Source organism: Lotus japonicus, chromosome 4 (assembly GCF_012489685.1).
Source record: "Lotus japonicus ecotype B-129 chromosome 4, LjGifu_v1.2".
Lineage (NCBI taxonomy): Eukaryota > Viridiplantae > Streptophyta > Magnoliopsida > Fabales > Fabaceae > Lotus > Lotus japonicus.
The window spans coordinates 11,873,987-12,017,221 of record NC_080044.1 but is presented as its reverse complement, the minus strand read 5'-3'; the positions used below and the strand labels follow the sequence as shown (position 1 = coordinate 12,017,221).

The following is a 143,235-nucleotide window of genomic DNA, read 5'->3' as shown; positions in this document are numbered from 1 at the left end:
CAGGAGGAGTCAAAGATCCAAAGGCTTCAAGGTGAAGCATGCTCTACAAATATGTGTTCTGCTTGGAGTTTGTATCTGGCTGGTTTACCAGATCAAACACACGAATGAGAAGAAAGCGTCTTATGGAGAAAGCGCAAAAACTGGCAATGATGTTGTCAGGTTAGGGAGGAAGGACCTGAATCCTCTTGTGGAGGAAACTACTGTCGTGGATGCGAGACACAAGGAGCAGGACGAGGAGAGTGAACATGAAAGCAAGACTGAAGAGCAAATTAATCTGGATGAGGTTAATAGTGTGGATGAGAATGAACCAGAACACAAGCCTGAAGAAGAGCATATCAAACTGGATGATGCTAATGGTGTGGATGAGAATGAAGTAGAAAACAAGCCTGAAGAGCATATCAAACTGGATGATGCTAATGGTGTGGATGAGAACTCTGAGCATAGTCAGGATTTAGTGGAACATGAGGGTGAAGGAAGTTCTGAAAATGCTAGGACAGACATTGAAAGTGAACAGCATGTAGAGAAAGTTGGTGAAGAGAGTGACAATACGGAGAGCAAGGAGAATGATAGTTTAGTGAAGGAGAATGAAGAGAACAAACATGAAGCGGAGAACAAAGAAGCTGCAGAAGTTCATGAGGAAAAGAGTCAACAAGAGAATGAAGAGACTAAAGATAAGGAGAATGAAGAGATAAAAAATGAAGTGGAGGATACGGAAGCTGGAGAAGTTAAAGTGGAAAAGAGTCAGCAAGAGAATGAAGAGACCAAAGATAAGGAGAATGAAGAGATCAAAAATGAAGTGGAAGACAAGGAAGCTGGAGAAGTTAAAGAGGAAAAGAGTCAGCAAGAGAATGAAGAGACTAAAGATAAGGAGAATGAAGAGATCAAAAATGAAGTGGAGGACAAGGAAGCTGGAGAAGTTAAAGAGGAAAAGAGTCGGCAAGAGAATGAAGAGACTAAAGATAAGGAGAATGAAGAGATCAACCAGAATGGAACTGATGTGAAGGATCACGTGGAGGAAAATCATGAGCAAGATAGTAAGGAAGAGAAGGAGGAGAGCAATGGAACTGAGGCAGAGAAAGAAGAGCAAGGTAAGATTCAGGAAGAGGCTTCATCTGAAAAACAAGTCCAAGATGGTGAAGGGAACAATGAGCAGCATAGAGAGGAAAATTATGCAGGAGATAACGCTTCTAGTGCTGTAGACCATAAATCGCAAGATATCTTCAATGAAAGTTATAACAAGACAGAACAAGTTGACAAAAATGAAAAGAATGAGTCTGAGATGGAATCTCAGAAAAGTGGTACTGAAACTAATGAAGTGACTGATTCTAATGCCACAACAAACATCCAAGAAAATGGTGGGGAGAATCAGGCACAGACAGATAATGGTTCAGAGAAGAGTTCCACATCAGAGTCAGGTGGACAACAGCATCAAGAGCAGAATAACCCCACTAGTGATGGTGTAGAAACTGTGGATTCATCCTCGCAGAATGGGAATGAGACAACATCTCATACAACTGATAAACAGAATGAAACTTCAGAAGATGCAAACTCCAAAGTAGAGGACTCCAGCACTGACACTACAACGCCAAAAACGGAAGATTCTAATGCAGATGCAGCTGGGGATGATGTTGATTCCACTTACAAATCTTCCTCAGGAAACAGTGACAGCAATGCAAATAATGGTGCATATAAGGAGACTACTAATTTGGTTCAAAATGAAAATCCGAATGGCAATTCTGTCCAAGAAGGAAAACAAGATGCTAGCCATGAGGCTCAGCTCACTGCCTCTGATACTTCCTCAGAACAAAAGAAAGATGAATCCTCAAATGCAGAAACTAATACTGATTCTGTGCAGAATGACAATGTCAACTCTGATGGAAGCAATACAAACAGTGAGGGAAGTGCTAATGACAACAAAGAAGCTAGCCAGGTTAATTCCTCCGATGTTTCATCTGAAGAAAGCAAAGAGGGATCCTCGAACTCAGAAAACAGCAGTGATGCTAACCAGAATGGCTCAAACAGCAATGAAAATGACAATGGGAATGCTAGCCATGATGCCAATGAGAATGAGAACTCTGTTCAGAGAAAAACAAGTGAAAATGATGGTGAAGCTGCTCAAAATGAATCAGTGGAGTCAGAAAAGGCAAAGGATGAATCTGCACACTCTGATGAAGGTAGCAATTCCAACACCAATGATCAAGGAAGTTCTTCTGATCCTTCAATCACTGAGGAAGTTAAGGAATCTCATATAGATTTGGGAACTTTGCCAGAATCCAATGCAGAAAGCAATCACAGGGATGTTTCTTCTGCAGAGTGATAATTTTAAATTAATTCATTGTATCCTATAATTGCTTCCTCTGATCCTACTTTCTTTTCTTATTTTTATCATTTTTGTTGAGCCATGTATTGTTGTTTACATAGCTAATATGGTATCAAGGTTTTTGTTTCCACAAGAATTTAGAAAGGTCTAGTATATTGTTAGTATAAGAAACATTTGTTGTTCTTCATATGTAACCAGTGCCCTTTTATGGGAGAAATAATTATCACTCCAAAATATCATCAAAGTGAAGTTCTCTTTAGTGTTTACGAGTGTTGCTAGCATTTCTCTATTATACAATTTGCGCTGTTTCCTTTAAGCATTCATTGAATGAACCAACTGTGCTTTTGGCATCCTTCAAAATATTGAAAATTACATCATTTCAATTGTGGTGATGTTAGCATTATTTCCACTCTGACATCCTTTTTGAACTATTCTTTTATTGACTCCATCACTTGGTTGAGTCACAATGAGATTTGTGGAGATTATGAGTCAAAAATCCGGAAGAGTCAAATTGCAAAGAACATTGGACAAGCGTGGCAGTTCATCTTTCACTAACAAGATGGTGCCTCCAGAGCTAACTTAGTTGAAGAATGATGGAACTATCATAACTACTGCTCGCTAAAATGTCACTTGCATTTGTAAAGTAGCAGCACAAGGAAAAGATAAAAGAAAATGTAGTTTAAGTGTTTAACTGGTAATGATTTGATATAAAAATAAATTGACAATTGAGTTGACACACTAACAGAATAGTTTTTTTTTTGAACGTGACAGAATAGTTATTAATTGGTGGTGCAACCATATAATGTTGTAGTTTCCTATTGAAAATATAGATAGTCGTTGTATTCATATAGATGTTAGTTTTAGTACATAATTAATCATTTAAGATATTATATTATTATTACCTCAACTATCTTACTGCTGATTCTAATCCTTTAATTTATAAAATTTTAATTGCATTTAACAAATTCTAAGTTTATTTTTCTCTATTCTGATTAAAGTGTAATTTTAACCCTCTGCTATCGAATCATAACCTATCCAAGGGCTAGTGCAAAAACTTTCAAAAAAAAAAGGGCTAGTGCAAAAGTTAGCTTTAATGAAGCATTAGCAGTTTAGCACAACTACCACAACACTATATTATTCCTAGCAAAACAAAAGAAGTGATCAGAATGGAGTCAACATGGTGGAAAACAGATGGTGATGTCTCCATTGTTTCTCTTTGAGTTTAATTTCTATGCACCGACGGTGTAAAGTTTTTTTACACCGTCAACCAATCAGATTTCAAGGATGTGAGAAAATATCTCTTTTTATTTAATTTCATTAATTGACGTGGCACATTCTTAAAATCTGATTGGTTGACGGTGTAAAAAAACTTTACACCGTCGGTGCATCATCTTTTTTCCCTTTCTCTTTATGCTTTTAAATGTTTAAAATGGCATTTGGATGAACACTTCCACTGTCAACATGCATTAAGTGATTTTACATGCATTAAGTGATTTCAAAGTCACTGAGCTGGTTATTATATGAAATTATTATTTTTCAAAAAAATTATTGACATTTTAAAAAAAATGTTTAGGTATGCTTTTTAAATAAAAAACAGAATTTGAAAAACAGTTGAGATTTAAAAGTTTAAGAAAGCTATTTCAAGTAGGTTTTAGGAAACAATTCAAGTATAAGATAGGATATCATAAATCTTATTTCTTAGGTGATTTAGTTTAACAACGTTGTTATCCATATTTTCCTATTCAATGATATTTATGAGATATTCAAAAATAATGATATTTATGAGAATTTTTTATATCTTTCAATTTAATTTTTAAAAACCATGTTCACATTCAAACAATTTAAATCACCTTTTAAAGTAAAAGCACTTCACAAACAATCAAATATTAACTTATGCTTCTTTCAAAATGTCCTAAAACAAAACCACTTCTTCACAAGCCATGAATGATTTCATGTACTAGTGCGATAACCCGTGCGTTGCACGGAATTTTGTGTTGAATTTTTTAATAAATAAATTAGTTTATATATATGTATTTATAAAATTATAAATAAGTCAATCGTATATAAGCCAATAGTGTTATAATATATGAAGAGAAAAGTAGAATAAATAAATGAAATTGTGTTGTTTATATTAAACATTTCCAAAAACTTCCTTAAACATCAGTTTGTTGTTTGCCCGACTCATCCAGTATGCAAAGTTTAAGACCCTTTCTTGAGCGTATTCTAGAGAGAACTGCATATAACTGACTATGATTGAAGGCGGGCCTCGGAAAGAAGATCCCAACCTGAGATAGTGTTTGTCCTTGGCTTTTGTTTATGGTCATCGCAAACCATACTGTAATTGAAAACTATCTACTTCTGAATTTAATTGAAAATTTGGAATCAGAAGGAACCAAGTCTATTCTTAAAATGTGCACTTTGTCATTAGCATTTGTTCCCGTGATAACAGTTGCACCAATAACACGTTCACCAAGGTCATCCACAATTAACCTGGTTCCATTGCATAAACCTGTTGTTTGGTCTATATTTCTCAAAAGCATGATTGGAGTACCAACTTTCAATAATAGTTTGTGGTTTGAGATTCCTGAACTTTCAATGTCGTTCAAAATTTTGTGGTAAACCACTCACATCAGATTTCAGAATCTTCAACAGATTGCAAGGCAGAGTTAGAGCTCAGATATTCATGCTCTGGTGCAGCTATCATGCCAAGCATGTAAGTGTTTATCATTTCAACAGCTTCCAGTGTAGTGGTCAATATTGCTCTATCTTGAAAGAATTTCAGATCTTTCATTTTGTGTGGAAGGTTAGGATATGCATATTTAATCAATTTCATTAATGGGTAAGGACTAATTGGGATGAGCAGATCGTGCTGGATTTGAAAATCATACTCTCTTGGTTCGGAATCAGGATTATCGTCATTTTCAATTTTAAGAATCCAATATGCAAACTCTTTGATTTCTTTTGTTTCATCAGCCGTCTCAACTGCGATTAGCTACATGTTTTTAGACAATATGACCGACTTTGAAATGCTTCCACAATGGTAAAGAGTTTACAGTAGCTTCCACAACTTCCTGTCTGCTTTCTCTAGTTATTACATGTATTATTTGTCTAAAATCACCTTCAAGTATTACTATTTTTCCTCCAAAAGGTTTATGTACGTTGTGAGATGTTCTGCCTCCAGGCAAGAGTAATGATGCTATGCCACTGGAAGCAACATTAAGCACAATTAGTCCTCTTGATCTAAGTGACGTGGATAAAGTGTTCAAACAAAAGTATTTCCGGTTCCACCATAGCGATATAAAAAGTAGAAGCCTCCAGAGTTTGACAACACATATGTGACAACCCTCTCATATACATACTTTTGCTCAGGTGTAAGCATATTAAGCAACTTTTCATATTGTATCTTTAATACATCTTTGTTATAGTTTAGTTCATCGACAATAAGTCTATTATCAAATTGTAGGACTTCATCATATTCTGGAGATGACAAAGATAGGTAATTATTTAATGACCTACCATTTCTTTGGAGAAACTTCTCAATTTCAACGATACATAAATTTTTCAAATCAGCAACTGAGATTCGCAGTCATGCAGGCGAGAAGGAAGATTGACTAATGATTTTTAACTGTATCGAATATAACTTGTTGGAACATTTTGTCATGCATTTTGTCAAAAACAACTGATTGTCGAAGCAGATGCCGTGGCATCTGATTTCGTGAAGCTAGGACATCAGTCCTTTGCTGAAGTTTAATTTTGTGGGCCCTCTGAAGATTTGCTGAAGATATGTTTTTGAGTTACTTGAGGAGCAAGTAGCTATTTCAGAAGGGTTTTAATTGTTGGGTTGTTATTTGTTGAAACAATCTTTGATAAAAGATTTGTTTCTATCTTTACTTGGGAAAAACGCAACAAGATCTTTGGAGATTCTGTTTTGATTTGATTATTGTTGCAATCTGTTACTTCAGCCCAAGCAAACCCTAGTGCCTACCTGCTGCTGCTGAAGTCTATAAAAAGGATGAAGACCTAAAGCTTGAAGACCACTGAAGCTAATAGAGAGAGATCAAGTGTTTTAGGGTTGTTCATTGTTCTTTATCCTTGTTTCTTGTGAACAAACTTTGCTCCATGATTCTATAAAGCAAAGTTGTGTTCTGTGTTCTTTAATTCTTCAAACTCTGATTGTTGATTGTTTGTTACCAATCACTGTGGCAGTGATTGAGAGAAAGGGAGAGGGACTCTCATACTTAGGTTGAGATACTAAGTAGAAATACACTTGGGTAGATTAGGAAGTGAACTATGAACTGTGGTGTTCATGAGTGTCTGTAATTCCTGAATCTTGAGATAGTGGATTTCCTTTCTTTGGGTGCAAACCCTCCAGACGTAGGTGAAGTTTCACCGAACTGGGTTACCAATCTTCTGTGTTCTACTTTATTATTTTTCTGGTTTTGTTACTGTTAGTCAGTTGTCGAACCGGTTGTCCCAGCATCGCGTTCGACATCTGTCCTGTGCGAGAACTGTATTTACAATTGGCATCAGAGCAGGCACCCTACTCTGTTGGGTGAGCTCCATGGAATATATTCTGTTCTCAAGGACAACATTATGGATGCAAGAAGATCAATTTATATGCCACCAATTTTGGATGGTACCAATTATGACTACTGGAAGGCTCGAATGATGGTGTTTCTCAAATCTATGGACAGTATAACATGGAAGGCAATAGTCAAGGGATGGAAACATCCTGTGATAGCATCCACAACTGAATTGAAGCCTGAAGATAAGTGGACAAAGAAAGAAGATGACGAAGCTCTTGGAAACTCCAAAGCCTTGAATGTTATTTTTAATGGAGTTGACAAAAATATGTTCAGGTTAATTAACACATGTACTGTGGCTAAAGAAGCATGGGAGATTCTCAAGACTGCTCATGAAGGAACATCAAAAGTACGTATGTCAAAGCTTCAACTTCTTACAACTCAGTTTGAAACTATGAAGATGAATGAGGATGAATCCATATATGAGTTTCACATGCGAATAAGGGATCTAGCCAACTCTACTTTTGCCCTAGGGGAACCAATGTCTGAAGAAAAGTTAGCAAGAAAGATTCTCAGGTCTCTCTCCAAGAGGTTTGATATGAAGGTAACTGCCATTGAAGAAGCCCAAGACATCAGTAACATCAAGGTTGATGAACTCATTGGTTCCTTGCAAACCTTTGAGATGTCTCTTAATGGTAGATCTGAGAAGAAGGCGAAGAGTATAACCTTTGTGTCCAACACTGAAGAAGATGAAGATCAGAGGGAGAAGGATACTGATGCAAACATTGCAGAAGCTGTATCATTACTTAACAAAGCGTTGAAGAGTTTGGGCAGAATGTCAAATACAAATGTCCTGGACAATGTGTCGGACAATGTGAAGAATACTGAATTTCAACTCAAAGACAAACATGAGAATGATACAACCAAGGCTATTCATGTAAAGGCTCTCATTGGGAAGTGCTATTCTGATGCTGAGTCAAGTGATGGTGATGAGGAAGAACTAGTTGAAACCTACAAATTGTTGCTGGCTAAGTGGGAGGAATCATGTATGTATGGTGAGAAAATGAGAAAAGAAGTCAAGGATTTGATTGCTGAGAAGAAGCAACTTCAGAGTAATAACTCCAGTTTGCAAGAAGAAGTAAAGACCATCAGCAAGTTGCGTGAGGAGAATGAGAAACTTCAGATCACTAATGCAAAACTGCAGGAGGAGGTAACATTACTGAACTCAAAGCTTGAAGGTATGAAAAAGTCTATTCGTATGATGAATAAAAGCACTAATGTGTTAGAGGAGATTCTGGAAGTTGGGAAAACAGTTGGAGATATGGAGGGGATAGGCTTCAGCTACAAGAGTGCAAATAAGTCTGCTTCATCTGAAAAGCAAACTAAGCAACCAATGTCAGACCCAATGTTGCATCATTCTGTACGACATGTGTACCCTCAGTTCAGAAAATCCAAGAAATCTACTTGGAGATGTCATCACTGTGGAAAACTTGGTCATATAAGGCCCTACTGTTACAAGCTATATGGATATCCTCAGTCTCATGATCAACCAAGGACTAATCCACAAGTAGCTCCAACAAGGAAAGAATGGAAACCAAGTGGGCTTAAAGAGAAGGAGAAGAAAGAGATTGTGAAGGCTCCTAGGCATTTTCTCATGACCAACAAGGATGTTGCTCTTCTTAAATCTCAGAGTTCTGGTGTAGATGTTATGAAGGAATGGAGGAAGAAATTTGTTGCTGCAAGTTCTCTTGAAGGTTCAAATGCACCATCAACTGTTCATGCAAGCATAGGTGAATCTGTAAGTGCAGATCCTAATGCTATTGTGCCTAGTGTGATTCATGAGATATCAGTTGAATCTGTTTCTGTTCCAAATGTTGAACCCCATGTTGACACATTAGTTGAGACTACTTCAGATGTGAGTATGGGACCCTCTGTTGGAAATCCAAACCCCATTGTTGACACATCTGAACTTGATCTCCAAATCCATCAATCTACCTTGGGTTCTGAACCATCTACCGTTTGCAAGAAGTCAGTTGTTGAAAGTGTTCATGAATTGTTGTCATTCTGGTTTTAGAAGTGATGGGTTGTTTATGCTGTGCTACCTTTGCCAAATTTGTGCTAAAAAGGGGGAGTAGTTTTCAGACGTTTGTGATTTAGAAGTTTGTGATTCAGATGTTTGAGTTTTCAGAAGTTTATGTTTCAGATGGTTTCAGCTGTTTTGAAGTTTCAGAAGTGTGTGAACAGTGTTTTCAGATGTTTATGTTCAGAAGCTTGTGGTTCAGAAGTTGTTTATGATCAGAAGTTAGTAGTTCAGAAGTTGGTTCTGTTCAGATGTTCGCAGATCAGAAGTTGTTTTTGTTCAGATGTTCGCAGATCAGAAGTTTGTTCAGATGTTCATGTTCTCAGAAGTTAGGTGAAGTTGCTTCTGTTTCTACTGTGCTATGTGTGTTCTGATAGTGTTAGCTCTGGTCTGAAGACAAGTTCAAGACGATGGCTATGTTTGTTTTCTGAAATGTTGCTTCTGATGAGCAGTATTTCTGACGGTGCTTCTGATGAGCAGTATTTCTGTTAGCTGTACTTCTGGGTATGTGCTGCCAGCTTCTGATGGTAGTATTTTTGATATGATGATGTCCAAGCTGATCCATTTTGAAGACATCATGTGCTAAGGTTGATTGTACCTCTGGTTGTGTGTTTGTGCTGCTAAGTGGTTTGTTCCGACTATGTCTTCTGAAGTATGGTAGTTGGTTGTGTAGATGCATCAGTTTGAGGGGGAGCTCTGACTAAGGGGGAGAGTTGTTTCTCTAGTTTTTATCCTCTTTGATCTGTGAGTTGTTTTAGACAAAATTTGACAAAGGGGGAGATTGTTGGAACATTTTGTCATGCATTTTGTCAAAAACAACTGATTGTCGAAGCAGATGCCGTGGCATCTGATTTCGTGAAGCTAGGACATCAGTCCTTTGCTGAAGTTTAATTTTGTGGGCCCTCTGAAGATTTGCTGAAGATATGTTTTTGAGTTACTTGAGGAGCAAGTAGCTATTTCAGAAGGGTTTTAATTGTTGGGTTGTTATTTGTTGAAACAATCTTTGATAAAAGATTTGTTTCTATCTTTACTTGGGAAAAACGCAACAAGATCTTTGGAGATTCTGTTTTGATTTGATTATTGTTGCAATCTGTTACTTCAGCCCAAGCAAACCCTAGTGCCTACCTGCTGCTGCTGAAGTCTATAAAAAGGATGAAGACCTAAAGCTTGAAGACCACTGAAGCTAATAGAGAGAGATCAAGTGTTTTAGGGTTGTTCATTGTTCTTTATCCTTGTTTCTTGTGAACAAACTTTGCTCCATGATTCTATAAAGCAAAGTTGTGTTCTGTGTTCTTTAATTCTTCAAACTCTGATTGTTGATTGTTTGTTACCAATCACTGTGGCAGTGATTGAGAGAAAGGGAGAGGGACTCTCATACTTAAGTTGAGATACTAAGTAGAAATACACTTGGGTAGATTAGGAAGTGAACTATGAACTGTGGTGTTCATGAGTGTCTGTAATTCCTGAATCTTGAGATAGTGGATTTCCTTTCTTTGGGTGCAAACCCTCCAGACGTAGGTGAAGTTTCACCGAACTGGGTTACCAATCTTCTGTGTTCTACTTTATTATTTTTCTGGTTTTGTTACTGTTAGTCAGTTGTCGAACCGGTTGTCCCAGCATCGCGTTCGACATCTGTCCTGTGCGAGAACTGTATTTACATAACTAATGTTGTTCACACACTTTGCATAACTATCATGTGCAACGTGATTTTCTAAACATTTGAATTTCATTTAAATTAAATCCATGAAATAATTATGTTATTTTAGAAACATTTCATGATCTTAATAATATAACTTGAAAACATACATACCTGGATTTTGAATTGGTTTTCTTCTAGGGTGTAGAATGCCTTATGATAAGAGAAGCCATCATGCATCCCAAACATCATTAGGTTTTGAGATTGAATTCATCATTAACATTCTTGCAAAGAGTTTTTGCATTTGATCTCCAGAAGCTAAATAAGAGACTTCTTTAATTGCATCTATATATTCTTTGTCATTTGTTAGCAACCCCAATTGATCGCATGCTTCCTTAAAAGTACCATATGTTATTCCCTTCACCGTTCTTATACTTCTGTATGATATACAACTCTATTACATAGTTAGTAGGATTCTCATGTAATGTAACTCTCTGATTCCTGGGAGGATATACTGTAGTCTGCCAATTTTAAAACATATTTTTCTTGGTTTTCAGATTCTATATTTTTTATGATAAACAAATCTACTGGGAAATTCAACATATGTTAGATTCCGCTCATCCCTGTATTTCTCATTAGCTGCAAGCCATAAACATTATGGATATTGTACCACTCTTTTCAAGAACATCTCCAACGTCTTCATCATCATTATAGTATACCAAATATTCATTTGAAACACGAAAATTTAATTTTTGCAACAACGACCATTGTTTGTGTATGGTAAAGCCAAATGTTCTCCAAGCTGCCTCACACGGAGAAAGATAACGACAATCATAATATTGCTTTACCTCGTCCACTGACTCTTTCACTTGAGCATCGTTGTCCTTATTTGAAATTTCAAGCATTGCTAGGTCTGTGCCTTTGTTGATATATTTGAACAAATATTTTATAGCATTGGACTTGTTACAATACTATACATTAATGTCAGCTTGATACTTCATAAGGAGAGTGAGATTGTAAGGCACAACATACCTGTAATGTAAAACATGCCACATGCATATTATAACTGTGATAAATAACATATCTCAGTTATCTTTCATTTTTTCACGAAGTTATGTTTTTTCAAAATGGTATCAATTTACTGTATTCGCAATGCATATTACAACTGTAATAAATAACATACATGTTATTGATTTCAATGTCTTTTCTCATAATTACAATCTTTGTTTGCCTTCTTCTATACTGCGGGTAGCTTTCTTCGTCAATAGTGGTGGTGTTTTAAAATTTATTCAGAAATAATTTAGTGCGCACCTACCATTCTGCATGCATGATGATTTTTTGTTTGCACTACCACACGGTCCATGTATCATGAAGTTAGAAACTATAGCGTGCAACTTGAGTATAACAGTGGATCAGAAAGTTTTGTAGATATGACTTTGCCAATGTCGTTCCCAGTAAATAGCCCGTGCAATGCGTGAGTGTTTTTAAAATTTAAATATATTTAATTCTTGGTAAATTCTGTGGTACCCTCAATTTTTTTTGGGTATGGTACCCCATTAGGTAATTATGTAGATTATTATCATGTTATTCAAGGTAAATACTATATCTTTAGATTTTACTTTACTTGTCAATTAACTTTATCTCATGAAATTCATTTTTTGATGAAAAATGTACAAATGGTGGAAACGAATAATGGTAATGGAGATGCGCGTAAAATGACCATGGTTGATAGATACACAGAGCTCAGAAAACACAACTTTCAAATCTCATGTGCCTAAGAATGGAACGCTGCATTACTACGATAGAACACAATCAAAATTTTAACCGGCATATGAGTCTTTATTGTTGAACCGACTAATTTTGGGTACCACACCTTAGTCTGGCTTAAGGTACCACAGCAAGCACCTTAATTCTTTTTAGTATTTTTATTATTTTTTAGTACATAGGCTTAAATTCTTGATTTTAAATTACTACTTGAAAATATCTCACCATAGCACATGCACTAAGTATTCAAGTCCATATAATTCTTGATTTCTTTGTCCATATGATTGAGTCAATGAGTTTCAAAAATATATAATAGAATAATTTGATATTTTTTAATAAATCATAATTTAATTTATAATTTTAAAAATTAAAGATAATATTAATTATTTTTTTGAAAGTAAAGATAATATTAAAGCTATTCTAAAATATTTTTCAACGTATAGAAACTTAGTTAGAATAAAGTTTAACTATAGTATACGTATACTAACTTTTCTTTGTTTTAATTTTTACCTCCTTTAAAAAAAAAAATCACCTACTCTCTCTCTCTCTCTCTCTCTCTCTCTCTCTCTCTCTCTCTCTCTCTCTCATGTTATATCTTTGTTTCTCACTATTCTATTATTATCTCTCACTTGCGCTTAGCTGTATTAGATGGTGTAAAGAAAAAGTTTTGATTACTATTTATTAAATCACATAACCAGCGAATATTAGATTGATATATACATAATAAAATTAAGCGTTAACCAATACTAATAATGTCTCTAGACTTCATGAGGATAGTGAAGGTGCGAAAAACACTAGAAAGGGGGGGTTTGAATAGAGTTTTTGAATCTCGGATATACTTTTTGGCTTTTTCAAAACTCAAAGATAAAAACTAAGTGCTGAAAGATAGGAAGGAAAGCACACGAGTATTTTATCCTGGTTCACTTGAGATAAAAGCTCAAGCTAATCCAGTCCACCTGTGAAGGTGATTTCTTCCTTCTTCTGATGAAGGTAATCCACTAAAATCAATGAGTGTTACAACTGCACTTTGCAACCTGCTAAGTGACTAACAATACACTGATTTTCTCACTAGTATCCTCTTAAGAAGCTGATCTACCGATCCTCTTAAGACTAGCTAAATACTGAATCAGCCTTGATTCAGTCCTCTCAAGATCCGACCAACCTTGGTCTCTTGATGAACTTTACAATATGATGTAAAAGATTTTTGGGTTTACAATGGGTGCTTCTTACAAGCAAATAGTAAACTCAGAAGTTTAAGAACAGTGAAGAAATAATGCTAAGAGAATGGTTCGTATGTGTTGATTATTTTCAGCAAGGTTTCTTAGCCTCTTTCTTCTTTCTTCAGCCTTTATATACTCCAAGACTTGTGATGTAGCCGTTGCTAGGGTTTTATCTGTTGGAGTGGCAATTCTGTAATATCAGACTGCTAGGCTGTACAAGGTAGGTGGCGGACAGACTGAGACTTGTACGACGTTGTACTGTGATAGCGACCTGTCCTTTCACCAGTTGACTTGTGATGAAGGAGCTTCAGATGAACGTTGATGAAGCTTCTGATCATCGTCAGATTGAAGCTTGGAGTCTTCTGACCATGCAACTTCTGCTTCTGAACAAGTTCCTTAGAACTTCTGATCGTCAGAGCTAGAATAGTCTGGGTCTTCAGAACCAACTTCTTGCAAGTCTTCAGAACTTGAGTCTTCTGCTTCTGGACCGTTCCACTGGAACATCTGGTCTTCAGAACTTCTGACTTGAGTTCTTCAGATCTTCTTGAGAGCTTCCATCTTCAGAGCTTCTGAAGTATTTGCCACTGTTCATAACGAACATGGTAGGTTAATGAGCTCTCTTTTTAGTAACCCTTGGTTCTTCTTCTTCTGAACGAATAGGCTTGGGTCAGATTCAGAACCTGTTTGTCACAACTTAAAAAAAAAAACGTTAGGGTACCACAATTGTTCATCATCACAAACCTTAATTGTAATCATCAAAACATAGAGATGCAACCACTGATCAAACCTTGATCTTACAATCTCCCCCTTTTTGATGATGACAAAATAAGTATTTTGATGAACAATTTTTATACAATAAACTGAATATACAAGAGAGAAGGATCAGAGATTAAACTTATCCTTGTGTAACAGTTTGCTATGCTCTTTCTGAATCTAGGACAACACCTGTTTCTGAGCTAGGGTCTCCCCCTGACTCCCCCTGAATCTATGACTTGATGAATTGGTGAATAGTCTAGATTCGGAGTCTGGTTATGTGATCAGATTTTACGCTTGAATAGATGTATACTCATCAGAAGTGATGGTTCAGAACTTAGCGTATACCACATAATAACATAGAGTGTTGTCTAGATGTAATTGGAATAAGGCGTCAGAAGCAAGATTAGTTCACGATAAGAACAAAATGTATTCCTTATCTGAGACGCTTGACAATATCTATGTGCTATAAGTATTGACACTTGTTCTCCTCTACTGGTTTTATATAATATAAAAATTTATCAAAACCAATATATGTACTCCCCCTTTTTGTCATAATCAAAAAGAGTGAAAAACAAAAATTAACAATAACAATAACAAGGAAATGATGCAATGAAGATATGTTATTATTTCTGAATGGAGAAGAAGTACAAAGGATCGAGAGGAAAGAAGAAGACTAAGTCTAGACAAACAGGAAAGCTCGAGAATTCTTCATGGAGAGAAGTTGAAGGTGGAGAGGACGAATGTCCTTATCAATTGAGGCTAACTGAGTAGCCAAATCTTCCTTCAAGGCAACATTCTCCTGGACAGCCTCTTGATCTGCTTCATGATTATCTGCCTCATATTCCAGAAGCATGCAAATACCCTGGAGCTGAGCTTCGATGTCCTCCCGACGATTGGTCAGACGGAGGAGGTCATTCAGAACTTCTTGAAGGTTCTAAAGACAGTGAGTCTGATGAGAGGTGAGCCAACATGTCAGAAGATGCTCAATCTTCTCAATAGCTTGAGAGATCTCAGAAGAAGAAAGATTAACACTCCATGGAAAGACTTGGTCAAATACCAAAGTCTTGAGTTCAGAAATTAAGTTGACAGAAGTCATTCTTGAATAAGGGAGAATGAACAGAATGAGAAGGAAGTGAATTGCGTTGTGATGGAGAAGAAGGATTGCGGAGATTATAAGGAGAAAAGGTAAGAGAAAATCATGCATAAAACTGATCAAATCATAAAGGCATGTGAGTTACTAAATGGACGGTGCATTGAATCAGATAAGAAAGAATTAAGCATAGTCATCATAAAATAAATGTAGTCATAACAATGAAATGTATGCATGATAGAGATGAGGAATTCAAGGCTTGGAAGAGGAGGGAAGGTTGTCCATGAGGTACTTCATGATGGCTTCCATTTTGCTTGAGGACTCTGCAATCTGCTTGCTCTGCTCCGTCTGAACTTGTCCTTGTTGCTCAACCATCTGAAACAATCGCTGCTGGTCATCTTGAATCCTGTCAATCCGGGCAGCTAAAACGGCAACTTCTGGAGCTGGATCAGAAGTGGGAACTTCTGATTCTTGTGGATGAGTAGCAGCTTCAGCTTCTGAAGTCATGACAGTATCAACTTGAATTGGCCCTTGTTTCTGAACTTCATCAGCATCTGCATCTTCCAGAATGACTATACCATCTGTGCTTTCTTCTTCTTCCTCTACTGAAGGCATCTCAACATCCTCTGAGGTACATTCAGAGACAACACATGGTCTTTCAGCCATAGCTCTTCTCAAGGGTTCACAGACCTTGTGTAGCAATCTCTGCCTCTGCTCATAGGCCCTTTCAGATGCATCATGAACTCTTAGTCGTTTCTCCCTGCTAAGTTGCTTCTGAAGAGCAAGACCTTTGCCTGCTGACCATCTCTCAAAGGCAGACCATAGACCATCAACCAGAGAGGCATCAAACTGATTATCAGTTACCTGATACAGCCATTTCAGTCTTCTGGTGGCCTCTTCAGAAAACTCCTGAATGAGTTGAGGAAGATTCTGAGGAAGGAAAGAGGTGGCCAGGGTCAGAACAGGCTGAGGAGTTCTGGCAGCATTGGAGCTTGAAGCATTTGATTCATCCATGTTCTCTGAGATAGTGGAACCAATCTCATGGACCTTCTCTACGCCTGAGTGATCTGATTCATCCATATAGTCAGCTTCACAAATAGTATCTGGCCTTTGCCTTGAGGTGACAGTCTTCTCAGGTGAAGTGAAACTTAGATCCTGTGAGTTGACTGCTGAGTAGTTAGACAAAGACACATAGGAGGTCTCAGCAGCATCTGGAATCCGATCTTCAAAATTGGAAGCAATTTGTTGAAGAGGCTTCACATTGAAAGGCGGCTCAAGGATCTGGACATCATCATCTTCCTTTTCTTTCTCAGCAGGGATCTCACCAGTCTGGGTTATGAGAAAGGTGTGTGGAGTGGATACTGGCTTGGGAGTGAATTGCTGAACTAAGGTTTTTAGAGTTGCCTCACTTTGAATAATGCCTTGAATGAAGGAATTGAAGGGAGGTACTGGTTCAGTTGGGATGGATGTGGAAGAGGTGTAAATTGGAATGGAAGGGATGGCTGTGGTAGCTGTTTGGCTGGTTGAAGTAGGAGCTTGAGGTTCAGCTTGTGTGTGAGTTTGTGTTTCAGGTTGAGTGGGTGCTGTTTGGGTTAAGGTAGGCATGGAAGTAGATATAGGCAGGGGTTGTTCAGGTATAACTACTAAAGCAGAATCAGAATTAATGCTTTCAGTAATTACCTTACTGGGGCTTCTGATGGGTGAGGTTCTGGTGAGACTAGCAGCCCTTGCTGGATCAGAAGTGCGTTTAGATCTTCTTTCTCTCTGTACTTCTGAAGTTGGTTCAGATGCTTGTTCTGCAACTGTCTCTTTCTGCTGAAGGGGACCTTTCAGAGGCAGCTTTCTTCTTCTTACCAAGTGTACCTCATCAGAATCTGTGGATTCTTCAGCCTCTGAGGAGTCTCTTATACCCTGAATCACATTCTGGATGATCTCATGGTCATCCTGCTCATCTTCCTCTTCCTCAAGAATGATTTTGCGTCTCTTAGCCCGAGGCCTGTCTTCACCTTCAGTCTCCTCACTTGAGGGGTCTACCCATGTGTCTTCTGAGCTTTCAGAATCAGACATTTGTTGTTGTTGAGCTGAGGTTCTCTTCAAAGGCTTTTCAGGGGATGGTTCCCTGATGATCACAGTCTTGGAAGCAGCCTTCTTCTTTGCAGGTTCCTCTATCAGAATCTCTTTGCCCTTAGGATCTGAGGGCTTGCTGCTTGTTGCTCTCCTGGATTTCCTGGTAGTCAGCTTATGAGGACTTTCAGGAAGAGTGTTAACAAATTCTGTAAGGGTGATAGGATCTCCTTGTCTTCTGAGCATCCTTACATATTCCAGAATGCATGCTGGATTGTCCTTCTTAGACCAAATGGGAAAGTCATCAATGGGGTAATTTCTCCGACGAACTTCATCAGAGGTATCTTCTTTGGGAGCAACTTTAATCTTCTCAATGATCTGCATTTTCTTCAGCTTTGTGCCATTGAGAGCATCACCAACTGTCATGGCCAGATCTTCGTGAAGTCCAAGATCTGATAGAGTCTTGACAAGCTTATTTTGGACGAAGATGTCTGACAGCAGCCTTCCATACGGAATATAAGAGATGAATCTTTTGTTCTCAGAACCAGTTGTGGTCCTTGATTTCTCAACACACTCCTTCAGATAATTGAAAAGTAGGAATGGCAGACAAATAAGCTCACCAGTTGAAATGTAGTACATGATTACCTTCTGAGTTGCATTCAGGTAATCAGTTCCTCCAGTTCTGGGGTGAATACAGTGCATGAAGATCTTTTGCCAAATCTTCATCTCAGACTTTAAGTCCTTAATGTTGTACTTGGTTTTCTCGTAAGACCAGTTATCATAGAGCGCCTTGTTGACCACGGTCCTTATTCCAGCAACATTTGCTTCAACATTCTTGATCCTTTTTCCCTGCTGGAATTCCATACCCAGCAGTTTTGCTATAGATTCTTCAGAGATCACAATTTTCTTGTCCAGTACATGGGAGACGACGTAGTAGTCGTTGCAAACAGCATTCTTCCAGAACTCGACAACCAATTTGTGATAGATTGGACCAACGAGCCTGTTGAAGTACCCAGACCATCCTTGCAACTCGACTTGGTTCCTAATATCAAACCCATGTTGAGCAAGATTATCAAAATCAACTCTTGCTTCGCAGCACACACTCAGTTCTTCCACTTTCTTTGCACATGTGACAACATTTGGTGCATTCAGAATCTTCTGTGCTTCCTCGAATCTTTGCTTCTCTTGATCTTTGGCAGTTTGTGTGGTAGAAGCAGAAACATTCGCCTTAGGTTTCCTTGATTTGCCCATGATTCTTAGAGATGGAGGTTTAGGGTTCAGAGAGAAAGGGGAAATGTTGGAGGAAGAAATATGAATGAATGCAATGCACACGGATAGTTTCAAAACCGTAAGTGTAAGTGAGTGGGAGATCGTGTGTGACAGTGCATATAGTGGGTTTAATGGTAACCGTTGACAGTTTTTCTAAGAAATTAAAGGCAAAATCAACGGTTATAAAGTATATAGTCTGAAAATAGCATAGTAGAGGAGAGTAGACATCATCATTATAGCAGATATACCACGCGACTCAAGGAACTATGTCACAAATGAAGTGACACGTGTATTGTTGTCTACCACAGAAGTTTAACCAGTGGGTTAAGAGCTTCTGATCGAGTAACTTCTGAAGGGGGTAACATCTGATGACTTCAGAGGTACCACGGTCAGAAGTTCTGAAGAAAACCTTATTCTGGACAAAAATCCATGTTCAGGTTTTCAAGAATAAATAGAAACATATCTTCTGCCAAGGGCTTGGTAAAGATATCTGCCCACTGATGGTCAGTATCAACATACTCTAATGATAGAGTGCCCTTCTGAACATGATCACGAATATAATGATACTTTACCTCTATATGCTTTGCTCTTGAGTGTAGAATGAGATTCTTGCTGAGTGAAATAGCAGCTGTGTTGTCACAGTAGATGGGAACTTTCTTCATAGACAAGCCATAATCTTCTAGATGATTCTTCATCCATATGGTTTGTGTACAGCAAGTGGCAGCTGAAACATATTCTGCTTCTGCAGTTGATAGGGCAATTGTGTTCTGTCTCTTGCTTGACCAAGATACAAGATTTGATCCAAGGAAATGACAGCTTCCAGAGGTGCTTTTCCTTTCCACTCTATCTCCAGCAAAGTCAGCATCACAAAAACCTGAAAGTGTATACTCTGATGTTTTTCTATACATCAAGCCAAGGTTAGTAGTTCCTTTCAGATATTTGAGGATCCTCTTAACAGCAGTTAAGTGAGTCTCTCTAGGATCTGATTGGAATCTAGCACAGAGATGCACACTAAACAATATATCAGGTCTAGATGCAGTTAAGTAAAGAAGAGAGCCTATCATTCCACGATAGAGCTTCTCACAAACCTTAGAGGAAACTTCCTCTTTCTCAAGAATGCATGTTGGATGCATTGGAGTCTTTGAGATGTTGCAGTCACTCATGTTGAACTTCTTCAGGAGTTCCAGGGTGTACTTCTTCTGATGGATGTAGGTGACTCCTGATCGTTGATCTATTTGAATTCCCAGGAAGTATTTAAGTTCTCCCATCATGCTCATTTCAAATTCAGCCTGCATTAACTTAGAAAATTCCTTGCACAAGGAGGGATTAGCAGAACCAAAAATGATATCATCAACATAAATCTGAACTATAAGAATGTCATTCTTATAGGTTCTGCAGAAGAGAGTATTGTCACCTTTACCCCTTACAAACTCATTTTGTAGAAGAAAGGAGCTGAGCCTTTCATACCACGCTCTGGGAGCTTGCTTCAATCCATAGAGTGACTTCTTGAGCTTGTAGACATGCTCTGGGTGTTTGTCATCTTCAAAGCCTGGAGGTTGCTTGACATACACTTCTTCTGAAATGTAGCCATTGAGGAAGGCACTTTTGACATCCATCTGATGGAGAATGATGTTGTGATTTACTGAGAAGGAAATCAGTAGCCTTATAGCTTCAAGCCTTGCTACAGGAGCAAAGGTCTCAGTGTAATCAATTCCCTCTTGTTGACTGTAGCCTTGAGCTACCAGTCTTGCCTTGTTTCTTGTTACTTCTCCTTTTTCATTCAGCTTATTTCTGAATACCCACTTGGTTCCTATGACATGGAAACCTTTAGGTTTAGGCATTAAGGTCCATACATCATTCTTGCTGAACTGATCTAGCTCTTCTTGCATTGCTTGAATCCAGCCTTTGTCTTCAAGAGCTTCATCAACTGATTTCGGCTCAATGAGAGACACAAATCCCTTCAGACTCAGAAGAGTCTCTTCTGAAGGTTTGAGCATAGACCTGGTTCTGACGGGAGCATCTTTGTTGCCAATGATCAGTTCTTCTGGATGAGAAGCAACTATTCTTTTCTTCTTCTGAAGTTGATCAGAAGTTGTTGGAACATCTTCAGATGCTTCTGCCTCTGAAGCAACATCCTCTGGGCTTTTCATTGGTTGATTTGCTTCTGAACAATCAATGCTTAAATCTGCAAATCTTTCAAACAGCTTTGACTTTTCTGAGCCAAGCTTATCATCAAATCTAATCTGGATAGATTCCTCAACAGTTTGATGAATAATATTATAAATTCTAAAACCTTTAGATCTTTCAGAATAACCAAGAAAATAACATTTTAAAGCTTTAGAATCGAATTTACCCAATTGCTCCTTGGTGTTGAGCATGTAGCAACAGGTTCCAAAAGGATGGAAGTAAGAAATATCAGGTTGCCTTCCTTTGCATAGCTCATAAGGAGTTTTCTCCAGAATTGGTCTAATGGAGATTCTGTTCTGAATGTAGCATGCAGTGTTGATTGCCTCTGCCCAGAAGTGCTTGGCCATACTTGATTCTTGCATCATGGTGCGAGCCATCTCCTGAAGAGTTCTATTCTTTCTTTCAACTACTCCATTTTGTTGAGGAGTGCGAGGACAAGAGAAGTTATGGGAGATTCCTTGAGAGTTGAATAAATCTTCAAAAGCTTTGTTCTCAAATTCTCCACCATGGTCACTTCTGACGGTAATCACGGAAGATTGAAACTCCTTCTGAACTTGGGTAATGAAGTTGGTAAACACAGTATGTGTTTCATCTTTGTGCCTTAGGAACTTTACCCATGTCCACCTGCTATAATCATCTACAATGACTAACCCATACTTCTTTCCTCCAATGGATTCAGTTTTCACTGGTCCAAAGAGATCAATGTGAAGTAGCTCAAGGGGCCTTGTTGTAGATACTACATTCTTTGCTTTAAAAGGCTTCTTGGTGAATTTACCCTTCTGACAAGCTTCACATAGAGCCACTGATGAATACTTCAGATGAAGCAATCCTCTGACGAGATTTAGCTTGCTAAGTTGAGAAATTTTTCTGAGACTTGCATGTCCTAGACGTCTGTGCCAGATTCATTGCTCATCATTAACAGACATGAGACACTTGACCTTCTGAGATAGCAGTTCAGAGGATCTGATCTTGTAAATATCATTTTTTCTCTTCCCAGAAAATAAAACGGATCCATCTGTTTGACTAACAGCTTTGCATCCGGTTTGATTGAAGATCACATCGTAACCTTTGTCAGCAATTTGGCTTATGGAGAGCAAGTTGTGAAATAATCCTTCCACCAGAAGTACATCATTGATAACTGGAATTTTTCCATCTCCTATGGAACCTTTTCCAATAATTTTTCCCTTCTGGTTTCCTCCAAAGCCAACGTCCCCTCCTGACTTAAGCGGTGTCAGTTCTTGGAATATAGACCTTGTGCCCGTCATGTGTCGCGAGCATCCACTGTCCAGGTACCATGACAGGTGTCTTAACTGAGTTGCATAAGATGTCTGCAACAGGAATAATTTTTGTTTTAGGTACCCATATCTTGGGTCCTTTCTTGTTAGTTTTCCCAGAAGTTCTTGGAACTTTGGGTGCAACAGGAGGATAATGCAGAGGAACTTGAGTGTAATATTTAGACATATCAAGTTTAAACTTCCCCTTTGGTTTCACCACCTTTGGTGTAACCTTTTCTGGAATGACAGTGCCAGCGGGAACGAAATGTTTATGCAAGGGTTCGCGTTTGGGCTCAGATGACTTATCTTGCATGGATTGAAAGTAGCCAAGGCCACTGTTCCCATTTCTGCTCATGCCATAGATCATTGAAGCCATAAGACTTCTGTCTATGCCCTTTGCAAGGAACTTTTGAAGCGCTTTCTCATATTTTGTCTCATACTTAACATCAGATGATGCAAGTTGATCTTCTAGCACATCATTTTTAGCACGAAGAACAGCATTGTCATTAACAAGAATATATTTTTCATCCATGAGTTCAGAGACTGACTTCTCATGAACTTCTATAGAACTGGTTTTAGCAGCATATTTCTTTTTGAGCTCTTTATGCTTATTTAGCAGAATATCATGTTTCTTCATTATTTCAGATAAAGCAGTTCTTAGCTCAGATAGAGAAAAGTTAGAGAATACCTCATCATCATTCTCAGAGTCTGAATCATCTTCTGAAGCTCCAGCACCTCTGCTAGTGGTAGCCATTAGAGCCTCCACAGCTTCATCTTCTTCTGATTCAGCTTCATCAGAATCAGTTGCATCAAAGGTAATGAGAGCTTTCTTCTTGAAGACTTTTCTTGGTCTCTTATCCTTCTTAAGCTTGGGACAGTCACTTTTGTAGTGCCCAGATTCCTTGCACTCGAAGCAAGTGACTTCCTTTCCAGATGACTTCTTCTGACCAGATGAAGATTCATATCTTCCTGAACTTTTCTTTGGTCCTTTGCCTTTGCTATGTCTGTTCTTCCAGAGTTTGCTTAACCTCTTTGTGAAAAGAGACAGCTCTTCATCATCAGACGCATCTGACAGCTCTTCAGATGAATTTTCTTCTTCTGCCTGATAGGCTTTTGCTTTGTCAGACTTTGACTTAAGAGCAATAGACTTGTCTTTCTTCTGAGGCTTGTCTCCTTTGAGTTCAATCTCATGGCTTCTGAGATGACTCACGAGCTCTTCTAACTTCAAGGAGTTCAAATTTCTGGAGAGTTTCAGTGCAGTGACAAAAGCTCTCCACTCCTTAGGCAAACTTCTGATAATCTTCTTGACATGATCACCAGTAGAGTAGCCCTTGTTTAGCACTCTGATTCCAGCAATCAGAGTTTGAAACCTTGAGTACATCTCCTCAATGGTTTCACCAGATTCCATCTTAAACTGCTCATATTGTTGTATGAGAGCAAGAGCCTTGGTTTCCTTGACCTCTTCATTTCCTTCATGCGTCATGACCAATGAGTCAAAGATGGATTTAACAGTTTCTTTGTCAGAGATCTTCTCATACTCAATATATGATATTGAGCTGAATAGCATGGACTTCGCCTTGTGATGATCCTTAAAACGCTTCTTCTGAGCGTCAGTCATTTCAGAACGAGGGATCTTCACACCTGAAGCATCTACTGGATCAGTATAGCCTTCAATGACCATATCCCAGAGATCTGGGTCAGTGCCAAGGAAATAACATTCTATTCTATCTTTCCAGTACTCAAACTTTTCACCATCAAAGATTGGTGCTCTGAGTTGATTGTTGTTGTTGTTGTTGTCAACGGAAGTATTGGCTTGGGCCATTGCTTGTTTTTCACATAAGGTTCTGGATCACTGAACACTGTTAGGTGTTAAAATCAGAACCGGAGCTCTGATGCCAATTGAAGGTGCGAAAAACACTAGAAAGGGGGGGGTTTGAATAGAGTTTTTGAATCTCGGATATACTTTTTGGCTTTTTCAAAACTCAAAGATAAAAACTAAGTGCTGAAAGATAGGAAGGAAAGCACACGAGTATTTTATCCTGGTTCACTTGAGATAAAAGCTCAAGCTAATCCAGTCCACCTGTGAAGGTGATTTCTTCCTTCTTCTGATGAAGGTAATCCACTAAAATCAATGAGTGTTACAACTGCACTTTGCAACCTGCTAAGTGACTAACAATACACTGATTTTCTCACTAGTATCCTCTTAAGAAGCTGATCTACCGATCCTCTTAAGACTAGCTAAATACTGAATCAGCCTTGATTCAGTCCTCTCAAGATCCGACCAACCTTGGTCTCTTGATGAACTTTACAATATGATGTAAAAGATTTTTGGGTTTACAATGGGTGCTTCTTACAAGCAAATAGTAAACTCAGAAGTTTAAGAACAGTGAAGAAATAATGCTAAGAGAATGGTTCGTATGTGTTGATTATTTTCAGCAAGGTTTCTTAGCCTCTTTCTTCTTTCTTCAGCCTTTATATACTCCAAGACTTGTGATGTAGCCGTTGCTAGGGTTTTATCCGTTGGAGTGGCAATTCTGTAATATCAGACTGCTAGGCTGTACAAGGTAGGTGGCGGACAGACTGAGACTTGTACGACGTTGTACTGTGATAGCGACCTGTCCTTTCACCAGTTGACTTGTGATGAAGGAGCTTCAGATGAACGTTGATGAAGCTTCTGATCATCGTCAGATTGAAGCTTGGAGTCTTCTGACCATGCAACTTCTGCTTCTAAACAAGTTCCTCAGAACTTCTGATCGTCAGAGCTAGAATAGCCTGGGTCTTCAGAACCAACTTCTTGCAAGTCTTCAGAACTTGAGTCTTCTGCTTCTGGACCGTTCCACTGGAACATCTGGTCTTCAGAACTTCTGACTTGAGTTCTTCAGATCTTCTTGAGAGCTTCCATCTTCAGAGCTTCTGAAGTATTTGCCACTGTTCAGAACGAACATGGTAGGTTAATGAGCTCTCTTTTTAGTAACCCTTGGTTCTTCTTCTTCTGAACGAATAGGCTTGGGTCAGATTCAGAACCTGTTTGTCACAACTTAAAAAAACAAACGTTAGGGTACCACAATTGTTCATCATCACAAACCTTAATTGTAATCATCAAAACATAGAGATGCAACCACTGATCAAACCTTGATCTTACAGATAGCCTAGTTATTAGAGTTAAAATGAGGAAGATACCAAGAATAAATAATTAAGCAAAAAGCTTCCTCAAAATTCTTATCAATGCCATATGAAGCCGTCAAACATTTATATGTTTTTTTCTTCTTGGATAATCTGCATCAAATTAATAAAAATACTTCATATGAGGATGAAATTCAGAAACCACGATTTAAGAATTGGATTGTTGAGAGGCTGAAATCAAGAAACTCAATGTTTGAGATAAGCCTGATGCATAATCTTATTTGTATAAATTAAAGAAGGTTTAGGAATCTTGGTGCTTCTCCTGGATTGTTCTCATAAGCAAATTCATGAATCAAAGAGTGAAACCATACCAAATGGGTACCCATACCAAATATAGGAGCATCCGGTCCTTCAGATTCAAACCAATTAGTTTCTATAACCAAATCTCTATTTGATCGTAGTTTGAAAAAATAAGTAAAAACTGCATAACAATATGAGAATAATGTTTGACTCATTATCTTTTAAATGAAAAAAAAAAATGTACTTTCCTTTAAACGACACACCAAATTCCTTGTCTCTCTACCCTAAAAAGATCCTTATCTCTCTTTCAATTATCTTTAAATTCGTACTCTCTCATAGTGGTCTTACAGTGGTATTTATTTAGTAAAAATATTATTCTAAGATCTCATGGGTGGAAATGAAGGCCATAATTCAAGACTCTTGTTACTGATTAATGAAAGGCACCAAATTATCTCATATTCTAATAATTGGAAAAGTTGAACAAAAGTCAAATGAACAGAGTCAGAACCCTCTCCTCACAATGCAATTTTAAATCGTGAGTGAGAGGAAAAAAAGAGGATTGCTATATCCTCTGAAATAATGAGTCGTATAATCTTTCGAAAAAGCATTAATGAGCCTTGTAGAATTTTTGGTTCAAGATACAACCTAATATCAATTAATTTCTTTTTGACTTTTTTTCTTTTACCAAACTTACCCCTTGAATGTTTCAGTTAAAAAAAATCAAATGTCACTTTCTTTCCTTCTCTCAGTGCTGTTTCTTTTCAGTAATTTAAATAATTATAATGTAAAAATATTGAAAATATTTGAATACTAATTTTTTATATAATGAATAATACATTAAATAATTTAATTTTTATAGTGTAATTTTTTTAGATTGACGCTCAATTTTTTCTCAAGGTATCTCTAAAGTTATGAGATTATGTTAAATGGGTCGATCTCTTTCAATAAATCATTTTTTCATACAGACTGTTTAGGGATCAAATTCCGAACTGAATGCTTAAGTAGTTCAGTCATCTATCAGTTGTGCTAGATTTTGTCCGAACACTAAAAATCAATTATACTAACAATGATTACCTTCCATTTTAATAAAAATAATAATATAGTTACTCATGTGGAAAAATAAATTAAATAATCTCAAGGTGGATTTTTTTTAAAAAAGAAAACGCTGATTTCATTCTTTCCAAAAATAGCTCAATTTTAAGATTTTTAATTTTTGGAAAAAAGAATCTTAATAACATACGCTTCTTTATGAAATTTAAAATGTTTTTTAAAACTAATTGTAAAATATATTTTAATAATTAGACATTATATATAGTATTTGACCATATTTTAGTCATCCTATTTAGAAGCACAAGTATTAGGCGGTATTTTTAAAAAAAATTAATTTTTTCAAAAAAGTAAAAACTGATTTTTTTTTTTTTTTTTTTCTAAAAAAGCTCAATTTTAAATTTTGGAAATGGCCAACAAAGATTGTCAAAATTACCAATTATAAAATTTGAATTTTTTCAAAAAAATTAAACACTGATTTCGTTTTTTTTTTTTCTAAAAAAGCTCAATTTAAAATTTTGACATTTCAAAAAATTAAAATAAAATTTTGGAAAAGGGCAAAAAGATTTTTTCAAAATTACCAATTATAAAATTTTAAAAAATTAAACACTGATTTCGTTTTTTTTCTAATAAGCTCAATTTTAAAATTTAAAATTTTGAAAAAGCATAATGAATGTTCTAATTACCAAGATTATTTTCCGTCTATTACCAAAAAAATTACCGCAAGATTATGATTTTTTTTTGGTTTACTGAAAAAAAATTAAAATCATATATCTATAAATTAGGAAACATTGACCTTGTCAAAAAAATTAATTGTAAACAAATCAAAAATGGAAAAAATATTATTACGGCAAGATTATGATCAAACCACATGTGGCATCTTTTATTGATTTAATGATTTAATTTTTTTATTTACTGAGTCATCAATATGGACCAATGAAAAGTCATCAATATTGACCAATCAAAAACTTACATTTGGAAAATCATTGTAACAACCAATAGGAGAAAAACATGTGGTATTTAGGTTGCAATATGACCCACTTTGGTGGATGAGCCTTATATATTATTAAGATTTATTTAAACCCGGGCCTATAGCCCCCCTAATTGTAACAAAAAAATATTTAATTAAATATAAAATTGTTTAAAAAATATTTTTAGAAATCAATTTAGTTTAAAATTTTTGATAAATTAATTTTTTTATATAAATTTTTTTATAATGTAAAATTTTAAAAATTTCTTTATTCGATAAATTGATGCAAGAGAATTGTTAATTAAATCGTCAATCAACTATTATTAATGTAATATATAAGCAATAAAAACTAAAAAATTTAATTTAAAATCAATATAAATATAATTCAGAATTTAATTTATATGTGTGATCCATGTCTCATACCAACATCATAATCATTCATTTTAAAAATTATATGTTTTTGAATTTTTTGTGTTTGTTAAATAATACTTATATACTACGTGTCAATAAAAATTATATGAAAAAATTTAAATATAATATCAATAACTTTATAAATAATAAAAAAAATATGAGCTTACTTAATTCAATTCTACAACTATTACTACAATTTAGATTCAAGTGTTAATATTGAACAAAAAAACTATCGTGAATTTTACTGGTATTGGTCTAATTGTAAGGGATGATTAAAGTCAGATCTTTGCTTCGACGGGCTTCCCATATGGCCTTACACTAGATCCTATGCTAGCCGAGAGCCTGTTCATGAGATGAAATATCCATATCTGTCATCCATTGTTGTTTACATCTCTGACTTCTGAAACCGATAGTCTTTCGTTGCGGGATGGGTGGAAATCACCAGGGGCATCACGCTCCTACCAACAAAGACAAGAAAAATCAAAGACACAAAAATATACCAAACCGACAACATCTTAGGGAGAAATACCCAAAAAGAGGTATAAACATACACAACCATAATCAGCAAGCAAATCAAACCCCTGCTCAGCAAGCGACAAAATTGACTCTTCTTCCAAATAAATGCAGGTCACACAAATTTTATAAATTGATAATTATAAAAACAATAACTAGGTAAGTTTATCATTCTAACCCCACGATGTTATTTCTTTTATTATTAGGATTTTAAATTGAAATTGAAATATTTTATGTAAAATTGTCATCCAATTTTTTTTTCTCAATTAACATTTTTTATTTGAAAAAGTTCTCAATTAACATTAATACCTTTTTATTTTTTAGAAAATAATAATATATAACATCCGTAAACAAACAATTTTTTTTTGCACTATAAAAAATACTTTAAATATATATTTATAAACAAGATTTATATATTTGTGCAATTATAAATTTAATATTTGTGCAATTAAAATTATTATTTAAAAAAAAAAAAACAGTACACAAATTTAATGACAAAGACCCCGTGCGTTGCACGGGTCATTCAACTAGTTTCTTAGGTGATTTAGTTTAACAGCATTGTTATCCATATTTTCCTATTCAATGATATTTATGAGATATTCAAAAATAATGATATTTATGAGAATTTTTTATATCTTTCAATTTAATTTTTAAAAACCATGTTCACATTCAAACAATTTAAATCACCTTTTAAAGTAAAAGCACTTCACAAACAATCAAATATTAACTTATGCTTCTTTCAAAATGTCCTAAAACAAAACCACTTCTTCACAAGCCCAATAGAGGGCAAGAGTGATGTAAAACTCCTATTCCCATTAAAATTTATGTAGTATTGAAAATGAAGAGCATGAACGAGATAAAATTACAATTCATCTAAAGATCATTTTCCTTCAAAATCGAAACAATTGAACAACAATTGGATGGAAAACAAGTATCATATTGTTTAACAATTTTATTTCACTTCAACCATGAGAAAGAACACAACATAAAAATGATAGGAGTAAAATCACAGGTACCAATCCTGTCAAAGAACATGACAAAGCCACCTTTGCCAAGTGCAAGTTCTACACCACATTTCAATAAACAATATGAAACAGTGATGATAACTATTTCTTAAACTTCGAGAAAAGGAATGAACATTGGTGTGTCAAACTACCATCATAAAACCACTAATACTCCTAGTGGTGCTCGTGCTTGGTTTCAAATAGCCCATCAGGACCTGTTTTGAACAAAAGAATTTCAAAGCAAAGGCAGACACAATATCATTAGATTACTGGCAGCAGCAGTGGCAATACAAAATACGCAGAAGAAATGCAATTTTAGGGTGCGTTTAGGTAAACAACATAATTGAACGCTCATGGCAATAAATGCTTACTTATAAGCTAATGTGAAAAACTTATTGAAATAACCTGAAAATATGTTATACGTAAGAATAAGCTCTTACTCATAAGCTAATCTGAACCAGCTTATAGGTAAGCCATAAGTTATTTACATAGCTCTATCAAACAGTTGCATAAACCTTTATGCTATAAGATAAGCTTACATAGGCTCTACCAAACAGGGCCTTAGTCTACAAGCTAACAATAACATACATAAGCATAAACAACCACCACAAAACACTAATGATCATAGAAGGAGAAATAATACATATCCAAACAAAACCCCTAAATAATAAACGTGTTAGAAATTATAGCCGAGAATAAAGCAATAAATGAGTCACTTCACTAGTACTCATTTAAAAGTGATATAACCACCCTTAAGTTTGAGTCTTTTTCAAATAGAAACCTTTTACTTTCATTTTGTCCCAATTAATCCTTAAACTTTCAATATTGGTATAATAGAGTAATAGACCATTCTTCTAACATATGACTAAATTTAAATGGTGGACAAATCTGGACATTTTTACTAGGAAAAAGACCCTGAAGAACCCAAAACCTTATGTTTAATGTCAAGCAACATCTTTAGCTTTCATATTTCATCTCAATCCTTAAACTCATGCTAACAGTGAACAGAATGATCAATTGTAACAGTAATAAGAGTTTAAGGATGAAATGTGACAAAAAGGGACATAGTGTACGGTGGTTCTATGCTTCTTACCCCCCCTCCCCAAAAAAAAAAAAAACAATCAATCCGATAACTAACTGGAATGATTTCTGGGAAAGACTCCGCCAGGGAAGGCAATGAAAATACCAAAGCATGAAATTAAAGATACATACCCCATGGGAATTCCTTGTTGCGGATATGCAAATATGGGTATGCCTGCATAAGAAAGCAAAAAAATTAGAATTTCATTTCATGAAAAAAAGTTAACAAAAAATAGATATATTGCAGAGGAACCATATCAGCGTCAAGGAAATGTTGGGTAGGCACCCAATGGGCGTAGAGAGACCTAGAGTTAAAAAGAAAGAGAAGAGAAAGAAGTGATGTTTGGATCGGGATTGCTAGCATAATGAGAAAAATAAGCAGTAGGATATTCAAAATTGATTTCAAAATGGTAATTCAGTGCACTTATCATGAAATGTCACACAAACTTTGACTCGAAATAGTGACTGATTGCATTATCATAGAAAAAGTGTCTATATCATATGTGAACATGAGAAAAAGAAAAATATGAGCCAGGCCTCTTTTATTTTTCCTTTTCGAAGATCAAAAGCTCCTACTAAAAAGTAAAGTCATTCATCTGGACAGGGGGGTACTCGATGAGATTAGTATTAATGATATCTTACAGTTCTGTATAAATGACGAAGCTGAGTCTTGATAGATCAATTATCTGCTACTCAAATTCAAAGATACTTTCACGATGGGAATAGGTATTTCAGTGTGATATGCAAATCTTGGGTGTGTCCCCAACAAAAAAAAACAGTGTCTCTCAATTATACGACATATATGCTGTCCTGTCATTTGTTGTCTTGGGCTGGACAACAAGATATTAATATCTGACTGGAAAACTCTAACCTTAGATGTTAGGATAGCTATGAAATAATTTTTGTTCTTCATTGTCCCTAATAGTGTTGGGTGTTGGCATTATGAGCAGAGTATCAGAAGTCTTGTGTTTGATTAAAAGAGGATCTCTTATGCTCCTTATCTTTGTTGCTTTTCATTACTTCTAGTTCTAATATATACTCCCTTTTAATTTCTAAATAAAAAAAAGAAGGAACCCTCTCACGTAGCCCATGCCGGATGAATCAGATAGGAAACTAAAGAAGCAATATAGAGATGGACCATGGAATCATGCCTTTTTGTCCCCAAACAAACTCGGTACACTCAAAACATGCAATAAAAGTGCAGCAAAGAGACACCAAATACAGATCAATTAACAATCACAAATAACAGCACATGGATAGAATGGGGAAACACGGCGACAAATTTTAAAATCATGCCAAATTTTTCTATTTCTCTATTCCTAGATATAAAATGAATCCCTACCAAAATTTCAGAATATTTACAAAAAGCGGTATAAACACGAAATATTCAAATGCAAGATGATATGAAATTTGAACATTAGATTGCTCAATGCTCACCGGAGGCTCCTCATAGTGTGGATGACCCTTTGATAGACAATAAGCAGCTAAAGCAGTGCACGAAGCAATGCCTAGATATGTGATCTTCTCCCATTTCGCCGTCTCATCTAATACAAATCAGAGGAAATAATTCAAAACAGAAATCAAACACGCTACGAAACAAAATCCATGAGCAAATTGATTTCAACAGAATGCAAAAAATTAATCAAAAATTTCAGAGCGAATTGAGATCAATTTCATAAATCCACATACAATTTCCGAGATTCCTATATGCAAAAACGAAACACAGAATAAACCTAGCAAACTATACACGCTACCGAGAAAACCCTAAAACAATCGAATAAGGTGAGAGAGGGTACTGACATGCATCATCGTGACCACCAGAGGAAGAGAAGTTTCGCTTGGGAGTGAGAGAGCCACCGCGAGCGCCGCCGCGGAGGGTGGTTCGGAGAAGAGCAGATCGCACGAGTGCCGACGCCATTCACACCTCAATCTGCGTGCTGCGTTTTGTGGTTTGACGGAGAATGGAAATGATTAACAACGAACCAAGTTGCCAAAGACCTCAAATATATATAGGGGCACGCTGGCACGTGCGAGGGAATTTCATTTATTTTTTGGTACAAAGAGAATTAATATTTACACACCATCTCCTTACCATATCTTTAGACGAATAAGGAAGAAAAGAGTGAACTACAACATAAAGAAGCTCATAATTTGTGGATAAATTTACGGAACTTAGCATCGGTGCAAGCCAATGCTAATTTCATGCTCACGAAATTGGTAGTACATATTCATAAACTAGCCGGTGAATATAGGTTGGCCTTGCGTCGCCTCTATGGGTCGGTGGGTAGATGCTACATAAGTTGTCGGTGTTTTTAGCATCTGCCATAGTCGACGTGAAATTATGAATTGTCGACGCTAAGGTGCAGTGGTCAGACCGGCACCAACTCTAAGTGAATTTTTTCCCCTCGTTGTGTCAGTTGATTTAGCTGATGCAAACAAGTTGGATTTAGCATCGGCGTCGTGACCAACGCCATATTTAGACGCTAAATTACACTTTCTTGTAGTGTGATCGACCAACTATATTACCTAGTTCATTGTCGGACTAAATTGGGTCGTCCTTACCCGATTCAGTAGCTTATCATTTCAGCCTTAAAGGCCAGGTGTTAATGGTAGAAGGATTAATGTTGGGCCTAATGATAGTCTGATTGAAATGCCCAACCCGAGTCTACATTAGGGGCTTATTTTAATTTAGTATTGTAATTAAAATACTAATCAAGTACCCTTAGGGACCCGGGAGTATACTACAAAAGTTGTCTATTTTAGAAGCTAAGATTTGTATACACAAGTAAGGTATGATTTACATAAAACTAGTTGTTCTCTTTTATGTCATACAGACACTTGTCAAACATCTAAAATTTAGGGTACTTGATTAGTATTTTAATTGAAGAAGATACTAGAAGTTTTTTAAAAAAAACACAGCAGAATGCAATGAATCAATAACAGTGGTAGGTTCTGTTCTGTGTTGCCGTGATTATTCAGCCGCTTGGAAGAGGTTAGGAGCTGTCTCCAACCTTGATGTTGAGCTTGTAAATAACCAAATTAAACTAGAACCTGAAACATAGGACTATTACATTCATTGAAGTATATCTACTCAAGAAATTTCATCATGATATTGTTTCAAGGTTTAATTGCAACTTTGGTCCCTGACGTTTACCAATACCACGATTTTGGTCCCCCACCTAATTTAATTACATGGATGGTCCCCAACGTTGTAGGTCGTGTGCAACATTAGTCCTACCGTTTATTTCTTAATGGAGGAGACTTACGTGGACGTCCAATTGGAGAGAGAAAGGAGGTATGAGGAGAGAGGGAAGCACGTGAGTATCACGTGACCCTTATCTGAACTCATTATACCCAAACCCCTGACCTCCCTAGAACGAAGGTAACACGATTTAGATCCCTAGGGTTTCAGATTTGGGTATAATGGGTTCATATAAGGTTCACGTGAGTTCACGTGATACTCACGTGCTTCCCTCTCTCCTCATACCTCATTTTTCTCTCCAACTAGACGTCCACGTAAGTCTCCTCCATTAAGAAATAAACGGTAGGACTAACGTTGCACACGACCTACAACGTTAGGGACCATCCATGTAATTAAATTAGGTGGGGGACCAAAATCGTGGCATTGGTAAACGTCGAGGACCAAAGTTGCAATTAAGCCTTGTTTCAACAGAAGAGGAGATTTAACTCTGCAAATATGACAGAAACCAAATTGTAAGAATTTACACTCTCTGCTTTCAATTGCAATTACAAACCATTTCAATTACCATGATAAAGATTAAAGAATATCAAAAATTAAAACCTCATCATAATCATATACATGCATGCATGATACAATGACTGATGAAACATGGCAGATTGAATTTCCTCTCCTCCTGAATTGGCTTCTCATATATAAGAGCAACAACAATAAGTAAGTAGAGAAACTGAAAAATTAAAGCTACTGCTACCATTTTGCCTGGCTCCATTCTGTTTGCCTTGGTTTCTTTCTTTTGGTCATCCTATCTATACATTAAATCTTCTTGTAGAAAAACATAGGGGATCAAAAACAGAAGGTAAAAGGAGACACTTAAAATCTTCTCTGGAGTTCTTTCATATGACCCAACTTCACACACAGTCCCCCCTGCAGGAAGTGTTTGGTTTTAACTTTTAAGACTTTGCCGGAAGTGTTGCAGAAAATGAAATATAAATTTATTCATTCATTCAAACGAACAATCAATCAGCAATGCAGAGTTCAAGAATTTTCCTCATTGCTTGTTTTTTCACTACCTTTCCATACACATCTTTGGCCAACTTGAAGACTTTTTCCATCTCCACATGGCCACCACCATTTTTCTTCATCTCCTCCACCAGTATCCTGAGCAACCTGTGATCACCCCCAACTACATCAGTGACACTATCAACCACCGCATCGAGCGCCGGAATCCTCCTCCCCCATCTCTTCATGGACCTCTCAGACCTATAAGCCTCTGAATATGCAGACCAAAAAGATGCCCTCAAAAACCCTTTCTCTTTTCCCCTCACCTTCCACCTCTTCATCTGATCCTCTAGTTTATACACAACACCACCCACATCCAACAACCCTCTTTCAACACCAATCTCAATCTCTTTCATCTCTTGTTTGGAGAAGATTTCCCCTTCAAATTTGCATCTCCTACACTTGCAATGTATTCCCCAGGTCACTGACATCTCTTTCCTCTTGTTCAAGGGAGACAAAGGATCAAGATAAGCAAAAGTGATCTCTTCACCAGCTTTCAAATCTTTGGAAGCATGAACAATCAGATAATCCCCCACATGCAACCTCCTTGCATTAGGACAACATGAATGATTGATGAAAGCAGGCAGCAACCACAACCCAACACCATAACAATCATTCTGCTTTCTCAAAATATTAGCCGAAACAGCATCCTCAGTGAGAGAATTCACATCCAATATAGCAAGTAGCTTAACCATATCAATCTCCTCAATTGATTCCACATCCTCCACATTCTGAGGCCTAAAGAGATCCACATCAGGCACTTCAAGCCCATCCTCATTCTCCCCAATTGACAACCTACCAATCAAACTCCTAGTCTTGTGACATTTCCTGATAAACTCCGAAACCTTATCAACAAAATTCTTCCAAATTACCAATTGTGCATCCTCACTCAAATCTTTACCTTCATTCAACAAACTTCTCTCAATTGCTATAGCCTTGGTGACCAAGATCAACGACCCGGCATCAATATTCTTCGTCGCGAACAGACCGCGCCCGCTGATCTCCGATTTCTTGATCTCCACAGCACCAATGTGTTCCGCGAGCTCCGGCGCCTTTCCCGGGAACCCATTTGCAACCCAATCTGAGAGATCAATAGACCCTGTTCTTGACAAAAATTCAAACTTTTTACATTTCTGAAAATACCCATTTAGGGTCTCAGAGTTCCCAGCAGCCTGAGGGTCAAGCAGAGCGATTCTGAAGCATTCCAGAGCCATTGAGTACCTGTTGAGACCGAGCAAGATCTTACCTTTGCAGACCAAGGTCTTGAAGTGAGTGGGATCGAGATTGAGAGCATGGTCACAATCTTGCAATGCGCAGTGGAAATCGCGCAACCTGGAGCTCGCTTCGGCGCGGTTGCAGAGGGCAATGCAGAGGGATTTGCGAAGCTTTTCAGGGTGAGAATGGGAGATTTGGATTTGGTGGGTGCAGAGGTTGATGAAGTGGGTATATGCATCGATTGAATCCTTCCATTCTTCTCTGATGAAAAGCTCTGTTGCTTTGGATCTGAGGTGTTGCAGTTGCAGATACTCCTCTTCTTCTGTCATTTCTTTCTCTACCTTTGTTGTTGTTTCCACTGCCAATGTTGTATTTCAAATGCAGCTTCTTCCAATTTTAAAATCTGTAACGGTTGCATTTATTTTAACTTTTATTATGCATAACTTCCCTAATTTGAGTTGAGAAGCACAACCAATGGGATAATAAAGATTTTTCCACATTTTCTTTTTATCCCTTTTTTTTTTGGCGGAGGCGAGAACGATCTGGGATGACCTTGACCTTGCTTGGAATTGGGGTCACCGGTAAGACATTTGTGAATCGGATTGCAAAGATCTTGTTGATGTTCTTGAGCATGCGGAGGCTAGCTCTAGTGTTGCGGCTAATTTTGGAGTTGTTGTCCTAGAGTTTGAGGGTGAGCGTAGTCTGGATTCCTCGAGAGGGTAACGGAGTAGCGGATTGGCTTGCTAGGAAAGGAGCTCGAAGTACACCGACAGCCGGTGGTGGATAGACTAGATGTGGAGCTGGAAACGATCATTTTGAAGGAGTAAAAAAAAATATCGATTATTTGTTTAATCACATTTGTAGTCTTGTTATATTACCCTGTGTTTCTCTATTATATAAACATTATTGTTGATTTTGGCTTAGGGTTGCCGTGTGAGCTGGTTAGAAAAATCAAAGTAAAAATTCTCTAATCAAAAGATTACTCGAGAATAAAATGTAGATTCATAAGGCACTCCAAAATACTATTAGTTTTTTTTTTTAGATAAGCCAAATGATATTAATGGGAGTACAAATGGGTACTCCAACCAATATACAAGAGAAACAATAAAAGAAACAAAACAGAGCTATATTATAAGACTATTAGTGATTGTTATTGAGAGCTTGAAAATGAGGTAAATCGTCAAAACTAAAGTAAGGGCTAAAATGGACAAATAAAGACTTAAGCTATATTTGACATGCTAGTTGATAAGTTATCTAAAAGCTAAAAAGCTGAGAGCACCTTAAGTGGTAAAGTTTTACTTGATAAATAAGTTGAAAACTAATAATGACAAATATCTCATACAATGTACAGAAGTTCTCCTGAATACAAAAAAGTGAATATAAAGAAAAATTTATAAATTAATGTAATTAAAAAATAAATAGTAAAAGAACTTAATTAATAAAAAAAATGATAAAAATTATTATTTGAGAAATTAAAACATCAATTAAAAATTTAGTATTTTGTTCATATCAGTAGTCATGAATGAGATTTTAATTTTTCTTCAAGTATAGAAACTATAAATACATAAAAATACATTACAGTTTCATATAGAAATTTTAAATACAGCATTCAGGATTTTTGGTTTTGTCCCAGTCCACCGGCCATAGAGGTATTCAGATAGAGCAAAGATGTCTTTCGTCCGCTTGAGTTTGTCACCTCTAAATTGGAACAAGAAGCATTTTGGGTCTCTCTATCTCATCCATTTGAAGAAAATTTCACATTGGTATTCCTATTGCACAGCCAAAATAAAATGACACCAATGACTAGCCAACTCTGGAAACAAACCCTTTCCAAGAGTAAGCCGTTTCCATGGAGCTCAAGCTGTTGTTTAACAATGCAATGAAAATCACTAGTGAGAACATGGATAATCATGATCAATGCAACGAAATAAATATGTGAAAAGGACTAAGAAAATATGTGAAACAATTTCAAGAAATTCAGGTTTCTGGGAAATATTTTGAAATTGCACCTTTTGGTTCAAAACTTATGCCCAAAAGGATTGTTTTGAAATCCTTAACCCCACTACTTCTTTAGAGTGTACATTCCATCCCGAAGTTCCAACTTCTCCTCAGAGACTAGACCAGACAAAAAGCTTTGTAGTTGTTGCAGTGACTTGTCATATGGGGGGTCGGCAATGCAAAACATCTGTTGTAATGCAATCACATAATGAATAAAACTGATAATGATAACAGTGACTGTCCAACCATTTACGAGCTGTAAAACTATTCTTTTTTTATTTTATTTTGGGCACCAGTGTAAAACCATTCTTACCTTGAGAGTATTGTGAATGCGATCTAATGCCATGCTACCAAAGTTTGTCAGCATCCCCATGATAAATTTCTAACATAAAACAACGCATGTTAGATATCATAACTTAAATGCATTGCACATTCACTTATGTTTAAATACTTCAGCAAGCATAAACAAGAAAACTGTGCAGCCAACTATCATCATAGGTTAGAAGATGTATTACACATTAGCAAAACTAGGAGTAACATGCTTATGATGAAGAAAAGGACAGCTTTATTTACTCCGTGGAATTTCTGTTCTCATATGGTATTCCTCCATTTATTGGTTTTACCCAAACCCCTTTTTGTTGTCAGGAGACCATTAAGAATTTCTACAACATGAGCATATACTACCCACATAGATTAAATAATGTACAATACACAGATTCCCATTTGTTGGTAGTTGATAGGTACCAGTGAAAACAGAATGAAAATGGAACATGTTAGAAGTATAATATAAAACCATTCATATGTCATTGACCCAAAAGCTCAAGCTTTTGGGATAATTGGTTCATGTACTGGTCTCAAAACTTTTACGAATCTTTATTGCCCCCATTATTCTAATAAAAGAAGTTGAATTTCAGCAAATGGCAAGTGAGTCTCTGTGCATTGTCCACGGTTCAAGCCCAATTATAATATAAAACCATTCATGTGTCTTTTACTTAAGCTTTTGGGATAATTAGTTCTTGACATAACGTATATTAATGAATAAAAGTGCATTCAGGTTTGGAATAGATGGATGACAGTACAAAGTGCAGAAGAAAGTAAAGGGAAGCACAGAACAAAGTCTAAGGCACTTAGAACAGCCTAAACTCTCTGAATTCCAGACTAATTCAAGCCTGCCCACTCTCCACTTCCCATTTTCTTTTAGTCCTCATTCTGTTACAACATACCCGCTCAACCCAAGATTCTCCACGCACACTGCCCATACTATGCACCCTCACTATGCAGTTAGTTATTTTCTCTCTCTGAGCTGTGATCAAATGCGGCGCACCTCTTGTTCCTTCTCTTTACCACTTTTTAGTAACAGGTTTCCTACCAGTAGTTTATATTTTTTTATCAATGATTAAAAATATGAAAGCAAGTTACTCCTAAAACATAATACACAACTTTATCTCATGTACCTCATATATAGTCATCTCCTTACGAAGTTGATTTTCAATAGTGGCCACAGCCCTATCTTCCTCCTCATCACCTCCTCCAAGAAGTTCCTGAGTACTGCCACTACTGTCTCCTTTCTTTGTCTCAACCATGCTTTCCATAATGGTGAATACATGGTCAGAGGAGTCTCCCCCTGACGACTCTGCAATGACCCCCTGTGTATTTAAAAGGATCTGTTAGTATCATCTTCACTGCTAAACATATTACATAAGACCTACACAGTTTTAAACATGATAATCAACAGTTCATAAAATTTTACCCAATTGAACAGCAAGTCAAGCCATAAAAAGATAAGGATGAATGATTCATATGAACATCAATACCAAACTAAAATAATATTTGTCGACAGAACTAAAAGAATACCAAGAAAAATTGTATAAGAGGCCTATCAGATATACCTTGCTTATCCAGAAACTCATTCTCCGATTCAATGCATCAACAGGTATGCCAACAGCAGCCGCAAGGTTTTTGGAGGTCCAGCTGAAGGCAGAAATGTAATAACATTACTTTACAATTAAAAAAAAGACTAAATGTATGCATCGATTGCTGAGGATACCTGGTTTGATCTTGAAATTTCACAATGATGGATGCATGAACAGGGGCTACTGTGAATTGCAATACCCTATCTTTCAACTGCAGCTCCAGCTATACCATTGGATATGATAACATTAGGAGAAAATACAGGTAAAACTGTACAAGGTGGGCAAGGGGAAACTTCACTCATCAAGTTATAAAAACTGCTAAATATTTGCAGACAAGTAGAGATCACAAATATATAGAACAACTAACCTTGACGGTCCCAAGACTTTTTTTCCACTGTAGCTTACGAGGTGTTTTGATTTCATTAAATCTCTTTGCATAATCGGAAAGGAGTTTGTCCACAGGTTCAGGCAGGTTAAGGGGCTCATCCTGTAATTCTCTACCAAGTTAATCATAGAACACAGTTTTGCCAAAATATATTTTGGTCCAACATATTCATTTATAGCAAAAGGCTAGACATTTTTATCATACTGTGCTTGGCTTTATGCTTCAAATTGAGAATGACTCAATAAGACAATAGATCATAAAAGCAGAGTAACCCAATTTCAAGGGAAGATAACAGATAATAAAAGTACCAAGGCATATATATCTTACTAGTGTGAAGAAATTCTCAACATGTTTGCATGAAATTAACACTGAAAGTGAAAAGGAATATCAAGGAACTCTGAAATTGGTTAAGCTTCTTAAGAAGACTCAGATCAAATTTTAGAACAAGATTTTACTAGGTGGTTGTGACGATGAGTAATATAGATCTAGCAATGCCATAATATCCAATGATAAACTACTATGCTTGTAAGAGTCGATGGAATGAGGGATTAGGGTCTGGAACTCTGGTGGAGAAAGAGTTAGGAGATGAAATCAAATGTATTTCCTGGATCGGTTCACAAAAAAATTATAACTGAACCACAATAAGAAACAATTTGACCAGACTGTTAGCTGTACAATAAAACGGGATGGATGATGGATCAGCTTTTTGGTAAAACGGTTAGATTTTAAAAAACAGTTTGGTTTAATTTTGGTTTGGTTCATTGAACCGGTTATTTTGCACATACCTATAATTTAATCAAGATTACACCCTATAATTTAATCAAGAATCTCGTATGCAAACCTGTATTGGAGGCCAGAAATTTGAAGATATGATAGTGGCAGAAATTTTGTCCATGGATATTGCATTCTCTTCCACCTCAACATCTAAGAGTGCATCAACAAACTTTCGTCACAAAGACTTCAAAATAAATAATAGTTAAAATTGTCTTTGGCAATGAGAAACATGGAATATCTGAACTTGGAAATTACTTGTCTGAGATGGCTGAGATATGGTAGCTTTAATGTTACTGTTGATTCTCTTTGAGCCAATTAAATCATTGAGCATAATCTCACATTTTTGTAGACTGCTCTCTCCAAAGTGAATCTGCAAAACAAAGCAAGATTAAAGACACGCAATAATAATTAAATATTAACTGCATACCCAGTCAAACAAAGGCAACGAGAGTTTTTATTTGACTAAGTACCTTAAGGAGTTCTAGAGTACGTATCTCAGAGTCAATATCATAATCAGATTTATTTAGTAGTTTTTCAGCAAGCATAGTTCGATATTCATGAACTAATTGATCTTTTGAACCAATTATGCCAACAATCATCCCAAGTATGTCAACCTTCCTTTGGTTTCTGCTTCCCTTTAATGGATCTGCTTCCACAGGATCAGGTTGCCATCTGCTTGGGAAAACCCAAAGGGAAAAAAATTAGTTTATAATAAGGAAGGCAAAATACACAAGAAAGAAGAGTGAAAACAGCATATCATCAATCAGAATACAAATATACCGTGAGGCATTGATCCATGCTTCCCTATCATCAGTGTTAAAATCATCGTCAACACCAACATTCTCTTGAATCTCTTCATCTCTGTTCAACTCTTCCAGAAGGCTATCTCCCGGATTTCCAGATGCACTCGAATTTCCACCAGTCCCATCTGTCAGCATGGTCACTATGCATTTTATAGTATCTCTTCTTCCTCTTAAATAATCCCTTATAGGTTCACCAACTGCCTCAAGGAAAACACCTGCAGGGTCTATTGTCCTTAGGGCTTTAATAGTTGAAACATATTGGTGCAATATATCATTGGTTGATGCGCCTGCAGTAAGCAAGCGATAACGCAGTGCAGAAATAAATGACTCCACCAGCTTCGAATGTTGTCCAGTGTATTCAAGACACAATTTTAAGTCTTCAATTGCAGGAGAGCTTCAAATATCAACAGAGAAAGGAAATTCAACAGCCAGAAGACATTGCACAAACAAATGAGTTATGATCTACAAAGAATTAATTTGTCGTGACAGGTCCAATGGTGCTTGTGGTTATTGTTGGTGTTTAAAATTTATTGAAAACAAAGGTTAATAATTCAAACACAATAAGTTTCATTATTCTGTCATACATCCACAACTATCAAGGTTGCCAAACGCAAGAGTCTACATAAACTCAAAACCTAATATATCATCCAAACATAATTGAATTGCATTAACATGATAAATATTCAACATTCCAACTCTAACAATAAAGCACATCACAATAATAGAAGTATGATGATACAAGTTATAATCATACATAAATATGACCAAATCATCAAGTGAAATTTTAAAGTAATAGTTGAGAATAACAGCAGAAAAAGAGTTGATGGACAGGCTCAATATACTGGACGTATACATAGACTATTAGACTGATAGACATAGGTTCACATGAAAGCAAAGACAATGAAATTTGAGCAAAAGGAGAGATGGTTTCATGCAGTCAGCTGTGCAGTGATGGTACTAGACAATTAAGGAAGCACCCATCAGTGATATGTTTGTGTAGGGAAGGGTCCTTGCACAGTGGGCGCATCAGAGCATCAAAGGTTGGGTTTCTAAACGAACAGTAGCATGCTAACCAAAATGTTCTTGGTCGGTAAATGGCTGTGAGCTTAGCAAGCTGAGACAGCAAGGAGAGGGTCTTTGCTTGGCTGGGATGCCTCACAAATCTGGTCATGAGTTATCCTAGAACAAGACCAATACTATAGGAAACAAGCCTAATTGAAAACGTTGTTGTTTGCCAATTTTAAGGGTTAATTTTCTGAATTTAGCAAATCTATCCAAGTTCATATGAGTTACCACGAATGTACCGAGTTTACAAGAGATTTGACTCGATTTTCCTACCTAGAATTGTAGACTCGTACAAGTTTTGAGTCAACTCACGAGTTTGACACCCATGACAACTACATTTATGAGGAGAAATGTCAATGCCTAGAGCAATCGTCATTCTCTTCTTCTAGAATAGGAAGCTCAACCCCCAAAAAATGTTTCAGTCAATGATGTTTTCAGTTTAGTAAGACATAAAAGAGGACAATAACTTTTCTAATTGTAAAACCAGAAAGAAAGCAGAAAAGTATAATTAAGAAACTACCTCTCAGGATAATCAACAATTATCTCAAATAATTTGGCTATTCTTAAATCTTGTAGTGTTTCATAAGCAAAATATTCCAGCCGCAACTTCCATCTAACAAGCCCTTCAGAGGGAGTATCAATTCCAGGACAGAACAAAGATGGCTGTGGTGCTAAAGGTGATTTGAGACCGGATGAAGTACTCTCATAACTAACAGAGTCACCAAGATAGACAAGAAGGGCATGCAGAAACTGGAGAGGAACAGCCTGAACGATTCCAGTTATAAGTATCATATGTAAGAACTGTGAAAACATTTGCTTCCTTAAGCAGGCTAGTATGGAAGACAATATATTTTAGATAGAACACAGTGACTATCCAATTTTAATTTCTTTATATTAACAACTTTGGAACATGTCTGCAGATGCCCTTACCCAGTTGAGTTATTGAATGATCATTGATATTTTCATACAAAATGTGATTCTAGACCAGGAAATATAAAAAATAATGATGTAAAAGAAATTAAAATATATCATATGAAATCATAGTTTTGTAAGAATTAAGATAAGATGCAACATGATTGAGGAAATATAAAATGCTATTAAAAAAATTTAGTAGAGGGAAACTTGTTTTAGGTGTCATAAATTTTGTCAAAATTAGGTATTTGGAAATGCTTTGTGTGTGTGTGTGTGTGGGGGGGGGGGGGGGGTAGGCGCTATTTGATTAATCAATCTCTATCAAATCATAACTACTAAAGATGATAAATTGCTGACTGAATGGTGAGAATCAAAACAACATTTTCTTATCAGCATCTAAGACAAATTCACACTTGTAAATATAATTCAAAATTATGATTCAATGTAGTTTAAAAAATAATAATGGAAGCTTGGCAGACAATTAGGACTAGTAAAAGAACAAAATGTTCTTCAGGAGTAACAATTGATAATTCGTAATGTAGAATCAACAGTAAAGGATAAACGTGGCTTGTGCAAGACACAATGGAATATGTATCCCATATTACATTTATCTTTCTTTGCACTCAGGAGCACAGGATGGATTATAGATACACAAGTTATATGCACTACAGACCTGTATCCAGCTTTGAATAGATTGTAAAACAGAGCTCCTAAACTCATCACCAGCTACATCGTATACTTTTGCCTGTCATTCAGATTTCAGACAAGATAAAAACAATGTCATACAAAGATTAAACTCACATGGAGATACATACAAAGTGCAACAAAAAGGTCAAAGCAAAATTAGTAAAAGAAATTGAGGAAATACCGAAATATGGAAAAGCCAGATTTTGAATTAGACAAATATGCTTACCTTCAGTAGTAAAAATATGGCAGAAGCATAAGCATCTTCGGCCATAGAAGTAAATCCAAGACTTCTAAGACCAAGAACAACTTTTCCAATGTTCTTCACCAGTCTACTGCTTTCTGATAACCTATGGTTGTTATAGCACTCATCATCAACATCCATGTCACCAACCTTGTTGCATGTTTTTCCTTTTTCATCTAAATCCATGCCATCCTTATTTTGAGATGTGTTATCATCGAACTCAACATCCATGATCGTACTTAACTCCTCCAGTCTTCTTTTAAAATACCAATGCAGTATAACTAATGGTAGCAAACGAGGGGAAGAGAAACCGGAAAAAAAAGGAACAAAATGGTAAGCTCATACGAAAACCAAAGAAGAATATTAACATGAAAATAACTATATTTCCAATAAGCGTAACTTTCAAGCAACCACAATTTTCTACCAAGATCAAAGAAAGTATCATACTGAGAACCAACCTGTATGACACGTAATAGAGCTAATGTAATGGCAGCAAACTTTGATGAGGCATATAGTGAAGACCAAGTTATTTTTCAACAAGATTCTTTAATGAAATGAAATGAGGTATATGGTGAAGACCATATGTATTGTGCGTAAATGAAACGAGGCATATGGTAAAGACCAAAGTATTTTTTAACAAGATTTGATAATGAACGCGACCAAATTAATTTATTACATGAAATGGCAACCCCTCTTTTAACATGAATAAAAAATCAACAACGGCTAACAAACCAGGGAAAACTCGAGGAAGTGTGGCCATAAGCACAGAAGAGACAATCCACTGATACTTAGATGTAAGGTAGTTTCTTTCTGCCTCGAAATCATGGCTTTCCTCTGACATTTGATCCTTGTAAGATTGTAAAGCATGGACTAATATCAACAAGCACTTCTCCTGATACTGTTTCTCCATAGAGATCTCTTCCAAAGCATTGTACAACACACTCTGAATATCATCCTCATCAATCTAATTTCTCATCAAAACATCAACTCTTAGAACTAGCACAAGCCACCAAACACAATAGAATAACATGGTTTCATGAAATACTCACATCATCGAGATCATCATTCTTGGTAAACCCAGCAGCATAAGGTTCAAAATGCCGCCAGAAACTCGATGCCCCATTTCGTTCAAACGTTTCCTGCGACCAAAAGGGTGTGTGAAAATTCGAAGATTGTGATTGCATTAAGGGAAATAAACAATGGGGTGTGGGTGGGGTACCTCAAGGACTCGGAGAAAGTGGTCGCGAACGAGTGAGTGGAGGCCGTGTTTGCAGAGGCAGTGGACGTGGGAAACGAAGTCAGCGCCGCCGACGGAGAGATCGCCGGCACCGGCGAGGAGGGATTGTGTGGCGTTGCAGAAGGCGTTGTAGCTGTCGAGGATTTCGTGCACGGAGTCTTGGCTCAAAGAGTTCAGAATATCACTTGATGACTCCGAATTGAGCATTGTTTCACGGCGGAGGCGGCGCGAGGATCGGCGGTGAAGGACCGGGAGAAGGCGGCAACTCCTCAGTCACTGGCGTGAACTCTGATGTGCCATGCGGCTTTCCACTGGTGAAGTCTGCAACGGCGGAAACCTAGCTCTGAGTCGGGCGGCGCCGCCACGATGAGGTCCCTGAGCTCCGCCGTGAACGATTTTGTTGCCGGTGTGAAGCTCCAAGATTATCTAATTAGGGATTTGGTTGTAAGGTTTCAAAAGTTAGAACAAACCGCGCATGGGTTTTTTTCCTTGCAATTTTAATGTATTTGAATTTGAATTATTTATATACGAAAGGTGTCACCGATAGGCGATAGCTCGCGTGGTAAGAGTATGAGGCATATAGGTTGGGGAGGGAAGGTTCCACTTTAGAGGGTGAAATTTATCATTTCGATTTGCTAAAATAAAGTTATCACAAAAAGTAGTTCGAGTGGTAAGAGCCGGTAAACATGTGAGTTTGAGAATGAGAGATCCAAAAATGGACAGCTTCTTAAACTCATTATGACTAATATCACAAAATAACTAGTGACTAACTCAGTAGATACTAAAAAATATTAAATTTTAGGGTTAAGGTTTTGGTCCTTGTATAAGATGCTATGTTTGGAAATGGTACCTTTTTTTGAGTAAAGTTTGAACTCAATCCCTACTATTTGAGAAACTACTGATTTTAGTCTCTGGTGTCGGTCCGGTGACTGTTGCCACTAACTCGCTAATAAACATAACCCTGACAAAATTGGTGAAATTATGTGGCAATTACATGTAGGATCGGTGATGACATATGGCAAAGATTACTGTGGCACCGCCCTGTTGAGAGATTTTTTCTCTATACTAATACTACTTTTAAAATCCTCAAGACTCAATTCCAGTATAGAATAGGGTTTTGTCGTATCCGCAGGGAATTGGTAATACTACGTCGTTCAATAGTTTTAGTATCTTAAGTAATGGGGTTTCAGAAGATTTTGAGAGGATTTTTGTAACAAACAAAAAATAAAAACAAAGCAAAACAGAATAGAAAACAACAGGGCAGAGAAACTGCTGGGATTAGATTCCATTGATTAACCTTTCTATATCCTACTGATTCAAATACATATCATGTCTATGCATATGATTCCTCCCACCATTTCTTATCTAACTACCCAGTCCCCCGGCGTAGAAGATTATCAACTCAATTATATTAATCTTCAATCCCTTGATCGATTAACAATAGTGAGTAGCATTAAGCATGGATGTTTGAATAGACTAATGATCTAACCCTATCCCTAGATCTTAGAGTCATTAGATGATTTCTCCTAGTTCAGATTTAAATAGTCAGTTCCCACCATCCTATTAAATCTAAATTCATGTTCTAGGTGATCAATCCAAAACAAGCATGAAGCACAAGAGAAAATCACTAAATCATAAACAAAGGAACATGATAGTATATAAACTGAATCAAATAGAACACATAGAGATTTATCAACTACATCTAATCCCAACAAGAGAGATTAGTTATCCATTTCCATGGATAACTTTACAAACATGGAAAAGAAGCGAGAAGAACCGAAGACTCCGCGATGTTTCGCCGTCAAATCCGGCACCCAAGCCTCCTCCCCAAGTGCTCCTAGCTTTCTCCCCTGTTTCTAAGGTTTGGAAGTGAAGAGAAATGAAGAAAATATGGAAAAATTCGAACTCCCTCTGTTCTGCCCTGTTTCAAGCCATTTATAGACTTTAAACCGTCTTAATTTCGCTCGAGCGAGATTCTTGTTCGCTCGAGCGGGTGGCTTTCTTCATGTCTGGGTTTCCTGCACCGCCATAGCTCGCTTGAGCGAAATACCATCTCGCTTGAGCGAGATCTTCCCTGAAACTTTGGCTTGAGCGAATTTTCTTTGGCTTGAGCGAGTTCTTTTCCCTAAAATGGATTTCTTCACCCTCTTGTTGCTTTTCTTCAATGAAATCTTAATGGAAATTCTTTAACATCCATTCCTACATCAAAAATAGGGATTAGAATCTAAATTCAACATAAAAGCTATACTAATTTTAATTATTTACTAAACTACACAGTTGAGGGTTAATTGATATGAAATTCTACACTTTTATCAAAGATAAGTGCCCAAAGTAATATGGAAAACTACGTAAAATTGACACTTATCAACTCCCCCCAACTTGGAACTTTGTTTGTCCTCAAACAAAGGTACTGATTATCCAAAATCATATGTACAAGGTTCTTGCAACAAGCATGATAAACATGAACACTCAATTCCAATTTCTTTCACCAAAACACATTTTCCAGCTTGCATTCTCAATCCAAACATGTGATGCCCACAAAGAGAACACATAGTAATGAACAATACACACTCAATATGAGTTGATGAGGCAATCACAATCAAATGTTTCTCAACCAAGGAATTTATCAATCAATTGGCAAATAAACTTGTAAAGCCAAAATAGGGTAAGTGTTTCACACAATGTCAACCATTGAATCATAACAATTCAAATTTGATATCTGTCTCACAATTATCATAACTGCATGGTAAATCAAGGATCACTAAGGTCTTATAGGGTTGTAATGAGGCCTGGTTTCCAAAGAAACATTGGTTTTTCTGGATATTCAAACACTTTATAATCAAGAGATCATACACAATGTAATGCCAATCATGAATCCTTCACTCTCCTTACCAATATTTTCTTTGTCACCATTTTCTCACAAATTAAATCACAAACCCTTTTCTTTCCCTTCAATTCCCCAATCCTACACTTTTCTTTCTTTTCTTCTTTTTCTTATGTACACCCTTTTTTTTTCTTTTTTTTTTTCCTTTTTTTTTTCTTTTTTTTTCAAATACACAAGATTGAGAAATTGATAATTTCAAAACAAGATGCTAAAAGTCTCCACTCCCCCCAACTTGTACACTTATATAAAATCTAATCATGCATGCTCTCTTGACTTAGAAAGTAAGGAAGAGACATTGTTTTTCTTTTAAGCTTGGGATCATATACAAGAAAATTTTCAAATTTTTGGCTCAAATGGGGTAACAAAAGATATTCCTATACAAGGGTAGGCTATATGGTCAAGTAGCTATATATATTAATGAACAAAATTGCCTTGATCATTTCCCATCATTCTCATGCAATCAATACTAATAAGAGACTCAAGCAAATTCAACTGTGCAAAACAAATGGTGACTCTCTCATGCTTTCAACTGTTTAGGAACACTCCTTCACTCGGTTTCAGGCTACATTCCTTGATTTCAAAACATTTTCAAATTCATGCCATTGTCTCATGTGAGAAATGCAAGTATTCATGCCATGGAAACTATGAGTGCAAACACATAATCCTTCAAGGTCATGCAATTAAATTCATGTAGTCACTTTGAGAGTCCATTCATCATGCTTTAGCAAAAACCAAACCAAACCAGCAATTGCAATTCAATCCAAGACAAACAACTCCAATCCAAAATACTAAACCAATTATCTAAAGCAAACAAAGTACTGAAATCCAAAAAAAAAATGCTAAAACTATAAAATAAATAACATAAATGTAAATCGAACTCTGATATGAGGTCGTGGCAGCTCTCTCAATTAGTCCTCATCAATGGGATCTCCCTCCATCTGGTTTCTCTCTCCACCTGTATCTGCAGCTACAACACCATCATTTGCATGTTTCTCCTGCTGCATGGCTGCTACTCTCCCCCTGCTGAAATGTTGGCCTGTCCCCAGGCCACTGAGAGTAAAGCTCAATATCCTGAAGGGAGGGCCACTGGTATGGGGCAGGTCCTGGATGCACTGCAGCTTTAGAATAGTGTGCGTAAGTGACTATGGTGGCTCTATAATTGGCAGCCTACTGCATAAACAGATGTTCTTGATTTGCCTCAATCCTATCCAATTGCCTCTTGATCCCCCTTGGAGAAGGGTCAGGTTCAGGTCTGTCAGTAACAGGTGCTGGTGAAAGTGCACGAGGCTGTGGAAGCTTTGCAGGCTCGTCCTCGCCTACTGTCTCCTCAATCTTGCTGAGGCAACGATCTTTGATAAATGCAGCAGTAATAGGTTGCCTGATATCATCCTGAGGGTGATCTGGAACATATACTCCATGATACCTGCACAACTCAGAGATAAGAGATGGAAAAATCAAAGATATCCTCTTCTTTAAACGCACTGCCCTGTAAATGTCATCAGAGATAAGGGATGCAACATCCATGGAGTATTTCTTGAGGATGCTATAAATGATATAGGCCTTAGGAAGACTGATGTCTGATGTGTGCCTAGTGGGATTGATATTGGCCCACAAGAAGGTTGTCCATATCTGAGTGATAGTGGTCAAGTGAGCTCTCTTAATTTGTTTATCTTTGTCCAGTTCTATCCCTCTTCTAACACACAACTTATCTATCACTCTTCTGTTCTTAAATCCCAAGCTGGAATTCACACATGCACCCTTCATTCTTTGGAATTTGCACAGGCCATCAGCTCCTAGATGGATGGGGTCCTCCAAAAATTGTCTGATGGTATCTTTGTCATAAAGAACCTTGGTGCCTCTAACAGAAGACTCCCTAAGTGTCTTGGAACGATCTGAACTGAAGGCATTAGCATAAAATTCTCTGACAATTATTGGATTGAACGTATCAGAAAGATTAGCCAATTTCTTCCAATTTCTTCTTTCTAGCTCATTTTTTAAGTCTTCATACTCTCCATCACCCAATACCACTTTCCTTTCCGGCACAAAGTCATGCTTTAGCATCTTCAAGTACCTATCATAATTTTCATCAGTTAGGAATTCAGGTGCATTATTCTCATAGTCACAATTGTGTGAAGGGTTCTTTGTGCGTGCCATTCTGCAAAACAAACCAAGTTTTGAACAAATAGTTAGAGAAGGTATATTAAGTTCAAGTAAATACTTCTCTTTTCAAGTGTGATTGGTCAAAACCTCTTCTTTACATGCCTCATTAAATACACTTGTGCACTTCATCAAGCACATGGAGTTAAATAATAAAACATCTCATGGTCATGTAAGCACCATTTCAGTTCATGGATCACAAATAAACATCCCTTTACATGCCTTTATCGTAATCATGATGTATCTCATGTATAGATCACAAGTCAAACCACTTTTATTACAAGTTCCTTCAACAAGACCATTCTACTCATGACTACAACATAGCTTAGAATGTTAATTTAAAATCAGCACACTCAAATTGTTGTTCAGAAACACTTCCACAAACAAAATTGTCTCTTGCACATTTTATCGAACACTTGGAAGACAAACTGAACATTGAACATATGAAGCATGTGTACCACACTTAAATCAACAGTTCTAACATGACATTAAGTATATGATCAGTTCAATCAACTCAGGATCGCACAAACTTACTTTTCACATCCCCCAAATTCTAATTGAACTCTAGGTTTACAAATAATAATAATAATAATAATAATAATAATAATAAAATAAACAAAGAAATAAGTGAAGGGAGAAGAGCATACCTGGCCCGTGAGTGATTGAGAGGTGTGTGCGCAAGTGAGTGAGTGCGTTTTATTTGTGTGCAATAGAGTGGGTAAGTGCTTGTACAGTGATGTGTTTTGTGAGTATTTCAAAAAAAAAGTGATGTGTTTTGTGAGAGGGGACGAAAGAGTGTGAGTGACAATGTGAGAGTGTGTGTGAAATCAGTGTTTAAAAGAGTGAGTGTGTGAAGTGAGTGGGTGAGAGTGATTAAGCTGCTACAATTTTTTTTTCTGTTATGAACCTCTCGCTTAAGCGAGAAAAGCAAGAACTTGTTTTCATGTTACTCATTTGTTTCACTGCAGACCTGGCTCAAGCGAGTGAATATCAGAATCGAATCAACTTTTTTTTCCAGAGAAACTCGCTTAAGCGAGTTACATTTTCGCTCAAGCGAAATATCCATTTTTAAATTCGCTTGGTTTTGGCTTAAGCGAAGGTTTTACAGAATCAACATCTATTTCCCTTCTTGCATCTCGCTTAAGCGAGATAACTTTTCGCTTGAGCGAGATTCTCAGTTCTGCATAATTTTTATCAGTTCAGAATACAAAAGTTCTTTCAATTTCACAACCTCCAGGTTCAAAACTCACAAAACTTACCTCCATTACTTAACAATGACTCTCAAGCATTCCATACACCATTTTGGACCTGTGGAAATTCTCAAATTGAACATGTTAAGTGTTAAAAACACAAAATCCACATGAAATTCATACTATTGTAACTTCACACAACTCAATGCCCAAATTTTGTTTCACTCGCTATTCTTGCCTTTTAAACACTTACACATTCTACTTATACCATTTAAAACTTGTGGAAGTCCATAAAATTCACAATTGTGCCATTCTTCCACAAAACACACTTTTTGTTAAAGAAAAGCATGTTTTGACCACTTGAGCAATTTCACCTCAGCATCATAGAGTTCACTAAAAAACTAGCCTAATACTAGAAAAACAACATCCAAAAGCACAGAATGAGTTTGTTCTCAAGAGATAGGAAGCAATTTATCACAAATAAAGAAACACAGCCTCATACTCCAAAATGTGCTTAACTCAACATTCATTCTTTCCATCATTACATATGCATGAAAAACAACATTTTGGAGATATAGCTATTCTAAAACTCAGATGATTAGCAGTCAAGGCTCATAAACAAAAAAAAATTCATTCAATTTCACATGCATTTTTTTTTTCACAAGTCACAACCCTAAATTTCATTTTAAGCACAGTTCTTGCTCCCTAATTAATCAAACCCAATATGTTCATCATGAGAATCTTGTGGAGAGTCTAAGATCAAACAATCAAGCACAGACTCCACAAAATCGAAAGATTACAATTAAACTACACAAATTACAAAAAACTCAAATCTAACAACACAAATACAATTGAAATTCATAAATCAAAACTATCTATATTAAAAACATAAAAGCACACAAAAGAGATTGGGTTGCCTCCCAATAAGCGCTCTTTTAACGTCACTAGCTTGACGCACAAAAGTTCATCATGGTGACCACAAACAAGAATTGAAAAACAATCCCTTCTTCTTTCTTGGCCTCTTTATTTTCTTAACCCTCTTTTTCTTCTTTCTTTTATTACTCCATCCTAATTCTCTTTCAATTCCATCATTCAGTTCCAATCCAAATGTTTTAGGTTGGAAATAAAAATCCATTTTAGCATTGGAAATATGATTATACATGTGAATTTGTTTGAAAGAGATAGGTAGAGCATCATTGTGTTTATCCAGCATATCACCAAACACAGAATCAACATGTTCAACATCAAAAGCCATATATGTGCTCTGGTGATTGTGTGAAACTTCAACAGTTTTGGAGTTAACCTCATCCTCAATTACCTTCTCACTTACCTTTTCAGCATCAATTTCAGTTTGCTCACCATTAACCTCGTCATTGTTGGTTGTTGATTTATCCTTTTGCTGCTCTGCTATCTGTTCAGCCAACCGTCCCACCTGAATCTCCAATTTTTTTATAGAGGCCTCTGTATTCATTTGATTGATCATCGAAATCTGCATAAACTGAATTAGAGTATCCTCCAATTTTGATATCCTATCTTGTTCTGGTGGTTGACATAACTGGTATGGTGGTGAGGGAATATGAGAAAGTCCATGTTCTTGCCTCCATTGTTGATGCACTTGAGGTTCCTTCTGTGAAGATGATTGCTGCATTTTCATGAGTTGCATGGGAAGATTAACCAATTGCTTGGAGATCTCCTCTAATTGTTCAGCAAGCTCCATCATCTTTCCCTTACTCAAAGCTCAAAGAGATGTGAGAAATAACAAGATATATACAAAATAAAAAGAAAGACTATACACAATATTAACAATTACTCAAGAAACACAAACTATTGTGATGACTTAGTATATGACGCAATTCCCCGGCAACGGCGCCATTTTGTTGAGAGATTTTTTCTCTATACTAATACTACTTTTAAAATCCTCAAGACTCAATTGCAGTATAGAATAGGGTTTTGTCGTATCCGCAGGGAATTGGTAATACTACGTCGTTCAATAGTTTTAGTAACTTAAGTAATGGGGTTTCATAAGATTTTGAGAGGATTTTTGTAACAAACAAAAAATAAAAACAAAGCAAAACAGAATAGAAAACAACAGGGCAGAGAAACTGCTGGGATTAGATTCCATTGATTAACCTTTCTATATCCTACTAATTCAAATACATATCATGTCTATGCATATGATTCCTCCCACCATTTCTTATCTAACTACCCAGTCCCCCGGCGTAGAAGATTATCAACTCAACTATATTAATCTTCAATCCCTTGATCGATTAACAATAGTGAGTAGCATTAAGCATGGATGTTTGAATAGACTAATGATCTAACCCTATCCCTAGATCTTAGAGTCATTAGATGATTTCTCCTAGTTCAGATTTAAATAGTCAGTTCCCACCATCCTATTAAATCTAAATTCATGTTCTAGGTGATCAATCCAAAACAAGCATGAAGCACAAGAGAAAATCACTAAATCATAAACAAAGGAACATGATAGTATATAAACTGAATCAAATAGAACACATAGAGATTTATCAACTACATCTAATCCCAACAAGAGAGATTAGTTATCCATTTCCATGGATAACTTTACAAACATAGAAAAGAAGCGAGAAGAACCGAAGACTCCGCGATGTTTCGCCGTCAAATCCGGCACCCAAGCCTCCTCCCCAAGTGCTCCTAGCTTTCTCCCCTGTTTCTAAGGTTTGGAAGTGAAGAGAAATGAAGAAAATATGGAAAAATTCGAACTCCCTCTGTTCTGCCCTGTTTCTGGCCATTTATAGACTTTAAACCGTCTTAATTTCGCTCGAGCGAGATTCTTGTTCGCTCGAGCGGGTGGCTTTCTTCATGTCTGGGTTTCCTGCACCGCCATAGCTCGCTTGAGCGAAATACCATCTCGCTTGAGCGAGATCTTCCCTGAAACTTTGGCTTGAGCAAATTTTCTTTGGCTTGAGCGAGTTCTTTTCTCTAAAATGGATTTCTTCACCCTCTTGTTGCTTTTCTTCAATGAAATCTTAATGGAAATTCTTTAACATCCATTCCTACATCAAAAATAGGGATTAGAATCTAAATTCAACATAAAAGCTATACTAATTCTAATTATTTACTAAACTACACAGTTGAGGGTTAATTGATATGAAATTCTACACTTTTATCAAAGATAAGTGCCCAAAGTAATATGGAAAACTACGTAAAATTGACACTTATCACGCCCCTTGCAGGGACAAAAGCTAAGTAGTTTCTCAAATGGTAGGAACTAAGTTCAAACTTTACTTTAAGAATGACCATTTTCAAACTTGCGTATTATACAATGACAAAAACCTTATTTAACCCTAAATTTTATCATGCAAGTTAACAATTAAATCTTTTGTTGAGTTTATATTCAAATTTAAAGCATAACTAAACTAAAAGTTAATAAGGAGATATATAATTCCAGTCATTAGAGGTAGTAAAATTTGGTTCCAAACCTTTGATCATCAAAACTCATCTTTTGGAAAAACCAATCACATGGTAAAAGATCCCTCTATGGCTATAACTTTTACAAAACCATTTTCCTCAAGACTCAAGTTCAAAATGTACTAACACTAAGAACACCAACACTTTCCGAAACCATTTTCACCATGAAGCCAAGAAGAAGCTTGACAACATCAACAAAATCTATATGAGTTTGTGAACACTTAAAAGGTAAATGTGACTTCTTTTCTAGAAAGGAAACCACCATCATGAAACTCACCTTGAATGGTAACTCTTTTGTGAAGAGATGAAATGAAAAAGATGAAGATTAAATGGGTGGTGTTTTGGAGTGATGAAGATTAAGTTCACCTCTTAGTGAAGAAACGTGAAGAGGAATGCTCTCTTTCTTTCATTGACTCTCTTAGTTTCTCTCCCCCTCTCTCGCCAAGTCATGGCAAAGTGAAAATCTGAATGATGGGTGTGGGGAGAGCCCGAAGAGGGAGGATGGTTCTACATATGAAGAGCAGTGCATATTTTTATTTCTCCAATGCTTACCTCATGTTCCATGCACAAACTAGGGTGACATATCTTTGGATCTATATGCTATATACATGTGCCAAATGAAAAATAGGCACAAACTAGGGTGCGAGGAATCTTCTTATGGTATAGCACACAATCTAAAGACTATATATCTATCTACAACTTACAAGTTAAGAAGCCGACGATCAAGCGAGATGTTCAAATCGATAAGAATGCTTCTTCGAATTGGGATACATAAAAAGTAGAGAAGAACATCCCAATAGCGATGCAACAACACGAAGATTAATCTCTAGAATCTACTCGTAGACGAGTAAGATCTTTGGTGGACATATATGAAACCTTCAACTTGGTCATGCTTGAGCCTAAAAGCTTTGAAGCTGCTTCAAAACATGAAGTATGGGTAAAGGCAAGGGAAGAACGAATAAATATGATTGAGAAATAAAACACATGAGAATTGGTAGATCGCTCATATAGAAAACATATCATTGGGTTTAAGTGGGTCTACAAGTCAAAGCTAAACCTTGATGGCACCATACAGAAGCACAACACGAGGTTAGTAGCTAAGGGTTATTCAATTCATAGCAACTCAGCATCGACTACAATGAGATATTTGCTCTAATTGCCTGTCTTGATATGATAAGAGCACTAGTAGCTCTTGCGGCATAAGAAGAACAAAAGATCAAATTGCCCGTCAAGTCTAATTGGAGCAATTAATAGAGTTAGATGTGCCACTTAAATACATACTCAGGAAGAACAAATGCCCCGTTTGGAAATACAACTTAATTAAGCGCTTATGGTCATACGCACTTATGACATAAGTGCTTATTCATAAGCTATTTAAAATTTTTTTATTGAAATAAATTGAAAATAAGCTATATATAAGCATAAACTCTTTTTCATAAGCTATCATGAGTAGCTTATGAAAATAAGCTCAAAACAGCTTATGGTTTGTCATAAGTTATTTGCATAAGCTCTCCTAAACACTGACATAAAGAGCTTATGCTATCAGATAAGCTCAAATAAGCTCTTCCAAACGGGGTCCAAGTCTAACTCGACTACTCCAATTACACTTAAGGGAGAGTATTGCAATAACATAATTCCACATCGTCGGTAGGTTCACTATAAATGATGGTTTATATAGTTGGGTATAACCTTAAGGTTTTTTACTCCCCTACACACCCACTAACTGAACTCAATCTCTCCCTAGCTTCAAAAACATGTTGGGTCTACGGTATGAAACAATTATAGCTACGCCCTTTTTAATTTTTTTGAAGAAAAGTATATATAGAGATATCATTTTCATAATCACTCCTAAAATTTATCCAATAATTAAATTCATGGTGCCGGAAACAATTTCTAATCGGGAAAGAACAAATATACGGTCTCGTTAAGTTACTATCCCCGTTCCCCACTCTGGTGTGTAAAATAAAGACACAGAACCTCACTGGCAAATTCACGTACAGGCGGTACAGCATCATAAATACTAGTACACAGTTGTATCAAATGTTCATGCATGTGCGAGTAATGATATATACACACCTCATTTTTTAAACACTTCATTTGCACCTCTTTTTATTTCTATCTCTCTCATCTTATCATCTATTACATCTCATATTTTCTCTCTCTTACTTTTTTCTTTTCTTCCTATCTCTCTCAACATTCCACCTCTCCACCTCAAAAGAGAGGTGTAGATGAAACATTATCCTGCATGTGCTCTATATATATAACGGCGCTCTCCTAACGTTCTCATTGAGCCAGCTTAGCTTAGCTTAGCTTGTGCTGTCAACGTCTTTCCTTCTCCATTTCTTGTTTAGGAAAAAAAAAAGATGGGCAGGTCACCATGCTGTGAAAAGGTGGGTTTGAAGAAAGGGCCATGGAATCCAGAGGAAGACCAAAAGCTCATGGCTTACATTGAAGAATTTGGCCATGGAAGCTGGCGTGCGTTGCCCGCCAAAGCAGGTAAGCAGAATTATGATGAATCATGTAAAAAACTAATCCAACCATGAAACATGTTTTACAACTCAGTATATGTTATTCATAATATGCTTTTTATATGTCAAAATTAATTTGTAAAGAAACTTTTTTAACTTTGTGAATCATGTTTATCTCATAGATAAAACCATGGTAGTGTTTTTTGAACTAGAAAAAAAAAAGGGTTATGAATCTTATGATGAGGTTCTGTTTTTCTTTTTTGGTTATGTAGGCCTCCAAAGATGTGGGAAGAGTTGCAGACTGAGGTGGACTAACTACCTTCGACCGGATATCAAAAGAGGAAAGTTCAGCTTGCAGGAAGAGCAAACTATTATTCAACTTCATGCCCTTCTTGGAAACAGGTGAGTAGAATGTAGCAGGAGAATCACTGTAGTAAATAGTGTCAACTCAATATATAGTAAAGTCCAACACACACCACATAAAGCAAAAATAACACCTTTCCATTGCGGTATAGCATGTATCTACATGATTAATATTAGCATCGCCTAGAGAGGAAGTTGAATTTCCAACATGCACATGTCATAAATATAAAAGAAGATAGATGATAATACGTAATATCTTGCACATTTGCTTGAAGATGATGTTTATTGGGTACATGTAGGTGGTCAGCAATAGCAGCTCAACTGCCAAAGAGAACCGACAACGAGATCAAAAACTACTGGAACACGCACCTCAAGAAGAGGTTAACCAGAATGGGCATAGACCCTACAACCCACAAGCCCAAAACCGATGCGCTTAGTGGCTCAGGGAGCGACGAGTTCAAAATATACTCATCCAACCTGAGCCACATGGCTCAATGGGAGAGCGCTCGCCTCGAAGCAGAGGCGAGGTTGGTGAGAGAATCCAAGTTGCAATTTCAACAACATGAGGCCCACAACAACAACAACAACCAACTTGGCTCTTCTTCTTCCACCTCCTCAAACCAGCCCGCACGCCTCGTTCTCAACAAAATTACCGCGCTTCAACCACTGTTGCCCCCGTGCCTCGACATTCTCAAGGCATGGCAGAGCTCGTTGTCAAACCAGCCAACCAAAGATTACAACAACAACAAGGTCATGCATAGCATGTGCGCCGTGATGCTTTCTACTGATGACACCCTGGAGTCTCCCACTTCCACTTTAAGCTTCCCCGGAACACTGCTTCCTCGTCCTCTTCCTCTTCCTGTTTCAACCTCCACCACTAATGTTGTTGGACACTTAAATGAGAACTCACTTCCTCTCACCACCACTACCACTAATGAGCCATGGGGGTGTAGTAGTTTAACAAACGCAGAAGGTGAAAAAAGAGTACTGGAGAATATTAACACGGCGTTTAACTTGCAAGATGATGACATTATGATGGCTGTGGAAGCATTTAGATCTGCGGGGTACGCAAACATCAGTGCTGTCCCTCCATTATCAAGCAATAATAATGATATAATTGTCCTTGAAGCTCTTAACAACGATGAAGCCATGGTTTATGATTCAAGCGATAATATGGAAGAAGGAGACATGGCGAACCCAGAAAATAGTAGGAGCTACTGGAATAGCATACTTGGCTTGGTGAATGACACGCTGTCTGGTTCGTCGATGTTCTGAGATGAGATAGGTGGTAGAGTGTACTAGCTAGCTAGCTAGGCTAATTAAGTTCCAATAATGCAATGTGGGCTTCACTATTGGATAACTCCTCATTTAACTCTTGTTATGGGGTTAAGTTCCCCCTTCCTTTTTATCTATAATTAGTTGTTGTTTGTTTCTAGTTAGTTGATGCAGTGTTTTAAATAATAATCTGACCAATCTTCAGTTCTGCAACATGTACTTCATGTATTCGAATTTGAAAGTCTTCTTATTTTGAAGTTTACATCGGAATCTTTACATATAAACTTTAAAATTTATGGGTAAGAAAAAAATAAATTAAGGCATTTGTTTGACTGTTGCTGCTGAAGCACTTTTCATATTTCATTTAACTAAGAAATTTGTTTAAAACAACTAGTAAAACACTCATTTCTATATTTATGTGGCTCGAGCTCACTAAATTTGAAGTGAGAAAAATGAATTTCGAGAGTGTTACAAAGAGCTAGAATATTGTAAATAGAGTATTCCACCATTTTTTTCAACTTTGATATAATCAAGAGCACTTTCATTTCATTTTATTTTCACTCATAATTTTATATCTCCTTTGTTTCCTATTTGATTACATAAATGACTCTATAAAAAATTTGGATTAAATCACGCTAATCTTAAGTGAACCAGTGATATTTATAATAAGTAATAACAGATGAAATTTTTAGCTCACTTATCTTATATATTATTGATCCACCTAGAATGATTTAATACAAACTTTTCTTTTGTATTAAATCATAAAAAAATATTCTTAAAGTCATTTGAACAACTCTATCACACAATATTTTTATTATTTCTCACTCTTTACTCCTATTTCTCATATGTCGAATGAGTGTGAACTCATTACTTTCCTTTAACTAATTACAAGTTCACTAAAGCAGACAAGTACAACTGATCTTAACAATGTAGCTAGTTCAATGCTAGCGCAACGGTACAAAACACGTGCATTGAAAATATTATCATTAGGGACCACCAAGAAGGGGAAAAAAAGGTTATGTGTGGCATGCTAACCAAATTGGTGAAGATCCCATCAAACTATTAGGGGTTTTGTGTTGTGATATCTATTATGAGTAAGTCCTATATAGAAAAAAGGGAAAGAATTAGAATGTGTTGAATAATTTATAAATGAGATGACACATAAACCGAATGTTTTAAAGTGTTTGGTGAAAAATGTAATGTATAATCTACTTTTGATTTGCTTTTTAGCTTAATGTGATGATCCCTCATAGTTTTATGTCTCTTGCGACACAATAGTTATATCAGATCTCGATGGTTGGTTTGATCATGGTAATAACTCATTGTGATAAAAGTCTTCTTGAAAATATTGTGATCAGGCGGTGTGTCTCATCCCATTGATCGGCCCAATGACAATATAAGTATTTGGAGGCTTCCACTTTTTTATTTGAGATATACTTACACTTAAGGAATTGTTGTGATGTCAAGTATATTCGAAAAATTAGAATATATATTGAGTACTAATTTATAAGTGACATAATTCAGACACGTAGTTCCTTAAGGTTTTGATTCAAAGATGTAATGTTTAATTCACTTATAATTGTTCTTTAATCCAATGTAATGGTTCTTTTAATCATCTTTGTGCCCCTATAGTTTGATCAAGGTGGATGATGATTGATATTAGTGCATGAAACTTTTATGGGTGGCTGGCTCGGAAAATCATTGAATTGTTTAAGCTAGAAACTAGGATTATTATTATTATGAGTAGAATATGAAAACAGACATATATTTTTATGAAATACTCCCTCCGGTCCTATTTATAAGCAACAAAAAAAAAATCACATAGTTTAAGAAATGTAGTTAAACTAGATAAAATGCATTAAATTTGTCTTAAATTAAAATGAACTTCCAAAATTACCCTTTGTTATTAGTGTTGGAAAGTGGAAAAGAGAGAGAATAATTAATGAGACACATTTTACAAGTTAGAATTAATAAGGGCATCATTGGAAAAAATTAATTAATATAGCTCAAACTTTCATTTGGTTCTTATAAAAAGGACCAAGATTTTTCTTCTCTTTTATACTTATAAATAGGACCGGAGGGAGTATGAATAGCAGGATTGCTCTAGTTCTTGACGAGGTTTGAGATCTCAATGTGAATGCAATTATGCAAGTGGGTGTTACGACATTTGGGCTCTCAATCAAAGCTTTATTGATAAGAAAACAAACAACTCAATACTTTTGTCACTAACAACACATACTCTTAAAGTCTGTCCGTAACATTAATAGTATTAATCATAGGTCCAGCTAACAATATTAACTGAACCAATCAGACGCAACCCACTCCCTCTGTTTTCTTATTAGTTTATGGTAGCGTTTGGTGACGGAATGGAACAGGACAGACAGAACGGAACGGAACAGGACAGGATGGAACAGGACAATAATGTTCTATGTGTTGTGTTTGGTAACTCCAAATCAATAGAACAGAATCATGATTTTAATTACATATATAACCTTGCATGTTTAATATTTGATTGAGGAAAACAAATTGAACTCAATTGAACTGCATAGAAACCGTTTGTTATTGCTTACTTCATGAAATAATCACTTATTTCTTTAAAATAATAACTTATATATTGTTTAAGTTGTTTCAGTATGCTATTGAAAAAAGCAGAAACCTAATTATCTATTTAAGCTATTTTAAGTGCGTTTATTTAGATTAAAAATATTGATTTTTAACTATAATTTTTTTAAGAGATATTGAGAAAAGCATAAATTGATTCGTGTTCGACTACTCTAATTAAAATTATTTTTTTTATCTCCCCTCATCTATCATCATAGATTTTCATTATAAGCTAAAGTAACAGTTTCAAATAATTTGTTTTCAGCGTCATCTGAAACAAACACACAAAGTGATTTTTTGATTAAAAAGTGATTTTTCAAAAATAAGTTGAATTAAATGCATTCTAATTGGCTCATTTATCATTGCTTACAAAAACTGATTTTACTTTTGAAAAAATAATTGATTTTATTTTAATTAAGTTGATTCGTGTTTGATTACTGTAATTAAAATCACTTTTTTTATCTCCTCTCATCTATCATCATAGGTTTTCATGATAAGTTAAAGTAACTGTTTCAAATAATCAAATAATATGTTTTCAGCTTCAGCTGAAACAAACACAAAAAGTGATATTTGATTAAAAAAGTGATTTTTTTATTTTAAAAGTGATTTTTTGATTAAAAAGTGATTTTTCTAAAATAAGTTGAATCAAACGCACTCTTATTGGCTCGTTTATCATTGCTTACAAAAAGTGATTTTACTTTAAGTGATTTTTTTTGAAAAAATAGATTTTTATTTAACTTTGTCTACAAATATAATAAGTGATTTCAATTTTATAAGTGATTTTAAACTGTTTAGATACATAAAATTTCAAATATAAATTAGAGGTATTTTTGAACTTGTAAAAGTTTTAAGAGAGTGTTCCGTTCCGTTCCGTTCCACCCTTTTCCAGGGAATCAAAGTGTCCCGTTCCTTGAGCCTTTTGTCCCGTTCCGTTCCATCTTAAAAACACGACAAACACAGAACGAAACCCATGTGTTCTGTTCCGTTCCCTTCCCACCTGTCTACCAAACGCTACCTATGTCTAGAGATATGACTACAAGGTTATTTTAATATTTTCTTATTTATCTAAATAATATTTTAATATGAAATTTATACAAAAAAAAATATGGATTCCTTCTTATGTGTCTTTTCTTCTCTCTAGATGAATAAATTATAAATGGAGGTAGGCTGAGTTATTAAAAATAATATTTTTATTTATATAAATATGATATTAGTTATTTTAATTTGCTAATCATATTCTTTTACTTAGTAAAATATATGGGGTAAGAAAATATTATCATCACCACCTTTATTGTCACTGCTAGAACCATCACCACCAATATCTCCGTCTCTATCACCACTACCTCCACCACCACCACCAATGTTCACACCACTACCACCATCATCATCGCCTTTCATGTTGGTGGTCATGGTGGCAAAGTAGCGGTGGTGACGATGGTGGTGTGAAAGTAGTGGTGGCAATGGTAGTGACGATTGTGGTGCAAGTGACGATGGCAATGATGGTAGTAATTGTAGTGATGGTGGCAATGACGTAGTGCCGGTAATAGTGACAATGATGGTGGCAGCATGTATCTAAATAATTAACCAAATACATTTTCAACTATTTTTTTTTTCTCTTTGTATTTTCTATTTTCTTTTAAAATGGAAATATACCCTAATATTAATTGATGCAGTTAAATACTAACTAAAAGAAACCGTACGAAAGTTTATAATCTTAACTGATTATAAGAATTTTAAGTTCAACGGTTATCTTACAAAATTTATTGTAAGATTAAGAAAGGACAAGGTGAAATATTATGAGGGTAAGTTCACACAGTACCTGACTAGGTGAAATATTATGGAACTTATGAAGTCTGGTAGAATCTTTTAGTGACTTGAGGACTGTAAGTACATTGCTCAATTAAGAATCTGCATTAAAAATAAATATACGAGCGGATGGAACACGTTTCTAGTTTCTTCTTATAATAACGTAGACAGATAGATAACCACAAGTACTCCAAAAGAACGAAGCGACAGCTGATTTATCAAATATTATTCGTACCCGACGAAGTTATAATATATGTGTTGTTGCTATTGTTATCTTTGAACACGAAAGAAGTACGTACGAATGCGAATAATAATACTAACAAATGTGTTCTTTATATTTTGAGATACAGTAATAGTACTCAAAAATTAAATATTTACATATTAAGTAATTTCGACAACTCATTTTTATTCTCAGGTCATAACTTATTGTGCCTTCATGGGGTTGTTTATATCACGTACTTATGATCGTGATTTAATCAAATTTCAATAATCCATAAGGTCATTTGTAAAAGAAACTAAAATGTTATGAAGCTTTTTACTTATTTATGTTAAATTATATTTATTAGCTATAGTCCACCTAATATATATGAGGTTATACATCACAAGACTCTATTCCAGTACATAATAAAACTTACGTACCCAACATATATTTGTTATTGGTACCTATTAATTAGAAGAAATAAATTAACCAACCGTGCAAAATTGAAATATATTTTTCTCATTTCATATTTACTCTTGACTCTATTCCAGTCTATGAAAACTTACCCAACATATTTTTGTTATTGATAGCTATTAATTAGACAAAATAAATTATCCAACCGTGTAAAATTGTAATATATCTTTCACCAAAAGCTATTTTAAGACTTATAAAGAGTTGAGTACAAGAGTTGGTGCACTACCCGGCTTATTCTCATTATGTTAATTTAATTTCATCATTATTTTTTGACAGTATAATGATAATATTTATTATTTTCCAGCCATTTCATAAAAAAAATTATTTCATAAGAAAATGTTTGGATGTGTTGAATCTCACATATCGTCCATAACATATATCCATATCGGTAATGAGAATAAAAAAAATAATATAAATATACTATGCTTCGCATTATTTTTATAACATTTTTCATTTTTCTCTATTTTTCTTATCCTACGTCTCATTTGGTTTGTAGATCATCTCATTTTGAGGTTCTACAAAACCTATGTTAAATTTTATTTTATTTTAATCTTTTCTATATTTTTTCCATACAGGAAAATATAGGGTGTGGCAAGCATGGGCCATAACCCTCGAAGATTTTTTTATGACCACTGAGTAATTTTTAATAGAATTTTCTTTATTCTTAGTCCGGCTCAAATGATTTTTTAAAATGTAAGTATGCTCATTATATATTCATTGCTTTGCCCATTCACTTTAACTATCTGAATTAAATAGAAGATTAAGTGCAGAGGTAGTAGAGCTTCTTACACTTAGTTCAACTTTAGATCCAATGATAATTTTAAGGCTTAAAAGCATTTTTGGTCCCCCACGAATGCAATTTGTGCAAAATGAGTCCCTAAACTTAGAAAATAGCATTTTTGGCCCCCCATGTTACACTCCGTCAATAGTTTTGGTCCTTATTCCATTTTCCGTTAAAAAGTTAACGTTTTGTGGAAAACTCAGAAATATTCATCATCTTCAAATGTTCATTCATCATCTTCATCATTTTGTCCAGAAAAAAAAAGGCACAAGAGGTGTCATTGAAAACAAGTTCAGATACAAATAAAAGCAAAAGATAAAGAGATAGAAACCAAAAAAAAAAAAGAAAAAAATCAAGCAAGAACCAAAACAAAGAAAAAAGATAAGAGGAAGCTCATACATATCAGCAAAACCAGAAACAATTTATGTGGAGGAAGCTTGAATCATGCTCCGTCATCCAAACCAGTACACCCAAGATATAATGTTAAAGATTTGCACACATCAAGAAACATGCATAATCGTAAAAATTTGTTATTATAATTTGAATACTTTTTTGTTATGTTAAGGTACAAAAGTAGAAGATAAGATACTATCCTGAATAAAGACAATATTTAGAGTTTGCCTCCAAGGTAGAAAGAGGCCCAATGAAATTAATTACATCCATTCACCTGCGCGCGCTCCTCAATCCTTACAGGCAACCCACCTTTCACCAACGAGGTGAGGTGCACCTGTTAGAATTTTGGGTCACAAATGTAACTTTTAATTGTGATAGGGCCATTATTTAATTAGCCAAAACTAAAGTGGTCTATTTAATATTGATCTTATGGCTAAGGGCATATGTGTTATGAAAAGGTATTGTGCGGATACCATAAGGCAATATTCTAATTTGATGAGGGGCCAAATTAGAAATATTGAAAACAGAATTGTAACTGATGCAGTTACTTATAGGGTTATGGTCCCCAATTGTAGACAACATAACGTAATAAACGTGAAAAGTTTCTCCTCATCCCCATCAGAGAAGAACATCAGGAAACCCTAAGGGTGATCTACAATTGGAAGATCACAACCCTAGATCCTTCAGCGATTCCCATGGCTCATTCAGGTACGCTTCCGCTCTAGATCTTCATCATGTTTTTCGGGTATGGGTTAATCAAGTGTGGTTTAGGATTATGCTCCTATTTTCTATATGGGTAGAAAAACATGTGGTTAGGAACAAATCCTTATTTATTAGAAACCTACAAGTGGTATCAGAGCCACCCATGCCTGATTCATGTATGACTTTGGTAATTCTAAAAATTAGGGTTTCAATTTTCGGTAATTGATTCTTGTTTGCAGTGTTGGTTTTTATGAATTCAGTCTTTTCCGATCATAATCTTTGTCGGGTCATGAGTTTTCTTAAATTAACCTTCGCTGCAATTTGTTCATACGGTTCAAGCAATATATGATTTAAGCTTCAATTCTATTTTTGCCATTGCAAGAAACCATCGATTGATTATATAAGTGTGAATTTAGATTGAAGTTGAAATTGAATTTGAATTGATGTTTTGTATAACTGACGGGAATTGTATTCAGATTGCCGTTTTGTTTTGTAATTTCGTATGGTTTGATTTGAATCAAAATCAATATAAAAACGAAAACTGCATGTCTGTTGCTCTCTCAGGATATTAAATTGATACTATAGTATTAGTATTTGTTAGTATATTTTTGGGCAATAGAAATTTGTTTTCAATATGGATATATGGAAACTATATGGAAAATTATTAGTGTGTTCAAATTTTGGTTATGGTTTGTATTTTTATACAATTGTTTGATAGTTTAAATGAGTCAATTAAAATAAGAAAGTCACAAAAGTGACCTCTTTTTATGGAGATTACTCATAAGAAATATTAAAAGTTTGTGCGTGTGTATGTTTATCCATGCGAGTATTAATGGACCCCAAAGGAAAAGTTAATGCTTGGCCGGATTTCATACACACCTGTGATGATAAACATGTGATAAATTTTAAGGGTTTACATGTGAATGATAAATCAATCCAAAGAAGGGTTTGTTATTTGACATGATTTATTATCAATGTTTGATCATTACAACAAGAGTACCACTAGCAATTAGTATTACTGTCAAAAGACATGATATTGATGGTGCACTAGGTATCTTGAGATGGGTTATGCCATTTTTGGACATATTAATGATTCAATTTTTCTTAATGTGAGTATATTTATAGCATTTGTTTTTGTTCTATTTTCAGCAACTATTGGTTCGATATCTGCTAATCTGAATTCGGTTCCGGTCCTTGATGGAACAAATTTTAAGGATTGGAAAGAGAATATGGAAATTGTTCTTGGCTGCATGGATCTTGACCTTGCACTAAGGGTGGAGAAACCCGCTTCTCCTACGGAATCTAGTACCTCTGAACAGAGGAAAGATTTTGAGAAGTGAGATCGCTCCAATCGCATGAGTCTTATGATCATTAAGCGCGGCATTCCTGAGGTCTTTAGGGGTACTATCTCGGAAGAGATAAAAGGTGCCAAAGATTTCCTTGCTGAAATTGAAAAGCGCTTTGCAAAAAGCGATAAGGCGGAAACAAGTACTCTTCTTCAGAACTTGATTTCCATGAAATATCAGGGCAAAGGAAATATAAGGGAATACATTATGGGCATGTCAAATATTGCTTCAAAACTTAAGGCGCTAAAGCTTGAGCTGTCGGATGACTTGCTCATTCATTTAGTATTGCTTTCTCTTCCTGCACAATTCAGTCAGTTTAAGATATCTTATAACTGTCAAAAGGAGAAATGGTCTCTTAACGAGCTCATTTCATTTTGTGTGCAAGAAGAGGAAAGGTTGAAGCAAGAAAGGAAAGAAAGTGCTCATTTTGTTAGCACCTCTAAAGACAAGGGCAAAAGAAAGAAAACTGTTGAGCCCAAGAATGAAGCTGCAGATGCTCCAGCACAAAAGAAACAGAAAGAGGATGATACCTGTTACTTTTGCAATGTGTCAGGGCATATGAAAAAGAAATGTACTAAATATCACGCTTGGCGTGCAAGGAAAGGTACATTTTTTGCTTTGGTCTGTTCTGAGGTCAATTTAGCTTCAGTACCTAGAAACACTTGGTGGTTAGACTCTGGTGCAACTACTAACATCAGTGTTTCAATGCAGGGTTGCCTAAGCTACCGGAAGCCAAATGATGTTGAAAGATACATCTATGTTGGAGATGGCAAGACGGTGGAGGTGGAAGCTATAGGGCATTTTAGATTATTATTGTGTACTGGATTTTATTTGGATTTGAAAGACACTTTTGTGGTACCGTCATTTAGACGGAATTTAATTTCAGTTTCTAATTTGGACAAATCAGGTTATTCATGTTCATTTGGAAACAGTAAAGCCGAGTTGTCTTTTAATTCAAATATTGTTGGAACCGGTTCACTTATTGGATATGATAATCTGTATTTGCTGAGCACTGTAGCCACCTATAGTGAATCCCTGAATGTGGAATCACGTGGTACTAAGCGTAAAATTGATAATAACAATTCAGGAGCATTATGGCACAAGCGCCTAGGTCACATCTCTAAAAATAGAGTTGAGCGCCTAGTGTCAGATGGAATTTTGGATTCCATTGACTTCACAAACTTTGATGTTTGTGTTGAATGCGTTAAAGGTAAACAGACCAAAACAAAGAAATTTGGTGCATATAGAGCTACAGGCATCTTGGAATTGATACATACGGATATTTGTGGACCATTTCCAACACCTTCTTGGAATGGTCAACAATATTTTATATCATTCATAGATGATTATTCGAGATATGCATACTTATTTCTTATACATGAAAAGTCTCAATCACTGGATGTGTTCAAATCATTTAAGGCTGAAGTTGAGAACCAACTCAACAAAAGAATTAAGAGTATCAAATCTGACCGTGGTGGTGAATATTACGGTAGATATGATGGTTCAGGTGAACAACGTCCAGGGCCTTTTGCCAAATACCTAGAGGAATGCGGAATCGTCCCACAGTACACCATGCCAGGGTCACCTAGCATGAATGGTGTGGCTGAAAGACGAAACCGGACTCTTAAGGATATGGTAAGGAGTATGATTTGTCATTCTACTTTGCCAGAGTCACTCTGGGGAGAGGCACTAAAGACTGCAGCTTACATTCTAAATAGAGTGCCAACTAAAGCAGCTGCCAAAACACCTTATGAGCTTTGGACTGGGCGAAAGCCTAGTTTGAAACATTTTCATGTATGGGGATGTCCAGCTGAGGCAAGGCCTTATAGGCCAAATGAAAAGAAATTGGAATCCCGAACAGTGAGCAGCTACTTTATTGGTTATTCTGAAAGATCCAGGGGCTATAAATTTTATGATCCCAAATTAAAGACAATTTTTGAGACGGGAACAGCCATGTTCTTTGAGGAAATTGAGTTTGGAGGGGAGAACAAGATTAGGGACTTTGCTTTAGAGGAAGAGTCGGTAACAATTCCAAAACTGATTCGTACAGTTGCTTCTGATGAAGCAAGTACGGAACCTCTACAAGACATTGTTGTTGAATCTCCTCCTACTCAAGATGATATGGTGGTTCATGAAGAACAAACTCAAGATCCTCAAGAACAAGTGTTACAAGAACCAATACCTTTGCGGAGATCCACTAGAGAAAAGAGAAATGCTATTCCAGATGATTACATAGTCTTTCTCCAAAAACATGAGGAAAATAATGGTATGATGGAAGCTGATCCATCAACTTCCAGCAAGCCATGCAGGATTCCAACTCTGAAAAGTGGATTGAAGCAATGAAGGAAGAGTATAAGTCCATGCAAGACAATAAGGTTTGGGAACTTGTCCCATTACCGGAAGGTGTGAAACCCATTGGTTGCAAATGGATATTTAAGACCAAGCGGGATTCTAATGGTAATGTGGAGAGGTATAAGGCTCGTCTTGTGGCTAAGGGTTATACTCAAAAGGAAGGGATTGACTTTAAAGAGACTTTCTCTCCGGTTTCATCGAAAGACTCTTTTAGGACAATCGTGGCTCTTGTTGCACATTATGATTTGGAACTCCATCAAATGGATGTCAAGACAGCGTTTCTCAATGGAAACATTGATGAGACAATCTATATGGTGCAACCAGAAAACTTTGTGTCAGGAGACCCAAAGAATACGGTTTGCAAATTGACAAAATCCATTTATGGACTAAAGCAGGCATCTCGTCAGTGGTACCACAAATTTCATGAAGTAATTCTCTCATTCGGTTTTGAGGTGAATGTTGTTGAAGATTGTGTGTATCACAAATTCAGTGGGAGCAAATATATTTTCCTGGTTCTGTATGTTGATGACATACTGCTTGCCACTAATGATATAGGCATGTTGCACGAAACCAAGAGATTTCTATCAAGAAAATTTGAAATGAAAGATCTTGGTGACGCTTCCTTTGTATTAGGAATTCAGATACACCGAGACCGATCTCGGGGTATTCTGGGATTGTCACAAAGGAGCTATATCGAAAAGGTACTTAAAAGGTTTGGCATGCATAATTGTACATCAGGGGATACTCCAGTTGCTAAGGGAGACAAATTTAGTCTCAGTCAATGCCCAAAAGGAAACTTAGAAATTCAGGAAATGCAAAAGATTCCTTATGCATCAGCTGTAGGGAGTCTTATGTATGCCCAAGTTTGTACGCGTCCAGATATAGCGTTCATAGTTGGGATGTTAGGCAGATATTTGAGCAATCCAGGAATGGATCATTGGAAAGCAGCCAAAAGGGTTATGAGGTATTTACAGAGAACAAAAGATTATATGCTCACATATAGGAGGTCAGACCAATTGGAGATCATTGGATATTCTGACTCTGATTTTGCTGGATGCCAAGATAGTAAGAGATCCACTTCAGGCTATATCTACATGTTGGCTTGTGGTGCAGTTTCTTGGCGTAGTGCCAAGCAAACTCTCATAGCTTCATCCACCATGACAGCAGAATTTGTAGCATGTTTTGAGGCATCTAACCATGGGATTTGGCTGAGGAATCTTGTCACTGGGCTGCGAATTGTGGAAGGAATTGAAAGACCGCTTAAGTTATACTGTGACAATAAATCAGCTGTCTTATTTTCCAACAATAATAGGAGCTCGACCAAGTCAAAACATATTGACATCAAGTTCCTAGTTGTTAAGGAAAGGGTACAAAGTGGACAGATTTCTATAGAACACATAGGGACAAACTCCATGATAGCGGATCCTCTTACAAAAGGTCTTCCGCCTAAGGTCTTTCATGAGCACACTGCTCACATGGGTGTTTTGCAGTGTGAGAAATGCTTAGTTTAGTGGGAGTTACTCATATATAAATTTTGTGTTCTATGTTTGGTATTATGCATGCATACTCTAGTATTTTGATATTTTTTGGTTAATTATAAAGTTTGATATTCTGTTATTTATGCTTTGTACAATAAGGTTATTGAATGATCTCACTAAAGTAAAGTAGGACCAGTTGAAAATTGACAAGTACAGGCCACCTTCTTGTGATTTTCATGCTGCACATTTCATAATGAATCTATGTCATTTAGTTATGTCAGTACTAGTAATCATTGATGGGTTTAGTTATGATTGATATAACGAAAATCACTTTGGTTCTATGTACTGGCATGGCTAATGGACGAGATTATTTGGATATGCTCAAGGTATATAATGGCATTTTTGAGCTCATAAAGTCTAACACATGTGTAGAGTTACATATGTGACCAGTGGGAGATTGTTAGAATTTTGGGTCACAAATGTAACTTTTAATTGTGTTAGGGCCATTATTTAATTAGCCAAAACTAAAGTGGTCTATTTAATATTGATCTTATGGCTAAGGGCATATGTGTTATGAAAAGGTATTGTGCGGATACCATAAGGCAATATTCTAATTTGATGAGGGGCCAAATTAAAAATATTGAAAACAGAATTGTAACTGATGCAGTTACTTATAGGGTTATGGTCCCCAATTGTAGACAACATAACGTAATAAACGTGAAAAGTTTCTCCTCATCCCCATCAGAGAAGAACATCAGGAAACCCTAAGGGTGATCTACAATTGGAAGATCACAACCCTAGATCCTTCAGCGATTCCCATGGCTCATTCAGGTACGCTTCCGCTCTAGATCTTCATCATGTTTTTCGGGTATGGGTTAATCAAGTGTGGTTTAGGATTATGCTCCTATTTTCTATATGGGTAGAAAAACATGTGGTTAGGAACAAATCCTTATTTATTAGAAACCTACAGCACCGTGTACTCCGCCGCCACCGACACCACCTTAAACCTCCTCATAATCCCAGCCACCACCTTTTTCATCTGCAAGAACGTCATTTCCTTCCCTAAACACACCCTGGGCCATGCCTGAAACACCAGGTAGCTAAACAGATCCAACCCCACAAAACCCACTTCCCATCCTCAACCCGATTCAACCACCTATCGGGTCGAAACTCGCCCTATCAGAGCCCCAAATCATCTCGGACCTCCCCATCGCGTACACGCGATACGCCACCCTCTAACCTTTCTTCACAAAAGTCCCATCCGAAAAAACATCGTCGTGCGCCGCCGGGTACAGCCTCATACTCTCGCACAGCGCCGCACTCCTCTTCCAGATCTGAATCATGAAGCCACTGACTTTCCAGATCTGGTTGTGGTGGCGCTTCTGTTACGGTGGTGGTGGCTAAAGACACGGCGATGTTGTGTTGCAATGGCTCCGATCTGGCTGAGGAGGTAGCTTATGAATGTTGGTGATGGGGTGTTGGGTTTGGTCGTTCTGAAGAGGAAAAGGATTATAAAGCTCAAGAACATTATGGGTTTTTAATTTTTATTTTATTTTATGATTAATTTTTTTGATCTAATTACATTTTTGTCCTCATAATCGTTAGTTTTTTAACGGAAAACGGAGTAGGGACCAAAACTATTGACGGAGTGTAATGTCGGGGACCAAAACTGATATTTTTTAAGTTTAGGGACTTGTTTTACACAAATCTCATTCGTGGGGGACCAAAAGTGCTTTATCATATGACAATGAGGAAATTTGTAACCTTGTGGAGAAATTTTATGGATTTTTGGACTTAGAAAATAAGTTTTTGGTTTCAGTTGAAACATTATCATTCAGATGTTTCCAATATCATAATTTATGAAGAATCTCTAGGTTATCAAAATTTTACGAGGGATTAATTGATATTGAAAAAACAGAAGGTTTATACATTGACACTTAGAGTAAATATAATATTCATTGATAAAAAAAATTCGTATTTTATTTCGGCCCCTCTGACAAAAATACACTGGATTAGCCCATGATTGTTCGAGATACGGTGGTGGTTTCTTCCAACAAATGATTTTTTTCAGAATTCCTAACCTCATCTTATTGAAATCTAACTCGTCTACAACTAGACCGACACATTACTGGTATCTTTTCTATATATTAAATAAGGAAAAAAAAAATAAACATAAATTCTAACATGACATTACTACTGTATCTATAAAAAATTTATCTATTCAAAGTAGAATTTAATAGATGCACATGTTATATTACTAGTAAAATTAAATAAAGTATTTTAATAATATTAGCCTATTAATAATTATCATCTTATTATTTACCTTACAATCTTAAACAACAACCTTCATATGGATATTTAAAAAAAAACCTTCATGGAATGGATGATAGAATATATTTATGAATGCCTATATGGGCCTATATGGGCCCACATAGTGGATGACATGATGGCCCGCTTGACCAAAACAAACAAAACAAAGATGGCCCGCATATTGCAAAAACCATTTTACGTGTTGTGTTGTCGGTGTTTCTTGGCTGGTTTTTCCTCCCCCCTTGAGCGGGATGTGCTTTTGGATTTATTATTTTATTAATATTTCTTTTACTTAAGAAATATATTATTATCTATGAATAAGTTTATTTTCACACTACTCTCACACTTACTCAAATAAGAGAGAGGAATAAAAGAGAGAGAATGAGTGATAGGATAAATGATTAAATAGAAAAAAGAGATAAAATGATAAAGTGAATGAAAATAAAATAATTAAAGGACTATGCATCGTTAGTGTAAACAAATTTTACATAGACATCCAATTGAATTCCCCACATCACATAATATATATTTTCTTTAATTAAAATTTAAAATGAAACAATTATTTCTTATATATAGCATGATGTGATTGCTTGTCAGTGTAAAAATATTTTACAACGACAATACATATCCATTAAATTCAAAATAAAATGTCAGAAAAACAGAAATGTGAATGAATTAAAACTTGTTACTTATGTTTTTCCACCAATTTGGATTTTTCACTTTCACCTCATTTTCACAAATTTTATTTTTCCATCTTTTTTCTTTTCTTGCTTTTCCTCTTTTCTTTTCTTTTCTATTTTTTTTTTCAAACAAATACTTACACATGAACAATTTTTTTAAAGTACTTACAAAGAGGTTGACACAACATACAAACCATAATAGTCTTCTCCCCCCAACTTGCATACATCTCTCACTAGTGAATGCTTTCTTAGCCTATTAAGCTTAGGAAAATCATTGTTTTTCTTTTAGGCTCAAGGGTTATATACAAAACAATACACGAAATCTTCAATTTTCAAACTCAAAAGGGGTAACAAATGAATTTTAATTCAACAGGTAGGCTATTTGGCTAAGTAGGTATTATACATAACAAAACATGCCTTGATCATTTCCCAACAATTTCATGCAACAAATGATCGTAAAAGACTCAAGAAAACAACCATGTAATTCAGTGATGTTCTCTCAACTCGCAGTGTATTGATACACTTTCTCACAAGCTAACAAGTTTTAAGTTTCCCTGATTTTCCAGTAATTTCACCGTACGCTTCAAGAATTCCAAGTGAATTATGCAATCATATCAAGTTATGATATCAATGAGTGCAAAGCACAATTGCCATCATGGCATCACTAAAATCAATTCACTTTTAACAAATACCAAACAATTTTCATAAAAGTCATGCTAGTATTGAAACAGTCAAAGAATCATGAAAATTAGGACACAAGTGTTATATACAATACTATTCTATTAAAAAGAAACTAAAACCAAATTTAAAAGGACTCCCTAATGATGTGAATGCTTTGAATCCCTTCTATCTATTTAAATCCTTGATCTCTCCCTCCATGAGAATTGGACTGTCTTCAAACCTAATTGTATGACTCTCCATTTGATTGTCTTATAGTCACTGAAAAAACTTATTAGAGTACAAGGGGTAAAGGAGAATATCAGAGCATCGAAAAAATTAAAACCCTAGTCTAAAAGAAAGTAAACTTCAAGATCTTTCCAAAGAGTGATTATTTGCTTAAATCCGATAAGAAATGAATAAGTTATGCTCGTTTGAAGCTAAGAGTGCAAGATGTGTTAGGGGTGGTGCTAGCGCCCAAATCTAGCGCTGAGCGCTAAAATGGCAGTGTTTTCACTTTTCACCCTCCAACTTGTGTAGCGCCCAAATGATGTGCTGAGCACTTAGATGACAGAAACCAAAACCTGCAACAGTTTGCAGCTCAAGAAACTAGCTTTTTAACAAGTCTTACCTCTATATCTTGTTTTATAACATATTCTCACTGCTCACCTTTATTATCAACTCTAAATAATCATTCCAACATGACCATATCAATTTAGAACACATTTTTTAATTGAAATACGGATAGCATAATCCAAAGCATCAAATTCTCAATTTCCCTCAAAACTCTATAATCACAAGTGGGTAGGTTAAATTTTGAGTTTTAAACTTTCAAAGTATGTCAACTGATCTATTCGCATTCATTCGTTATATGAAACATGTCTAGGCCCTAAAAATCAACAGTTAAGCATAGTTTGCATCTTTGAAGGCACAAGAGGACTATGAACAAAAAGAGGGGAACAATGATGAAGAGAAAGAGGACAAGCCGAAAATGAAAAAAAAAATAGAGACTGCCAACGCTTGTTTGATTGTTGTTTTAGTTTTCAGTTTTTAAAATAATTTTCAAAAACAATTTTTAAAAACAGTTTTCAGAAGAAGAAAACAACTTGAATGACATGTTTTCCAACATTTTGAAAAGTGATATTTAAAAACTAAAAACAGAAACTGAAAACATTTTTTAACTATTTTATTTTTTTAATTTTAAAAACCGAAAATGAGAACTATTTTCAAAAACAGTTTTTGAAAACTGCAAACAAACATACTCTTAACAAAAGTAGGAAATTGAAACTCTCATCCCCTACTAACCTACCCACACAAAAAAGAAATCAAAGGCTCCACTTCCAGCTTCAATTTGATAATGGGAAAGAAAATTGTTCAAGGCCCAACACGGCAAGTCTAGTGGTAAAATCAGCCACCAAATAGCCAACTAAGAGAGAAAACATAGTACTATTTAACTTGAAACTACAATGACAATGTTTAAGAGGAAAGGAAATGGAGAGTATACTCACAAGCTTTGAGCAAAAGAACTTTTTTATTCTCCTCTCTCCTCTCCAATCAGCGCTGCCTACTCTTTCTCTCAACAAACTCACGGTTGTGTAGAGTGTGTTGGGTTTGAATTTTTTTTAATTGTTAAATGATGCTTTAATTGATGTTTTGTATTGATTTTTAAAGCAAAAACCCAAGCTTTAATCCACATCACTCACCATAACCTCATGACACTTGGCTTAGTGGTAGCCCACATTGCCCACCTTGACTCACTCAAAGCTCCAAAATATCCTAGGGCAAGGGCACAAAGATAGGCCCGTTTTTTATCCTAATGAAAAATGGTTCCTTACAGAAAAAGAATCATTCTAGGAAAAACAGAATTTCAAAACATTTGTATTTATGACTCGAAAGTTCTCTACAAAACCTATGCGGAAGTTGAGAAAAACTTCATCGAATTCCGAAACTAAACCCTATCGATATTACAGTCAAAAGTTCTAAAATCAAACACACATTCACAATCAGACCACGAGAAGGTCTTATTCCTTCTCTAATTAGAAATCATGACTCATTAGGTGTTTTTAACAGCGAGGAATCACCCTTGAAAGATCCCGAATTATGACTAGTATGAGGGTACGATTCAGGATTGACATTCAAAATATCATTGCATATATATATATATAGTTCCACTTGTCATTTAATCACACACATTATATAAGAATTTTTACGCTGACACAAGACCTAAGGCATAAGTCAGAATTTAATCAATTAATTAATTAATCCCTCAAAATTCTAGGTCTTACTGCCAACACTAGATCAACCCACCCTCCACCAAAAATCAGCATCCCATTCGCCACATCCACTAGAATATTTGTTTCCTCATCTCTACCTCAGCTTGTTTTGCTACCCCTTCCAATTGTGTCGCACCACCGATCTATTGCCCAACTTGGCTGCTACTACTGCCGCATTGGCCTCCACCGCTACCATCATTTCTAGTTCCAGCTCCACCGATCTTCTGCCCTACTGTCATGTCTGCCCTAGCCTCCAATGTTACTGCTACATGCCTCCTCCGCCATATGGCTGTCACCGTTGCAGTCACATAGATAGAGAGTCGTTGCTATAGGCTGAGCCAACTCAACTCTTTGAGCTTTGTTTCTTCGAATTGATGAATTTTCCTAAATAGTCTCTATGTGATTAAAGGGAAGTCTACATTTTTTTTTTCTTTCTTAAGAGACATTTTGTCGAGGGAGAGATGTGAGTTCATGGGTCGAAGAGTAAGACACCAAGAAATATCAACGCCGCATCTTAACCTCAATCACTTATACTTATCTAATGTGGAACATAAACTCACACTTGAATTCTGAGTACCTTTTATACCTAAATTTGATTAGTAATAAATGAAATTAATATGAAGATTAGATTTGGAGGTTTGCTAGGCCTCAATGAATCACTATTCAGATCACCATTAACAAAAAGAATCACTATTCACTAGACGCATCAATAGCATTATCTCCAAGATAAAATCCTGCAAAAGTAGGAGATCCCCATAAATGAATAACGACAAAACTGCAGATAAGCTCCATCCCAAAGTTGATAAAGCTCGTATAATGGACCAACAAGTATGGGCATTCTGAGAGATGAATGATTTTAACATAAGTAGGCATGCAATAATTAATATTAACATCTATAAAAATTACAGCTAAGTCATTTAAAATGTAATCAAGAGGAAAATGTGACAGCAAAATGAAGATTAAGATGAGAAATGAACATTGACAGTAGAGTGATCTTGATTCATGTGAATGTCATTATTGTTAATATCACTATCAAAGCAACCACCATGATTCTTTTCAGTTTGAGGAGGAGGAGGAGGAGCATCTCCCTGATCTTGTGATCTCCTTCTAAAGCTATTCTTGTTGTTGTGCATCCAAACCTTGAACACCCCTCTGGAGACTCCAATGTCATTGCAGAATTTCTGGACCAATCCATCATCTTTCTGCATTCTCCATCCCAATTTCTCAGAGAAGCTCTGCATCTTTTCCTTCTGCTCCATGGTGAATTTCGTTCTCTGCCTCTTCTTCGCAGTTGGGTTCTCAGGGGGTGTTGAAAATGCGGTGCCAAGGGCTAGGAGCATTTGGGGTACTGCTGAAGCTGAAGGTGGCATGTGTGAGAGTGGTGGTGGGGAGGGGCTTGAGATTGGGCTTGGGCTTTGGCTGGAACTCAGGCTTGGACTTGTGCTTCGGCTCATGCCATGGTGAGGGAGTGGTTGTGGTGGGGTTTGGGCTGAAGGGTCACGGCGGTGGAAATTGCGGTGGCAGCCACATGCGGCACATTTGAGGGAGCGAGGGTCAGTGGGGTTGGTGGAAGAAGAGGGCATGAACTCACCGCAACCGTCAAGTGCATGGCCACCTAAGCTGGCGGCATGGTTCTTTAGGCATTCCTTGAAGGAAACAACCACCATGGATGGTGGTCGCTGCGGCGGAGCAGTGGTGGTGTGCTTGTGTGTGCCGTTGGTGAAAGATGTGGGGTAGGTTGGTGGTGGTGTGGTTTGAGTGTCTGGATCTAAGCTGGAGGTCAAGTCCATGTCTCCAAGAATGATATTAGAGAGAGAGAGAGAGAGAGAGAGAGAGAGAGAGAGGAATTGGGATTAGGGGTTGTGACAAGTTTGAAGCATAATTTGATGAGTTGTAGGCAACAAAGGGGAAAAGAAACAAAACAAAACAAAACAAAACAAAACAAAAAACACAAGGTGAGGAGGGTTAATGGTTTGGAAGAAAAAAAGGGTAATGATGATGTAATGCAGGGATGGTGATGATGATAGTTATAATGAGAAGTGATGACAAAAATCTGAGGTTTAAATGGGGTAGTGAGGAGCAATAATGATTCATAGACATAACTATAGTAAAAACACCCCAAATACCCCTTTTTCCTGCGGATTTGGTCAAATAATACACTGAACTAACCACCTAAATACACATGACTAACCATAAAGCACATAACCTTGTAAAGTTGAAATTCCTAAATTAGGGATTTGGCCAAATAATACACTGAACTAACCACCTAAATACACATGACTAACCATAAAGCACAGAACCGTGTAAAGTTGAAATTCCTAAATTAGGGATTTGGCCAAATAATACACTGAACTAACCACCTAAATACACATGACTAACCATAAAACACAAAACCGTGTAAACTTGAAATTCCTAAATTAGGGATTTGGCCAAATAATACACTGAACTAACCACCTAAATACACATGACTAACCATAAAGAACAGAACCGTGTTCTGTTCTTTATGGTTAGTCATGTGTATTTAGGTGGTTAGTTCAGTGTATTATTTGGCCAAATCCGTAGGAAAAAGGGGTGTTTGGGGTGTTTTTACTATTTATATGTCTATCAATCTTTTTCCTAGTGAGGAGTAAGAGATACAACAATATAATAGCATGTCAAAATCTCAACTAGTAAGTGTCAGTTTGGCATCCCGTTAGAAACGTGGTGTTTGAATTAACGTGATTTTGTTAAAATGATTTTGAGTAAAATTGTGTTTGAATAAACGTGATTTATGTTTGGATGATTCGTAACAAAATTGATTTAAAGAAAATGAATACCGTTTGGATGATATTAATTGAACTCATGTTTGGAACTATAATTAAATTTTTTAATACTTTATCCTTTTTTTGTTGTGAGTATAAAAGTATAAAATAAAACAAAAATAAAGGAAACAAGATAAAGTGATAGAGACACCGAATTTTAATTCAATTTGGCTTTAGACTTGCATCTTCTTCTTTACCTCTTCGTTGGCTATTGAATAATGAGTCTTTGCTGCTGTTTTCCTCTTTATCGCAACCACAGTTGCAGCTCATAGGTGCAGGGTTTGTCGACACCAACGAAGACCAGGTCCGAGCGGGTTTGGATCTAAAACTCTTTCTTCTCTGCATTGTGGCATTGTCGTTTCCACCGATTTAACACGCCTACGCGACGATCCCAACAAAGGCGTGCTCAACAGCAAACTCGAGCACAGAAGGACGAGGAAACACGATTTTAACTACCATGCTCTTCAAACCCAAAAACAGAGTCATCAAAGGAATAAACAGAGCAAGAAAGCAGTTGTTGAAAGCCAAAGCTTCAAAATTATGACTTTGCCATTAATTCTTCAACGGTTGAACGCGAACGCTCGACGCTGCCGCTCTGATTTATCGCTTCTGATTTAACGTCGTTTTGGTGCCGATTTGCGTTGATGCGTTTACGGAAACGCAAAACCAAACAGGTGAAAGACACAAGTGAACCACGTTACTGAAAACGCAACGCGCGTTTTACGCCCCCAACGCCAAACCAAACAGGCCCTAAGAGGATCTTAGATATCTTAATTTGGGACATTAACTCATTTTTTATGATTGTGTATTATCACATAAGATTTTAGGCCCTCATAAAATTACAGGCTCTAATAATCTTATTTTACATTTAGAGTGATGTAATATAAAAAGAAGAAAAAAGTGATGAAAGTGAGTAAAAATATATTAAAAAAAGGTGTGAATAAATTCAAGATGAAAAGTAAGGAGAGTTTAGATATATACACACACATTCTCCTTTTAGATACACTTTATTTCCAATTATTTTTATTTATATTTATCTCCTCTTATCATCTATCACATCTTACACTTTTTCTCTCTTACACTATGTTTGGTTGCAATGAGATAGAGAAGAGATTGAGGGAAGAGAGAGAGATAGGAGAGAGATGGAGTATGTATGTGTGTTTGGTTGTAATTTACTGTAGATGAGAGAGAGATAGAGAGTGGGAAAATTCCACTTTTTCATCTCTTCGCGTTTTGCGAAGAGATTTAGGTGCAGCAGCTTTTTTTTTCTGATTCGTGTGCGGTTAGTGGCGGTTAGAACCGCCACTATTATCTTGTTTTGTTCTTTTCTTTGCATTTAGTGGCGGTTTAGAACCGCCACCATTTTCAGTCTTTACTTTTTCGTTTTAAAAAATATTATTTTAATCAAAAAGTTATTTTTTTTTTCTCTTCCACCTCATTATTTCTCACCTCTCTCTTCTTTATCTCTACCATATCAAACAACTTATAAATCCACTACATCTCTCACTTATTTCTCTCTACTCAACTTCTCTCTTCTCTACTCTCTCTTCTCTATCTCTCTCTTCACAACCAAACATAGTGTTACTTTTTCTTTTCTTTCTATATCTCTCTTCCACCTCTTTCTACCTCAAATCTACCTCATTTTGAGGTGTGAACAATTAATTATTCGTAAGTAAGATAATTTACAATAATTAATACTCTTTGCGTTGTATGTAGAAATAATAATTTAGGTTTGATATACATTTATGTGTAGCTCGTTAATTTTGGTTTAATATTTTTGTGTTGTTTCTTTAACAATCCACATGTGTTCGGTGGGGGCAATGAATTTGTCTGAAAATATTAGGCAAGAATATATTCGTTGAGGTCACTGATTCACACAAGAGTCAGTGTCTTCTGCAGATGAGTTTTAAAGCAGGGAAGTACGTGGCCAATACCCAAGAGGTGGAAACTTGTTGCATAGTACCAAAGGACATTTCAACCCCAGCTGGGCCAGCTAATAATCCCTGCAAGTGCAAACACATGATGATGAACTCTGCTTTTTTAATTGCTTGCTTTCTCTGATCAATAAACACTCACCACCTTGCTGCTCTTTCCCAACAAAACCTTACATCATGTACTCAACAGTTCACTCAAATGCACACAAATGATCAATTGTTTTTCACACGCTTATTTTGTTTTCTATTTCATTTTAGGTATAGGTACTCTCTTTTCCTATTTCCATTCCATTTTCCCAATCACATTATCACTCTGTTTGGTAGGAGTGAGTTAGGGTAGAGAGAGATGAGAAGAAGAGAGATAAAGGGAGGGTAGGGAAAGTTATCTTGTTTGGTGGGAGAGAGAGTGAGGAGAGAGAGAGATAGAGGGTGGGAAAATCCCACTTTTTTATCTCTTCGCGTTTTGCGAAGAGATTCACGCAGGGGTGCTTTTTTTTTTTTTTATTTCGGTGCAGTTAGTGGCGGTTCCACTATTATATTTTTTGTCCTTTCCTTAGCATTTAGTGGCCGTTCAGAACCGCCACTAAATGCATTCTGACACCTTTATTATACAAAAATGTTTTTTTAATCAAAAGTCAATTTTTCTCTTTCTTCCACCTTATTATTTTCCATCTCTCTCTCTCCTTCATCTCTATCATACCAAACAACCTCAAAATCTACTCTATTTCTCACCTATTTCTCTATACTCAAACTCTCTCTTCTCTATTTCTCTCTACTCTACCAAACAGAGAGTATAAGTCCAATCTTATATTTATTTCTCTCTTTTCTGAATATTGTGTAAATGGAGCCAACCAAATTTTATCAACTTATTTGGGATAATACAGGCAGAATATTTTTATTTGGAATTTAAATAGGCATAGGTGGAAAAAAAAATTGAATATTAATTTTTTAGTAATATATAGTAATGAAAATGGATCAAAATTAGTATACTTTGTTTGTTTGTTTTTTCAAAAAGCCAAAACATGATATAGATTATAGAAAAGTCTTGAGAAAAAACATTCTCAAGTAAGAAACAAACAGTTATAACAAAATACGAGAGTCCACAAGCACCCATAAGGGATTCTCCCTAGAACTTCCGCTCTTTGCCATATAGAGAATTGGACTCTTTATAGATTTTTTAAAGAAAAATTAATATATATATTTTGCGATAGCTAACTCCTCTCCACTAGCTTTGCGATAGCTTGAGTGACCTAGTTGCTAGAGCAGTCATAAGTAAGACCAAAAGGTTGTACCGGAATTATTGCTCGACTCGCTCTCGTCAACGCAGTATCAGAATCTTGAGCTTTTGGTAGGAATAATGGATTGTGAGGAAAGCCACAAGAACACAACAAGGGGGATTGGATTGTGTCTATGGAATTTGATCGCGATTGACTCCTGCACTTAAGGTTTCTTTTGATACCTTCAATTAAGCGTATCATCTAGGGGGTAATGTGCAGAGAAGGCAGCAAAAAATGCACACACATCATTTATCCTGGTTCACCCAAAATCAAAAGGCTAAGTCCAGTCCTTGACAACTACCAAGATTTCCAATATCAAATATAAATAACTTCTTCTTACCAAGTATTATTTTATCATGCCTCTTAAAGCACGACCGAGTATTCTTTCTCATGCCTCTATAAGCACAACCAAGTATTCTTTTACTATGCCTCTTCAAGCACAACATAGTATTCTTTCTCATGCCTCTCCACGCGCTACCGAGTATTCTTTTATCATGCCTCTCCAGGCACAACTTTCTTTCCTATTTCTCTCCAGGCACAACCAAGTATTCTTTTACCGTGCCTCTTCAGGTTGGAAGATGTCATTAAAAGCATTTACCAAAACTTTTTGAAGAACAACCTGATTTTCATCATAAGCTGGTAAGAATTTTGTTGCAACTTCACTAATGTTAATTGGTTAGGATGTTGCAAACGGGGACAACATGTTTCTCTCTTACTGCTTTCTTTTTTCTGTTGATCTCAGCTCTCTGTCTTTTTTTTTTTTGGTTAATGGTTCAGCTCTCTTTGTCAAGAAAACATCCATATCACAAGGCCGTTATTAATTAAATTGACATACCCTAAATTTGAAGTTTGCTATCAATATGTAAGTTAGTTTTCCCTTGTCAATGCCTATTCAATGTTTCTGCTTTGTCATAGTTAGTTATCTGCAATTAATAAGATCATTGAATTCCAATGATTTTCACGTAGCTTGTAAGGGACCATTGCACTAGCTGATTTCAAAACTGATATGATTATCTTATTTATTTACAAACACTTGGAGGATTGTGGAAGTTCTGTTTTTTTACATTTATCAAATGAAATAATGAGTTTGAATTGAAGCAATAAGCAAACAGCATGATTAATTGGTCTTAAATTAGAAAATAACTATTTTTGGTTATTTTAGCTTAAGTTTGAATTTGAGTCCGTTGATATAGGAGTGCGTGATCAAATAATCGTTTTCTAGTTCACTATTTTAAACAATGATCTGCTAAATTTTTAAACAAGGGAGCAAAGATATCCAAAGAAATGGATCTGTAATATGTACTGTACATACTCTACGGCTTTGCAAATGAAAGATTTTCCGATCAAGTTGACTGCAACAATTCTTTGATATCGTATCCTTGAAGCTGTATATACACAGGAGAGGCGATCTTAGCACTAAATAAAGATTGACAGGATTTGCAGATTGGTACCAGTAAACAACACTAAGCACAAACACCCTTAGAGTTACACAACATACCTGGAGAAAAGTGAGAAATAATATAACCCCTGAATTCCAGAAAGCATGGATAGTGATAGGAGTGAGAAGATTGTGAGTTTGAGCATATGAAACCCCCAAAGCAGTCCCTACAGATGTCACAAACGTCTGTTATTTTCTCGCTAAGATTGATGGAGGAAAGATTGTAGCTTTCAATTGAAAACTGGCTATTCATTTTTACACCTTATTCAAGGTAAATATTTGTTTCAGAAGATCAAGTTATCATGTATTTACAGAATACCTAGAACAAACAACTGTGGAAATTCTCCAGGAGTGAGATGAGCAAGGGCAAACACAGCAGAACTAATGATGATAGCAACTGGTGTAGGAACCCTGCAGTGAGATTAATCATTGAGGAGTAAATTTTTACCGTTAACAATCAACAACTTATTCAACATACTTGAACAACTGAAGTGAGGGATCCATCTCAGACATGCTAAATATACAAATTTTGTACAAAGCTATATTTACTAATTTAGATTATTTTTCATAGACAGAACTACTTTATACAAAAAAAAAAATAGGGCCTTATTTTACAATTATGGTACTGTTAGAACTGTTAAAGATCTAAGTAATTTCTTTTTGTAAGGGAAAAAAAATGAAGGGCAGTGGATAGTTTACACTAGGAAAAGAAAAGGTCGAAATAGATCATGGGCCATTAATTGTTAGTTTGATCAGTAATTAGGGTTAGTTCAGCTGTTTGTATTAGGTCAGCAGTTAGGACAAGTATAAATAGTTAATTAATATGTGAGGAGATCATTCTTTTATCAATTGAAAGTGTTATTGACTCTCAGGAACTCGTTCCTTTAGTGTGTAAAAGGGAATTCCCTTGGCCAAGGACAATCCTTCTTGAGAATAATATCATAATTCATCATCAATTCTCTAACTTTTCTCAATCCTAATTTTGCATATTTGTGGGTTATCATGTGTGGGTGCAGTTTTAACCCAAGGAAACAGATCAATGGCTTATTTTAGCAAGGGGTAGGCTGTCTCAGCTCTGATAAAATCAATATATGAGAAAGAATTTATGGTCCTTCCTTGCTATTAAAAATTGGAGGTCCTATCTACTAGGACAAAGATTCACTATTTATACAGCTCAGAAAAGCTTAAGATGCCTGCTTTAGTAGCGCATCACTACTCGAAACCAGTGAAATTGGCTGGGCTAAGTTATTGGGTGACTTTGAGATTATTAAGAAGGAAGGAACTACAAATAGAGCCGCAGATGCCCTATCTAGATTGGATGGGGATAAGGATTTACAGGTCATGTCCAGACCTTTCGACACAAATCAGATTGATGCAGAGATTCGAGCAGACCCTGTTTTAAGGGAAATTATGGAAGAGGTGCTGGTTGATTCGAATTCTCATCCTTCGTACACTGTGGAGAACGACAGATTATATTACGAGGGCAGATTGGTGTTGGCTGCCACCTCAGCTTGATTTCCTAGCTCTTACGGGAGTTTCACACTACTCCCACAGGTGGATTTTCGGGTATCTTCAAGACATATAAAAGCTTGGCTCAAACTATTTTCTGGAGAGGGATGAAGAAAGCAATAGCAGATTATGTGGCAGCATGACATATTTGTCAATGAGCAAGTATCAAGCCTCATCTCCAGCTGGGTCATTACAACCCCTACCTATTCCAAATGCCATTTGGGAAGAAACACACATGGATTTTGTCGTGCGAGACCCAAGTCCAAGGGGTATGATACTCTTTCAGTGGTGATAGATCGATTGAGTAAATATGGGTTCTGCTCGCTGTTTTGCAGAAATTTTTACCAAGGAAGTTGTGAGGTTGCACTTGCATGAGATACCTACATCCATTGTTAGTGACCGAGGACCTACCTTCTTGAGCAATTTTTGGCAAGTGAGTTTCAAGTTATAGGGAACCAATCTGAAGATAAGCACCACTTATCACCCTGAATTTGATGGGCAGAAAAAGGTCCTCAACCGCACGGTGGAGACCCATATGAGGTTTTCAGTTCCAACCAATGAAAAGCTTGGTTGGATTTCATTCATTGGGCTGAATACTGGTATAATACCAGTTTTCATTCAGTAGTGCAGGTTTCTCCCTTAGAGATTGTTTATGGGAGTCCTGTACTATCACATGCTATGTTCTGAGAGAAATGCTGGGAAGAGGCAGTTGCTCAAGATTTGATGGACCAAGATGAAGCCTTACGATAGTTAAATCACCATTTAGAAAGAGCTCAGAAGCATACGGTTAGTCATGAAAATGCATGCAGGTGACCTCATGATGTGCAAGTGGGGTATTGGGTCTACTTAAAAATTAGACCCTGCCCGGTAGTTTGGGAGGTGCTTTCTCTCCGTTCTACCATTTTTTATAACAAAAATAAAATAAAATTAGACCCATAGACAAGGATCGATGCCAACACGGCTAAAGCCAAATTTGGAAGCTCATTTTTGAGGACCCTATTTGGTGGTTAAGCATATCGGTGCAGTAGCTTTCCAATTGCAGCTTCCTCCAGTTTCCATGTTTCCCAATTGAAGAAGGCTATTGGAATTCATAGAGGAACTTCCATCAGGGTTGCTCTTCGGAGGGAGGTATTGCTAGGGAAAAAAATAAAAGACAGTGGATAGTTTACACTAGAAAAAAAAAGGCCCAAATAGTTAATGGGCCATTCTTTTACGATAGTTAGTTGGATCAGTAACAAGGATTAGCTCAGCAATTAGAATCAGGTCAAGCACATAGGAGAACTATAAATAGTTAATTAATATTAGAGGAATCATTCTTTTATCAATTGAAAGTTATTGATTATCAGGAACTTATTCCTTCAGTTTGTAGAAAAGGAATTCCCTTGACCAAGACGGGCAATCCTTCTTGAGAATAATATCATAATTCTTTCATCTATTCTCTTACTTTTCTCAGTCCTAATTGTGCATATTTGTGCGTTATCACTTATCATCCTAACCTAACTTTTTCCACAAAATCACTAATAACCGAAAGACAATAGATATTTCCACAATTTAAGATCCAATGAGAAATATAATGCTTATTTTAAGCATATATCAAAATATTTAACTACATGGTTCTATTCAGGATTTAATCGCATGTATTTATCTTCTTTTTTCTAATACACTTTTAAGGGCTTTTACTCTTCTAAGCATCTAACTCTTGGAGTAAGTCTTTTCTTCCCAATTCTCCCTAGTCCCTACTTCACTCTCTATCTCTGGACCAATATAAGATAATTCTTTACATACTTTTAACTAAAAAACATACATATAGCAGTCTCTACTTAGAAGCTCCTGTATGCTTTTATATGAATGGTATTTTGATAAGTTGATGTTTGTGTATATCAGTATATAGTCGTCGTACTGCATTTTTGGGGTTTCGTGGACAACGAGTACATCAGTATCTAAGACCAACCCTCCCAATCATATATGGCCACACAAAAACTCTTAAAAGGTAAAATCCCATATATAATGCTCAGAAAGTTGATTGAAGAACTGTCATCTATCTATTTCGTGTCCAAAGACACCAATGGTCACTATGCAAACTTCATAATGAAACCTAATTAAACTTCTCATCAATTACAAGATATGCTGAATACACAGCACAATAGAATCTTCTCTTATAGTCTTGTTACCTTCTCTGTCCAATTATCTAGCCATTTAATATCTAATTCAAAAAGAAAAACAGAAAAGTCTCACTTGCAAGGCAAGTTGCAGTTTCTCTTACCAACATTTTATTATAATATATGAAATTAAAAATAAAATAAAAACTTGAAAGGACAACAAGTGATAGAATCAGATTTAGGCCACCTATTAAGAAGGTGTATCAAAGGAGAAATAAGATAGCTGCTAAAAATGGGACTGAGCCCATTAACTGAGGAAAGGGGCCAGCTTGTACATTGTACAATTCTGTTTCATTTATGTTGAATATTTATCATTAAGATTTAGTTTAGAAATAGAGATAAGGTTCAGATATAGTTTTCTATTTTTGAATAGTATATATTTCTCCTTTGTAGATTAGTATCTACTTAGATTTAGATAGATTTAGTTTTGGTCTCTTTTTACATCTATAAATTATACAAGGTTGTTGATTCAATGTACAAGAAATTATCTTCATCAGATTCAAGTATTTCGATAATAGAAGTCTTCTACTATCTTTCTATATTCTTTCTCTATGCATCCGCACCAGTTCTATCAACAAGCTTGATTGGGTAAACACAGGGATCGAAAGAGAAAGAAAAAGGCATGACAACCAATACCATTTAGTCAGGGAAGTCATAAAAAAGCCTCGAAATACAGTCTCCTCAAGGAGTGGAGCAAGAACTCCAACAATGCCGACCAAGCAAGCAGTGCTACAACAAAAAATAAACACAATTATTTACTCGAAAAACTGAGACACGGAACCTTGATGGGAACTTTCTGACAATTTTCTTTTGTGTCCATTAAGAGAAGGATTTAAATTGCAGTACACAACTATTGGCAACAGCATTAAGGATTTAAATGCCTATGCAACTACAATAGGCAACATAAGGCACACTTATAGATGCATTGTCGGCAATTACTGTAATTTATAACTACAACTGCCACCAAAGATTAAGATAAAGGACTGGGACAGCTTAAAATACCTGAGATTTGATGACCCAATTAATGGAAGCAAGCGAACAAGAGCATCAGTCTGAAATGCAATGTATAGATGCTGTTAGATATCTTGCAAATAAGTAGGATATCTTATATTAATTGTAAATAGAAAGCCGAATCATCGTAAATAGGGTAACAATGATGTTGTACATTTATTGCACCTATTTATATAATAGACTCCGGTGTGTAGTTGAGACACACGGATTCAACCAATGCTTCTTATGATTTAACAGATGCAAAGTAAGAGGTTTCCCCATTATATAAGGTAATCCCAAATAAAATAAATAACTTTTATAAAGAAAGATTAGTTTTACAAAGGAACAATTATGTTTATTGATTCATGTGATAAGCTAATCTGATCTGCATCTAGTTAACAAGGATGGTTCAAAACATGATGACGCAACATACTATAAACATCGCGAAGTAAATCAAAGATCAGTGAATTGGACAATGATATTTGAAAGATCGAGACCCTAAACTTTGATGATAATTTTTCAGCATATAGAAAATAGGAATTGCTGAATCTCCCAGTGAAATTTCTAAAATAAATTGTTGACCTCTCTCTCTGGGGTTTCTCCATTAAAGAAGGACACAGCAACTCCTGTCAATGCAATGGCAGCTAGGGCACCAATAAGTCCAACTCCTGCCCACAAAAGCCAACCCTTTTGAAGATTGAAAGGTTCCCTCAAATCTGCAACAATGTTTTTACATTGATTGGAAATAAGCATCAGTTAATAACAGTGTGACGGTATGATGCCAATGATTAATATAAACATTAGAATCTTTTTTGCTAAATCCTAGGTATACTTGAAAAGGTCTTAAGTGATGATACCATATTTGAAGAAGTCTTCAGGGAGTGGCTGGAAAGTGTTGGCAACAGTATATATGATTCCAAGTACAACAGCAGTTGTGATGCTGCAAAAATAAGAATGAAACAGGTCAAATCAGAAGCACAAGGTGCAAGTTGTTTAACAGTTTGCCAACTATCTTCCAGTATTGCAACGATAAGAGTCCAAAGAAATTGCATACCCCTGATCAAGAAACAGTATCTCAGACTTCTCATCTAAGCTTAGCACATCAGGTTTAATCCCTAGATATGGTAGAGCTGTTGCCTCAACCAAACCTGTCAACACAAAACTGCCCGGGAATAAATTAATGGCTCAACATACAACAGAATTAGGAACTTATGCAATAATTATAGCATGAAAAACCCTGTGAAAGAGCAATGCACATTGATGGTATATAGGTAACTAGTTTCCTGATGACATTTTACTATGTAGAATTGGAATTTTTCAAAACACACCCCAATCCACAAGCGAGAGACGTTAACGAAACTGTTTGCCATTCCCAAGGTACCTCCCATCGCCTGAGAATAGGCCACTCCAATCCAGGTTCCTGAAAAGAAAAAAAGAGAGAGTGAAATAGCAATAGAAGTAATTGATAGTAAAGTTTTTTTGCACAGTCAACTAATCAAATTTCAAGGATATGAGAAAATCTATTTTGTTATTTAATTTCATTAAATGACGTGACACACCCTTTAAATCTGATTAGTTACAGTGTCGGTGTATTCTCATCTATTATTCATATATATATAAAGAGATTAATTTATATGCACCGATAGTGTAAAAAGGTTTACACTGTCATTCAACCTCAACCTTCCATTTTGAATGATTGTGTAAAACTTATTTACATTCTCGGTGTATAGAAATTAATCTCTCAAAACAACATACATAATATACATACATATCTCTATGATCATGATAAATTGAAATTCCGGAAACAGCAACAAATAACAAAGGAGGGGGGAAGGGTAGCTCACTCAGGGTTCAAATCCTGGTGCAGGAACTAATTTACTAACAATTAACAACTATAACATTGACATATAAAAAAAAAAACAAATAACAAAGGAGAAAATTGATGACACCTTGTCCGGAATCTTTGGGTTAGATTTGTCTTGAGAGTTGAAGAAGCAAAGTGGAGGAAGACTCCTTTTGGAAGTCAAAGGAAAACGGAAGTTTGTATGTCTGCTGCTGAAAAGAAAAGTCCGGGTTTGTTTTGAGAAGGTTGTGTAGGAAGAAAGCTTCTGGAAATCGAAGAGAACGCAGGGTGATGAAGAAGCAACTAGCATTGAGTTAGAGAGCATTGTGTATTACTGGAAGCACCCGATGATGCTCCCTCCTATAACCTCCTTTTGCTTTGCCCACCAACTGGAAGCACCAGGGATAAGGCTAGTCGATAGATTTCACAAGTTGTAAAAATTTATTTTGGCTTTAAAATTTGATCATTAGATTTGGCACCCCAACCATTAGAAATGTCACCCCACTTACGGAAACTCAGTTTCCGAAATATTTCGGAAATAAGGTTTCCGAAGCACTTTTTTACTCAAAAGTGTGGTTTTTTACTCAAAAGTGTGGTGTTAGATGTATTTTGAACTAAAAATCACGAATTAATTTCGGAATCTAAGATTCCGAAATAATTCGGAACTTGAAAATCCGAAAATTAGGGGTGTGAAATCTAATGGTTGGGGTGGCAAATCTAGCTCTCTTAAAATTTGAGGAATGCGAAGTCATTTTAAGTAGCCTTCTCTTTTTTCAAATACTCATTTTTTTATTCGATAAAAATTTTGCTTAATTCCACATTTCGTCCATCACTTAGTATTTTACAATTTTGGTCTCCAACAAAAATCAATTGCATTGCACATCTCTAATGAAAGCCTCTGTTAGCACTTTTAGTTTTCCATCTTAATCCTATCCAATTTTAACGGAAAAGTTGACGTGGCGGCATATATAATAATCGAGTTAAACGAGCCGGGTTGCACTAACCCAGATTCTTTTCGAGCTGAAATTTAATCAACCCAATTCAGCTCGTTTAGCCAACCTGTCGAGCTGGCCCGTGGGTTGTAACCCATATTGATAACTCTAAAGAATATGCTACAAAATTTACTAACATTATCAATATAAAGAGAAGAAGGACTTACGTCGTATACCATAAATGAAACGCCCTTCATATCAAGCACCCCCAGTCAATACGCTAAGAACCCTAATTCTCAATCTCCCCCTCGAACAAACAATGGGGAATCGCTTTCGGTTCCTTCGCCGACGTCAGTAACGCCTTCACCGTCGTCCAAGAACCCAAGCCCTAAAAAAAAAAAATTTGATAAACCAAAACATTGCATTTAACCAGCACAAGGGGTGCTATCCCAAATACAATGAGGAAAGATTATGTCAAAGTGACAAGAATTATAGAGAAAACTAAACTCTCTTTCTTCGGCTCCAAAGGTCACAATTGATTTCAATTTCCCTATTAGATTTTTAAAACCTCAAAATTGGGGTGAATGACCACTTTCGTCCATATAGTTACAGGCGTCGGACATATTAGTCTCTATTCTATAGAAATGTCGTCTGTAGTCCTTGAAGTTGCAAAGGGTCGATCACTTTGGTCTCTAGCCCTGCTACCGTTAGCGAACGTTAACGGGAAGGGTGATTTGGCACGTTGAGTGTCCTATTGGACTTGCCACGTGGATTGGAATGTTGGGGGAAACTTAGAAGCTTCAATTTAGTCCTTGACAAAAATCTCAAATCAGTAAAACTTCAATTTCTCCATCATCTTCTTCCTCCTCATCATATTACCTAGAAAAGATAATTGAACATGATAAAAACTCTCCTTTCTCTTCATCATCACATTCATGAACCAAATCATAAAAAAAAAATTAAAATCTTTATCATCAACTCATTCATCTCCCCCTCCTTCTCCATCAATGGAACAAATTAAAAACCCAAGGAATAAATTTCTCACAATTTCCAACAAGCGGTGCCCAAATCCACATTTTTTTTTGAAAATTCAATAGTGGAATTAGTAGAGAATTTGGAAAATTGATGCAGAAAAGTATTCATTTGATTTAAGCTTAATAGAATACATGAAACAAATCAGGAGGCAAGTGCCTACGAACATCGATTCTTGCTAAATGCCTTTACACAAAGAACAACACCTAAGATGATTGAAGTAAGAATGGTCAAGGCTCCCGGCCCTGGAAAGCCAAAACTCATTCCATGTCAAGGGACTTGTGACCTGAACCAAAACCTTATGAAATTGTTGAGTGGCAGCTGAGCATTAACCCTGTGCCCAAACCCACAAACCCAAAATCCAGATTTGACAAGCCATGACCTTGCTCAGATCTTCATCTTCATCCACCTAAGGAACCCATGAAGCAAAAAGAGGGAAGGAGAGGAGAGGAACCCATGACCTTCTTCACAAACCTGTTCAAGAGCTCTTAAACTTGCAAACCCACCACTCCCACGCCACTCTACCTTCCATCTTTAGACCCATGCATGTTTGCCACCCCCGGATCTGCAAGATTCGCGAAGAGAGCAGGGGAAGGCTATTGAAGAAGAATAAGGTTTCGGTTGAGGATTTGGGAAAGAAAATGATTTTAGGGTTATTTAGTTTATGAGTTTTGTTCTAAGGTTTCAGATGTGAAAATGAAGGTGCTGAGGAATGAGTTGATGATGAAGATGATGGAGAGATTGAAGTTTTTCTGATTTGGGGATTTTTGCTTAGGACTAAATTGAAGCTTCTAAGTTTCCCCCCCAATATTCCAATCGACGTGGCAAGTCCACTGAGACACTTAACGTGTCAAATCACCCTTCCCGTTAACGTTCACTGACGGAAGTAGAGTCAGAGACCAACGCGATCGACGTTTTGCAACTTCAGGGACTACGGACGACATTTCTATAGAATAAGGACTAATATGTCTGACGCCTGTAACTATAGGGACGAAAGTGACCATTCACCCCTCAAAATTGTGTTAACCATAGTGGGTTAACTTTAACCCAACCTCAAAATTATACACATATATATATATATATATATATATATTCTTTATGTTTTTAATTTCTTTTTTAAAAAAGAAAAGACAACCAGAAAAGGAGACAGGCTGTGTAAATGCCATTGGGCACCATACAATTGAGGTATGGTAGTATTCACCTTTATTTTTTATACATTTATTAATCATCCCATTCCCATAGATTTCCCAGCATAACACACTCACTCAGATTGATAGCTTCTTTTTCTCATTTTCCCACATCCCTTATTTTTTCCTTATATATATATATATATGATTACTGAAGCTGTCAGGAGTTATTGAATTGAAGCGACTTTCTAAATCCTTCAGTGCTGCCTGCATACATACATGACCGCCATTGTTTGGTTGCTCAGAAAATAATAAGGTTGTCAGGTTTCTTTCGAATCCCAGATCTCAAATTTCGATCCTGCAAATCTCTGTCGTTTTGATTTCGATTCATGTAATTCTCTGAATTTCTGATCATTTCTATGTTTTCTTCGTATGTAGTTAGTTAACGTATGCTTAGGTTGTTGGTTGCTAGATCTTGATTTTTGTAGCTTTGATTTGAGATTTTTGTGCTAGATCTTGATTGGATTTGTTTCTGTTTTAGGTTCTAGATGGCAAAACCAAGTTCAGCAGATGGTAGGACTAGAAGCTCATTGCAGATCTTTATAGTAGTTGGTCTGTGCTGCTTTTTCTATATATTAGGTGCATGGCAAAGAAGTGGTTTTGGGAAGGGAGATAGCATAGCATTGGAGATAACGAAAAATAATGCCGAATGCGATGTAGTTCCGAATTTAAGTTTCGACTCTCATCATGGTGGACAAGTTAGCCAAATTGATGAAGGTGGTTCGAATCCTAAGGTATTTAAACCGTGTGCCGCTCGTTATAATGATTACACTCCCTGCCATGAGCAGCAACGCGCGATGACGTTCCCGAGAGAAAACATGATCTATCGAGAGAGGCATTGCCCCCCGGATGAAGAGAAGTTGCGCTGTATGATCCCGGCACCCAAGGGTTATGTAACTCCATTTCCATGGCCCAAGAGCCGTGATTACGTTCCGTATGCTAATGCGCCTTACAAGAGCCTTACAGTTGAAAAGGCTATTCAGAATTGGATCCAATACGAGGGAAATGTATTCAGATTCCCTGGTGGTGGAACCCAATTTCCTCAAGGTGCTGATAAATATATTGATCAACTTGCGTCTGTGATACCTATAGCTGATGGGACAGTGAGGAGTTTACTTGATACTGGTTGTGGGGTATGTTTGTTATCTCAAATTCTTATTTAGTTTTGTTTAACCTCTTTTACCTTTCTCATACATGTTACTTTGACTAAGGACTGTCTTATTTGAGCTTATCTTAGTGCATAAACATTTATGTAAATAACTAATTGCCTACCTATAAGCTGTTTTTAACTTATTTTCATCACTTGTTCAGATTAGCTTATAATAAGTGCTTATGCTTATCTATACCTATTTTCAGTTTATTTCAATAAGTTTCCCAAATTAGCTTATGTTTGTTATGTCAAATTCCTATTTAGTTTTTGTTAAACCTCCTTTGCCATTCTTGCGCATGTTACTTTGGCTAGCTGCATTATTACTTTTTTTGCTATGTACTCTTCTGAAAAGTAAAGTTGTTTTGCTCAGGTTGCCAGTTTGGGTGCATATCTTTGGAGCAGAAATGTTATTGCCATGTCTTTTGCACCAAAGGACTCTCATGAAGCACAAGTACAATTTGCTCTTGAAAGGGGTGTACCTGCTGTCATTGGTGTTTTTGGAACCATAAAGTTGCCTTATCCATCTAGAGCCTTTGACATGGCTCATTGTTCTCGTTGTTTGATTCCCTGGGGAGCAAATGGTGAGAACTTCGCATTAAACACCATCTTCTTCTTCTCATCTACATATTAAAAGCTTTGGACAAGAAAGCGCTGTTTCCCTATTCTTGTTTTTCCTTCTTCTATTTGATTCGTCAATGTATATTGTTATACTCTTGATAGCAACAGTTTAAGATTGCATTTTGCGTTATTCATTTTCAGATGGAATGTATATGATGGAAGTTGATCGAGTTCTAAGGCCTGGCGGTTATTGGGTGCTTTCGGGTCCTCCAATCAATTGGAAGGCTAACTACAAATCCTGGCAGAGGCCAAAGGAGGAACTCCAGGAAGAACAAAGAAAGATTGAAGAGATTGCAACACAACTTTGCTGGGAGAAGAAGTCAGAGCAGTCTGAAATTGCCATTTGGCAGAAGACTACAGACTCTGAATCATGTCGTAGCAGACAAGATGATGCTAGTGTAGAATTTTGCAAATCCTCAGATGCTGATGATGTCTGGTGTGTCCCAGTTTTTTATATTATAATAATATATTATATTTAACATTTAATTATTTATATTCCTTTCATTTCTTTTTAATAGCCATGGAAACATACATGCATACCTAAAACTAAAGAGGTGGATAAAATTATGATGTTGTCGATATTGATTTTGTCTCTGCCTTGATTTTCTAGATTCTATAAATGTGACTGATGTTTAACTTTGTTAGAAAAAAGAGGTGTATGTACTTAGTAACTAACTTGGAATGGCTTTGTTCTGTGGCTATAGGTATAAGAAAATGGAGGCCTGCGTCACTCCCGTCCCTCAAGGTTCAAGTGGGGGTGTTAAACCATTTCCAAGTAGGCTGAATGCTATCCCTCCTAGGGTTGCTAGTGGCCTTGTTCCTGGAGTTTCTTCTGAGACATACCAGGATGACAACACAAAGTGGAGAAAGCATGTAAATGCTTACAAGAAAATTAATAGACTGTTGGACACCGGAAGATATCGCAACATTATGGATATGAATGCTGGTTTGGGTAGTTTTGCTGCAGCTATTGAATCTTCTAAGTTATGGGTTATGAATGTTGTGCCTACTATAGCTGAGAAAAATACATTGGGTGTCATATACGAGCGAGGTCTGATTGGCATCTATCATGATTGGTATGGTTTCATAACTTCTTGATCCTATTTTATTCATCTTAGTTCTCGATCTTAAGTGCTTAGATACCTATTGTGACTGTACCAGTCTTATAGTATAATTCAATTAGTTCTCAATTATCTGATAGTATGACTTGAAATAGTTTTCCAATGCTGTAATGTGCTTTCCTGCAATTATATATCTGACCATAACCTGTAAATTTTGAACAGTCAGCTATTTCATCATTGTTTTCCTTATTTTTTGTTCTCTTTTCATCCAGGTGTGAAGGCTTTTCCACATATCCAAGGACATATGACCTCATTCATGCCCATGGCCTCTTTAGCCTGTACAAATCTAAGTAAGTGCTCCTTTGGTCAAATGGCTTTTCTACTATTCATCTTTGTTAATTCCTATTTAAAACCGGAGTAAATTTTTAACGCTTATTTTCCCACTGAGTGGCATCGGCCAAACTAATCAAAGATGCTATGATATCCTATCATGAATCAGTCTAATGATAGACCATTTATTATATCTTCCAAAAACACAGAATAGACCTATCTTTGCTTTAAAAGCTAGCTCAAATGTGAGGATTGCTCTATCCTTTATAATGACTTATTTGGTCATATATCTCTAGTCAATCAGAGACCTTTAACCTATCTAAACCTCTCTTAAATAATTTGGATTTAGCTTTTGTATGGTCAAAGTATTGATGCCATAAATCAGATCATTGTAAAAATATTGATGCCCTCAAGTTACCATTACAAGGTAGTAGATTATATTATCATCACATGGTTTCGTAGTTCTGCATTACTTGTGTGGTATTTTATGATGTTATGTGGGCTAGTCAGCTGGTGATTAGGTTGTATAACGAGAGTGCGATAACAGCTCATATGTGGTTTTTGTTGAATTAAGCATTCAAAATGTTGCCTGGAATGTGGATTTAGCATCCCATTAGCAGAAGAAACACTTTTCTTTTTAGTTCTCTTGAGTTCCTTTCTGTCGAAGTTGTGTGTTCATTCTTGTGCCTCAAGCATGTGTATGATAATCAAATGCAGATGCAATATAGAAGACATTCTTCTCGAGATGGACCGGATTTTGCGACCAGAAGGTGCTGTCATATTCCGCGATGAAGTTGATGTTTTAATCAAGGTAAAGAAACTTGTTGGAGGAATGAGATGGGATACCAAATTGGTTGACCATGAGGATGGTCCTCTTGTTCCTGAGAAGGTACTAATTGCTGTGAAGCAGTATTGGGTCACTAATTCCACGTCAACACAATAGACACTGAAAACAAGTTGAAATAGAGGCTTTGGCCTTAGGCTGCTAGTAACTTACTACTACTGTACTGTATACAATTCCCAGAGTTCACATAGTTTTGTCATGGACATTTTGGCTTAATTGGTCATCACAGCTATGGCACAGAGAGGGGACAATTGCAGGAGCAGATAAAATGTTTCATATGTCGTTAATTTATTAATGGAGAAAGTAACAGAGCTGGCTCGAGGTTTTCTGCTACGCATTTTTTGGCGTAAGTTAATTATCTTATAATGTCACAATGAAGAGCAAACACCCTCTTACTGGCTTTATCTCAGGAGTTTCTTTTCGTTATTTTAATGTTTTGATTTGAACCAAATGAAAAAAATAGTTCTATTTTTCTGAATTTTAAGTTGTATCCTCTCCATTGGTCCACTGTATAAGTATTCAACAATATTTTACCAAGAGTTTGCTATTTACGTTGATGATCTAAGCCATTTTATTTATGTCGTAGATGTATTTAGTAAAGATGTTGAAGAGAGTCAAGAGGCTATTCACATTGCATGTTTTTTTCAAGATGATCTTAGTTAGAGAGTTGAGAGAAGAAATAAGTTAGATATGTAAATTTAACTATCGGGAAATTCTGACTGAATAAGGAAAAACAAATTAGAATGTTGATGTTAGAATGCTAAATTTTGTCCGAGGCACGTCTAATGTAGTTTAGAGGTGAAAATCATTTAGCTAATCAGAGTTTCACGAATTTAGTATTTTAAGGTCTATCAAACAAAATGACGGGAAGATAGAGAGTTAGTACTGACGAGATCTAAGAAAGAAAGACAAAATGAACGAATGTTTCATGCGACATTATGCTTTGTCTGGTTGAAAAGAGAAAAAGATAAGAGTGAAGATGAATAGAGAAAAGAGAAAGAATGAGGTGAAGAGAGAGAGAAAAAAATGATATTTTGTGTAGAATAAAATTTTGACGGTCTGTTCATAACATTCTAACAGTTAAGACATCTAGTATGAGGACAAATCATTCCGTATGTGGACAACTGGAAAAAATAGGAATAGTCTCTCCTTCCTCATTTTGGGGAGAACCTAAATAAGTGATGTGAATTGTTATTATTCGGATCCCCCACATCTATTTGTACCCAAAACAATTCCAGAAACTCAAAAATACCCCTATCGAACGCACTGTGAAAGTGCGACCCCTATCACACCTAACGTACTTTGAAAATGAGACAATCTCACTTTGAAACGCACTTTCAAAGTGAGACAACTGTTTCACTCTCAAAGTGAGGCACATGTCTCACTTTCTCACTTTGAATTATCTCACTTTGAAAGTGTGTTAGAGTCGCACTTTCAAAGTGCGATAAGTTGCAAAATAAAAAGCAATTCTAAAAACGAATTGTAACAGCAAAAAAGAGGGGGGAGAAAGAGAGAGAGAGAAGATGGAGGTTGTTTGTTGTGGTAGTGGTGGTGACAGTGGTGGTGGTGGTGACGGTGGTGGTGGTGGAGGAAAGAGGAAAGAGGAAAGAGAATGTGTGGATGGGGTGAGGAATTTTTATAATTTCTTTCATTAAGGGCATTTTAGTATTTTTGCACTTTAAGGGGGTTAGAATAGATGTGGGAGGGGTCTGAATAACAATTCTCATAAGTGATGGGTCCGGTCCATCTTCTAACCTTAGTCCCTCCTTGAATGGGGGTCATGCAAAGTGATCTGTTCCCAACTTGTATCACAAATTTACTCCACAAATATTATATGGTAGATTCAACTAAATACCCTTGAAAGAATTTTCATATTCTTTACACTATTCATTTTTCAGCACTTAGGTTGAAAATTATAGCTCTGAAATGGTTGATCTCATTATGCATTTTCTCATCCTAATAATAGATTCCATTTGGTTTACTGCTCTAGAAAGTATGAAATCGGTAAAAGACCACATCCTGATGCACAACTATAATAACTCTGTTGATTAACACAAAAATCACACTTTGAGTTTTGAGTTAGACCACATCCTGAAATGCCACATCTGTTGATTATAGTAGGAAAAATCAATTCTAATATTTACAAATGGCCATTCAAAATAGTACTATAATAACTCATGTAGCAGCCTCAGGATCACATCATGCCTTCTAAAGTTCAATCTCATTAGCCCCGCGAAGGTCAACTGCTTTACAAATTAGCACCAATATAGAAGTGTATACATGCATTACATTTTCTCTTTACATGTACATGAAGCTTTCAAGTAATGGGTTGTAATCAATAAATGGAGCTGAGTCTAAAACTTGATTATAATCATTTTTAAGATTGATTGAATCCAAGGTGCATTCGTATCGGTAGATTCCATCCATTACTTACCAATGATTTGGTGTGTCTTTAACTGCTTCCTGCAAATTTAAAAGTATTTTCCAAGATCCCCAAGAACATCACCACTTTCTCCGCAAAGTCCAAGATCCTTGAGCCTCCTTTCTTGATAATATTCTAATTGGTCCAGCTCCAATTCTTTCTCCTTGAAGATCTCATCAATTTGCTGCAGGAGCAACTTCTCCCCTTCTCTTATTCCAACTGCGATTGCAAGTCTTGAATCTATATTTGTTTCTTTTAGTTTCAGATCCTGCTAGTTACATGCTTTGTTCAGTTGCTAAGCTCAATCAAAATTTTCACAATTTTAAGTGCATGCATCACTGCAAGACATAACATGTTTGGAACTATTTGTATAATTGATTGACAGAAACGAACAAATTAGGGGTGGCAAGAACAGCCCATTGCCCATTTATGATCTATTAAGATTATTTAAATACTGATCTATTTAATAAAATTGATCCAGTAATGAATATTCAGTCTATCTATGAACTTAGTCTTTGTCCATGATTTCATGTTTTCTTCTTTGTCTAGTACAAATAGTGATCATGCCCTTATGAAGTTATGATATTAGACCGGTATTTATATTAAATTGGGGTTGGAGATCATATGCATTAGTGGGTGATGCACCAAGAGGTGCAAAAGAATTTAAGATAAATGGATAAGAAATTTCATAACTTTTTTCATTATTTTTTAATAAATGATCTTATTGGTCCATTAGGGTAGAGCTAAATCACCCTCATGGGTAATGAGGGTGACTTAGACAGAAGGGCAGATTTGTGAAAATAGTTCAGCACAGTCATACCTCTTCAATAGTTGTATGATAACCTCCAAGGGCAGAGTTGCAGGCTTCTCGAACAACACGGCATACTAGCTCTTCATTGTCACGGCTCACAGGCAATTCAAGATGACCCCAGATGGAGTTTCTGAATATTGATTCCAATAAGAAAGCATCAGTACCTCCTAGCGCTAATAGCCTCAGATACAGAAGCAACCCTGGTGGAAGTGGGCGGTTGTAGAAGATATCAAATGATTCTGACACACTGAAACCATTGGACTCAGCAATGTCTAATTTGTCACCATAAAAGGGATCTGCCTCAGATATCTCTAGTGTGAGGCTGTATGCATTTCGCTCGGTAGTTGGTTCAATGAAACCGTAGTCTAAAGCCAACTCGGCATTGCTTTTCTTCAAGTCATATTGGATATATACCTGCAGTAATACACTATGATTGTAATTTATGTCACCAACTGCAAGGTACTTTTCAATGAGATCATGAAGAGAGATGTATGAAGTTGTTGACATGAGAGCTAGTTTCTGCCTTTGATTAAAACTGGGATTGTGAAGTTCTACTTCAAATTTCTAGCACTGATGCAGTTAGTTCAAAATATGTTTGTTTTTCCTCCCAATTTTATATATAAGCTTCTTAGACACAATAATGTTCCTATCGTCAAAAACCCTTTCAATGTGTCATGAACAAATTATCCTAAAAGTTTAAGTTGTTGGGCAGATGACACATAAATAGTTTTACATTATACTTCTAACATGATGGACATAGATATGTTAATAATTTTAAGAGAATGTTGCTAATAAATGGAACATCAAAAGAAAATAAGATGAGGCAACAACACTTCACCTGTTCCCCAGCCTTGACAGAAAGGGGGCTCCTTAGGGAAAATAGGAAATCCCAAGAGAAAAGACCTGCTGCTCCTTTAACTTCATAAGCATGATCCTCTGTAGTTACCCTGGCGCTGTGGTTTATCTGATTCAGAAATTTAATTTGTGGATAAAGTCATTTTTTTCTTCTTCGTGCAAGGTGATTTATATTGACTGGAGAAGACAAAATCAGCAGAACAAGTAAAATGATGTCTATTCTAGGAATATCATAGACAGTTTTATATGCTGTTTAACTCTACTCCTTTGTTTACACTTTACAGGCATTGCTGTTAGGGAAGTGCCTAATTGCTGCACAGTTTCAAGTGAAAAGGACCTTACCAAGTCTGCTAGTGGAATTACAACTAGATTTTCATTGCGAAGGCGAGAAAATGCCCTTGATCTGAGAATTCCAAATGCCCAGTAGAAGTCATCCAATGTAATAGGAGAAGGGAAAAGCTTCTTATTAGGGAGAATGATTTCTTCTTCCAGTCTCAGAAATTCACTCTTCACATATTCCTTCACAGCCAGTGTTGTTTTCAGAAGTTGAGTACCTACTCAAATCAGTTCAATCAAGATTCAGGTTTTGGTCAAATATTGCAACCGCAAAAACGGTAGCATTTCGTGCATCTTTAGAAACTCGTTTGAAAACCGCGGCGAAAAAACAAAATTATGGTGAACAGAAGTAACTTCCATTAACTTTTGCTGAAGATTTTGGCTTCACCTGGTTTTCGAACGAGTTTCCAAACATGCACTTAGTCTTAGATGACCATCATCACGTAAAATAATTTCCAAAAATAAACTACATAAGCAACACGCCAAAGCTAAGAAAATTAATATCATTTCTGTTGGGCAAAATTAAAGGAGATAATTTAAAGGATAAAACTCCACATTGTGCTCTTCGGGGCGGTACAAAGAAATTCGGAATGAGCGCACCAATAAGGCGTAACACCGGACCATGAAAAACTTTATAATCCACAAAGCAAACCACAAGTGAGTTGGACACCACATCTTTCACCAAAAACCTTAAAGCATTAGGTGTATGAGTCTTCTCACTTATAAACCGCTCAAAGTTAACCTTATCTTCCAATGCGGGAGTTACTCACATTTGATACACAACAATTTCCTCATTATCTAAACATGGGTATGCATTAAAATATCCTCATGAAATGACTAACCTTGAAGCTCCGATAGCTCCTCCTCTGACCTGCACTGAAGAAGCAATTACAAACTGAATCAACCATATGAAAAGAACCCAAATTCACATCAAGCTTATTTCAGCAGTATAAATGATCAAACAAAAGAAACCCACCAGTATATAGTTGAATCAGTTTCCTGTGGCAGAATCTTGAAGTAGTGTTTCCATAGAGATTGATCTCTTGTCCTCTCTCGCGTCAGGAAAAGCGCAACAGCCAACCATGGCTTCAACCCACTACACACGTTCCCTATCTCTGAAGCTGCAACAGCATCAGGGTTTATCCAGAGCCTCTTGGGCACCTGCAAAACCACGTCGTTTCTTGAAATGTCTTTCACGGCAACTAGACCAAGGCCTTCAGGGACTGCACCAGGTTTCACTGGTGTCTTGGCAGAGATAACGCCTTCTTCCTTCAGCCACTGCCAGAAGGTTTGAACTGCCGGAGACACCGCCGGTGTTGTTTCGGTTCCTATAGAAGCGAAAGGCTTCTTCAGCTGAAGGAGTGACGGTTTGGCTGCCATGGACAAGGAGGTGTTGTTGTGAAAGGGAAAAGCACAGCCTGAACCTACAGATAAAGCACTAGCCATTACTGCTTTTGTTTTGTGTACACTGTTGTGTTGTGTTGGGTTGGTTGTGTTGAGTTGAGCCTTGTTCTCTTTTGTTGTGGTTTTTGGATAAGACTCTTGTCTAGTTGCTTTATTTGGGTGAGTTCAAAGTATGGGTAACTAATTCTCTCACCATGGGTGCTCTTACACGGTAAATAACTGGTCACAATATGGGTTTTATTTTTACGGGTGGCGATTGGATCCCCGACTCCCGACCGCATAGCTAAGGGATAAAATGAACTAACACTGCACCTTGTGGGTACTCTTGTCTAGTTCCTGTTGCTCCTTCCACGTCACATTCAACAATTTCATTTAATTAACAGTAACATATTTAGGTTCATTGATCGTATAAATTATTTGTTTAAGGGAATTGTTATTATCACCACCCCAACATCTATTCATGTCATCCTTGTATTCGTAAAATCTGAAGAAAAAAATCCTTAAAAATTGTTTCGCTCACACTTTCTAAGTATGTTATTTACACACGCAACCGTGGTCGAGTTAGTGACAGCAACAGTGATGGTGAGAGAGTGGTGGGGGTGACCGTAGAGGTGGTTGCGGTCAGGAATTGTAGTGGTGGAGGTGGTGACTGTGAAAAGTGGTGGAGGAGTGGCAACAATAGCAGTGGAGGTGATGATGGAGGGTGGTGGTGGCAGTGACGCTGATCGTAGAGAGGTGACATCGACACCGATGATGGTAGAGGGTGATGGTGGTGGTGGAGGTTGCGATGGAGGCGGCGGAGACGATGATAGTGGTTAAGGGTGGCGCTAGAAGGTGGTGGCAATGGAAGTAGTGGTGGATGGGATGGCGCCGGTTAAAGAGACAACGTAAATAAGAGCACAACACAATGGTCTTAGGGAAACCTTGACATGTCCTCTACATCTCATTTTCAAAAACTCTTTCATTTGGCTTTTTACTTAAAAGCTATTTTTTTTTCTTTGTAAATAGGTAGCTTATTTTTTAAGAGTGTGTTTTACCCTACTTGTAACTTAAACAAAATAAAGAAATTGAGCCAAACCACACTACTTCTGCCTCAGATAGCTTGCCCAAAGGCCAAAGTACTAAACATGGGTATATATTTACTTCTGATTTGTTTCCTAGACTGAGACTGGGTAAAGCGTGGCCATAGCCTTGCAAAGCCCAAAGACGAAAAGGCTAGTGAAAGACAAAAAAAAAGCCACAAGATCTTCATTCCATCATAAATTTCATATTGCTCCATTGATACTGCACAACGCAATAATGATACGTACATATCTCATTTTCTAAACATTTCATTTTCATCTATTTTTATTTATATCTCTCCTCTCATCATTTATCACATCACATATTTTCTCTCTTATTTTTTCTTTTCTTCCTATCTCTCTCATCATTTCACATCTTTCCACCTCTCTTAGAGGTGTGAAAGTAACATTAGTCTGCAACACGTATATCACTCTTGTAGCCTAAGCAAGTTGCTGCTCTATCTGCATATAAGCATAAGGGTATCTTAAATTGGCAAGAATGATTCTTTAGTCTCTAAATTCTGCCTCTGACCAAGAAGGTTTCTCTTCATCTCTGAATTTTTTGCTATAATCAACAATGTCCTTACCCAGTGGATGCTCACTATTCACCTGAGGAAGCTAACATAAATAGCAATTACTAGAATCTATGCCCGTGCTATGCACGGGGTAAATTTGCATCATTTTTTTTAAAATTAAATATAGTATGTTTTGTTTTTTTATAAGTAAAGATATCACACTTATTTCTATTGTTTAATTTGAAGATAAATGTTTTCAAAATTATATAATATACAATTATAAGATCAATGTATATTAGAGATGAAGTTAAAAAAGTATATTTTGTTATGTACTCACAAGTAAGAATGTTAATTTACTACATACATCTGTATAGGATTTTTTCAAAACAAATAAGATTGACAACTTACTGATAATTGCATAGTACTCCATTTTACTAAAAAAAAATAGTATTTTAATCATAGGATATGCAAATATATGTTCACCATTTTACTAAACATGCAAAGTCATAACAATTCACATTATAGACAAAATATAAACATAAAGTCATAAAAGGAGTTTGACCCGTGCTATACACGGACAAATTTATTATTATTGATTTTCAAAAAATTAAGTATATATTAACTTTTGTTATTGAATTGTTCTCGGGAAAAAAAAACTTTTGTAATTGAATAATCACCTGATTAATTTTTTGAAAATTATATAAATAAGTTTTCTTACATTATTAATTCACAAGTAACATTATTAACTTAATACTTATACCTGACTAAGCCTGAACTCCTGCATCAACATTTAGATTAATATTTATTGGTATTTTATAATTATTTTCATTCAAACCCCATATGTTATGATGCAGTAAATTGATCTGATCTCCACAGTATGAAATGTTTATTTTTATATTAGTTATAATTAATATGAAATATTTTATGTAGAATACTCATCCCATGAGAATTTTTTAAAATTTAAAATTCATATATATATATATAGAGAAAAAGGATGATGCACCGACGGTGTAAAGTATTTTTACACCGTTAACCAATCAGATTTCAAGGATGTGCCACGTCAATTAATGAAATTAAATAAAAGAGATTTTCTCACATCCTTGAAATCTGATTGGTTGACGGTGTAAAAAAACTTTACAATATATATATATATGTATATGTGTGTATTACTATTATTTAATTAATACCCGTACTACATGTTTCACCATCAAATTTTTATACTTTTGTATACAATTGTTTCTAAAATTATTAAAACATTATGAAAAACACACTATGAAAATTTATCTTCATATTATTTTTAACACGTAAATATTTTCTTGTAAAACGTTACTTCCCATAAGAGCTTTTACCCTGTCATTTGTACAAAAAAGTAGACTACATTATTATACAATGCACTACTAATTTTAACATGAAATTATTTCATGTAAATGTTGCACCCGTGTGAGTTTTTTGCCCTTCAATTTAAAGTTTAAATAAATATAGACCATATTTTTACATGAATATTTTTGATTCCTCATAATTTTCACTATCAATTTTCTGGCCTTTGATTTGCACGGGGTAAATTATCATCTAGCTGGATACATACAATTTAAATTGATAGTGATCAATATAGATATAGTTTACGATATTACCGTTTGATTTTTATGCCGCATTTTTTCCAATGACATTTTCACACTTCAATATGTATGTAGTTCTAAAATTATATAAAGAATTATGTAAAAAGTACCAAACTTTAGGACTAAATTAATTTTATATTTTTATTACTTTTAACATGAAAATATTTTCATGTGAAATGTTCCTTTCCGTTAAAGCTTTTTACACTATAATTTGGATATAAATAATAAGTATTTGTTATGTATGCATGTTTTCTTATTTTATAATCCATGAACCGCATATTTTTCTATCAAATTATCATTCTCGTATATATATTTACTCGAAAATTATTGAAAAGTTATGATAAAAGTACTGATTATATTATAAATTTATTTTTCTATTAATTTCAAGGTATAATATTCTCAAGTTAAAAACTCCTCCCCAATGGGAATTGTTTATCTTGTAATTTAAACATAATAAATGTAGAATACATATACTGAAAGTACGAAAACTTATTTTTGTATTGGATTTAACATGATAATATTTTTATGTATAGTATTTCTCTTGGAGCTTTCTTCTTGGATGATTCCCATTCATGATCTTATATATTTTCCAAGTAGTAAAATCTTATAACTATTGTTCTTTCTTTGTTCCCTTCTTCATGCTTAAAACTCGCAAGAGATGTGGTTAATTTGAATACTGTTCGAAATCTTACTCACCGAAACTTCAATTTAGCTTTTTTTCCAAATGATCTTCAATTATATTATGTTAAGAGCTCAGTTTTCCAGTCACACTAAATACAAATGAATTACATCTTTTAATTTCATTGGAATTCCTTTTTTCTCTAGTTTTTTCTTTGGGATTAAAGTCATTCTCTACTTATCGTTTTCCATTGAACTCTACTATGCTAAATCATTTGGTAAAATAAAAAACTGATAAATCAATGCAAGAAAATCCCCTTTATATAAAATTGGGTAGAATTGATTAGATATGATTTAGACCTTTGGAGCATGGTAAAATCATATATTGAAATAATAGGCAAGTGCTCGAACAATCAAAGTTTTTTTTTTTACAATTTTGTATCGCCCAAAATTACATATACTAATGTTTATATTTTTAATACCCGTTAAACATGTTGACTCTTAAAATAATTTTTTTGAAAATAAGTTTACAAATGAAATTATTGAAATAAATACGTAAAAATTTAAGACATAACTACTATGCACTAACAATATTAATCGTTCTGATAATAGTAATGTGGTTCACAGGCTACATGAGGTTTTTTTTGTCAAGATGAAGTGCAATTATTTCTACTTGTAATAGCATAAGAATATACAATTTATTAAGATTTCAATACTGATTAATTTTCAGATAACCCTTTATCTTGCGATGTATATATATTTTATCTAATAAAAATGATATACATGCTATAGTCAATATTATCTAGTACCAAATTTGTCTAAGGAAGCATGCTTTTTCTCGGGTTCCAAGGTATATATTTTTTTTAGAATGTATAAATAAAAAAAACTCAAAGGACAGCCACAGTGTAAAAGGTAAAAAAGAAAGAACAACTAACAAATATAAGGAAAAAACAGATTTTGGACTGTTAATTCCAGCTACACTGAATGCATTCATCAGACATTCTTTTTTCTGGGGTAATTTTAGAATCATAAATATGGACAACATCCGCTAGATCTTCCATTTCAACATCTTGTTTATGAAAAGGGTGATTCTGCAGAATCTTTACAGTCTCCACCATTTCCAAGCTCATGGCCCATGGGAATTGAATGCAACCCTACACCATCACGATCTTGATTTCCTTCAAGATCAATCTGAGAACTGGCTCAGGAGATCCTAAATATCAATAAGATACAAAATTACATTATAATTTGCCGTAGAGTAACGAAGACAAACCATGCTGCAATTTTACACACTCTTCATTGCCCAATGACTTCACCAAATACATTTAGATAAGTCATTATTTAAAACCAGAAGCAAGTTTATCACAGCTCCTTTAAACAATCATCTTGAGGCATAGAAGTTGACATGACAGAAACCTATCCGCAGATCTACCTTGCTATGTTAACCTAGAATTCAATTTTTATCTTATAAAAACAACTCTTCAATGAGCTATCAGGTTCAAAAAGAGGTAAAAAAAAATTATTTAACAACACACCCTTCCTTTCTCAATACAAATAAGTATCTTGATAAGCAGAATTCTGATTATATTCATTGCGAGACAGAAACTACAGCAAAGTGCTAACTTGGCCATAACTTATATGGTTGCTTCTATCAATGACCACATGGGTGTTAAATGGATAGCAGTTAGCAGTAAATTTGCCAAAGGTTTCTAGAAATCATAGATATTAGCTTATCAATCATTAACCCCTAATTAAAAACAAAAAAAAAAGTTGTTCTTCATGCTCCTCATTTGGGGAAATGATAGTGTTAAAACCCAATTGCAAAACAAAATCCTAAACACAGCATAGAAGGACTAAAATTGGGAAAAACAAAAAAGTAATAGTCACAAAAAAGCTGTTCTTCCAGCACCTCATTTGTGGAAACCATATCCATGATAGAGCATAAGCAAATAAGGCACCATAAAATTTAAATTCTATTTCACAACACATGAAGAGTTGCATCATGCACTACCTAAACACATCACCTAACGAAATTATAAACCATTATAAATTCCAAACTCAGTATAAGAAAAAAAATCAATTTCCTCAGAAAATTTGTGAAGGGAAGAAAACATCACCTCCCATTTTCACTTCTTGGGAACCACCATCCATATCATCTCATAGCTGCAAAACATAAAATCTAGATTATCTTAACTCATCCCTGTCAACATCAGTGAAATAACATTAAGCAGCTACTAAATTGCATAAAATAATTATCTGTAAAAATCTCCCATCCAATATGATTTCCTTTACTCTTCTCAATCAAAATCTGGACTTTTTTTACTATGCACAAACTTCATTATTGAATGAAGGAATGATTCAGTCCTATTCTATAAGTAATCACATAAGGGTGAACAATTTGTACTTTGCACTTGCAGTACATGTATGTGATATAGGTACTATTAGCCAGCTCGAAATCTAATTAAGAGAACTTCATCTGGATAAACCTGCTTGACCTAACAGTGAGCAACAAATAGCAGCAGAGTTCCATGGGAACACGATGACTTGAAAGGATAAGATTCACCACCAAATTAATAGGTTTCAATAGTTGCTAGATAAAATTAATTTGCTAGTCTCTTTCATAGTTGATAATTTCTTGCTTTCTATTTCTAACCCTTGTAATATATGTCGATTCCACTATGAAGTTTCAGTCCATTAGTTGTTGTCACTTGCCTTCCCTAACCCTCTTTTTGGACCTTAACAATGATAAAATGGACAGCCCTCTAATCTAGTTGATTCGAACCTTCCCACTCGTTGATAACCTGTTGTAACATTGCAAATTGGGTTAAAAAATGAAAAGTGACAAAAATAAGAACTCAAAGTTATAATCTTAAGCTACCCACCTCATTTCCATAACATAGAATTAATCAGAAGCTAATTAAATAATAACTCTTCTCCTTTTCAGACCCTATCTAGATATAATGCACTCTTATAGATGTTCTAAAACATACTTTATAGCAATCTCTTTTATAATGAGCAAAAGAATGGCTGTCAGAAGTGATATAAGCTAATCTTAAACAAATAATAAAATGATGATGAATATTAAATTTAGTAAAAAATAACACAAAAAAAAGTAACGTATATGTGTTCTGGTTGAGGCTCATATAGGTTCTAAAAGAATTGAACATGCTGAATATTGTCTAGTCCTCCTTTTCCTTTCACTATCAAGGTTGGCCACATCTGCAACACAAATTTCACGTCATAAAACTGGTATGTTTTCCTTCCATAGCATCCAAAGCATTTAAGCATGCAAACAAAATTGTTCAATCATGTAATGCTTCCAGACAGAGAGAATGCACAACTATAGAGCACATAACACAGTTAGCTTGCTAAGGCATCTATAATCTAAAATATAAGACGAAGCATCCTAAATAGGAACTGATAGAACCAATCAATAATATGTCTCTCATCAATAAATTCACACATTATCTCTAATCTTGTTTTGAAATCTCTAAAGTTCTTCATTCCTTAGCATACCGTGGGAAAACAAATCATAATATGCCTTAGATCAAAGAAATGATTTAAACCTATGAAAGATAAAAATGGGAACAGCAAAGACAAAAGGTTATTTGTCCCTCTTCCCTGATATAAGCCACAACCAACCCCTTTTCTTCAAACTAAATACAAATCTATGGTTATAAAATCCCCAGAGAACCATTTTTCAGGAGGTTAGAAAAGATAAATTTAAAGACGTTGATTACAGATATGAACCTTGCTCATTGAAAAGGCTGTGGGGAGAGCACGTTGAACTCTGAAATTCGCTAAATCGGTTATCCAGCAGTCCTGTACAGAATCATCGGCATTCTAAATATTATTATAGGGTTCAACCTAAATGAGCACAATAATAAGCTCAAATGGACATAAAACATAGTAGCTATCTATCCCAACAAAAACTTTGTCGTCCTCACCTGCAAGCAGCCATGGCCAAACTGTTATTCTTTTGAAAGTGTTCTCAACCGCATTGAAATTTTCATACCTCCATAATCAAGTAGTAACCTACGTTATTCAACTGTCCAAAACAAACATTGCAATTACATCAAACAAACCCAAAGTAAACAAACATTAACATCTCTTCTTCAGGCACATCACTATGTGTGAGCTTGACAACTCTAACCCCAGATCCAGGCTCCTCAAACATAACTCCCACATGCAAAACAAAATTCACAACCATTCAGAACTAAAGCCTCAAACCAAATGAGTAAAGTTATAAAAAAGTCACGAGTGCAACATTTACCATTGATTGCATCCCATCTGGCCAGCTCCCAAACCTCCATATCTGCACAATCAACCTCCCTTCCTGCAAGCCCTCACACTTTGTTGATATCACCTCCTCCACCTAAAAAATAATATTTACAGAATAAGGTATAATCCTTGGGGAGAGGTAAATAATTTTGCTTCTTACAATCTTCAGTCAAATAAGACCAATTCAACATTTGATAGTAACTATTGTTTCACCAGCTGATATGCCTTATTCTTTATCAAAGCACAAAAGTAAGAAACAAATTAGCGCTTGGGTTTACTCAAGTAAAAAAGAACATGGCAAGGCAATGAATTTCAGAGGCCAAGATGTTACCTGTACGATCTTTTTGAGACCCATGACATAGAAGACAGAGCAGCGACTTCTGGATTCCAGGATCTTGAACTCCGCATGTCAAGAGGGATTCAGCTGATCTCATTTCAGATGTTCGACACCACAAACTGGCCACCATGAATATCCCTCGAATGTTAAACACTTCCGTGAGGACAGGGCATAGTTATCACTGAGGCTGGGACGCTTCCGTTAGGGATACTACCACAATAAACGGCAACGAAATAGAAACAGGGAGAGAGAGAGAGAGATATCTGTTTTTGAATTCATCCTGCAATTCACCGGATGCAGGGATTCATAAATTAATGTTTGCTTGATAGCTGGCAAAGCAAAACAGGCTCGATTCGTGGCCAAAAGCCTGCTCGTGCACTCCCCTTCAGCCACCGTCTTCGCCTACTCAAACTCCATCTTCATTAAATCCGGCAAGCCTTCCCCCAGAAATGGACGCTGCAGAAAAGAGGAGGAAGATTTCAGCATTGAAAAAATGTCGTTTGGGTAGCATTTTACCATCACCACTGCCAAAGCCAGCTCGTAAGTCCACCGACTGGTTCAAGAGCTGCAACTGCAGGTTCAAAAGTCAAACATCGCATGGTCCACTATGTGGGTTATCGATTCAAACCTTCTCAGCGCATGCATACTCGCCGCCAATGAAAGCAGGGGCGTTGTCAAAGGCCACTTGAATTTTCAGATGACAACCCTTCCTATTTTTCAAAGTCAAGATCTGGCAGTGAAGCGCGTTGAAATTGGAAAGGTTGATGGCAGATTTTTTTCTCCAAAGTCAAGTTCTAGCAGTGATACTTGTTGAATTCTGTACCCAAGTTAAGGTGAGGAAGACACCTCAAGGCACCATTTTGATTTCTTCCCGAAAAAGTGCTGCTACAGAGGACGGAAAGACAACTCCGCTCACATACACGTGTTATATTCATGGCCCAAACAATTCATCAGCATACACATGTTATATGTCGTTCTTCATACACTCTAAACCCTTGTCCTTACATCCACACATCCAAACCAATACACATATTAGATCCATCAAAAAAACCGGGAAAGAATTCTGTGAATCCACGTGTTAACACCATAAATTAAAAAAAAAAAATCATAACAAAATCAGTTTTGCATAAGAAAGGGACACGTCATCCATTCCCTTCTTGCAAAGGCTTCTGAATTGTATCTATATAGATTTATGACATGAATTTGCATCTATAGTACAAGAAAACTAAAAGAACTTGGAGCAATAAAGTGATCATAGATAGTTATAAAATAACTATTACAAAACAACTATTTTCTATAATTGTTAGTGAGGCTGAGCCTTTTAGAAGGAGATGGGGGAGAGGACTAGCTTAGCTGCAGCCACAAGTTCATAGAATCAAGCCTCCTATCATTTGAAAGAGAAATACAATAACTAACTAAAAAAGAAGCCAACACTTCTGCCTTAATGTTCAAATTACTCAGTTGGAAACAGCTGAGCTCTGCAAGAAAATAATAAAATCCGAAACAACATCTTTTTATCAGTACAAAATGCTAAAAGAGAAGGAAGGGACAGTCTTCAATATGTTTGCAAATTCAGCAAATTAGCATTGGCACAATAAGTAGGAAAAGAGAAAAAAGGAAGATCAACCAAAACCATATCAGTGAATGATGGGCAAGTACATCCAAGTGTAACACATAATCTGCATATTCCTATCATTAACTATAGTTGAGACCTACATGCACTCTTCAATCTATTTTACACTTTTTACTATTTAGAAGTCTACTACAAAACATGATACATCCATCCTTCTCAACTATGGAGTTTCAGTAATCTCTTAAATTCCTCGCAATGATCTAACTTCTTGACCAGGAAGTCTAGAACAAAAAGTATAACTAAAAGAATTCTTATCCAAAATTTAACTGTGAGAAAAGAAATTTTAAGTTGAAAGCAACTATTGCATTTTCATCAGAATCAAACTTCAATAACAACAGAGTTTAACCATCACTAGTGTAGTAGTGTTTCAACATATCACTTCATGCCAACATAATCTACAGCAAAAATTACCAATCATCATTATCAGCTTCCCTTCAACTGATAAATCCCAACCATAACAAAAAGTTGATTGAACAGAGATAGATTACCCATCATATCATAAAGCTGTGAATACAATCAAATAAACAAACTATCCATATCCATAATAATTCCAATTATTATTGTGACAAAAAATTGAGACTCTCTCATACACTGACAACAATTCTTGAATAATAATACAAGTATAACATGAAACAGAATCAGAAAAATTGAATTGGATCTCACTTCACTTTCTCTTTCTCTTTCTCTTGGTCCTCTTTTGGGGTCTCGGTGTTCTGCTTCTCATTCTCCAATTCGGCGAGGGCTTGTTCTTCAGCAACCTTCTCGGCTCTGAGAATGGGTTCGTAGTAATCGGCATGGGCATCCATACACTGCTTCAGCCTCGCCGTGACCTGAGCACACTTTTCGACGAGGTCCTCGTTGTTCTTCTCGGCTTCTTGCACGCAATTCTCCCAATCGATGAAGGAATCCTTGCAACCACCGCCTTTCATGAACAGGCAGAACCCGCACTCGCCTTCTTCTTCCTCCTCATCGTTCTCTGTTTCCGCCGCTGCCGTAGGCTCCGCCGGAGAAGGGTGGTCGGGTTTGTCCTCAACGGGTTGCTGCGGCGGCGTAGACATTGGTTACGAGTTTGAATACGGTGGCCGCCGGTGTTGAAAGAAAGAAAGAAAGAAACCCTTGATGTGTTGTGAACAACAATCTAACAAAACCTCCTAAAAACCCTTTGCCATCTCACACTCTTATTTTTCTTTCCCTTTTAACTTTACATTTTGAGTCAATAATAATTAATGATTTTGTTTCTAATGGATTATATTTTTTTTATAACATTTTTTTTGGTACATCGAAAAATTAACAATAAATAAAGAGACGAACTAAGGGATGGGTATGAGATCTTTCAACTGAAGAGTATCTAGTTCGGGAGAAAGGGAAACAATAATCTAAGTACCTACTGGAGGAGAAAGAGCACCCTGACGAGCAAGCTAATTAGCCGAAGAATTACCATCAAGACACTCGGGCCCTCCACCTTATGTGACCTTTTTTTGTGAGAGAATTTATATGGGGAGCTTATAAAATATAAAAACAAAAACCTTAGTTCCCAGAACCTAGAAGTTTCGAAATTGATATTTTTTAAAGAGAAATTAATATTTTCATTCTAAAAAAAAAAATAAGATAGTCAATGTACAAACATTAAATTTTAGGGAGTTGATTTTCATACCATCTCCTTCCATTTTCAAATCATCCCTTCATTTCATTTTTTTTTTCGAAAATACTTTTTGGACATTGTTGAGTATTCTTTCATTTTCATGCTTGAATTTAAGAAGAGTTAGAGAGAATTAGTGAGAGAACTCCATCTTCTTCCATTTTCGTGCGATGCCTTGGTTGTGGCTTTCCTATCTTCCTTGGAGCATCAAGACTTCATTTTTTCTTCTTCATTTCTTCACTAAAGAGGTAAGTCGTTCTCTCTTCTTTCCTTTGATGTAAGTTTCATGCATAAAGGTTGGTTTTGTGATTTTGAGTTTGATTAAAGTTGAGATTTAATTTTTTTTCTCTTCATGAAGCTTATAGATCTAGTCTTTAGCTTCATGGACATGTGAAAATGGTTTTGAAAAGTTGATGTTTGTGTATTAAAGATTTACAAAGTTTGGTTGTTAAACTAATAGTCCATGTAATGTTGTTCACCATCACTAGATATATGTTTTGTGCTATTTTGTTTCCTTGGAAGAAATTGTTTTCCCTTAAAAAAGTGATTTGAGTTAAAATTCTTCACTGAAAAGGTAAAAAATGTGTTACTGCCTGTGGAAGAAAGTTTTACTTTCCTTTGTTTTCATAGTGAACATATTTTAAATGACGTGACAATACTTCAACATTATATATCATTTAATGAAAGTCAATAATTGAGATTTTGTGGAACTGACTGTGTCCAGTGACGGAGACATCATTCTCATCTCGGGGTGGCCAAGACTAAAGTGCATATGATTTCTAAAAAAAAATTAAATTCTAAATAGAGTAGTTAATCCTATTGTACTATGCAAGTAGATGTAGTGAAAAAAATTAAAAGATAGAAAGATATGAGTTAATTTTTTGTGTTGAAGATATAACTTTCCATCAACAAAAACATTATCTCAGTGACCACGAAGCTGTAATAATCAACACGAAGGATCATCAAATCTAACTAATCAAAAGAATCTAAATTGTGGGGGAGATTAGTTACCAAGAAAGATAAAAAAAAGTTACTAAAATGTGAATGGAATTGAGTAGCATCAATATGCATGTTCAGTCAAAATTAGAGTATCCAATTTGCAGATTGATTCGAAAACTCAAAATTATAAGTCTGCACACATAACAGTGACATGGCACAAAATAGCACACAAAATAGAAGTGGAGAAGTGAAATTATTGGTAGTGAGTATGTGAAAAACTGAATGAAAAAGTTTGGAATTGAAAACATACATTAAAAGCAACGCACAACTCAAGCCGGGTCACCAGAGATGGAGCCACCATGGATTCCCGTTAAAGGGAAAAATTCAAATTTCAAAAAACCAATCAAGGCCAACAAATCTGCCAATAATGGCAATAATGGACGCATTAAAGGAAACGAGAAATCAGGGATTTCAGGTCAGAAAGTTGCACCAAAGACCAAGGGAATTAGCATCAATGATGAACCCGTAATTCCGGCACCTCTGCAACCGTTACCAAACACTGCATCCTCCTCTGCGCAGCTGTCTCCCCCAAATACTCCTTTGAAACGCCGGCGAGGAGAAGCGGGAGTGGCAGTGCCAGCGTCGGAGTGGCGCCCGCGCCAATCAGGGACACCAAAGAAGCGACCACCACGAACGCCTGCTGCCAAGAATCAGCGGCGTAGTCCAGGTGTTGCACCACGCAGCTTGTTCAAGGAAGGGGAGATAAATAGCATCGTGTTTCAAGCCGAAGGAGCGAACGAAGCTACAGGAGTGGTGATACAGCAGGGCGCAGAGGCCATTATTGAGCTGGAAGAGGGAGAGGTTGCAGCTGGTGACCCCCCTGACAGCGCCGCTCAATGAGAGTGCCATTGGGCCGCAGCCTATCCCCCTTTGTTGTTGATGATGGACAACGATCTAGCTATTTTGTCCTGGAACATACGTGGGGCGGCGAATGCCGGGGCGAAGCGGTATCTACGTGAGCTCTTGCAGCAGTTCAGACCTTCATTACTTTTCATAATGGAGACTCATGTTCAGTTTGATAGAGTTAAAAAGTTTTGGGAGAATTTGGGTTTTTTACCAGTGAATATTGTGGAAGCTCATGGACACTCAGGTGGATTATGGTGTCTTGCCCTTTCACACATTTTACCTTGTATTCATGTGGTAGATGTGTTTGAGCAGGCTATTACTGTGGAGGTGCGGGTGTCTCAAAGCCCGTGGATTTGTACGGGTGTTTATGCTAGCCCTATCCCTGCATCTCGGGTTGCGTGTTGGAGGTATCTGGCAACACTTCGCCAGCTGATTAATTATCCGTGGATGATAATAGGAGATTTTAATGATTCTCTGCTCAGTTCTGATCAGCGGGGAGGGGTTTTCTCTCATGCAAGGGCGAACCTTTTTGCTGCTATGCTCCAGGATTGTGGTCTCATTCCCCTTCACACTATTGGGCTTCGTTTTTCCTGGGTGCGACGTCGTGGTGGCGTGCCCGTTATGCATAAGAAGCTGGATTGGTGCCTAGGAGACTCAGATTGGAACTTCAGATTCCCGGATGCTTTAGCTGAGAACCTTACTCGGGTTCATTCAGATCACTCCCCGGTTCTTGTTAGGTGTGGTGGTTCCCCGCCATTCCGTGGTTCGAGGCCGTTTCGCTTTGAGGCAGCATGGCTTTCCCATGCGGACTACGAGCAGGTGGTGGCTTCAGCCTGGTCCCCGCAAGAGACACTCCCCGGGAACTTGCATTTGGTCCAGGAGCATTCTATGGTGTTTAATAAGGACGTGTTTGGCGACATTAGGAGACGGAAGCGTACCTTGCATGCACGAATTCGGGGAATTCAATTGAGACTTGATACGGTGGACTCTGCTGCCCTTTCTCTGTTACATGATAAGCTTCAAATTGAGCTTCATCATACCCTTGCCCAGGAAGAGCTGTTGTGGTTTCAGAAATCTAGGGAGCAAGAAGCGCTGTTGGGGGGGCGTAATACACGGTATTTCCACACTAAAACTATCGTTCGTCGAAGACGGAATAAGATCATTTCTCTTACTCTACCGTCTGGTGAGGTGTGCACGGATGAGCAAACCTTGCAAGTTGAGGCGTTGCGGTTTTTTAAAGGATTGTTTTGCTCTCCTTTGGCGTCTAGGCCACTACAGGAAGGGAAATACTTCTGCCCCAGTTTGTCCCATGAGCATGTGTCCCAGCTTTCAGCGGAGGTGTCACCTCAGGAGGTGTGGAGGGCGGTTTCTACCATGGGGTCTTTCAAGGCCCCTGGCCCTGATGGTTTCCAGGCAATTTTCTTTAAATCTTGCTGGCATATTGTTGGAGGGAGTGTCTATGCAGTTGTCAGGGATGCTTTCATTACTGGCACGTTTGATAGAGCTCTCTCGGATACGCTTGTTGCGTTAATTCCGAAGGTGGATGTGCCTGCATCTTTTCGTGAGTTGCGGCCGATTAGCTTGTGTAATGTGATGTATAAGCTGATCACTAAGGTCTTGGTTCTTCGCCTTAGGCCATGCTTGCAGGAAATTGTGGGGCCTCTTCAAAGTAGCTTCATTGCGGGGCGGGGAACTTCTGATAATGCTATTATTTTGCAGGAGGTAGCTTACTTCATGATGAATAAGAAGCGAAGGAGCAGGAATGTTATCTTCAAGTTGGACTTGAAGAAAGCATATGATCAAGTAAGTTGGCAGTTCTTGGAAAAAACCCTGGTGGAGTTTGGCTTCCCGTCGTCCATTGTTGCTTTGATTATGTATTGTGTCACATCCTCTTCTATTTCGCTTCTCTGGAATGGGAATCGTTTACCGGCGTTCAGTGCTACTAGGGGCCTTCGTCAGGGTGATCCTCTTTCACCGTATCTATTTGTGCTTTGTATGGAGCGGCTTGCTCATATGATTAATCATGAGGTGCGCCAGGGCCAGTGGAAGCCGGTTCAGATTAGTCAAGGAGGCCCAGGTATATCTCATCTCTTCTTTGCTGATGATGTGTTGTTGTTTGCTAAGGCAGAAGTGGCTCAGGTGCGGAATATTTATCGGGTTTTAGAGGACTTCTGTGGTGCTTCTGGACTTAAGATTAACCTTTCAAAGGCCAAAGCCATGGCTTCTTGGTGTGTGGATGGAGCTGTTAAAGATCGGATTGCTGCCATCACTTCCATCCCTTTCACGAATAATATTGGAAAGTACCTTGGCTTCCCCATCCATATTGGTCGGGTTCGGAAGGAGGATTTCAGTTTTATTGTTGACCGTGTATCTGCCCGCTTAGCAACTTGGAAGGCTAGCTTGTTGAACAAACCAGCGAGAGTTACCCTTGCCAAATCTGTCTTGTCCGCCATCCCGGTGTATGTCATGCAATTGAATTGGCTTCCTCAATCGGTGTGTGATCAGTTGGATATGGTGGTTCGAAGGTTTATTTGGGGAAATGCTCACTCGAAGGGTATCCCCTTGGTAGCCTGGGATAAGGTGGCTCGGCCAAAGAAATATGGTGGCTTAGGGTTGAGGAGTGCGAGATTGAATAATGTGGCCATGTTGGGTAAACAACTTTGGGGTTTGGTTCAACAGGATGAGAAATTTTGGGTGAGGGTGGTACGCGGCCAGCATGTGGCAGGGGGGGAGGTTCTGTCTTGCGCTGCTAGCGCCGGTTCTTATTTTTGGCGTTCCATTATTAAGGCACGTGACATGCTTAAGGGAGGGTTTCAGGTTCGTTTCGGTGATGGCAGCTCTTCTTTCTGGTATTCCTGCTGGACACCCTTTGGTTTATTGTGTGACATAGTTCCAGTGGTTGACATTCATGACATAGACTTGACTGTGAGGGATGTCTTTTCTGAAGGATCTTTCAACTCCTCCTTGTTGTACACCGAGTTGCCACCTGAGGTTAATCAGTTCTTGTTCACTTTCAAGCATGTTTTCTTTGATTCCGGGACTCGGGATTGCTTGATATGGGCTCATAATATGAATGGGAATTACACAGTTAAAGATGGGTTCCAATGGCTGCTGCATCAGGAGGAGGTTGACGTTGATTCAGGTCCCGTTGGTGGTTTATGGAATGTGGTTTGGAAGGTGAATGCTCCAGAAAATATTCGTGTCTTCCTCTGGCTGGTCTTACATGATGCATTGCCCACCCGCTGCCTTCTGTTACGCCGTTCCTTGGCTACGTCCGCTTTGTGCCCTAGGTGTGGAGTTGGGGACGAATCGATTTTGCACTGTCTTCGTGACTGTGCGGATGCAAGACGCGTTTGGCGTGGCACCGGTTTCATTCTCCCTCAAGCATTTTATGCAGTCCAGAATTTTGGGGAGGTGCTGCGTATTTTTGATGGTTTTGGGTTGCATATCGTGCTGGCTACGGCTTGGGTGATTTGGAAGGAGCGCTGTCGTTTCGTTTTCGCGTCCCAGCACCTAGTGGTCCACAAGGTTGTTCGTGAGGCACGGGAACTGTGGTTACTCATTGCTGATACGTATCACCGTGGAGCTACTTCGCCGGCGGTTCGCTGGGTTCGCTGGCAGCCCCCTAGGGAGAATTTTGTTGCTCTCAACACCGATGGCAGTTCGCTAGGGAATCCGGGTGCTGCGGGGATTGGTGGTGTCGTGCGATCTGAGCATGGGAACTGGCTCTTGGGTTATGCGGGTTCTATTGGTGAGGCAGATAGTTTGCTTGCGGAATTAGTGTCCATTCTTCGTGGGTTGGAAGTCTGCTGGGACCATGGGTATAGGCAGGTGGATTTGTTTTCAGATTCTCTGCTCGCTTTGGGTTTGATTATGGATCTGCATCCTGTCTTTCACCGCTATGCTGCGATTATTGGGCGGATTAAGACGTTACTTCAGCGGTCGTGGCAGGTTCGGTGTCAGCATATTCTTCGCGAGGGAAATTCGGTGGCGGATTTCTTAGCTAAGTATGGTGCATCTGCGCAGTCGGCGTTTTTGGTTTGGGCTTCTCCCCTGCAGAGTCTTGTGCCTATGTTGAGGGCGGATCAAGTGGGAACAGAGTTCATGAGAATTTAGTCTTTGTTTTTGTTTTTTTGTAAGCTTTGTTTATCAAAAAAAAAAGCCTCAGTACTAGAGCACATCAGCACAACAAAAGCTAAAAGAACCCCAAATGTTATAAGTTACCTTTCTTCGGCAAAACTAAAAGGTGAAGAGATAAAAACTAGCTTGTAAAATATAATATAAAATATTTGAAGTGATTTGTCTTTGTCATTTTGTGGGACGAAATTAAGTGAAAGAGGTAATATATATTTGGTGAGGGTGGTGTTGTATATATTTTTATGGAGTATTGGCAAAGAAAATTAAAATAATGGGGGGGGGGGACTATGGCATGACCATGCTTCCCCTGACTCCGCCACTAAATGTGTCGTTATGTAGAAACTCTAGAGGATCAGAATCTCATAACATATAGAGTATGTTTGAATGAGTAACTTAATTGAAGAATGTATTCTTAATTTGTTTTTAAAATGATGAATCCTCTGTAAAACACAAAATATTAAAATTGCATGGATTTCAATAGGGAACTCTAAATAAATTGGATGAGCAAAATTTCAAATGCCACCTAAAAGTTATAAATTTGAAAATTCCCTAGTCTCAGCATTGCTCTTACAACTCTGCTTCCCTCGACCCGCAACATGCTCTCTCAACCCGAGAAAAACTCAGATTTCCACTCCATATATACTAAAAAATAAACAAACGCAACATAATGATGGTTCTTCCCTTTTGAAAAGTTCATTTTCTTTAAGACACAATGCAAATCCCGCCTTTCTTGTGTCACTTCTATTTTTATCAGATATTTCTTTCATTTTCATGCTTGAGTTTAAGGAGAGTTAGAGAGAGAATTGGTGAGAGAAAGTGAGAGAACTTCATCTCTTCCTTTTCCTTGCCTTGGTAGTGGCTTTCCTATCTTCCTTAGAGGATCAAGACTTCATTTTCCCTTCTCCATTTCTTCACTAAAGTGGTAGGTCATTCTCTCCTCTTTCCTTTGAGGTAAGTTTCGTGCATAAAGGTTGGTTTTCTGATTTTGGGTTTGTTTATAGTTGAGATTTAAATTGTTTCTCTTCACAAAGCATATAGATTTAGTCTTTAGCGTCTGTTGGCCCAATACTTTGGCCCAAGAAAGAAAAAACACATTCGGCCCAAAGCACACGAGGTGGTCGAATTTAGACTAAAGAAGGGAAAGGAAAAATGCACAAAGTTAAAGAAGCAGTCGAGTTCGACAATAGGAGCCATTGCTTCAAACAGGGGCACATTTAACATGTGCAGCATTGACCAAGTCAGATCCTCACCACGTTGGTGAGACACGTGGCCAAGAAGCGGTTGAAGCAGTTGAGGCCCACGACCTCCACCACTGCACAAAGAACTCCCGGAACCAACTGCAGATCGTGGGAAGAAGGGATTAGACCCACTAACCCATCCAAGAAGAAGGAAAAACCGCCAAGGACATGCTCTATAAATGGGAGAATTCAAGTCAGAAAAGGGGTTCCCAACTCAACTCTGCAAAATTCACTAAAAACTCTAATGTCCGCATCAATGAGACTCGAGGAGCAAGACGTGATGATGAAGGAGTATGTTGCAGAACCAAGTGTTTATCTTTACTACGTTTAAGCGTGTCGTGTTATTTGTTAATTTACTGAGATTCATCAGTTCTGTTGTTTAAGTTCTTGTCGAAATTTATATTCCTTGCAGTTTCTTTTTCACTTTGTTACACTTTGACCTTCGTGTAATTGATCCTTATTCAGTGAAATCCAGTTTCTTTTGAATCGATCATTTGTTGTCGCAAAACATCAACTCACACACAACACTTTGGCAAGACGTTTTCCCAAAAGGACCTTGAATCTAAACTTCCTTTAGTCGAACTAAGAGGATATTTGTTTACAAAAAATCACCGTAAACAAATTGGCACACCTGGTGGGACCGTTTTTGTGAAAACTAAGTTTTACAGAAGCGTTTGTGTGTTTGGTCTATTGTATTGCATGCTATCTGGTATTTGTTACTTGTCTTGCTTGTGATTTACGTTTTATATGCACCTGAGAAGTGGTAAGACCGTAAGTATGGCAAGCAATCGAGGAAGAACCTCTCCCCAAGGGTCTAACGTGGGCAATCAGAACAGCCCCGGGGGAAGTAGCGGTAACAATAATGAAGAAGTATCTACCGGGATGGGGCTTGGCACCACTATGCCAACCCAGAACGTGGCAATTTCTGCCGTTGCAGAAATGCTTGTATCTACATCAGTGCAGGCACAAATTGTTCCAACAGTTACAAGGGGAGACATGCCTTATGGTATGCCTACATCTATAATGCAGGGCATACAGGGTACGTATTCGACGTTCCCCGAGAATGTTCCCCCATTTAGAATACCCCCCTTTGGGGCAAATGGGACAATGTTGAACTTAGGAAGTCGAGTTAGTCCTTCTGGCCTTATTCCTGGGTCCAGTTCATAAATTTATTTGTCTACAGGTATGAACACTGGTTCACTCCAAGCCATTAGGCAGCAAGTAGATGATAGTAACCATGAAATGGTTAACATGCTATCTCGCCAGATAGGAGAAATAATTAACCCCGTGCTCCAAAATAATAATGTCAATAATCAGCATTTGGCACGTCAGATGGATCGTTTGGCTACAGCCTTGGGGGCACCAGTCGAAATCCAACCGGCACCAGGGGTTAATCACATCCCATTGCCTAACCATGTCCCTGCTCCTGCGCGCTATCAAGCACCACAACACCAAGACATGGGGGCAAACCCTTTGTTTAGAGGAAACGAGGCAGTGCAACCACCATTGCAAAATGTGTATATGGTGAACAGGGATGAGCACGCTGATGGTGTGCTGGAAAGAATGCGACAACAGAACGCTGGGGGGCAACAAAACGTTGCTGCGGTAGTGGAACAATTGTTGAACCAACATGGCTTCAACGTAGGTTTCGCTAATAGGCCCCATTTTGTATCAGCCTTTACAGAAGAAGTTCTCGAATCTGAACTTCCTCGAGGCTGGAAAGTCCCCAAGTTCACCAAGTTCTCTGGGGACTCAGGAGAGTCTACTGTAGAGCATATAGCCAGGTATCAGATTGAAGCAGGGGACTTAGCCATCAATGAAAATTTGAAAATGAAATACTTCCCAAGTTCTTTAACTAAGAATGCGTTTACCCGGTTTACCACCCTCGCCCCAAGGTCAGTCCATACATGGGCCCAATTGGAAAGAATTTTCCATGAACAATTCTTCAGGGGAGAGTGCAAAGTGAGTTTGAAGGATTTGGCTAGTGTCAAAAGGAAGACAGCAGAGTCCATTGATGATTATCTAAACAGGTTTATGATGCTTAAATCTCGATGTTTCACTCATGTCCCTGAACATGAGCTAGTTGTCTTAGCCGCTGGTGGTCTAGAGTATTCTATTAGAAAGAAGATCGATACTCAATATATTCGAGATATGTCCTTACTCGCAGACAGAGTGAGACCTATCGAATTACTAAAGGCTGAAAAGTCTGAAGAAAGGGCCAAGACTGCTAAGTGGCCAAAGAAGGAAAAAGTAGCGTACATAGACGCTGATCCAGTGTGTCAAAGTCCATGTGTTTATCGAGAAGTCCCTGTGGACGTCGATTTAAATGATGTCAACTTGGCTGAGCTCCAGCCAGGCGATCCTTACGTTTGTAAAGCATTGAAACCACATGAAAACAAACTTGGGGAAGAAAACCCTAAGAACACCATTCCTGCTGTGAAAACTTATACTTTTAATGTGACCAAATGTGATGCAATTAATGATATACTTGTGTCTGATGGTTTGCTTGTGGTCCCTAAAGACCAAAAGCTTCCTTCTCCTGAACAAAGGAAAGGGAAGAAATATTGCAAATATCACAACTTTTTTGGTCATTGGACCTCACAGTGTGTTCGTTTCAGGGATCTTGTGCAGGGGGCATTGGATTCAGGAAGACTCAAGTATGATGAAAAAGCCAAAAGTCAAATGAAGATTGACTCCGATCCGTTGCAGGTAGCTGAGGCCAACTATGTGGAACCTTTCTACATTGACATGGTCGACATTTCTGAAAAGCTAGATCTGGGCTTGATACTCGGGGAGGCAAGGGAGGAAAACACGGCTGTCGAGGAACCAGAGGTCGAGAAAGAGGTGAGCTTGGATGAAGTCTACCCCAAGGCTGGAGAAACCCTGGTCGAATTTCTATGCCACAGCAAAGACGGTGAGAAAGAAGTCATACTGTGCCCTCGATGCAGCGCAGTCTTCGACAAGTCTGCAGCCAAAGCCTACCAAGATTCTGAAATGAAAAAACATTATCAGAAGAAAGCGCATGTATCTAGAAGACTGAAGTATCCCCACGAGGAGTGGGTTGAGAGAGATCAGGAACTCGATGGCCATAAAGGCCAGAAGTTAAGAGGCAAGGACAAGACTTATGTCCCTGATGCTGGATTACCAAAAAATCAATGGTTCAGGCCAGCACCTCCGAGGCCAAAACATCACCAAAAGTGGCAGAAAATCGACTTGGGCCAGGGGTCTTCCTACATCAACAATTCCCGCGTGTCACGAAGCTACTCCTATGGCTCTGGGAACTACTATGCTCCTGAGCAAATGACCAGAACTCAGTTTAGACGTTTCCTGAGAAAAAGGAAAGCTGAAAGGGAAAGAGGTGGCAAGTTTCGTTCACTATGGGACATAAAGCCAGAAGACAATCCTAGCAATGAACCTAGCGTGGCGTCGATTATCAACCAGCTGGACCACGCCATCAAACAGGGAACAACTGTGCCACCAAACCCAGCCAAGGAAAAGGGAAAAGATGATGTTGAGGATGAGGATGAAGACATGCTCGAAGATTTCGACGACAGTGATGGAGAAGACCTCAATATCATTTGCATAGTGTCCATCTTACCTGCAGAATTCGATAGAATCTCAGAGGTTACTGAAAGCGAGGAAGACTACTATGTCGAGGAAGAACCAGATGATAACCCTTTGTGTTATTATGTGATGCAGAGAGGATCTGTCGAGGATGAGAGAGCTATTTTCCAGAGGCCAACCGAGCAGATGAAAATCCATTTGAAACCACTATTTGTTTGGGCTAAAGTCGAGGAGAGAGGAGTTAATAAAGTCCTTGTCGACGGAGGAGCTGCAATCAACCTGATGCCTGGGTTTATGCTCAAAAAGCTGGGTAAAACTGAAGCAGACCTAATCCCACATGATATGGTACTTTCCGATTATGAAGGAAAGACAGGTTCTTCCCTGGGGGCAATCATGCTGAATATAACCGTAGGAACGGTGGCCCGCTCCACATTGTTCATTGTGGTCCCTTCAAAGGCCAATTGCAATTTGCTATTGGGAAGAGGGTGGATTCACGGCGTGGGGGGCAGTACCCTCGACTTTGCACCAACGTATATCCATTTGGAAGTCTGATGGGGTCGTTGAAAATGTACAAGCAGATCAAAGCTACTATTTAGCAGAGACAGGCTACGTTGGTAAGAAGAATTTCGAGACGAGCTTAGCCACAATTGCTCCTTTGGACACAGTGGCCAATCAATATTTTAATCCATACTCAGAGTACTCAGTGACATTGGATCCCATCTGGGGGCTAAACCTCATTGAAGCATGCAAACCTGATGCCATGAGTGGATGGCACAGTGATGAAGAAAAAGATGCCACTACTGAGTGGCAAAACGAGTGTAAAAATGATTAATCCGAGCATAGCTCGAATTTCGGCTTACGCAGCCGAAAATAAAGTAAGAACGGCTTTAGAGGCCGCGAGAATGGCCAAAGAAATGGCTATTGACGAAGCTGATGTCTCAATCTTGCCAGTCGAGATGACACTTCAGGACGAGGGAACAACAAATAAGGATAACATGTGTCAGGAAGAAGACGAGCAGAGCGTCGAAGAATTCGAAGATCTCCGCAATTTAAGGCTAGATTGCATCTATGATGATAGCCCATTGCGTTTCGAGAAACCAGTAATCGATGTTTCCAAGAAAATGGAAGCACAGGATCCTTTGGAAGAAGTGGACTTGGGTGATGGCTCAGAGAAGAAACCAACATACATTAGCGCTCTCATTGACCCGGAGTTAAAGGATAGGATGGTGAAATTACTCAAGGAGTTCAAAGACTGTTTTGCTTGGGATTACGATGAGATGCCAGGACTTAGTCGAGAACTGGTGGAATTACAATTACCCATCAAGGAAGACAAGAAACCAGTCAAGCAATTACCCAGGAGGTTCCATCCAGATGTGTTGGTAAAAATCAAGGAAGAAATCGAAAGGCTCCTTAGGTGCAAATTTATCAGAACAACTCGATATGTGGATTGGTTAGCCAACGTGGTCCCAGTGATCAAGAAGAATGAAAAAATGAGAGTTTGCATTGAATTTCGAGACCTTAATGCTGCCACTCCAAAAGATGAATATCACATGCCTATTGCTGAGATGATGGTGGATTCAGCTGCTGGTCACGAATACTTAAGCTTGTTGGATGGTTATTCAGGCTACAACCAAATCTTCATAGCAGAAGAGGATGTGTCGAAGACAGCTTTTCGATGTCATGGTGCCTTGGGGACATATGAGTGGGTGGTCATGCCATTTGGGTTGAAAAACGCTGGTGCGACCTACCAAAGGATAATGAATACCATTTTTCATGATTTTATTGAAACTTTCATGCAGGTTTACATTGATGATATTGTGGTGAAATCCCCCTCAAGGGATGACCATTTATCGCATCTAAGGAAATCCTTTGAGAGGATGAGGAAATATGGCTTAAAGATGAACCCCCTTAAATGTGCCTTTGGTGTTATTGCAGATGATTTTTTGGGTTTTGTGGTGCATAAAAAGGGCATCGAGATCAACAAAAACAAAGCTAAAGTCATTCTCGACACAAGTCCACCAACCAGCAAGAAGCAACTACAATCGTTGTTGGGTCCAGGTGGGCCAGCATCCTGCCTGCAGGTAGCATTCGAAACGGGGCGCTGTCTGCTACGCTATAAGAAATAACGTTGCGCCCTCACTAACACCAATTGGTTTTGGCGTAGTGGTAAGCGCGTGATCCTACAAGTGGTATCAGAGCTAAAACTTATCCTGATGTGTATAGTTTTTCTTGCTCCTTCTGAATCCAAGTCACTGCTTGATTCTGAGCTTAGCTCCCCCTGAATCTAATACTTGATGAAAACGTTAGTAAAGTCTAGATTCTGAGCTAAAAAATATAAGAGTTCAGAGTGAAAAGCTTATGACATAGATGAAAAACGAATAATCAGAGCGCATAAGTGATCAGAGTCACGGACAAGGCATGCTGTGCAGCTAGTTTGGCTGGCAGGTGCTGGGGGGGGGGATTGTTGGGTCCAGGTGGGCCAGCATCCTGCCTGCAGGTAGCATTCGAAACGGGGCGCTGTCTGCTACGCTATAAGAAATAACGTTGCGCCCTCACTAACACCAATTGGTTTTGGCGTAGTGGTAAGCGCCCCGTTTCGAATGCTACCTGCAGGCAGGATGCTGGAAGTGATTTATCAAGTGAACCAGGATAAAATCCTTGTGTGCTTTTCTATCTCTTATCTTTAGCACTTAAGTTCTCGAAAGATTTGTCAAAATCTTTAAGGTGGTAGTTTTGTACTGAAAACGTTATTCAAACCCCCCCTTTCTACCGTTTTTCATACCTTCAATTGGTATCAGAGCCAGGTCCCGTGTTCGAATCCCATGGAAGGCATGCTGTGCAGCTAGTTTGGCTGGCAGGTGCTGGGGGGGATTGTTGGGTCCAGGTGGGCCAGCATCCTGCCTGCAGGTAGCATTCGAAACGGGGCGCTGTCTGCTACGCTATAAGAAATAACGTTGCGCCTTCACTAACACCAATTGGTTTTGGCGTAGTGGTAAGCGCGTGATCCTACGACCATCAAAGATAGGTGGTCTTGCACTGTATTGATATTTGCTTGTAGTAGTGGTGGAATCCATGAGTTTTTCACACTGGCCCGGATCTACTGAACACTGTTAAGTGTGCTAATCAGAAGCCAAGTATCCCTTGGTATTCCTTCTGAGGGGGAGTATTTCGTCTTATGCTTTTACTATTTTTTTCCCACCTTCATTCTTTTTGCTTATGACAAAAAGGGGGAGAACTGATAGTATCTTGACAACTCCTATATTATTTAGCTCAGAATCTAGATATTACTAACGTTGATATTAAGTATTAGATTCAGGGGGAGCTTAGCTCAGAATCAAGCACGAGTCTTGGATTCAGAAGGAGCAAGAAAAACTATACACATCAGGATAAGTTTTAACTCTGATACCTTATACTCTGAGTGTATTCAGTTTATTTGTTTAGAGTTGTTCATCAAAATACATGGTTTTGTCATCATCAAAAAGGGGGAGATTGTAAGATCAAGATTTGGTCATGTGGTACAACTCTATGTTTTGATGATAACAAGTATTTATTTGTGGATGAACAACTATGATACTCTAATGTTTGTCTTGAGTGTTTTGACAAACAGGTTCTGATTCTGACACCAGAAGATATATTCGTCAGAAGTTCTGAAGATCAGAAGATCTAAAGATCAGAGGATCTGAGGATCAGAGGATCTGAAGATCAGAAGATCTGAAGATCAGAGGATCTGAGGATCAGAAGATCTGAAGACCAGAAGCTCTGAGGGACCAGAGGCTCTGAAGGTCCAGAAGCTCTGAAGGTCCAGAAGCAGAAGTTACGAAGGTCAGAGGATCCAAGCATCCCTCTGACTCTGATCACCAAGCTTCACAAGTTCCAACACGAAGTATTCCTCTGATCAGAAGTCATTGGTTAAAGGCAAATGTCTCTATCAAGAAGTACAAGAGCAGTGTACTATTCTGAAAAGCCTACCTACCAAGGTTCAGCCACAGCAGGTTCTGGAAGTTCCAGAAATGCCCTCCAACGGTCATATTCTCTCAACAGAAATATCCTTTGCACCTTGGACTATAAAAGGCTGAAGAAAAAGAAGAAAGCTAAGAGAGAGAGATCAAGAGCTGCAATACAAGAAAAGATTCAAGCTTCTACTTTCTTCATCTGTTCTTATTTAGTTTACACTCAGCTTATTTAGAAGCAAACCTTTGTAAACACCAACCTCAAACAGTTGTTTGATTTTCCTTAAGGGACCGGGTAGGTCAGTATCCTTAAGAAGACTAAGAGAGTGAATCTTAGTGGTGATTCCTTTAGGAGATCAAGGTTGATCGGATCCTAGAGAAGACTAAGAGAGTGAATCTTAGTGACAGCTAAGTCAGTGTATTGTTAGTCACTTGTAGGTTTCAAGTGCAGTTGTAACAATTATCTGATTAGTTGATTGCCTTCATTCTAAGAAGGAAGAAATCACCTTAACGGGTGGACTGGATTAGCTTGAGGGATTTATCAAGTGAACCAGGATAAAATACTTGTGTGCTTTTCTCTTCTCTCTATCTTTATCCGCTGCACCATCTATCTCAGAGAAACCGAAAAGATTTTCTTTAAATCTTAAAGGGAAAGTTTTTATATTCAATTGGTATCAGAGTTAAAACTTATCCTGATGTGTATAGTTTTTCTTGCTCCTTCTGAATCCAAGACTCGTGCTTGATTCTGAGCTAAGCTCCCCCTGAATCTAATACTTAATATCAACGTTAGTAATATCTAGATTCTGAGCTAAATAATATAGGAGTTGTCAAGATACTATCAGTTTGGCGCCGTTGCGCCCTCACTAACACCAATTGGTTTTGGCGTAGTGGTAAGCGCGTGATCCTACAAGTGGTATCAGAGCCAGGTCCCGTGTTCGAATCCCACGGAAGGCATGCTGTGCAGCTAGTTTGGCTGGCAGGTGCTGGGGGGGGGGATTGTTGGGTCCAGGTGGGCCAGCATCCTGCCTGCAGGTAGCATTCGAAACGGGGCGCTGTCTGCTACGCTATAAGAAATAACGTTGCGCCCTCACTAACACCAATTGGTTTTGGCGTAGTGGTAAGCGCGTGATCCTACAATCGTTACTGGGGAAGATTAACTTCCTGAGGAGATTCATTACCAACCTTAGTGAGAAGACCAAGTCATTTTCCTCGCTTCTTCGACTAAAGAAGGAAGATGTGTTCCGCTGGGAAGCATAGCACCAAAAGGAATTCGATGAACTCAAAGAGTACCTGTCCAACCCACCTGTAATGGTACCACCCATCAGGGGGAAGCCAATGAAGCTGTGTATCTCTGCCACAGATGAAACCATTGGAAGCATGTTGGCTCAAGAAGATGAAGATGGCAACGAAAGGGCCATATTTTGAGTAGGGTGTTAAATGGCGCAGAAACTCGATACACCATGATCGAGAAATTGTGTTTATGCTTGTACTTCTCTTGTGTAAAGCTGAAATATTATATAAAGCCAATCGATGTAATGGTTTTTTCTCATTATGATATAATAAAGCACATGTTATCCAAACCTATCTTGCATAGTCGAATTGGTAAATGGGCTTTGGCCCTAACCGAATATTCACTAACTTATGCCCCATTAAAAGCAATTAAGGGGCAAGCAGTTGCTGATTTCTTAGCAGATCATACTTTGCCTAAAGAAATCATAACTTATGTAGGCATTCAACCTTGGAAGTTATTTTTCGACGGTTCCAGTCATAAAGATGGAACTGGAATTGGAATGTTTATAGTGTCCCCGCAGGGCATCCCCACTAAATTCAAATTTAGAATCAAGGATAATTGCTCAAATAATGAAGTTGAGTATGAGGCGTTAATATCAGGCATCGAGATCCTGTTAGCTCTTGGGGCGAAGAACGTTGTCATAAAAGGAGATTCTGAGTTAGTAGTAAAGCAGCTCACTAAAGAATACAAATGCGTTAGCGAGCATCTAGCCAAATATTATGTGAAAGCAAATAATTTGTTGGCTAAATTCAACGAGGTTGGAATAGGTCATGTCCCTAGAATAGACAACCAAGAAGCCAATGAATTGGCGCAGATTGCTTCTGGGTACATGGTAGATAAACTAAAATTGACAGAGCTAATTAAGATCAAAGAAAAGCTGAGCCCTTTGGATCTCGACATTATGGTTATTGATAATATAACCCCCAACGATTGGAGAAAGCCAATTGTCGAGTACTTGCAGAACTCAGTAGGGTCAACTGATAGAAGAGTCAAGTACAGGGCTCTAAGTTACACCATCTTAGGCAACGAGTTGTTCAAAAAGAACGTCGATGGCACATTGTTGAAATGTTTAAGCGAGGACGACGCATTCATAGCCGTATCAGCTGCCCACGATGGCCTGTGTGGCGCTCACCAAGCAGGGGCAAAAATGAAATGGATCCTGTTTAGGCAAGGGCTGTATTGGCCAACCATTATGAAAGATTGCATCGAATATGCAAAAGGGTGTCAAGATTGTCAGAAACATTCAGGAATCCAACACGTGCCAGCTAGCGAATTGCACTCTATCATCAAGTCGTGGCCTTTTAGGGGATGGGCAATAGACTTAATTGGCGAAATCCACCCGGCCTCATCAAGGCAGCACAGATATATCATAGTGGCAGTCGATTATTTCACTAAATGGGTCGAAGCCATTCCACTACAGAATGTGACACAAGAAACGGTAATCGAGTTTATACAAAACCATATCGTGTATCGATTTGGATTACCAGAGTCAATCACGACGGACCAAGGCACGATGTTCATGGGACGCAAAGTGGCGGCCTTTGCAGAATCTTGGGGCATCAAACTCTTAACCTCGACCCCTTACTACGCTCAGGCAAATGGCCAAGTAGAGGCGGCCAATAAAATCCTAATAAGCTTAATCAAAAAACATGTGGGTCGAAAACCAAAAAGCTGGCATGAGTCTTTGAGCCAAATCCTGTGGGCTTACAGGAATTCACCAAGGGAAGCAACAGGAACAACGCCTTTCCGACTTGCCTATGGCCAAGAAGCCGTGCTGCCCGCAGAAGTATATTTGCAGTCGTGTCGAATTCAAAGACAAGAGGAAATCTCAAGTGAAGTTTACTGGAATATGATGCTAGATGAATTGGTTAACCTCGACGAAGAAAGGATCTCAGCACTAGACATTTTAACAAGGCAAAAGGATCGCATAGCTAAAGCATACAATAAAAAGGTTAAAGATCGATCTTTTGTCACAGGTGATTACGTGTGGAAAGTTATTCTCCCAATGGATAAAAAGGATAGAGCTTACGGGAAATGGACCCCCAATTGGGAAGGGCCATTTAAAATCGAGAAAACGTTACCTAATAATGCTTACGTGATTAAGGAATTGAGCAATCAGCGTCAGTATGTTACGATAAATGACAAGTATTTAAAAGCATATAAGCCAATGTTGCACGAAATCAAAATTGAATAAAGGACAAAATGTCACGATTGCCAAATCGAATTCATTAATCAAAATGGATATCACAAGTATGGCAAGATACAAATAAACTAAAAGCCTAAAAGGGAAAAATGGCTCTGTATCCGTCGTATCTAGCTTGCATGGGTGCTAATCGATCCACCAGCGCCACCATCTGGCCCTCAAGTCGAGCCTTCTTTTGACGAGCAACCAGGTCTTCAAGGGAGACTGCAGATATCGCGACGGCTAGCCGAACAAGACCTTCCGGGTCTTGCTGATCCAAAGAGGCCTGGAGAAAATCGAATTTCTCCCTCCACTCACCTATTTGATGTTCCTGAAAGAACACCATTACTGAAAGCTCCCTGAACTCTTCAAACAGAGGCTTGGCTTCCAAGAGAAGCCCCTGGAATTCCTGAAGAGGAATTCTAACACGCGCGACGATTGGCCTACGAAGCAGTTGATCAATGAGCCCTAAAAGCTCATCAAGGCCACCAGAGGATTCATACAGGTTCTGGAAAAGGTCATCCTGGAAAGCCAGGTCTCTGATACGACGAAGAATGAACCTGCTATCCGTAGTCAAGGATGGAAAGTTCTCAGTTGCAGGAAGAAGATGGGAATGGAAAGAAAAGAAGTTACTGGTGAAAGACGAGTAAAAAACGGCTCCATTTATAATGAGGATGTAACAAACAGCCGCATTAATGCAGAGCATGCAGTTGCCAAAGCGTCAGCCAAACACGGCAAGCCACGTCAGCCACCACCGCGAGTGGAGGAAGTTCTTAAGTCGTTGAACAAGAACGTGATAAAAAGCGTTATAAATTACCGTGGTTTCCAAGGAGACTTAGAAGATGAAAGGTTAGATTAAATGCCAAGCTAAATGGTGTGAAACTCAGCAATTCAACGCAGGAAATAATGTAACAAAGACTGAATCGACAATAAAATGCAAATCGAAAAAATAAAGCATGTCGACTATCACCAATACGAGATTCATTCATTGATTAAAATGTTGAGCTGAGTTACAGGAATGATTATTACAAGATTGGCGACAAAGGCCACAATAGATCCATGGCCACTACAACAAACAACAATTATGAACCTAAACCCTCGACTTGAAAGCTTCAAGTTGAACCCTTGAAGCAGCAATCCTAGAATCCAAGCTTTGCTTCACACGCTGCTCCGCCGCAACCTTCTTAGAGAGTTGAGATGTCGATAACATCACATTTGTGCACTCGGCAGCTAGAGTATTCAGCCGGGAATTCACAGCTGGGCCTTCATCAATCAACATTGCCTTCTGCTTCTCGAGCCTTGCCACCTCCCGTTGAAGCTCGTCCAGTCGAGCATCAACCCTTGACAACTCATCTGCTATAAGAGCTTTCCTAGCAGTCAGCTTGAGGATTTCATCTTTCGCGGGCAAGAGTCCATTGGTGTTGGAAGCCACTTGTGCCTGTTTAGTCTCGATGAGTTGTTCCACCGCAATGGTTTTGTCAAGTGTGGCCAAGGTATCGACCAAGAGAGTCTGAAGCTCGACGAGAGCATCTGCCCGAATTTGGTCAAGTCGTTGGCCCAATAGGAAGGCAAGCAGCTCTTTAACCTCCTGGCCTAATCGAGGGTTAGCTCGAACCTCGTCGATGAAGCCTTCATCGAAAACCAGCCTTTTCAACTTGCCAAAAGCTTCCTCAACCTGGCTATCATTAACCACTCCACCAGACTAAGCAGTCTCAGTAGTTTCAGCTTGACGTGGCGGAGAATCGAGATCCAAAGTGCCATCAAAGAAACTCTGAAAGATGGAAAGAGGATCTTCGACCAAAAGGGCACTGAGCCTCTCACCAGAAGTGTGGGAAGAAGCAGCCATCTTAGAAGAAGCTGAACCTCCCTTAGCATGAGGAGAAAGCAAAGCGACCCTGGCACCTTGTTGAAGTTGCTGAGGAGAAGATTGAAGCTGTTGGGGAGAAGTTTGAAGCTGTCGAGAAGAAGGTTCAGAAGAAGTTGAGGCCGGAACATCAGCCTTTGGTGGGAGCATAACACCAATCACCTGATCAGGCTGAATGATTGGAGACACTTGATCCTCACCACCTTGCACCTCTACATGTGGTTCATTCTCTTCACGAGCAGGGGAAGGCATGTTCTGAACGTCCTGCGGAGGAAAATTAGAAAGGTTATCTCGACATTCTTTGGTATAATAGGGTTCACAACCAGGATGTTGCCAAGCAATTGGTTTCGAGTTAAAATAGAATGTCAATTTGTCCCACACAGGGTCTAAATCATTAGAGTCCAAACTCGAGCTCGAAGATTCTAAACTGCTCAAAGAGCTAGACAGGACAACTGGTGGGGGTTTAGAAGAAAACCATGTGGCTCGAGGTACGGCCATTTTAGACATGCCAACCCTCTGAAGAATAAAAGTAAAAATGATTGAGAGGGAAGAAAAGAAAGCAAATTGAGACAAGATGTGAATCACAATGATTTACCTTAGGACCAGATTCTTTGAGAGGACTGGAACTGGTCGAACTCTTGGAGTGGTGGGAAGAGGAGCTGCCAGACTTACGACTAGACTTTTTCCTGGAGGTCTTCTTGGCCGAAGCCATCTCGACAGGAATAGGTGTAGTGCCTTGAAGAAGAGGGCTGGAAGCTTGCTGATCAACGCCTTGATCACCACCTTGCTGCATTTCCTCACGTTGGCTAGCTGACTTAGCCGGGGAAGGATTTCCCACAGTAAGTTCACCAGCACCTTTAGCCCTTTTTTGGCTTGCAGAAGTGGTAGGGGTGGCCCCTCGTTTTCGACTCTGAAACAAAAGGCAAATGCTCACAAAGATATATATATCGAATAAAGATCAAAGCTTCACAGGTTTCAGTATTACCTTAGGCATCTTGAGCTTATCAGCCAGAGTAACATCATCATCATCATCCTCAACTTCGATAGTAGCAGAAGTCACCCGAGGAGAAGCTTGAGGGGTCTGTCGCGGAATCGGCTCAGCTACAAAAGAAAAAACAAAGGAAAATTAAGCCATAAGTATCGCAAAGATGCCAGGTCGAAATGATTACCTTGACCAATAAGCGTTCTTATCGATATGTGGTTGAAGATTTCGACCGGCACATGGAGAGGGAAATTCCATAGGTAACGCTTGGTCCAGGTCACCCGCTTCCGAGGGGGCAGTGCGCTATGGTAAAAGTTTTTGATACTTACATGATCAACCCACTTAGGAAGCACCACTGGAAAAGCCAAAGCATACTTACAAGTAGGCAGTGGTGGGAACCTAGAGCCTGTTTTTCGAATAATGAAAGAAAGACCATCCTCATCAGAGGGAATGTTCAATCGAGTTTTCTTGGCTTTAGCTTCCCACATTTGCCTTAGAACTTGGGCTGCTTTGGCAACAGTTTCCTGAAGACGAGGACCCGGAAAGTATACTACACCGAAGAATTGTTGAAAAGCGTTGATCTCAGATGTATGCATACCTTTGGTCTTCTTTGGGGCCTGCTTCTGCAAAAGAAAAATACTCGTTATGCGCTGGAAGCAATCTTCAATCGGCGTTGAAATATCATGCCAATAAGCAGACCACCACGCCTTAAACGCCTGGGTGACGTAAAAAGATGGGGCAAAATTGAAAGGACTAAGGCCAAGCAGCTCCTCCTCGTTGTAGTAGCTAATGGTAGTGTCAAAGGCACTACGTTTGGTGATGGTACCAGGATAGAGGACGAGGGATTTGTCGAACAAAGTATTGGGCAAATCTTGGTTCAGCCCAAATTGTCGAGACACAAGCTGAGGATTGTAACCACACAGAGTGAAGTCATTACTGGCAAAGTTGATAGTCAACACCCTGGGAGATAATATAGTCTGCCAAAGCTCGATTTGATGCTGAGAGAGGTCCCCTGAGCCAGGAAGGTTGGGGTAAGAATTCCTTAGCCACCGGGGGTCATAGGAAGGTTTGTGATACGGCGCAAAGCCCGAGCGAAAACGTTTCAGCTCGAAAAACATGGTGAAATACTTCTTAAAGTCAACTTCAAAAGTGGAAGCGTCATAAGGGGGAGTAAGGGCTTCAAGCCTGAAAGCATCAACCCTTGTGTTAGACACCACAGGAGGAGGGTTCTTGGCCGGAAGAAATGATTCGAAAACCGCATTCATCCAAAGTTGAAGTAGCCAGAAAGGACCAGCTGCATTCAAAGACGCGACCTTAGGATCTCGAATGTCGGCTATCGCTTCATTGATCATTTGGTAAAGATTGCCAAGAACAAGCCTGGCCATAGCGATAATTCGACTCTCATGTAACAAATTGGCCAAAGGAAGAAGTTTAGCCGGAATCCTCAAGGATTTGGTGCATACGCAACATAATGATGGTTCTTCCCTTTTGAAAAGTTCATTTTCTTTAAGACACAATGCAAATCCCGCCTTTCTTGTGTCACTTCTATTTTTATCAGATATTTCTTTCATTTTCATGCTTGAGTTTAAGGAGAGTTAGAGAGAGAATTGGTGAGAGAAAGTGAGAGAACTTCATCTCTTCCTTTTCCTTGCCTTGGTAGTGGCTTTCCTATCTTCCTTAGAGGATCAAGACTTCATTTTCCCTTCTCCATTTCTTCACTAAAGTGGTAGGTCATTCTCTCCTCTTTCCTTTGAGGTAAGTTTCGTGCATAAAGGTTGGTTTTCTGATTTTGGGTTTGTTTATAGTTGAGATTTAAATTGTTTCTCTTCACAAAGCATATAGATTTAGTCTTTAGCGTCTGTTGGCCCAAGAAAGAAAAAACACATTCGGCCCAAAGCACACGAGGTGGTCGAATTTAGACTAAAGAAGGGAAAGGAAAAATGCACCAAGTTAAAGAAGCAGTCGAGTTCGACAATAGGAGCCATTGCTTCAAACAGGGGCACATTTAACATGTGCAGCATTGACCAAGTCAGATCCTCACCACGTTGGTGAGACACGTGGCCAAGAAGCGGTTGAAGCAGTTGAGGCCCACGACCTCCACCACTGCACAAAGAACTCCCGGAACCAATTGCAGATCGTGGGAAGAAGGGATTAGACCCACTAACCCATCCAAGAAGAAGGAAAAACCGCCAAGGACATGCTCTATAAATGGGAGAATTCAAGTCAGAAAAGGGGTTCCCAACTCAACTCTGCAAAATTTACTAAAAGCTCTAATGTCCGCATCAATGAGACTCGAGGAGCAAGACGTGATGATGAAGGAGTATGTTGCAGAACCAAGTGTTTATCTTTACTACGTTTAAGCGTGTCGTGTTATTTGTTAATTTCCTGAGATTCATCAGTTCTGTTGTTTAAGTTCTTGTCGAAATTTATATTCCTTGCAGTTTCTTTTTCACTTTGTTACACTTTGACCTTCGTGTAATTGATCCTTATTCAGTGAAATCCAGTTTCTTTTGAATCGATCATTTGTTGTCGCAAAACATCAACTCACACACAACACTTTGGCAAGACGTTTTCCCAAAAGGACCTTGAATCTAAATTTCCTTTAGTCGAACTAAGAGGATATTTGTTTACAAAAAATCACCGTAAATAGCGTCACATACATGTGAAAATGATTTTGAAAAGTTGATGTTTGTGTGTTAGAGATTTACAAAGTTTGGGTTTTAAATTAATAGTCCTTGAAATGTTGTTCACCATCACTAGATCTATGTTTTATGCTATTTTGTTTCCTTAGAAATTGTTTTTCGTGAGAAAGGTGATTTTGGCTTTTGAGTTAATATTCTTTACTAAAAAGGTAAAAAAAAATGTGTTTTCGGCTAAGTGGAAGAATGTTTTATTTTTCTCTTTCTCATAGTGAACAAATTTTAAATAATGTGGCATTACATCAACTTTATACATCATTTAATGAAAATCAATAATTAAGATTTTGTGAACTGATTGTGTTGTTATGCAGAAACTCTAGAGGATTGAAATTCGATAACATATAGACTGTGTTTGGATGAGTAACTTAATTGAAGGAATGTATTTTTTATTAGTTTTTAAAATGACGACAGTAAAATATTCTTTTTTTGGTTACAAAATAAATAATAGGATTTGAACCTTCGATCAGTCAGTTAACAACTGACCGCTCTACCACTGAGCTACTAAGGAACAACACAGTAAAATATTCTGTTTTGGTGGTAAAAACACAAAATTTTAAAATTGCATAGATTTTAATAGGGAATTCTAAATCAATTAGATGAACAAAATTTCAAATGCCACCTAAAAGTTATAAAATTAAAATTCCCTAGTCTCAGCATTGCTCTTACAACTCTGCTTCTCTCGACATGCTCTCCTTTCTTAAGCATGCGCTCTCAACCCTAGGAAAACTCAAATTTGCTCTCCATACATACTAAAAAAATAAACAAATGCGACAAAATGATGATTCTCCCCCTTTGACGACTTGCACATGTTGAGTGCCTAATGATAGAGAAGATGGCCTCATGAAGCGGAAGATCAACATGCTAATATTTTTAATGCTGACATCAATGGACCAAACCTCATTGTCCTGTCTTTTAACAATCATGGCCATAGATGGAAGCGCAAGGTGTTCGCAGGTGGATTCATAATCTCCTTTAGCCTCGCAAATTAACGCCATGAGCTTTTGATCAACAACTTCTTCTAGAGAAGCGCTTATGAGAATGCAATGACTTTTCTTTCATTATATTAACGTATATCTCACTTCTTATCACATTATATATTATATCTATCACTCATCTCATTTCACTTTCTATCTCACTTTTAGGCTATGTTTGGATTGATGGTACATAATGGAGCGGAGCGGAATGGAATGTAATGGAACAGAATGGAGCGGAACGGAATGGAGTAAAAATCTCATTCCATTGTTTGGGTATTTTGTGATGGAACGGAACAAAGTTACCACTCCACTGTTTGGATATGGGACGGAGCAGAATGAATTATAACTTTATTATCCCTATATTACCCTTATTATAAAATATCATTAAAAAAGTCATCTTAGCTTATAAGAATGTCAAATTGATCGTCAAGGGAGCTTAACAATTTATCTTCCTTTCATACATATTATATATCTCATCTCCAATCTGGTGTTTATATGAAAACAAGCTTAAACACTAATTATCCTTAAGAAATCAAAAATACCTTCAAACAAATGGTACAGTCACAGTAATATCGTCAAAGTGGATTGCATAAAATAGTCCGTGATTAAAACATGATTGCAGGTAACAAAAACTAATTACAAGCCGGCAATGAGGAACATACTTAGAAAAATTAATGAGAAATAGCGCAAATATGCTTAGAAGTAGCCGATTTATACTGAATTTAAAAACAGAAAAAATTACTATAGGAAATAAGCCTTGCTAGTTACAGAGTTATGACGTGCAAGGGAGGTTATGGTGGTAGGTTACCAGGGGTGAGAATTCAGAACAAATACATGTATATGAGTATATGGAAAGGCTTAGCTACATTGAAGAGGTAAAAAAAATTTACTTGCCAGAGAAAAGCTTGCACCAGACATGGGAGCAACTGCAGGGGAAAGACAAGATAAAGTTGCAAACAAAGATGGCAGCAACTATTGAGAATGGGTGAAAAAGAGTGAGTAAGAACGTGCAAGGGAGGTTATGGAGGGAGGTTACTAGGGGTAAAATAGTATTTTTACAATTTAATTAAATGATGGTTTTGCTTTCCATTCCTTTCCATCCAATTTGGGGGGAGCAAATATGAAGGTAACCAATGGAGCATGATGGAATTTGGATCATTACTTACCACTCCCTTCCATCCTGTTTTAAATAAAACAAACAATGGAACCCCCCCTCCTTCCACTCCACTCCACTCCACTCCACTCCACTCCTTCCCCCTCCCTCAATCCAAACAGACCCTTAAGTGTCTAATCGATATTCACCAAACATATTTGCAAAATTAACTCACCCACGAACACTTTAAGATACCAAATTAACAATTCTTCTAGAAATTTTTTGAATTCTACTAAACAATAGTTTTAGACTTTTAGCCTATAGTTAGGCTTGAATTTTTTTTTTTTTGTCTTAGCCAAGGTATTCCCGCAATTGGTAGGTGAGTGACTAACCCATCGCCTCACGGTCAACGCACTAAGCAACACAGGTTGATAAAAGAGTTTTTTCATTCATAAGAGTTGAGATTCAAACCCCAATCATTTGCTTAAAAGACGAAGTGTTGAACCGCTACGCTGACCCACTTGGTTTTGAAACTGCTTGAGTTTATTTTAAATTTATACTATAAACACTTATGTAAGTATTTGAGATACCTTAATAGCTTATGGTGTATTTATAAGCAGTTTTATAAAAGCTTTAAATTAACTTATGAATAAAAGACCATGCTTATGCTTATGTATAACATATTTTCAATTTATCTCAATAAATTTGTTAAACTAGTTTATGAATTTATGCTTATTCAATTATAACCTATTACCATAAATCCATAATTAAATTATTTACCATGCACACCCTTAACTTGGATCCTCAACTAATTTCTTACTAAATCCT

General features: G+C 37.3%; 12 protein-coding genes and 1 long non-coding RNA gene across 17 annotated transcripts in view; 5 read left to right on the top strand and 8 right to left on the bottom strand.

Annotated features, from left to right (window-relative positions):
• LOC130710820 (uncharacterized) overlaps positions 1-2,579 on the top strand; it is a 3,469-nt gene extending 890 nt beyond the window's left edge. For all 3 annotated transcript variants that reach the window (XM_057560193.1, XM_057560192.1, XM_057560191.1), the window contains exon 2: positions 1-2,579. This exon is cut by the window's left edge. In XM_057560193.1, the coding sequence (XP_057416176.1) occupies positions 1-2,317 (2,317 nt within the window). In that variant the 3' untranslated portion in view covers positions 2,318-2,579.
• A 26,905-nt stretch (positions 2,580-29,484) lies between these two features.
• Positions 29,485-32,618, bottom strand: LOC130714247 (cytochrome c oxidase subunit 6a, mitochondrial). The gene is made up of 4 exons (XM_057564141.1): positions 32,432-32,618; positions 32,069-32,175; positions 30,764-30,806; positions 29,485-29,766 (listed from the first exon to the last, which is right to left on the bottom strand). Exons 1-4 carry the CDS (start codon positions 32,547-32,549, stop codon positions 29,726-29,728), a joined length of 309 nt encoding a protein of 102 aa, XP_057420124.1. The 5' UTR covers positions 32,550-32,618; the 3' UTR covers positions 29,485-29,725.
• Positions 32,619-34,394: 1,776 nt separating this feature from the next.
• On the bottom strand, positions 34,395-36,573 carry LOC130715731 (methyltransferase FGSG_00040). The gene has a single exon (XM_057565846.1). It carries the CDS (start codon positions 36,431-36,433, stop codon positions 34,847-34,849), a length of 1,587 nt encoding a protein of 528 aa, XP_057421829.1. The 5' UTR covers positions 36,434-36,573; the 3' UTR covers positions 34,395-34,846.
• Positions 36,574-37,552: 979 nt separating this feature from the next.
• Positions 37,553-46,603, bottom strand: LOC130714184 (anaphase-promoting complex subunit 2). Its single transcript, XM_057564075.1, has 17 exons — positions 46,102-46,603; positions 45,932-46,021; positions 45,615-45,846; positions 44,868-45,163; positions 44,628-44,699; positions 43,563-43,807; positions 41,955-42,371; positions 41,645-41,846; positions 41,430-41,544; positions 41,242-41,324; positions 40,383-40,502; positions 40,150-40,238; positions 39,992-40,073; positions 39,557-39,748; positions 38,416-38,484; positions 38,114-38,289; positions 37,553-37,965 (listed from the first exon to the last, which is right to left on the bottom strand). Exons 1-16 carry the CDS (start codon positions 46,324-46,326, stop codon positions 38,167-38,169), a joined length of 2,652 nt encoding a protein of 883 aa, XP_057420058.1. The 5' UTR covers positions 46,327-46,603; the 3' UTR covers positions 37,553-37,965; positions 38,114-38,166.
• An 11,557-nt stretch (positions 46,604-58,160) lies between these two features.
• LOC130712300 (transcription factor MYB106-like) lies at positions 58,161-59,903 on the top strand. Its single transcript, XM_057562139.1, has 3 exons — positions 58,161-58,293; positions 58,538-58,667; positions 58,928-59,903. Exons 1-3 carry the CDS (start codon positions 58,161-58,163, stop codon positions 59,901-59,903), a joined length of 1,239 nt encoding a protein of 412 aa, XP_057418122.1.
• An 18,700-nt stretch (positions 59,904-78,603) lies between these two features.
• Positions 78,604-79,808, bottom strand: LOC130713752 (zinc-finger homeodomain protein 11-like). The gene has a single exon (XM_057563545.1). The coding sequence runs from the start codon at positions 79,743-79,745 to the stop codon at positions 78,915-78,917; it is 831 nt and encodes a 276-aa protein (XP_057419528.1). The 5' UTR covers positions 79,746-79,808; the 3' UTR covers positions 78,604-78,914.
• A 5,291-nt stretch (positions 79,809-85,099) lies between these two features.
• Positions 85,100-92,329, bottom strand: LOC130714591 (uncharacterized). Its single transcript, XM_057564499.1, has 10 exons — positions 92,013-92,329; positions 91,392-91,483; positions 91,118-91,225; positions 90,921-91,003; positions 90,646-90,779; positions 90,076-90,125; positions 89,710-89,802; positions 85,725-85,816; positions 85,466-85,572; positions 85,100-85,352 (listed from the first exon to the last, which is right to left on the bottom strand). Exons 1-10 carry the CDS (start codon positions 92,229-92,231, stop codon positions 85,311-85,313), a joined length of 1,020 nt encoding a protein of 339 aa, XP_057420482.1. The 5' UTR covers positions 92,232-92,329; the 3' UTR covers positions 85,100-85,310.
• A 2,734-nt stretch (positions 92,330-95,063) lies between these two features.
• Positions 95,064-99,617, top strand: LOC130710589 (probable methyltransferase PMT2). 3 transcript variants are annotated; one of them, XM_057559912.1, is made up of 7 exons: positions 95,064-95,321; positions 95,539-96,190; positions 96,578-96,788; positions 96,967-97,261; positions 97,530-97,901; positions 98,159-98,236; positions 98,934-99,617. In XM_057559912.1, the coding sequence occupies exons 2-7, from the start codon at positions 95,546-95,548 to the stop codon at positions 99,157-99,159; spliced, it is 1,827 nt and encodes a 608-aa protein (XP_057415895.1). In that variant the 5' UTR covers positions 95,064-95,321; positions 95,539-95,545; the 3' UTR covers positions 99,160-99,617. The 3 variants fall into 3 exon arrangements, with proteins under 3 accessions (XP_057415895.1, XP_057415894.1, XP_057415896.1); XM_057559911.1 differs by having other exon boundaries at positions 95,096-95,313; XM_057559913.1 differs by having other exon boundaries at positions 95,096-95,388.
• A 1,532-nt stretch (positions 99,618-101,149) lies between these two features.
• LOC130714537 (ribulose-1,5 bisphosphate carboxylase/oxygenase large subunit N-methyltransferase, chloroplastic) lies at positions 101,150-105,012 on the bottom strand. Its single transcript, XM_057564445.1, has 6 exons — positions 104,461-105,012; positions 104,327-104,355; positions 103,491-103,702; positions 103,132-103,257; positions 102,303-102,707; positions 101,150-101,750 (listed from the first exon to the last, which is right to left on the bottom strand). Exons 1-6 carry the CDS (start codon positions 104,928-104,930, stop codon positions 101,532-101,534), a joined length of 1,461 nt encoding a protein of 486 aa, XP_057420428.1. The 5' UTR covers positions 104,931-105,012; the 3' UTR covers positions 101,150-101,531.
• Positions 105,013-109,606: 4,594 nt separating this feature from the next.
• Positions 109,607-115,144, bottom strand: LOC130714700 (uncharacterized). The gene is made up of 5 exons (XR_009011383.1): positions 113,311-115,144; positions 112,646-113,073; positions 112,449-112,520; positions 110,816-111,917; positions 109,607-109,911 (listed from the first exon to the last, which is right to left on the bottom strand). It is a non-coding gene; the product is annotated as an uncharacterized LOC130714700 (long non-coding RNA).
• A 299-nt stretch (positions 115,145-115,443) lies between these two features.
• LOC130714699 (uncharacterized) lies at positions 115,444-116,123 on the bottom strand. The gene has a single exon (XM_057564626.1). The coding sequence runs from the start codon at positions 116,005-116,007 to the stop codon at positions 115,609-115,611; it is 399 nt and encodes a 132-aa protein (XP_057420609.1). The 5' UTR covers positions 116,008-116,123; the 3' UTR covers positions 115,444-115,608.
• A 2,346-nt stretch (positions 116,124-118,469) lies between these two features.
• LOC130712299 (uncharacterized) lies at positions 118,470-122,549 on the top strand. Its single transcript, XM_057562137.1, has one exon. The coding sequence runs from the start codon at positions 118,470-118,472 to the stop codon at positions 122,547-122,549; it is 4,080 nt and encodes a 1,359-aa protein (XP_057418120.1).
• Positions 122,550-128,274: 5,725 nt separating this feature from the next.
• On the top strand, positions 128,275-134,807 carry LOC130712297 (uncharacterized). The gene is made up of 3 exons (XM_057562136.1): positions 128,275-128,472; positions 133,134-134,059; positions 134,324-134,807. The coding sequence occupies exons 1-3, from the start codon at positions 128,275-128,277 to the stop codon at positions 134,805-134,807; spliced, it is 1,608 nt and encodes a 535-aa protein (XP_057418119.1).
• Positions 134,808-143,235: the final 8,428 nt, after the last annotated feature.

Coding starts and splice junctions, on each gene's coding strand:
- LOC130714247 (XM_057564141.1), bottom strand. CDS start 32,549: ATGGCGTCGGCACTCGTGCGATCTGCTCTTCTCCGAACCACCCTCCGC. Junction 32,176..32,431: donor TGGTGGTCACGATGATGCAT/GTCAGTACCCTC, acceptor GATTTGTATTAG/ATGAGACGGCGAAATGGGAG. Junction 30,807..32,068: donor CACACTATGAGGAGCCTCCG/GTGAGCATTGAG, acceptor TTTCTTATGCAG/GCATACCCATATTTGCATAT.
- LOC130715731 (XM_057565846.1), bottom strand. CDS start 36,433: ATGACAGAAGAAGAGGAGTATCTGCAACTGCAACACCTCAGATCCAAA.
- LOC130714184 (XM_057564075.1), bottom strand. CDS start 46,326: ATGCTCAATTCGGAGTCATCAAGTGATATTCTGAACTCTTTGAGCCAA. Junction 41,545..41,644: donor GTACTCTAGAACTCCTTAAG/GTACTTAGTCAA, acceptor TTTGTTTTGCAG/ATTCACTTTGGAGAGAGCAG. Junction 38,485..39,556: donor AGGAGATGACTATATATGAG/GTACATGAGATA, acceptor GTTTTATGTTAG/AAATTTATCATGGGGATGCT.
- LOC130712300 (XM_057562139.1), top strand. CDS start 58,161: ATGGGCAGGTCACCATGCTGTGAAAAGGTGGGTTTGAAGAAAGGGCCA. Junction 58,294..58,537: donor TGCGTTGCCCGCCAAAGCAG/GTAAGCAGAATT, acceptor TTGGTTATGTAG/GCCTCCAAAGATGTGGGAAG. Junction 58,668..58,927: donor CATGCCCTTCTTGGAAACAG/GTGAGTAGAATG, acceptor GGGTACATGTAG/GTGGTCAGCAATAGCAGCTC.
- LOC130713752 (XM_057563545.1), bottom strand. CDS start 79,745: ATGGACTTGACCTCCAGCTTAGATCCAGACACTCAAACCACACCACCA.
- LOC130714591 (XM_057564499.1), bottom strand. CDS start 92,231: ATGCTCTCTAACTCAATGCTAGTTGCTTCTTCATCACCCTGCGTTCTC. Junction 90,780..90,920: donor TGAAGACTTCTTCAAATATG/GTATCATCACTT, acceptor ACATTGTTGCAG/ATTTGAGGGAACCTTTCAAT. Junction 90,126..90,645: donor GAGAAACCCCAGAGAGAGAG/GTCAACAATTTA, acceptor ATTGCATTTCAG/ACTGATGCTCTTGTTCGCTT.
- LOC130710589 (XM_057559912.1), top strand. CDS start 95,546: ATGGCAAAACCAAGTTCAGCAGATGGTAGGACTAGAAGCTCATTGCAG. Junction 96,191..96,577: donor TACTTGATACTGGTTGTGGG/GTATGTTTGTTA, acceptor TGTTTTGCTCAG/GTTGCCAGTTTGGGTGCATA. Junction 97,902..98,158: donor ATTGGCATCTATCATGATTG/GTATGGTTTCAT, acceptor CTTTTCATCCAG/GTGTGAAGGCTTTTCCACAT.
- LOC130714537 (XM_057564445.1), bottom strand. CDS start 104,930: ATGGCTAGTGCTTTATCTGTAGGTTCAGGCTGTGCTTTTCCCTTTCAC. Junction 104,356..104,460: donor ACTGATTCAACTATATACTG/GTGGGTTTCTTT, acceptor TCTTCAGTGCAG/GTCAGAGGAGGAGCTATCGG. Junction 103,258..103,490: donor TAATTCCACTAGCAGACTTG/GTAAGGTCCTTT, acceptor TTTCTGAATCAG/ATAAACCACAGCGCCAGGGT.
- LOC130714699 (XM_057564626.1), bottom strand. CDS start 116,007: ATGTCTACGCCGCCGCAGCAACCCGTTGAGGACAAACCCGACCACCCT.
- LOC130712299 (XM_057562137.1), top strand. CDS start 118,470: ATGGACAACGATCTAGCTATTTTGTCCTGGAACATACGTGGGGCGGCG.
- LOC130712297 (XM_057562136.1), top strand. CDS start 128,275: ATGGCCAAAGAAATGGCTATTGACGAAGCTGATGTCTCAATCTTGCCA. Junction 128,473..133,133: donor CATTGCGTTTCGAGAAACCA/GTAATCGATGTT, acceptor GTGTCCCCGCAG/GGCATCCCCACTAAATTCAA. Junction 134,060..134,323: donor ACACAAGAAACGGTAATCGA/GTTTATACAAAA, acceptor GTGGGCTTACAG/GAATTCACCAAGGGAAGCAA.